Source organism: Phragmites australis, chromosome 15, assembly GCF_958298935.1.
Source record: "Phragmites australis chromosome 15, lpPhrAust1.1, whole genome shotgun sequence".
NCBI lineage: Eukaryota > Viridiplantae > Streptophyta > Magnoliopsida > Poales > Poaceae > Phragmites > Phragmites australis.
The window spans coordinates 28,960,134-29,104,312 of NC_084935.1; the positions used below are offsets into that span (position 1 = coordinate 28,960,134).

The 144,179-nt window shown below is 44.3% G+C and overlaps 6 protein-coding genes across 7 annotated transcripts; 3 read left to right on the forward strand and 3 right to left on the reverse strand.

Annotated features, from left to right (window-relative positions):
- Window positions 1-353: 353 nt before the first annotated feature.
- On the reverse strand, window positions 354-3,232 carry LOC133893011 (uncharacterized). 2 transcript variants are annotated; one of them, XM_062333990.1, is made up of 3 exons: window positions 3,115-3,232; window positions 1,249-2,952; window positions 354-1,140 (listed from the first exon to the last, which is right to left on the reverse strand). In XM_062333990.1, exons 2-3 carry the CDS (start codon window positions 2,938-2,940, stop codon window positions 514-516), a joined length of 2,319 nt encoding a protein of 772 aa, XP_062189974.1. In that variant the 5' UTR covers window positions 2,941-2,952; window positions 3,115-3,232; the 3' UTR covers window positions 354-513. The 2 variants fall into 2 exon arrangements, with proteins under 2 accessions (XP_062189974.1, XP_062189975.1); XM_062333991.1 differs by having other exon boundaries at window positions 1,249-2,947; window positions 3,115-3,227.
- Window positions 3,233-59,842: 56,610 nt separating this feature from the next.
- Window positions 59,843-62,446, reverse strand: LOC133892412 (L-type lectin-domain containing receptor kinase SIT2-like). The gene has a single exon (XM_062333170.1). The coding sequence runs from the start codon at window positions 62,105-62,107 to the stop codon at window positions 60,047-60,049; it is 2,061 nt and encodes a 686-aa protein (XP_062189154.1). The 5' UTR covers window positions 62,108-62,446; the 3' UTR covers window positions 59,843-60,046.
- Window positions 62,447-63,272: 826 nt separating this feature from the next.
- LOC133892413 (L-type lectin-domain containing receptor kinase SIT2-like) lies at window positions 63,273-66,036 on the forward strand. The gene has a single exon (XM_062333171.1). The coding sequence runs from the start codon at window positions 63,561-63,563 to the stop codon at window positions 65,592-65,594; it is 2,034 nt and encodes a 677-aa protein (XP_062189155.1). The 5' UTR covers window positions 63,273-63,560; the 3' UTR covers window positions 65,595-66,036.
- Window positions 66,037-68,372: 2,336 nt separating this feature from the next.
- LOC133892427 (L-type lectin-domain containing receptor kinase SIT2-like) lies at window positions 68,373-70,688 on the forward strand. Its single transcript, XM_062333187.1, has 2 exons — window positions 68,373-68,566; window positions 68,707-70,688. The coding sequence occupies exons 1-2, from the start codon at window positions 68,533-68,535 to the stop codon at window positions 70,656-70,658; spliced, it is 1,986 nt and encodes a 661-aa protein (XP_062189171.1). The 5' UTR covers window positions 68,373-68,532; the 3' UTR covers window positions 70,659-70,688.
- A 21,319-nt stretch (window positions 70,689-92,007) lies between these two features.
- On the forward strand, window positions 92,008-94,281 carry LOC133892426 (L-type lectin-domain containing receptor kinase SIT2-like). Its single transcript, XM_062333186.1, has one exon. The coding sequence runs from the start codon at window positions 92,114-92,116 to the stop codon at window positions 94,139-94,141; it is 2,028 nt and encodes a 675-aa protein (XP_062189170.1). The 5' UTR covers window positions 92,008-92,113; the 3' UTR covers window positions 94,142-94,281.
- Window positions 94,282-96,562: 2,281 nt separating this feature from the next.
- On the reverse strand, window positions 96,563-102,149 carry LOC133891946 (homeobox protein rough sheath 1). The gene is made up of 5 exons (XM_062332667.1): window positions 101,649-102,149; window positions 101,391-101,501; window positions 101,111-101,246; window positions 97,320-97,573; window positions 96,563-97,096 (listed from the first exon to the last, which is right to left on the reverse strand). The coding sequence occupies exons 1-5, from the start codon at window positions 101,937-101,939 to the stop codon at window positions 96,890-96,892; spliced, it is 999 nt and encodes a 332-aa protein (XP_062188651.1). The 5' UTR covers window positions 101,940-102,149; the 3' UTR covers window positions 96,563-96,889.
- Window positions 102,150-144,179: the final 42,030 nt, after the last annotated feature.

Consider the following 144,179-nt stretch of genomic DNA (forward strand, 5'->3'; position numbering starts at 1 on the left):
CAAAGTAGAGAGTCAGAGTAGGAAAAGAGTCCGAGTAGGAATAGAATTGCATCGGAGTAGAATTCAGAGTCTAGTATTTGACCCCTATATAATAAAAGGAAAGAGGCACCCCATAATGTGCCTCGGAGAAGAGAAAAACTATGAGAAGAGAGTCGACCAAGTTGTAAAGTTGAGAAGTTTGAAAGTATTCGGTTAAGTACACAGCGAGTTCGGATATAAAGAAAAGGCAAAGGCTAAGCTGTGGCGGCCTCGGAAACTTGTATGTTCTTATGTTCTTGTGTTTTTGTGATTGTTCGATTCTGGTGAAAAGTCAACATGCAGGCTGGAGTATTTTTCTAACAATAACATCAGAATCATAATGAACATATATTAGACCAACCACGATATGTAACTTATAGTTACAACACACGCCACTTAAGCATGGACACAAAGAAAAACAAGAGTACTAGCACAAGACACGGGCAAATTCAACCACAAATCACACATGCATGCCTGCACGAACATACATCACACTCAAGCATGGTCAACAGCAGCACTGTTGTCGGCGGCCGTGTCGTCGAGCCTACCCACAATCCCGGCGTGTGGAAGCAACGTGCAGAGGAGCGTTATCAGCTCGCCGCCACCGGCAATGGCCTCTGCGTGCCCTTCCAAGTTCTCCGACGGGGCGACGTACAGGATCATCTCCACCCAGAAATTGGCCAGCGCCTCCCACTTCGTCTCCGAATCCACCACCAATCGCTCTCCGAGCCTCGCGCCGTTCTTGAGCACCTCGTGGTTGGAGTCTGCGCTCAGCAAATCCACCAGCTGCCGGTACTCGATTTCCGGCGTTGAGGCCGCAGCACGGCGTCCGAGGACGCGATCAGCATCCTTCTTGACGTCCTTGTATAATTCCTTGCACCATTCGTCGTCGTCGGGAAGTAGCCCCGGGCGGTAGCTGACCAAGTACGCGCAGTAGCGTGAGAGGTGAGTGGCGGCAATCTTATGGCCCTCAGGATTCGACGCCTGGGGGTGCCTCAGCTCATATATGCTCGTGGCGATGTGCCACGCAAGTATGGTGTCAGCTGCACCCTTGCCATGGCATGCCGACCGGGCGTCCACAGCGGTGGGGCCGGAAACTGGAGACGAGGGTGGCCGAATATGCTACATAATAGTAGTATGCAATACTGTTTAGTGAGGGGCAAATAGTGTAACTGCAACTAAATTTCAGCGAGACAAAGAAGCCTGTATAGAAAGCTGCATATGATATACCTTGATGGCTCCCTCCTGATCGCTGGTCAGGTTTTTGAGGGCTTTGAAGACGGCGGCCTTGACCTCACCTGGTACCTTGACCTTCTTTTGGTTGGGCAAACGGAGGAGACTCCTTGGAAGAAGTGAGATGTCCCACGGGCGGAGCACCAGTATTGAGCACTGGTTCATTTTGCCCTCCCAGCTCCTCACCAGCTTGATTTTGCAACACCTGAACGCAAAGGCAATACGTTTTTCCAGGACGGCAGAATTACTGTTGACGTATTTGCAAACCAGGGCCACTTTGGTCCACTTAGAACCGATGTGGGAAACAATATCCCTGATCTCTGAAAACATAAGCACCGTGAGGACCAAATATACCGGTACTACATCATAGTACGTATTTCCAAAGTCAAGATATGTTCCACGTTTATTGGTTCCCGTTCCTACCGAATAAAGAGATCGATCTCCACTTTGATGACGAGTAATTTTGCTGTATGGGCACCACACTAGACAGTATATCTGCTCATAGCCTCCTAAATGCATCATTGCTTGTGAGACGAATACAAACATATACGAACAGTAACCAATACTAAAGAGTGATAAGAGGAAGTTGCTTGGCTGGGCTGAATAGTAATAATCATGGAGGAAAGAGAGCTCGTCTGCGACCACTTGAAATACCCTCTCATAGTCATGACCCTTGAGCAACGTGTCCCGGAAAAACTCACGGGCCTTCATGAAACCAGCCTCAAAAACTGTGTACTTTGCAAACCGACACCGTAGCAGCTTGAACAACGCGAACGAAAAGCACAGATCTTTGGGTTCTGACCACAGAAGACTGTGCCCCCAAACTCTGTCCAAGGTCACTAACTGTGGGCACTCTCTCCTTGTACTGTCACCCTGGTCGGGCACTTCTCTACTTGTACTGTCAACCTTGTTTCTCCTTGTACTGTCACCATGAAGCCACTTCTCTACTTGTCCTGTCTCCTCTCCCTGAACTACAAGTGCAGGAGCTATACTTTGGCTTTCTCGTAGCTCAGCCATGTAACCGGCAATAAAACGGGGACTGCGCCCGAGCGCAACCGATCGTTTAGCCCTGTGAAATGTAATATACTTGAAAAGTAATTTGCAAAATGTAAGACAGGTAAGCAGAGCGAACATGATCTGCACTTGATGACCGAAACTACCACTCTGTAAGAGCTTCCCTAAATAGCGCGTTGTTGCGAGAAATCCCCTCTTCGATGTGGTTATGTATATTAGGTATGTAGTCCAGCCTGCTTTAATCAACAGTTCTGTAGGGGGCCCAACGTTTCTACCTTCTCTTTCATCGCCAGCGACTACTGCACTTGTATTGATACCGACAAGTACAACGAGCCCCGTCCATACTAAGACTAGGACGATGTGAATTCCCGGTTGGCATTTCGCCACTACGACGTGACGACCGAATAAAGAGCCGGAGAAGTACTGATCACTACCAAGAGTGGCGGCAACGCTGGAGACGATGGGGAGGAACAAGGTTGAGGCTCCCAGGAAGAGGAAGCGGATCAAAACATGGCGGCGATACCGTGGGGCGTAGGCGCCTATGCCAACCACGACTCCCATCAAGATGCCGTTGATCAGCATCAGCACGTTGACTCGCCACATCTTCCTATCAGTGCTCATACCGAAGTAATCCAGCAGTCTGTCAGAGCAAACTTGAGTAATATTTCTGTCCATGATTGAGCTGAGCTGACAATCAGGATCGAATTAATGTTAGTGCAATTCTTTGACAAATGCACAAGAAATAATTCTCTACGGAGGCACGAAAGTTAAGCAAAACTAAAAAATCACTCGAGAGATAAATAGCAAAACCGAAAAGGTGAAAATATGACAACAAGGGAATGAGTTCACCTAAATGTGTCAACCGAGCTCACAACAACCTGCTTCTTTTTTAGACAATAGTGTTCCCGAATGGTTTCAACCTATTACACGTTCGCTAGGAGTGCAAAGGTTACTTAAGGAACTAAGCACAGCGCAATGGCCCTGAGCATGCACCTCTATATTTATAGGTGGAGAAGGGTTTCGCATATCCTTGCTCCTTTTCTTGGCTTTTTCAGATGACGACGACTTTGGTTTTTTCTTTTTTTGGCTGAAATCGCCAATGACTTGTTCCAACCTTCACAGGGCAGGAGGACTACAAAACCCAAATAATTATGCAGAGCGGTCCTCGACCAATGACGGACTGGACACTAAATAAGTCGCATAATGTTCATTTCGAACCACTTGCCATGATAAGCAGTCCGGGTTGAATCCAATATTCTGAGATTTAGCATGAGTGTGACGGTATGAAGAACGTATAGTCACTACCAAAGGGTTATTTGTGTGTGGCCGATGGTTTAGTCCTTCCCTTTAGAGTTTTCTCAATGGCCGAAAATATGTCTAGCGTAAATTGGACATTTCCTGATGGTGAGAACAAATCACCGATAATCTTTACTAATGAAGAATTTCCGACAAGGCTTTTGGTATTAAGAAAATGTATTGTAAATGAACTAAACCATCGACCACATAGAAATAGAACTCTCGGTAAAAGTTAGAGATCTTGTAGTGCGTAGATGAATCTGATAAAGAAAACAAAACCCAATGGCGATGAAACAACCATGGAAAGAAGAAAAAGAACAAGTAAAGTGGACTTTAAGCACACCCTTGAAATAGTGCACTCGAATGTTGCTCTTTGGTAATAACTGATCTCTTGAACCTTTTGACAAGCGTAGGATCAAACATGCGATTAGAGAGTGGTGAATAAGATCATGAAAAAAAATTAATGACCTCAATGAGTCTCTCTTGGTCTTTCTAAACCACCTTGTAGTTATAGATGACCTACTGGACCATAGAAGGAGCCATAGAACCTAAGTCAAGATCACACCGCAACAAATGTCGGCGAAAATCCTGTTCCAAGCACGCTCATGAGCGCAGCAAGTCATGCACGACTTATCCACCAGCGATGGTCCACGTGTCAAAAACTTTTGTTGCTAAAGTTATTTCAAAAACTTTCGTTGCTAATGTTATCTTGAAAAAGTTCCGTGCTCATCCTTTTTTGGAAAAGTTATATCGAAAAGTTTTTTAGAAAAGTTTTCAAAAATAAAAAGATGTGGAGGGAAAAAAGTTTCAAAAAAAAAGGAGGGGACTGTCGGCATGGGGCACGAGTTACCTGCTAGCTTAGATGTGCATATTAGCAAGGCCCAAATGTCGGTCTATTGATGGACTGTCCTCACAGTTCTTCCGGTAGTTGAGAGGTTTGTTGAAAACTCTGTAGGAGGCAAAGAGGCTGTCGAAACTGAAGCTTGTGTGAGAGAAGGTAAGATCATGGGGGAACAACAACATAATCATCATGTGTAATGCTATGCTTCCAAAATCCGCTTATAGGCCAACCCGTACACAGAGCAACCCACTTTTGCAAAGCACCTCTTTTAAACTTTTAGTATTGCTTCATGTAAAAGAGTTAACTCGAAGATGTTACATTTGGAACACTTAGACTTATATGCTTGTCTAAACCTATATAAACTCTTCATGTGGGATGAACCTACCATACTGCAACACCTGGACACATGCATGGGCCATCACCACCAAGGGTCACGATATTACACATCAAGATATAAACACTTGTCACTGTAAACCCCAGGATCCACAACAAGAACCAAAAAGAGGCAATCAATTCAAGAGGCAAAGGCAAAGCACCACACATATCGCCCAACATGGATCTTCATGCTTTACTTGACACGTCAGCGTCCAAAGTACCTTCACCCAAGGAAGCTTCATCATGTGCCAGGGTTTTGGCAATGGGTCTGTCTCTCATTCTTAGGTGACATAGATCTTGCATATGTCTCAGTCATAATTCTGACCGTAAAAACTCATCCTCGCAAACGTAAGATCTCATTGCTTTTTACGGTCACGGTCGTTCCTACTGACTCCTAATTGTAAAACCTACATCATTTTTTATGGTTGCGAGGTAATTTTTATGGTCACGAGTTTGTAACCGTTATGAGTAAGCTTTAGCGCCGTTGAAACAAGGGCAACATGACCGATACTCTCACGCTGATGAAATCAGTTTAAAGAGTGTCAGTGAATTTGATTGGTGACCTAGCCACTGCAGGACCAATTAAGCCTGAGTAAGAGAATATTAGAATGTGATGGGATAGAGCCAATGGGTAAATAAGGATCAGATCACTAGTAGGTATATTGGACGATCAGATGGCATGCATGGCGAGAAAATCGGGTCCACGTCGTAACACACTTTCATGGGCACGTATCAATCACGATTTGATGGGATCCTTTTACAATGTTTGCCCGTTAGCTAAGTTATCTGGATTGATTTGAGATTCACGAACATTTTAGAAAGATGACCACAGGAGCAAGACTTCTTTCTTTTCTTGGCACTATATTCAAGTAGTTTTCACTGCCTGATGAGTGAATGCTGTCGAGAGGTATATCTGTTCCATTACTTGAGCAAAGTATATGATGAATTGGCCTCAAAGCTGGTTAGGAATGGTCATCAATCATGAAAGGCGTTTCATCTCCCAGCATGCCTAGTCAAACAGAAAACATGAAAATCTCTTGTTACCTTTTTCTCAGGCACATCACCAAGGGCACCAGCCAAATAGGAATATCACCTAAAGCAATGTCCATTTCAGTATTTGTATCATTGCATACGACAGAACTAAAAAAAATCAGGTCACCATTCCGATAGGTCTGTTCAATATGGTTGAGTCATGTAGACGCAGTCATTCATTTGAGATAATAATAGACTAATCAGCAGTATTATACAAAGCCAGTGGATACGTTTTCTTTTCAAACTAAAGCTAGAGGGTACGCGTTTAATCGTACTCCAAGTTGACTCTCTACTGTACTTGCGTCTGGTACGTGAAGAAGCGGTGACTTGGGAGTTTAACGTGTTTAGATTGAGGGAGACTCCATACCTAGGTGGCATGTCGCATTACCGTCTCAAATTGTGCGTTCCAAGAGCAAGTTTTGTTCTTTTCTTTTTTTTCAATAAATTGGCAGGAGAGCTATTAAATTATATTAATAAGAAAAAGTACCAGGCAAAAAATTACACAAAGATAGAGAAAGAAGACTAGGCCCACTCTCCCTGCATAAGACGGCCTAAGTGCCGCGCTCCTGCAAAGTACAAGTTGGTTGCCTCCTCTTTGATACAGCTTGGGACCATTCGCGGTGGTTGCGCTGATTTATTGAAAGTTATGGCGTTTTGCTCATTCCATACTTCCTAGCAGATTAGTATGATGAGCCACCTCAGTCCTAAGGACCGAAAATGACGACTAGAAGGGGAGCGAAAATGACGACTAGAAGGGGAGGTGGTGAATAGACGTCTCAATAAATTTTTTTTCGAAATAGATGTTCTTCTCCTATTTTATCACCTAACGCACTAAAAGAACAAAGCACCACACAAAATACAACGGAAACATAGAGCTCAACCCTGAAGATCCGTCTAGAATAGAACAAAAAATTCAAAAACCACATTTAAAGATCCAATCAAAGATGGGTCTCATGGTTGGAATTGAACAATAGATTTCACAGTAAACCAATCCATAACTCATCCCCACACAAAGTTTGGAACTTGAGAAGAAAGAATAAAAAAACAAAGATAGGGTCACCGGTTGAATAAATTCTCCAAGTTGATGATCTAGAGGCAAGAGAGTTCAAGACCCATGAGTATATACTCGTATGCGATTTTTATACCTCTAGCAATAAAAAGAATGACTTCACAAGGTGTTGAAAATTCAGCCCAAAAACCATAACAAAAATCACAACGAAACACCGAAAACTTGCAAACTTGCAAAGGAACCAATAGAGGGAAACTAGAAGGAGGGGAATTCAAGCATATGCAAAAATATAAACTTCATTAATCAAAAAAATCAACCTTATTTTAGGCAAATTACAAAGATTTTTCTCTTAAAACTCTCATCTATTACATATGCTAAGCACTCATCCTCCTCTCCACTGAAACCCTAGCGCAATGCTCTCATATGGGTGGCACAAAGGACTCAACTGGCTGGTTCATTCTCTCCTATAGTCCTACCCCTCTATTTATAGGTCTAGGAAACTTGACCCTTAATTTTCCTAGTTTTTTTTCCCAAAATATACATCTCTTGTAGTACACTTCTACCTACCACCAAATATATTTTATTCTATTTTCTTCTCCATTCACTAGACGGTCGTAGCGCATTTACAACTTAGCTTCACCTTGACGTAAGCTTCGCGATGGTATCACGTATTCCTCCAGTCCTCCCACGGTTTTGAGGCCAAACCGCGAAACACTAGCACGCTTCTCAAAGTGTGACTAGCCACCACCTGCTTTCGCCTAAAGCAAGTGCTCCGATGATGACACGTGTTCTTCGTCTTGTGATCTTGGCTACCAGCAAGTCTCTCCCGCTCCCGATCCCTCGAGTCGCCTTGTCACTTGCACCGGCATCCCATTCGCTTGACTTTATCATCACACTATCTTCATCCTCCATTTCATGCTTTGCTTGACCTTCATGTGTACAGTTAGGATCACCCTTGACTCCACCTGACCCTCCTTGATCGTCCGGCACCAAGCATTCGCTTAGTCCCGATCACCCGCCGTCGATCGCCAAGTTGCATCCGTCACCTACACACCTTAAAATAAGCAAACACATTTCTCCACACTCCAAGACATCTCCAGTTAGCACAGAATCAAAAACTTTAACTCAGAGCATATCCTGCAGAAAACGTGAACACGGATGTTCCGGTGTGTTCTGTTCCTAAACACTAGACCATCCGATGAGTGTAACACTATTGGTTCCAGGAAAACTTTGCTCTGTGCAACAGAAGGTCCGGTGAAAGCTTCCGGTGATCTCATGTCCATCACTGGATAATTCGATGTGTGATAATCCACTAAACCACCCTTCTTCAACCTCTCTGCAACAAAAGGTTCAGTGCATTCTCCATTGTTCACAATTATAACACTGAACTATCCGGCGTACATAATCAAACTTGGTGCCAAAAATTTCCTCTCTGCAGAAAATACTTCGGCGCTCTCAAAATCCATCACTAGACTATCTGATGTTTGCTTTTATTTCTGTTTCAGCACTAAAAATGCTTCGGTGATACCCTTTGGTGTAGCCACCACATTCACCGGACCTTCCGGTTCATTGATCTCCAATTTCGCTCAAAAAATTGCTCTGTGCAAGAAATAGTCTAGTGAGTATACACTGCCCACACCGGAACTTCCGGGGTGTGTATTTTTTCTGTGTACAGAGAAGAATTCGCTAATTCCAAACACCGCTAACTCGAGTTAGAAATGAATAAGAATAAGAATCCACGAACACATGCTAACCAAGTTCAAAACACATCAATTGTTGTCAATGCCTCATCACATGCAAACCAAGGCACTTCTCCACTTGGGATCTGCAGGGTATCCGCCATGACGGTCTACCATTGATGTGTAGAATGAGTCTGCGGCCAGGCCGCTGGGTGTAGAGAAGGGTGCGACAACCACCCCACGATAATGGACAATACCCACGTGTTGAATGTACATATAGTGAACAAGTGATGTGCAGACATAGGGTCATGGCTACATAATAGGCCAAATGGTTCTGTGGCCATGAGCAGGCAACCAACCTGTCTAATGTCCATAGTTTGTTTTGGATTGCAAGCTAGACAAAGAGCTTACATTTCAGTGGTGCCTAGGGTCTCCATATGAGGGATTTGTAGTTTGTGTCCAATGACCCCAGGAATTGCGCTTTGTACGCCGAGGATGTTGTATAATCACCGTGTCTAGTAAATTTCCAGGTGATCTCATCTGTTTTGTCATGTTGTAAATGCACCTTTTGGATTGCCTCCTATAGTGGTACAAATTTAGGAATCCACTGCATCGTGATATCCTACCCATATGTAAGGTTCCGCATCCATGACCCTTCGGTGATAGCCTCACGAAGCGACGAGCGTTGGGGTGGAGGATGTGGAGAAGACCAGTGGTGCTAGATCCTTTGGTCGTTGCCCTTGTAACCAGGACGAATGCTAGAAGGAGGTGCTTTTGCCATTACCCACATTGATTTTGGTGCAAACCGCGAATAGCAGTTGGTCAGTGTCTCTACATGGCGTGTTAGTACTTTGCCATTATACGGGCCCAGAGCCCCATTAATGCCATAACCATCACAGCCTAATGGCTCTTGCAAAGTTGTCTAGGTTGAGGATTCCCAAACCCCCTTTTCGTTGCCCTGCAGACACGTTTCCAATTTACCTTGCACTTCCCTCCCGTTAGAGGCTCCGTTCCTACCCAAAGAAATTGCATTTTCTTGCAGTCGATGATTTTTAGAATGTATTTTAGAGCCTTTAGTGCAGTGAGGAAGTAGATCAGCTGTGCTGTGAGAATTGATTTTACCTGTGTTAGCCATCCGCTGGCATCAATATTCTTTCCTTTCCACCCAACAAAGCTAGCTAACACTTTATCTATCAGTGGTTGTAGATACACCCTTCGTAATCGGCGCGGGGTGAGAGGTAATCCGAGGTACTTGATGGGGGAAGCCTGGATGCATAGTTGGTAAGTCCGTTAAGATGTTATCTAAGTAGAGCCCCCTCCCCCTGCACTCAATTAGAACCACTATTGACTTTTCGAAATTAGTCTGTAGACCAGTTGCATTGCTGAAACGGTTGTGGATTTCCGTAAGGGACGAGATGTCACTTCTCTTTAGAGAGAGGAAAAGGGTTGTGTCATCTGCATTCAGGGAGATCCGCACTCTCACAATGGAGCCTTTGAAAGGAGTTAGCAGTCTTCTCTCCACCGTGAGCTAAAGAAGGCGTTGGAGTGGGTCTATGGCCAACACGAACAAAAGCAGGGATAGGGGTTCACCCTGCCTGAGGTCCCTTACATGGCGGATTATAGCATTGGGAACTCCATCTATCAGGATACTAGAGGAGGAGGTTGTTAGTAACAGTGTAATCCATTCTTTCTATATGGCAGGGAATCCAAGGTGTTGCAGCCAGGAAAGGAGGTACTCCCATCGCACGGAGTCAAAAGCCTTAGCGATGTCCAGTTTGAGGAGTAGGGATGGTGTCCGATTCTGTTGCAGATGTCTAGTGGTGCTCCTCACCGCCATATAGTTGTCGTGGGTGCTTTGTTTTTTAATAAACGCACTTTGACACTAGGAGACCAGGCTATCATATGCGGAGCCATACGTAGCGCGGGGACTTTGGAGATGATCTTAGCTATGGAATGAATTAGGTTGATTGGCCTGAATTCTGAAATCTTCTCGGCTCCCTCCTTGGGGAGGAGGATAATGTTTGCTGAGTTCAATAGGTGCATTCCGGCACCATGTAAGTTGTAGAAGGCACGCACCGCCGCCACAATGTCCATCTTCACAATACTCCAGCACTTTTTTAATAAAAGGCCACTGAACTCATCTGGACCTGGTGTTTTTTCCGAAGGCATTTGAGTTATAGCCCGCAGGATCTCCTCTTCAGTGAAAGGTTCCCCCAGAGACTGCAACTCATTTATGGGGGGTTGGCCAATTAGATCCCAATTTAGGTGATAGGTGCGACCTGAAGGGAGTGACAAAAAACTAATGAAGTGCTCTTGTGCAACTCCCACAATCTGCTCATGGGTAAATGCCCATCCTTTGTCACTCTGCAGCTTTTGGATGGTATTTTTCCTTCTTTGCGCATTAATCTTAAGGTGGAAAATTTTGATGTTAGCATCCCCTTCTCTCAGGTAGGTGATCCTGGAGGCTTGCCACTTTCGGGCCCTCTAAATGATGGTGAGACCCAATACACACTTCTTAAGCTGCCCATGGAGTAGCAGCTCTCCGGCAGATAGATTTCTTGTCTCCTGAGCAGTGTCTTGCTAGAGAATAACATCAAGGACCATGATAAGTTGTAGTTTAGTATTCTAAGAGAAGTTTGGTGCTCCAGCTCCGTAGTTGTTTTCCATTATGCCTTAGCTTTTGATGAGGACATACATCGGATCAACATGATCAGCCGTAGTGCTCCAAGCGGAGGCAACTACCCCCATGAAGGTGGGGATTCAGACCCATAAATTCTCGAACTTGAAAGATTTTGGCCGTCTTGGGCCAGATTGATTGTAGAGTAGCAGCGGGCAATGATTAGAGAGGGAGGTTGAGAGTACTTGCACAATATGGTGGCTGAAGACGCAATCCCACTTGGGGTTGCAGAATACTCGATCCAGTCTTACCAGTGTGGGGTTTCTTCCCTCATTACTCCATGTGACCTTTCAGTTTTGGAGATTGAGCTCGCGAAGCTCACACTCGTCTAGCATGTCACGAAACTGGCCCATGGTGCTATGATTTAGGTTTCTATTATTCTTGTTAGCCGCTTTGTAAATCAGGTTGAAATCTCCCAGGACCAGCCATTTCCTTCCTACAGGTGGTTTGATGCTCTTCAATTCCTATAGAAACATTGGTTATTTGGCCTCTTGTGTTGGGACATAGACCGAGATGAGGCGAAAGGTGGTAGAGCATTCTCTGATAGTTACACTTGCAGAGATGTGAAAATCATCGGTTACAACGTCTTCGACGTTACGTCGTTGTCATTCCAAAGCAGTAAAATTCGTCCCCTAGCACGTGTTGATCTAGCGACCATTTTGATTGCACAGTTAGGAAGTATATGTTTTCCCCTAGGGAATATATCATGGCTGGTCGAATGCTATAGAGTTTCGTCTCCTGTAGGCATGCAATTTTGCATTTTGAGGCGGCAATCGTTTCACGAACAACTGTGCACCGAGCACTAGAATTTAGACCTCTGACGTTCCAACTGAGAATGCTTATGTTTGGTCCTATCATCACTTTATCCTTGGAGCCCCCGTGTGGAGATGTGGGTTGGACACTCAATTTTGTCATCACAAGGTCATGCCTTAACGTCAGCGGAGATGTAGGGTTGTTGTTGTGGTGAGGTCAAAATTGCTGGCCAAACACAGGTCATTCGTGAGATTGTTGATATGGTAGCGGCCTAAATTGCTGGCCATAGTGAAAGTAGCCGATGAAGTTACATTCTAGTCGTGGCCTAAAATGCTGGCCTTTGGTATAGATCTGGATCATGAAGGTTCAGAATAACATGGTATGACTAAGGGACACACGTTGTGGTGTAGGAAACCGAGCATAGGCGACTTGCAGGGACGCGTCCTCCCGCACCTTGGCGCATGCCTCGCCTGCATGCTCGATGATAGCACGGTCCATGTCAAGCACATCATCATCATGGATGTTGAATAGTGGTGTGAGCGCCGCCAGAGCTGACTCTGGCAGTGTGTAACACCAAAATTTTCTAACTTTTTGAAATAGTAATAAATTATCCTTTCCTTAGACTTAGGGTGTTATTCTTCATCTTAAAAACCTAGGTGAAAATTAATTTCTAAATTAAATAATTAATTTAGATTATATTTAATTTTTTTTGCATTCATGCTGGAGTAGTAGCATTAGGGTTCCTTTGTGTGGAAATTAATCTTTGAAAACTCATGGTGCACCGTTTAAATTTGGCAAAGTTTGAAATTAATTTCATAAAAGAAAAACATTTTTCCTTACCGGGCCGAGCCCATTTCTCTCCCTCCTCCCCCACCCTCTCGCCTGGGATGTGCCTCGGCCCAGCCTGCTGCTCGCTTCTCCCTCCTGGGCCACTCGTGTGGTGCCCCTGTCCCTCTCCACGTCCCTGACATGAAGGCCCCGCCAGTCGGGTTCATCCCCGACCTGATCTTAGAGCGCCGCCAGGAGTCCGGCTCAGACCCGTATCGCTCCACCGTCCGAGTCCATCCCAAGCACGAGTTGCCACCGCCCTAGCTTGATCCCCAAGCCGAGCCACCCATATAAATAGAGACTGATACATCCTATTTTGCCCGCATCCCAACACAAACCCTAGCCGCCACTGCCGCCATTGCCTTCCTCAACCGAGCTCGACGCCACACCGTTTTAGCTGCTTTTGCTGTAACTAATCCACCTTCAAGCTTCACCGATGTCTCCTAAACACATTGGTGCCCTCGCCTTCGCGTCCTGGCCACCGCAGCACCGCCGCCTCTCTTGCCGCCTCTCCGGCCATTGCGAACCCCTAGGAGAGCTCACCACCCTCCTGCGATGCTTTTCCGTCACTCAAGGTCACCGCCGCCAAGCCACAGCTCAAGTCCAGCGAGACTCCAGCTGTGCGCTATCGTGCCCGAGCCCCTCCACCATCTCGGTTCAAGCCGCCAGCCGGCTAACCCCTCTCCCCTCTCAACCATTAGATCTAGATGACACGACCAATATTAGATCTAAATATACCCCTTCCCTACCCAATCCAGAGCCACCACGTGTCCACATGATCGTAGTCAGCCACCATGTCGACGTGACATCCTTGTCATCAGCCACATCAGCCGATGCGCCAACGTGTCAAGCCACATCAGCAAGCCCTTTTTCCTAGTCAATTCCTATTTATTTTTAATTCGGGAAAATTAGCAATTTTGCACTAAAGCCCATGAACCTTTTTCGTATTTACAAAAAAGCCCTGCTCTTGCTGTTTTATTCAAAATAGGTCATTTTCTTTTTCAGATTTAACCTAAACTTGTTTTTAGTGTAACTTTCTCGTTTTAGCTCCGATTTAGATGATTTTCATGGTCACGTGTTTGTAGCTTTTCTTAGATGTTAGATATTGTTTGATGTACTATTCTTAGTTACATTTGTTGTGTGTTTTTTCGGTGTGCATTGAGAGTAGACGAGTAGTTTGAGAATCTTCAGGACCAAGTCTTTGAAGAGTTTGAGCAGCAAGTTGGAAGAGGCAAGTGTCCTTGAACATTATGATCCTAGTTTTTTAAATGAATTCTTTATTTAAAAAATGCATGCTATTAATTCTAAATCTCATTTACTTATGGTACCATGTTCCATATATTCCTTATCACACCAATTGTCAGGTAGTGGTTGTGTTGGGTAGCTTATGCTTAGCTTTGCATAAGGGTGTGGTTGAGCTGTTAGTTAAACATGACTAAATGGTCTATGCAACTATAAGTTGGGAATTATGGTAATTGTTGTAGAAACATGGGATATAGGGATGTCTAGTAGAAGGTTAGATGATGATGGTGTGGGAATGCATAGGTGCGTGGAAGCACTATGGTTGGTGGTAGTGTCTATTCGGTATCCTAAAGACCGGTTCATGGAACAGGTCACCTCGATTAATAGTTCATCCACGAGTCTTATATAGGTATGGTCTGACCAATTAATTAGCAAATCCTCAACATAGTATAAGCCAATGGTGGTGTAGGAAGGAAAGAGTAATTCTTTTTGTAGCTACAAGGCGCAAGAGGGGGCTTTTAGGTGGTGCGAAACCTCAGCAAGCTTATTCTTGTTGGGAGGATGCTTTGTTATGGCCTTGTAGTGAATCCTAGCCATACACCTCGAAAGTGTGTAAGTGTTGTGATGGCATGGGCATACAAGAATCACGACTCGTGGGTAAAGTTAGATAACCTCTGCATAGTGTAAACTAGTATATCAACCATGCCCGCGGTTAAGAGCGGCGTGGTCCCTTCACATGATTATTTGGTTTGGTTGGTGGTTGGTCACCTGCAATGGGTAGCAGTTGGATGGTTGGTTACATGTGATAGGTAATAGTAGATGGCCCTTGGTTACGTGTGATGGGTATCAAGTTGGTTGGTTTGGGAGCCTGATGCGGATTTCAGGTAGTTGGAAAATATGTGGAGATGTTTCTAGAAGTTGGAAGTTTAATGATGATTCATCTAGTTAAATTGGATGCTTTTATAACTCTTGCGTTAGCATAGTTGGCATTTATGAAAATTGTACATGTTATAACCTGATCCTTTATTCAAGCTTGCATGTCATATATTTTCCACTCACACTTGCTATTTTCATACAAATGTACATCAAAACACTGCTCAGACAAATAAGGAGAACCATACTACTTCAGGACGAAGATGAAGACTGCTAGGCTAGTGGACTCCCGGTTGATTGCATGTGGAAGATGGGAGCTTCGCTGTGTTTTGCTAGTGTGCTTTGGTTAAGGCCTTGAGGTTCTTTCTATTTATTTAAGTTAAACATTGTAATAATAGCATTGTGTGTGATACACTGATGAAGTCATTGCATGTATGAAACTTGATCTTAGCATACATGTAGTTTATATCTGATTTTGTTCATTTGTAAAAACGGATGTGACACAGTGGGCTGTTGAAAAATTCCATGTACTCATGCAGGGTAGTGGTTCTAGGGTATGAGTCATCATGTAGTAGTCCCAACTTGCGGCAAAGATTCCATTGCGCATGTTTAATGGAGTTTAAGTTGCGGGCATTGGCGAGACGAGCGCTTTGGCGTACCTTGGTTGGGTCAAATGTCTTTTGTGACCTTTTGCCACATGCTTGAGTGACACTTGTAAGTGGTTGCGGCATGGCTGGTGGTGGTTCGGTGAGCAGCCGATTTTCAACACACAGAACAGATCCTCCGGGGTCATTGTGCCTAGGAGGTACTATGGATCGGCCCACACCGGAGGCCTTTCTTGTGCTTGGGTCATCATGCTTTGCGTAACGCTTGATTTGGCCTTTGTCACCGGGAGGCCATGCATCTGCAGAGATACGTAGCCAATCCTAAGGGGCGTGATCACCACACACTTAGGAGAGGGCAGTAGCTGAAAGGACGCTGCCAGGTACGCCGTGCTCGGTAGAACACGCTGGGCGGACCATGGCAACGACATGGTGCCAGACACAATGGTCATCGTGTCCATCCTGGGAGGAGTGCCACGTGTTGTAGCCGTCGTCGGCACCCTGTGGCAGTGCATAGAAATTGCGCATGTGGCAGGGGCGATCTGCAGACAACAAAGCTCTTCGGCCGCGAGGTTAACCTGATCAAGGTAACTGTGGAGACATGCGAAGACCTTGTTGATCGGCACGACCGGTAGGGCTTGGACCATCTTTATAGCAGGGAGCTAGGGGAGGTCTGGCCGCACCATGTAGGCTGGTAGGGGCCAGGCTTCATGCCCTGGGTGGCCAAAGGCAGGGCGGGTGCCCTCCACCTGCACTTTGCTGGCCGAGTTGATTCCTCCCTTGCACAGCCAAGATGTCTGGGACACCTGCAGATCAACTGAATGAGTCAAGGTTAGTGCAACAAGGGTTAGTTCTTTAGCCACAGTGAGAGGTGTAGTGGAATCCTCCAACGTTGTGGCTTGGGAAGCAAAGGCATGCACCAGATCTTCCATGAAAGAGTTAAGAACTCGAATGAATCATTATATAAATCAAATATGTGTACATTTATATAGCACAATAGCACTGGTTACAGTAGTAGGTAGTTCAGGATTCTGCATGCATGGAGTTGAGTCTATCGTCTAGTGGAGAAGGTCAAGCGAGCTATGAGGGAGATCCAGTCAGAGTTTGTTGCGCTAACACGCCCCTCAGTTGCAAGCGTCAATCAACATGCAAGTTGGCTCAAAATTCTCCAAACAGAACGGAAGGGAGCCCTTTGGTGAAGATATCAACGAACTGCAGCGAGGAAGGGACATGAAGGACACTGACTTCACTGAGGGAGACCTTCTCGCGTACAAAATGTAAATCAATCTCAATATGTTTCGTACACTGGTGTAGCACCAGATTGGACGACATGTAAGTGGCGCTGACGTTGTTGCAGAACACAACCTTAGCTTTAGTTGGCGCCCTCCAGTATGCACTAGGTGGAGGACCCCAGAACGTGTAGTAGTTGAAGAAGAAGGTGACTGGAGCTGCTGCTGGCCACGTCCACCATGAGAGGATTGGCCATTGGAGTTCCCACGCCTGTTGTATCCAAGATCCTTGTCGATCATATCATAGGGCAGAAGAGTCAAAGGAACCTTGGTTGCCGCCTTTGGCAATGAGGGCAGAATCAGTAGTGGTGGGAGATGATAGGGCCTAGGAAATGTTGGGGAATGGGTAGGCTACGCTAGGACAAATCAAATTTCTCTACCACGTTCAACCAGAAAACCATGCGAGTATGGGATCATGGATCGTTATTGCTAGACATGCAGTGCAGTGGAAGAAGAGTCTTGCACGTCCACGAAGAGGAAGTAGTCGATCACGTCGACCACCTCATCGACCACAAAGATGAAGTAGTCGATCTCATTGTAGTGCCCTTGTCGTCGATCAGCACCGTCACAATAGCAGTAGCGCCTCCACGGTATCCACACATATAGGAATGAAACGACGTACGCTGGTGTGCTAGCATTGTGCCCGGATAGGGTTTCCTAAGGGGTTCGGGAAGAGGTGGCGGTCAGGATTTTTGGTAGTCGAATCAACTTGTGCACCCATGACTCATGACTCCTCTTATATAGAATACGCTAATGGGTCTTCAATCATATTAAATCCCATCGTGAATCTAAACCCTAATGAACCTTTAATCATATTAAATCCTACTTGCAGATCTAGTCTGCATATATGATCGTCTCTAGGGCATATCACCAATAATCTCCCACTTGCACTGGAGTCAATCATGCAAGTTTTTAAATTCTATCCCTTTAAGTGTGTGACCCGTTAGGTTCATGTGTAAACGGCCGCTACCCGAAAACCCTTTCCAAATTGCAAGTCAATAGTGGTACCTAGCAGGACATATTGACTCCTGCATGCACACAAAGATCATATCACCTGAACCTTAATATACTCATGCACCAATTCCTTTACCACATGATACCAATCAAGCTCAATGAGAGATACGTGCCACCCTTGTGATAGCTCGACCATTCACTCGATCTCGTAGTTGATTACTATCTTGTGATCAACTCTTTAATCACATTGGTATGGCCATGCAATTTCTTAACCCATCCACATCGAGGGGCCCAGAGATATCTCTCCTGTTATCTAGGAGAGGCAAATTCTATCTTGATCGCTCATATCCCAAGACATGTTTCATAGCATACCCGAAAGCTACCTTTATAACTATCCAGTTACGGAATAGCATTTGAAAGCACCTAAGTGTGTTACTTCACATTCTGAGAATCAATGATGATCCCAGGTCAAAGGATTCTACAGGTACACCATTCAAGACTACAACTAATGGCACAATAAATAACATCCCAACAATGCCTCAAGGTGGGTCAATCCAACACCATGTTCTCTAACATGTGTCTACATTATTGATTTGATATCTTCATATCTATGATCCGTAAAACATGATCATCTATCAGTCAATGTGTTAATCTATGAATCATTATTCTCCCACATAATGATATAAGATTAGGGGTGGTCATTTAGAATAACATCACAATAAAATAAATAGTTTAACAAACAAGTCACATACTTGTTGCTCAATGTAAATGCTAATTATTCAAAGAACCAAATAAATGATTATTTAAAAACACATAAACATAGGCATGATACAATCTCTCACATGCACTAGACTCAATCATGCAAGTATCTAATACCCATAGAGCTCATATGCACCTCATGCTTGGGCTGCGAGAGAGGGTTCATCAACGGATCAGCAATATTTGAATCCATGTGTACCCTGCATATCTTTACATCACCTCTATATATGATCTCTCAGATAAGGTGATAGCATCGTAGTATGTGGTTGGACTTCTAATGCGACCTATGCTCCTTGATTTGTGCAATGGCTCCACTATTATCACAATAGAGATCCACTGAACTAGACACACTATGCACCACACCTAACTCAAAAATAAACTTTTTGATCCAAACAGCCTCCTTTGCAGCTTCAGATGCTGCTATGTACTCGGCCTTCATCATTGAATCAGCAACCCTTTTTTTTTTGGAACTCTTCCAACTTACCGCGCCTCCATTAAAGCAAAACACAAATCCAGACTGCGATCTGAAATCGTCCATGTCGGTTTGACAACTAGCATGAGTGTAACCACTTACAGTGAGCTCCTCTTCACCTCCATAGACCAGGAACATATCCTTAGTTCTTTTGAAGTACTTTAGGACATTCTTAGTTGCTACCCAGTGGGCTTCACCTGGGTTTGATTGATATCTACTCGTAACACTTAGAGCATAGGAAATATCTAGGCGTGTACAAAGCAAGGCATACATGATGGACCCAAGAGCGAAAACATACGGGATCGCACTCATCCTCTCAAGCTCATCAGGTGTTGTAGGACACTAACTCTTGCTAAGAGTGATACCATGTGACATTGGTAAGAAACCTTTTCAGAATCCTGCATATTGAACCTTATTAATACCTTGTCAATATATGTACTCTGGCTTAATCCGATCAGCCTTCTCGACCTATATCTATAGATCTTTATGCCCAATATGTATGTTGCCTCTCCTAGATCTTTCATTGAGAACCCTTTTCGCAATGAAGATATGACAGCATCAAGCATTGTAATATCATTTCTGATCAATAATATGTTATCTACATATAAGACCAGAAACACAAGTGCGCTCCCACTAGCCACTTCTTCATTCTTGATAAAGCCAAACCCTTTGACTACTTCATCAAAATGAAGGTTCCAACTCCGAGATGCTTGCTTCAACCCAAAGATGGACTTTTGAAGCTTGCATATCTTCCCAGCATTTTTTTGGATCGATAAAACCTTTAGGCTATGTCATGTACACATCCCCACTTAGGTTTTCATTAAGGAAAGCTGTCTTGACATTCATTTGTCATATCTCATAGTCGAGCAATCGCTAGGAGGATCTGAATAGACTTTAGGATTACGATAGGTGAAAATGGTTCATGATAATCAACACCTTGAATTTGCTTGAAACATTTAGCCACCAACCGTGCTTTATAGATATGAACATTTCCATCTATGTCTATCTTTTTCTTAAAAACCCAATTACAGTCAATGATTTTTACACCATCGGGCGGATCAACCAACTTCCAAACTTGTTCTCTTGCATGGATTCTAATTTAGATCTCAAGGCTCAAGTCATTTCTCAGAGTCCGATCCCACCATTGCTTCCCTATAGTTTTTGGGTTCACCATTGTCCAACAACAATATATCACGCTACCCCATGGTTAGGAGCATGAACCGTTCAGTTGTGCGACATGCCCTTTCAGACCTACGTGGGGCTGGTGGCTCAACAATAGATTCTACAATATCTTACACATCCTATTAAGATTCAGTAGGAGTTGAAACTCTTTCTGGTGTTTCTTGAATTTCATCGAGTTGCACTATGCTCCCACTAACTCTCTTTGAGAGAAACTCCTTCTCCAAAAAGATACCATTCCGAGCGACAAACAATTTGCCTTCTTCTCGGATATAAAATAATATCCTTTGGTTTCCCTAGGATACCCCCACAAAGAAGCATTTGTCTGATTTAGGAGTAAGCTTATCGGAGGACAAACATTTTACATAAGCCTCACAACCCCATATCTTAAGGAAAGACAACACAGGACGCTTCCCAGTCCATATCTCATACGGCGTCTTCTCTACAGCTTTAGATAGAACCCTATTTAATGTAAACACAGCAATTTCTAGAGCGTATACCCAGAAGGATAATGGAAGATCATATTGGCTCATCATAGACCGGACAATGACTAACAAGGTTTGGTTCCTCCATTTGGATACCCCATTCCATTGAGACGTTCCTGGCGGAGTCCACTGTGGAACGATTGAATATTGCTTTAGATGATCACCAAACTCATGGCTCAAATATTCACCTCCATGATCTGATCGTAGAAATTTAATTGTCTTGCCCATTTAATTTTGTATCTCATTCTATAACTCCTTGAACTTTTCAAAGGATTCAGACTTGTGCCTTATTAAGTAGATGTAACCATATCTACTAAAATCGTCGGTGAAAGTAATAAAGTACTGAGAACCACATCTAGCTGTAGAACTCATTGGTCACATACATCTATATGCACAAGGGCCAACAATTTATTCGCCCTCTCACTTTGACCAGTGAAAGACGTCTTAGTCATCTTGCCAAGTAAATAAGATTCGCATGTATCAAATACTTTTTAATCAAATGAAGCTAGGAGACCATCTTTATAGAGCTTCTCCATGCGCCTCTCATTTATATGACCCAGGAAACAATGCCAAACATAAGTGAGATTCAAATCAGTAGGCTGAAGCCTCTTTGCATCAATGATATAGACAGAGATATCCTTAAGAACTAGAATATAGAGTCCATTCACCAATGGACAACAACCATAGAACATGTCATTTAAATAAATTGAACAACAGTTATTCTTTATTATGACTTCTAAACCACTATCTTCTTCCAAACATGAAGAAGAAATAATGTTTATGCCCAAGGCCAGAACATAATAACAATTATTTAATTTCAAAACTAATCCTGAGGGTAATAACAAGGGGTAAGTGCCAACAGCCAGCGTAGCAACCTTTCCTCCATTGTCGACACAAATATCCACCTCGCCTCTTGCAATACTTCTAGTCCTTCTTAGTCCCTGCAACGATTTGCAAGTACGAATCATCGCACTGGTATCAAATACCCATGAATCATTAGGACGAGTAGCAAGATTAATTTCAATAAAATTTATACCTGAAATGGAAGTCTCACTTCCCTTCTTCTTCTTGAGTTCTTCCAAGTACAGCTTGCAGTTCCTCCGCTAATGTCTAGGTTTGTGGTAGTGGTGGCAAGCATCAGCAGCAGTAGGGTCAGCCTTGTACTTTCCAACAGGTTTAGGCTTAGAGCTTGAGATCTCATTTGAAGTCTTAGCCTTTCTTAGCAGTCTTTAGTATCCCATGCAATTCAGCCATGCTTTTCTCCATGCTATTCATATGAAAGTTCAGAATGAACAACTCGAATCTCACATGGAGCGACCGGAGAATCACATCAGTAGCCAATTCTGGGCTAAGGGGAAAACCAAGCTTTTCCGGGCTTTCAATGTAACCAATCATCTTGATCACGTGAGGACTGACTGGGCTACCTTCTACCAACCTGCACACAAACAAGGATGCCAACCTGCACACAAACAAGTACTTTGAGGTGTTGTAACTCTCAGCCCTATCTTGGTTCTCAAACACGCCACAGAGTCCCACAATCTTATTGTAAGCATCCGTATTCTCATATTACTTTTGAAGCTCAAAGTTCGTTGTGGCAAGCATGAGACAACTAACATCAAGTGCATCATTGGTGTGCTTCTCATGAGCTCGCTTTTCAACGGCTGTGGCACCCTCTTCTGGCTCAAGAGGATAGGGAACATGTAGAACGTATTACTTTTTCTCTTGCTTGAGAACAATTCTCAGATTATGATACAAATCAATAAAGTTTGTTCCAGAAAGCTTTTCTTTTTCCAGAATCGATCACAAATTAAAACTAGAAGCATTACTAGCAGTAGGTGCCATGATCTACAATAGAAAATAAACATGCAAATTCAGTACTAAGTTTATGTGAATCTTCTATTAAACAATTTAACAAAAGACGCTCCACTATATGTTTTACAACCTTTTTCCCTCTAACGACATATAGTGTTCCAAGATCCATATTCATCTAAGTTCTAGTGAGCTTTGGCATCACCGCTAGAAACCTAGTGCCGCATGTAAGCAACAACTTGTTAATCACATCTCTATGCGACTCTTGTTTGTTGGGTGGCATCGAATGCCCTGGCGCCCAACACCATGTCCCAAAGCCCAAAACTGTTTTGATAGTTTAGTTAAGTAAACCAACACTATGCTACAGGTGTCTAACATCTATTCCATTTAATAAGATAGTTGAAGGTACCCTATTTTGGTAGACCTACCACACAACAATCACATTTTAATAGGTGCAGCTATTGGAAGGGCATCAATTACTCTTAATTTTTTGAGGAAAACTATTCTATCATAATAATCATATCCACCACATATAAAACATGAAAGAATAGTATGATAGTAACATAACAAGCATCACAGATAATTAGATTAACTGTGACATAGTATGGCTCTTCCCATGGTGATCTCCATCGTTAAGCTTCCTATCCTTATAGCCATCATGATTGAAGGTTCCATGATCATATACTAAGCTACTACACCTAATAGCTAGCAATGAATTAGATGATAATATCAAGCATCACATGTCGACACATAGGTTGTTATACAATAACATGACAGCCTTAGACTACAATTAACTATGACATGCATGCTACAAAATTACATACATGCATCACATACATAATAAGGCCATACCAGTCACATCATTCTCTGCAAAAAAAAGTTAAGTATAGAATCGAATTCTAATGTCGCGATGTGAACATGTCATTATAATAATCTATGTTATTATAATCTCTCGAAAATACATAGATCATATCTATGAAATCACTATAAAAATCTCATCGGATTTCATCATATCAGGTCGATTCTGAGCTATTCTCAATATCTCAATTTCCACTAGATCAATCATATTAATCATCGCATGAGGTTTTCTGGAAATGGTGATAACACACACAAAATCGATATGCTATTCTTCCAGCCATGTAGCGGCACATGTTGTTAGCCTCGATGGTGATTCCAGCTGGTAGGGGAAAGTCGCACGCGTGGCCAGGTGGGGAGTGAGCTAATCTTTTGGTCATATGGTTCCATTGATTTACACCTCATCCGACCCCTATTACATCAAACAGTGCATCACCCGATTCATCACATGAACCGAATATAAGAACACCAATAGATCTAATCTATTACTACAACATATCAACTATATATGACCGATCCAGATAAAAAACTACGCACGTAAGCTCTGATACCACTGTTGGGGAATGGGTAGACTACGCTAAGACAAATCAAAATTTTCTACCGCATTCAACCAGAAAATCATGCGAGTAAGGGATCATGGATCATTACCGCTAGACGCGTAGTGCAGCGGAAGAAGAGTCATGCGCATCCATGAAGAGGAAGTAGTCGATTACGTTGACCACCTCGTCGATCATGAAGATGAAGCAGTCGATCTCGTCATAGTGACCTTGTCACCGATCAGCACCGTAATAATGGCAGCAGCGTGTCCATGGTATCCATACGTACAGGGATAAAACACTGTACATTGGTGTGCTAGCACCGTGCTAGGCTAGGGTTTCATAGGGAGGTAGGGAAGAGGTGGCAGCCAAAGTTTTTGGTGGTCGAATCAACTCATATATAGAGTACACTAATAGGCCTTTAATCACATTAAAACCCATTATGACTCTTGTAGATCCAGTCTGCATATATGATCACCTCTAGGGCATATCACTAATAGGAAAGTTCTTCGATAGTCAGGTGGTCACATGCCTGATGGAATGTGGGGAAGGTGGGCAGGACAGGAAGCATTTGCCGAAGAACTTGAAACTTCAGATTAAGTCCACGAATAAGTTGGTGGACAAGAGCACTATCAGAGACGAGCTAGGTCGCAATCCACAAGTGTGGTGGCAAGGGATTGAAGCTTATGGTAGCATGAGGTGACAGAGAGATCCTCTTGGCAAAGACCGTAAAGCTTGGCCTCAAGATGAATGGCACGACTGGGCTTATTGCCGGAGAAGATGGACTGGAGGTGAAGCCAAACTCCATAGGTCATGACAGATTGCTTGAGAACAAGATCAAGGAGCTCTTTAGAGATAGTGACATAAATCCCCATTAGGACGGTAAGATTCTCGCGAACCTAGTCGGGATCGTCATGTGAGGGCTCAGCATTTTCAACATGGGATTGCAAAGCATATCGGCAAAAAATGATGAGAAAAAACGTGCACCAGCGATAATATTTGTTGGCCTGAATACCCAACGTGAATGGGAGCAATGCTTTGATATTGATTGTGTGGATAGCCTAAGAGAGAGTTTGGGTGTTGGGCGGGGTAGAAGATTGGGGCAGCATAGTGACTGAGTTGGTCGCAGCTGAGGATGTGTCGCCTGAGCTCATGGTGAAGAAGAAAAGAAGTCTAGAAGGGAGGATGCTGATACCATGAAAGAGTTAAGAACTCCAATGAATCATTATATTCATCAAATATGTGTACGTTTATAGAGCACAATAGCGTTGGTTACAACATCAAGTAGTTTAGGATCTTGCATGTACGGGAGTTGAGTCTATCGTCTTGCGGAAAAGGTCAGGCGAGCTGTGAGGGAGATCCGTCAAAATTTGTTGCGCTAACATTCCAAACATGTGGCCGACACATCCTTGGAGCCAGCACCGTCAGCTACAACTGCAGTGGTCCTTTTCTTTTGAAGGGATATAACGTTTTGTGTTTTTCTTTTCACAGAAAGCAAGTTTGATTCCTTTGCTAATTGTGTTTAATAATTGAGGCAATCCCTTTGTTGTGGGCAAATGCTGCTCTGAAAATCTAACTTTATGACATTTGCTGTAATATATTGTAAAAATGATATTTGTGATCATGCATCTAGATACTCTGGCCGCTATAATATAATTCCTTTTATATCTCTTATAGGTGGGACCTATCTAGTAGAATTTATATTAAAAAGAAAAAAAGACATGTGTCAGTGACAGGTGGGGTCTGAAGAATTTCCAGTCACTTACATCAGGGCTCCATTTGGGTTCAAGCACATCTGTGTAGCTAGGTCCAGGTTAACCCATTGTCATCTACCTAGCTAAAATTCTGCCTCCAACTTAGTTAAAATCGATATAGTGGCAGTGGTGTCTATGAGCAAAATTTCCAATTTCGTAGTGCCCAACAGCCAAATATATGTTTTATAATATGTTAAAGTAAATATCACAAGAGTTAGATGTCACAAAAATATCGTGCTTGGCTACATGTACATATATGTATTTTCTTTACTTCTAATCTCAACAGGCATACAATCTGCTTGACTTCGTACATGGTTCCAGGAACCACATTCCCCTCTAGTAACAAGTCACCCAAGAGTTGTAATAACTCCTTAAAGCTCTTATTGGACCAACTATTGCTAGCTTTCAATTGCAGCAGTGTCAGCACCATATACAGCTTTATGTGCTCATCTTTACCTCTCGGGAGCAAGGGTGTTTTAGAGTCATCTATCATATGTTGAAACTTTTGATGTTGTTTCTCACTGGTGAAGTCTCCCTCCCCATCGCGCAACATCTGATCTATGTCATCTTCATTGTCGTGGACCAAAGTATCTTTGAATGTAAGCATATCGTTATCTTTGTTAGCCATCATATCGTTGCCTCCGTCTTCCTATATATTAGGTTGCCCTTCATGTTCAATCTCCTCATATTCACCATATTTGATCCAACGGGTATAGCCAGGCTTGAAACCCCTCCGAAGACTTGAAACCTCTCCGAAGCTAGTGTGCACTGATCTGCTCTGCTTAAAAACTGCTTCTCATTCATACAATCAGTACATAGACAAAATATATAGTCATCACAATTATTGGACATATATGACACGACAACGCTAAAAAAAAGCTTCCATGCCGTTAAAGAACTCTAGGCCACTACGGACATCATCATAGATCCATATTCGGTCCATATACAATTTTATCAATTATTATAAATTCATTGAATTAATATGAAATAACTATCAATTTAATTAATTATTATCAACAAAATAGAATATAATTTTAAATAATCATAAATAAATTCATGCCTTGATAATGTATACCTAAAATAGATTATCTTAAATTCACTAAGTTAATTGGAGCTCTAGCTCCTTCAAAATTCATTATCATGGAACAAACACCTATTTTCAAAATCAAGAGCAATGTCACGTTGATAAACAATGGAACTATCATCATGGAATAAGCATCTAGCAAGTAAATCTAAGTACAAATAAAATGCAGATGAACTTACTAATCTTGCAGCACCTAGGTCATGTGAATTACTCCAAATTCTGAAGTCTCTGCACGCATGGTCGCCAAAAAGAACTACCGCTGAGCAGAACAGAGAGGAAATTATTCTGCTCGGCCTTAGAGGACAAGTGATTATATACTGTGACAAATCACTACCGGTTCTAGACACCAACCAGTAATGATAAAAAAATATCATTGCCGGTCTATGATACCAACCGATAGTATTGTATCACTATCGGTTCGTGTTACAAACCGGCGGTGATAGTGGGATGTATCACTGCCAGTTCATGTAACAAACTGACAGTGATAGTGGGTATCATTGTCAGTTCTTAATGGCTCAATGATTGATCGGTTATTAGAGCTTGTGAATCGACAGTGATACCTTATCATTACCGACTATTTTTTAACCCGCAATGAAAAGGAGGCATAGATGACTTGTTCTGTAGTAGTGTAACACACTTTCATGTCCATGCATCAATCACAATTTGATGGGATCCTTTTACAATGTCTGCCCTTTAGCTAAGTTATCTGGATTGATTTGAGATTCATGGACATTTTAGAAAGAGGACCACTGGAGCAAGACTTATTTCTTTTCTTGGTACTAAACTAAAGTTGTTTTCACTGGCTGATGAGTGAATGCATGTTGTCGAGAGGTGTATCTGTTCCATTACTTGAACAAAGTATACGATGCATTGGCCTCATAGGTTAGGAATGGTCATCAATCATGGAAGGTGTTTCATCTCCCAGCAAGCCTAGTCAGACAAAAAACATGAAAAATCTCATGCTAACTTTTTGTCAGGCACATCACCTACACCACATGAAAAAATATCATCAATGGCAGATGATAACCGTTATAGGTGATGGGTTCTGCATCCGTCACTCCAAATGCGTCATTGATAACTAGTCATTGGTGATAGGTTATGACCCGTCACCGATGACCACATTAGTGATGTGTCATAATAGTAACCCGTCACTTATAAAGGTCATTAGTGACAGATCGTAATCTTGACCCGTCACTAATGACTGATGAACATTTTACGTGTTTTTTTATATTGTTGGGGAAAGAAAATATCTTCCACGAACAAAGTACAGCGAGAGCCAATTCATTAAAATGACTCAAGCTTGGAGGAGAAGTGAAGATGGATAGAACACCACGCATTTTCAGGGAAATCTGCCACTTTGGCTTGGTGGCCAAGGGTCTGTATTTATACTGATATTCATAGTGTGAATGTACAAATATGCCCATATGAGGCTGATAGAGATACAAGTTATTTACTGTATCACAGGGTATAGTGACAACCTCGTAATTTATGGCTACGGCTGGTGAGGCGGTTGTCCTATTGGCCGGTCATTTATTCTAGTGCCACACTGCACCAGCTTGTCAGGCAACCACCACTTGCATCAGCATGTTAGGTGGTCACCACTTGATCGGTATAAAATATCGGTCCTTTCGCTGCAAATGGGACGCGACCTGTGGGGCCCCTCATGGTTGATCTTTCCAAAGGACCGATGGTTCCAGGGTCAGGAGGGCCCCAAATGCATGGCCTTCGGGACCCCACTAGAGCCATGGGGTCCCGAAGGGGTCCTGAGCCTAATGGTCCTCGGGCATAGACTGGCGGAGCCATTGGGGCATCGGGGGTCCTTGACGGCGATCCTCAATGGGGATTGCATCTCCCATCAGAAGATGAGCAACCGATCTAGAGGGGATCTTCCCCTCCTCGACCATCCGGTCAAGAGTGGCCACGACGATGGTCAACTCCTCCATCACGCTGGTCTACTAAGGGTGCTTCTTGCTGGTGTGGCGGAGTTCCACACCCGGCGGCAACCCATGAAGTGATGGGGGGAACGTGTCCCCCACGGCTCCCGCCGGCGTGGTGGCCTGGTCCCTAGACGCTGCACGGCCCCCTGGTGGGGATCCGGCCATACCGCGAGTGCCATAACGAGTCATGGCGACCCTAGAAATACAGCGAGGATCGCTCGATGGCGATGGAGAGTGGAGGCGTAGGGGCCGGCGAGTGCGTTGGCAAGAGCAGGGGGAAAAAGAGGCGATAATGTTAGATGAGGATGCTAACTGGCCAAGACTCCTGCTTTTATCCACTGAAGGAGGAGCCGTTGCTGCCTCGAGGCATGGGCGCATGCCCTATTACGTCCCCTTCCCTACTATCATGGGGAAGCAGAACTACTCTCTATGACCCTCTAATACCAGCACGCCATGTGTCCCACTACCCCCTGACCAAACATGACTACATCACTAACTGTAGGCTACATTTAATGTTCTCTCTCCATGTGCTGTTAGGAATTCTGCCTAACCACTGGATCGGCACTTCCCAACTCAAAACCACCAGAGGGCTAAGGGCCCATGGTCAAGGAGCTAAGGATCATCGGAGACCCTACTCTGAGTACCGCAGGGACGGCCTAAAAGTCCTTGATGTCGACTAGAGGGGGATGAATAGTCATTTCAGAAATTTAAAACTTCGCAGCGGATCAGATAGTGTCCGGAGACTCCGGCTCAATCCGGATACTCAGGGTTCCGGAGTATCCGAGTTCACCCGGATGATCCGGACTATATAGGAACTCAAAATCAAAGTAAATTTAAGTAAATCTAGTGTAGTCTACGAGTTACCATTGTCTCTATAAGATGGATAAGTTCCTTTCAACAATACTCCTGCACTCAAATACTCGCAAGCAACAATATTGAGGAAAATCCTCAAATAACAATTTGAACGAGTAAATTTCAAAAATTAAATGGAGACAAGATTTGTTCCCGAAGTTCGGCCACCTCACAAAGAAGTGCCTACGTCTCCGTTGAGGAGCTCACAAAGAGCCGGGTCTTTTTCAACCCTATCCTCACCCAAGCGACCACAACGATCGAGCTAGGGTTCTTACTCAATTCGCGGGTAATACAAACTTTCCGTGGCACTCCACAACGATTGGGTGCTCTACGGGTGACCTCTTGCCATCTAAAAGCACAATGCTTCAAGAGAAAAGAATGCAAATCGCAGCTTGGCAAGAACTCAAAATGCTCAAAGATTTTCTTGTTGCTCTCTTGCTCCAAATCTCACTCCCCAAACCTAACTCTCAAATCTTTGCAAAGATCAAGCACTAGAGGGGTTTGGGAGGGCTATTGAATGCTCTAGAGAGAGTTTGTTCACTGGTGGTTCAGCAGCCATAAATGAAAGGGGGTGAAGTGGTATTTATACCCTTCTCCCGAAAACTAGCCGCTACTATGCTATTCAGACAGATTCGGAGTATCCGGGTTCACCCAGAGTCTCCAGGTAGCACAGAAACTCACGCACCTAACCTGTCAGAACTAGCCGTTACACTGACCCGGAGTATCCGGGTTCACCTGGAGACTCCGGGTAACACTTTGAGAAAAACCGGCTAGAACACTAGTTCGGAGGATGCCCAGAAAGTCCAAAAGCATCAGGACCCGGAGACTCCGGACCAACTCGGAGACTCCGGCTAAAACACCCTTGGCTAACCGAGAGTCTTTCTCGGAGTCTCACTCGGAGACTCCGGGACACTAACAGCATCCGGAGTATCCAGACTAACCCGGAGACTCCGGGCTCAGGCTTTAAAGCTAGATTGAGACTCTCTCTCGGAGTCTCACTCGAAGACTCTGGAACACTTGCACATTCCAGAGTATCCGGGCTAACCCGGAAACTCCGAGCTTAGAATTAAAGCCAAACCGAGAGCTCTTCTCAGAATCTCACTCGGAGACTCCGGGGCACCTAACAGAATCTGAAGTTTCTGGACCAACCCGGAGACTCCGGGCTCAGACAACTCTGCCCTTTTTCCCGGTGTTCGTGAGTGATGGTGTCTCTCAAAATTTGGTTTTCACAAAATACTTTGAGCATTGAGACACTATCAAGGCTACAAAAGCATCCCTCTTTATAGTACGATATTCCTAAACTCAAATTCAAAGTTAAAATGAATTGAACTCTATGAGTTTCTTCATGCCGCTTCTCCTTTCTTTTTGAGGGACATCGACTTCTTTTAACCTTTTTCAATATGATTAAAACATGTTCATAAACTCGATAAACTTATTAGTCCCTTAATCGTTTGTCATCAATTAGCCAAAACCCACAAGGGGCCTAGATGCACTTTCACGGCCGCACCACTGGACATCCTCGCGAGGGGCTACTATTGGGGGTCACCATCAAGGACCCCCGACGCCCCCTTGGCTCCGCCAGTCTAGACTCGAGGGCCATTAGGCTCAGGACCCCTCTAGGACTCTATGGCTCCTGAGGGGTCCCAAAAGCCATGCCTTCGGGGCCCTCCTGACCCTTGGAGACATTGTCTCTTTAGAAATATCAATCACGAGGAGGCTCACAGGTTGCGTCCCACTTGCAGCAAAATGACCGGCATTTAATACCAGCAAAGTGGTGGCCACCTGACACGCTGAGGCAAGTGATGGCCGCCTGACAAACTGGTGCAGTGCGGCGCTGAAATAAATGACCAGCCAATAGGACAACCGGCTCACCAGCCATAGCCATGAATTACGGGGCTATCCATATACCCTGTGATACAATAAAGGACTTGCATCTCTATCAGCCTCATATGGGCACATTCACACTTAAAATATCAGTATAAATACAGACTCTTGGCCACCAAACCAAAGGGCTAGATTTCTCTAGAAACGTGTGGTGTTATATCCATCTTCACTTATGCTCTAAGCTTGAGTCATTCAAGTGTATTGGCTCTCGCCGCACTTTGTCCATGGAAGATATTTTTCTTTCCCCAATAGATATGAAAAAAGTAAAAAAGAATATTTGTTCACCTGAGCCATCCCAACGCAGGGGCCATCACCACTCGCCATGGGTCACTTGATATTTGTTCACACCATTTTTATACTCTGCGTTCCATGAGAATCGAACCCGCGACCTCCCCTCACGCTCGCAGCCCCCTTACCATCACGCCCTCACATGCGTTGTGATGAAGCCGGATAATTTATCATTTTAACCTTTTGTGTCGAAGGTTATAATTGACGGGTTATAACCGTGATGCGCCACTAATAATTGTACAACAGTGACAAGTCATAATCTTGATCCATCACTAATTAATGTTTTTGCCAATAGGTGATCCGGAGTGACTTTCGGTAAAATAGGCATAACTTTTGCATACAAACTCCAATTTTAACATATTTTACTCTACGGACATCTAAAAAAAGTTACATCTATTTCTCCTCGATTTTTTTGGGTTCGGTGTATTTTTCGAGGCTAAATTCAGCTTGAAAGATTGAGTTCTCGTCCCCTGAATTTTCTACAACGTTTTTAGACTGCACGTTTGTATCTATAGCTATCATCCCTTACATCAAATTTGGACACAAATGTACAATGGTTCTTATTCTAGTGTTGCCGAGATGTGAAAAAATAAGACGACCTGTCACTGATAAGTTAATCATTAGTGACAGGTCACAACTTCACCGCCAGTAATGTCATTAGTAACGGATAACTTTATAACCTGCTATTGATGACCTATCATAAGTGATGGGTCATGATCCAATCTTAATCCGAAGTTATATAAATAACAGATCGTAATATAACGCATTATTTTCACAGGCGGTTCCTTATATGAACCGCCTGGAAAAATGGAGATATTTCCACAGGCGGTTCACATAAGGAACCGCCTGTGGAAATATCTCCATAAATAGTGTCGTCCCCATCGTGGAGCTCATTGAGACAGAGAGCTCTACTGTTCGAACAGTAGAGCTCTAGGTGGCGGCGGATTTGGAAAATAGGGGGAAGGTTTTTTTTTTTAATTCCTTGGAGGAGCCATCTAAGGTAAGGGTATCTCATCCCTAGCTACCATTTTTTTGTTGTTTAGATTTAGATTTAAGGCTTTATTAGGGTTTAAATGTGATCTAGAGATGCTCATGGTTCTTGCCATTTAGATCTTCGAATTAGCTAAAATTTATTATCAATATTGATTCAATTGTATAGATTCACATGGTTCTAACATTATATAAAAAAAATGTAGCTAGAATTTGATGTTTTAAGCATCTAGGAGGTTTTATCATGAATGGGAATTTTTTTCTCTAGATCTAGATCTAGATCTCTAGGGAGAGGGAGAGGGAGAGAGAGTAATGAATTCACATTATTTTGAGCCATAAATTTGCTCCAATATAGATTCAATTGCGTAGACATATTATAATCATAACAAACCCATTTTTTCCTTTTTTTTAAAAAAAATCTTTTTAATTTTGATTTTCAAATTAATTAATTGATGTATCTAATTTTGTGGTTGAAGTTAAAGATGGACAGAGCAAGGATGTACGATGCGCCAAGACATGGAGAAATATACATCAAAGGACTCTCTGCTTTTATTGAAGCCGCCGAGAAGGACGCTTTGACTAAGAAGACAAAAGAAATATATTGTCCATGTTCTGACTGCAAGAACCAGAAATTGTGGGACAAATCAAGCATAATCAAATCACACTTGATCTTTCGAGGTTTTGTTGAGGATTACAAAAGTTGGTCAAATCACGACGAACAACGTACAAGCGAACCAAACGAGGACATCGCTGCTGATCAAGTGGATGGTGATGATGAGGGAGCAATCGAATGCGACACTAATGTTATGATGGATGATGATAATGATTTTGATCTGGAGGAAATTCTACGCCACGCAGAACCGCATGTTTTAAGGGACACGAGAGGTTTAGATAATTTAGAGGTGTTACAGAAGGCATCGAAGGAACTTTTGTACGAGAAATCGAAGGGTTGTGATAAGGAGTTTACGGTGTTGCAGGTGTTGCATTCGGTGCTTGAACTTCTAAGGTTGAAGGCCAGCAACGAATGGTCCGAAAAGAGTTTCCTAGATCTGTTGAGTCTCTTGGCAAACATGCTTCCGAAGCCTAACTCCTTGCCCACCACCACTTATCAGGCGAAGAAGCTTATCTGCCCGTTGTCATTGGATGTGCAAAAAATACACGCGTGTTCGAACCACTGTATTCTCTACCGTAAAGAGTACGAAGCCTTGTCTAGATGTCCATTGTGCAATGCGAGTCGATACAAGAGGAATGATGATTGTAAGGACGAAGATGCTTCCGCCAACGCGAAGAAGAAGAAGAGTAATGCTGGTCGTGACGAAGAAGACACTTCTTCCAACGCGGAGAAGAAGAGAAAAAGTCTTGCGATGGTAATGTGGTACCTACCAGTGATCCCCCGCTTGCAGCGTTTGTACTCGAACCCTAGGGACTCTAAACTGATGGGTTGGCATTTCGATAAGCGCAAGAAGAATGGAACTAAGCTTCGACACCCTGCTGATGCTAGCCAATGGAGAAAGTTCAATGCCATGTATCCAGAGTTCGCTGAAGAACTAAGGAATTTAAGGTTCGCGTTGAGTACCGACGGAATGAATCCTTTTGGTGACATGAACACCTCACATAGCACTTGGCCAGTGGTCCTGGCCATCTACAACCTTCCTCCATGGCTATTCATGAAGCGGAAGTACCTTATGATGTCCAGTCTTATCCAAGGACCGAAGCAACCTGGCAACGATATAGATGTGTTTTTGGAACCATTGATGGAAGATATGGCAAAACTGTGGCACGAGGGGGTCCAGGTGTGGGATGAATTCCGACGATAGTATTTCACGCTGAAAGCCATGATTTTTATTACCATCAATGATTATCCCGCCCTTTTTTCCCTATCGGGACAGGTAAAAGGGAAGCAAGGATGTCCAATGTGTTTGGATGAAACTGCGTCTGTGTACCTTCTGTACTCACAGAAGGTAGTGTACACGCAACACCGACGGTTCTTACTCAGAACTCACAGATACCGCAAGATGAAGAAACATTTTGACAACACGGTTGAGGAAGATACTGGCCCAAAACCTCGCAGAGGGGCACTAGTGTTTCAAATGGTCAGTAGCATCAAGGTTGTTTTTGGGAAGCCGCCGAAGGGTAAAATGAGGAAGAAAAGTGAGACGCCGACCAGCATGCTGTGCAAGAAGATGCCGATTTTCTTTAAGTATTTGCCATACTGGAAGGACTTGGACTTCCGTCACAGCATCGATGTCATGCACGTTGAGAAGAATGTGTGTGATAGCATCATTGGCCTCTTACTGGACATACCGGGCAAGACAAAGGATGGAATCAAGTCACGTAAGGACTTGGTGCATTTTCAAATCAGGCCAGAGCTACTGACAGACCAAATGGAAAACATTATCTTCCCTCCGACTAGCTACTCTCTGACACCTGAGGAGAAAAAGGCACTGTGCAAATGCTTACGTGGGGTGAGAGTCCCGACTGGCTACTCATCCAACATTAAGAACCTAGTCTTGATGAAAGATTTGAATCTAATCGACATGGAGTCTCACGATTATCATGTGATGATGACGCAGATGCTCCCTATTACAATCAGAGGTATCAAGCCAAGATACATAAAGGTGGTCATCACACGGTTGTGTCACTTCTTCAACGCAATTGCTCAGAAGGTGATCGATGATAAAAAAAACTGGGTGCTCTACATAGTTACTTGGTAGAGACTCTGTGCCAACTTGAGATGTGCTTTCCTCCATCCTTTTTCGATATCATGGTACACCTCTTCGTTCACATCGTGAATGAGATAATTGCGCTCGGCCCTGTATTCTTGCATCAGATGTATGCATTTGAGCGGTACATGGGCATTCTCAAGGGCTATGTACGGAATCATGCTCACCCAAAGGGTTCCATGATTGAGGGCTACAATACCGAGGAAGTCATTGAGTGTTGCATCGATTACATAAAAGATTCCAATCCGATTGGTGTACCTGTATCTCGACATGAGGGGAGGTTGTCTGGGAGAGGGACCAAAGGAAAGAAAAGATTCATCGATCATGATTACAAAGCAGTGGAAGAAGCACATTTCACCATCTTGCAGCAGCTCCAGTTAGTGGCGCCGTACGTCGAGCAACACCTGGATGAGCTCCACACAAAAAATCAATGGCGCTCGTATGATTGGATCTTGAAAGAGCACAAGCGTCGCTTCACCACATGGTTCAAGAACCAAAACCTTCTGGATGGTGAATCGATAGATAAAAAAAATTGAAAATGTTGGCTTGTGGCCCATCAAGTTTAGTTACATCATGGAAAGCGTATGACATTAATGGGTACACGTTTTATACCAAAGCAAAGGACAAGAAGAGCATGACCCAAAACAGCGGCATTCGAACAGAAGCCTATGACACAACAGGGGGAAAGGTCACCTATTATGGGTTCATAGATGAAATATGGGAACTCGACTATGGAGTAAATCTGCAGATCCTCGTCTTTCGGTGCAAATGGGTCAAACACCCAAATGGCGTGGCGGTGGACAACTACGGGTTCACAACTGTCGACCTCAACCTTATAGGGCACAAAGATGACCTGTGGGTACTCGCTGATCACGTCGCACAGGTTTTCTATATAATCGACCCCGCGAATGAAAAGAAGCACATAGTTGTTGCCGAAAAACAAAGAATTATCAGAGTCGATGACATGCCGCCTTTCGGAGATCCAGAAAAGATCAAACTTGTAGAAGCAACCTTAGATAGATCTGTGATGCCCTACATGCGCCTTGATGGTGTAGGAAAAATAGTTCAAGGCAAATAGTGCGATGTTATGTAACTTATAAAAACTTTACTGTTTCTGAAAATGGCATTGTGGGCCTCTTTTGACCAAACAAGTTGATGTTTTGCGTTATTCTACTCGGAATGTATCCACAGTCAAGGACTTTGTATGCAATATGTAAGATTATGCTTTAATTTATTTCAAGGGCATGTATGGAGTAAATAATATGCTTTAGGGCATGTATGGAGTAAATAATATGCTTTATGGCATGTATTAACAAGTTGTTGTTTTGCCAAAAAAAAATAAAAAAAATCATTTTCATAGGCGGTTGCTTACGTCAACCGCCTGTGAAAATGATTATATATATATATAACCCGCCGAGGCCCTTGAAACCCTATCTCTTTGATGAAGTTTGGCCACGCGCCGTCAGGCTGCCCTCTTCCCGCGCCGCGCTCCTCCCCGACTCTGGCCACGTGCTCTCCTCGACTCCGGCCGCCTTCACCGTCTCCCCGACGCCGCCGTCCCCCCGCCATCGCTCTCCTCATCTGCGACAAAGAGGCGCCTCCTCACGACACCTCGCCGCATTCCTCCCGACTCCTGCCGCATCCCCCCCCCCCCCCCGACGACGACTGCAGCTGAAGCAGTAAGTGGTGAGTCGCTCCATCCCCCTCCCGGCCGCGCCGTCGTAGCCGGTGCTCCGGCCGGCCGTGTGATGCCTTCCTCTCTTTGTGATGCCGACCATCGTGCCGTTGAGATGCAGGTTGAATGGATTTCACTGAAATTATTGAACACGGACCCAAATCAAATATTGCAAATAAAACTGCTTTAATATTACCCTTGACAATTTCATTAAAAAATGGACTGCATATAGGATGCTACAAGTACAAAGAAATGGTACTTTCTCTAGAAATAAATGGTAGTAATCTTCATATGGGAAATCTAATTAACCAGCATTGATGGTAAGAGGGGCATACAACGTATGTTCAGATATGTGCTTGTTTTACTTGGCTGATAATTATGTGCAAGAGAATGCCTTGTAGAATGAACAAATGCCAAGCTTGGCTGAGCTATAGGTATTTTGACTTATTATTATACATTTCCATCTTCAGAGATCAATTATGCTACACTAAAATCCACCTGACATATAATTACAAGTGTGACGCCTTTTTGTGCGTAATGGTTGTTTGAGCTTGAGCATCTTGTCCATGTTTCCTGTAGAGCAACCTATGGAAGACTTGGTTAACCTATTTGCCATCGAACCAATAACCAACAGTACATTTCATTATACCAAACTTGTTGTGCGTACTACCTTGCTCAAACCATTTCATTTTGTAGAGCATATTTTGAGTTTATCATCTTGCTTGTTTTCACAAATATAACAGTAGGAGACTTACCATTGAAATTCAGAAAAGAATAAATTGAAAGTTATTTGAGAGCTCTCTAATTTCTAGTTGACGGGTATCTGCACATTTGTATTTATACAAAAGCGGACTCTTTACGATAGTTATGATGAATGTAGTAATTTGGAACTGTTGCAATAAATATAGTACTAGGAAGTGTATATATTGATTGCAAATTAACAGTTAAGAATTAGCCATTGATCCATCACTGGATAAGTTCATTATAAATACAATTTTGTCATCAACATTACAGAATAACTTGTTGGCCCTTGATAGAGAAGAAAAAATAAAAAATGGAAAAGAATCAGTAAACTCTGGAAGCATAACTCTTTTTTCCCCTTACTTTGACAGTAGTAACCTTGTAGATGAAGTTTTTTCCTAGACAATGAACTACAAAAGGAAAAAAGCTTTAAAAAGCCTTTTAGCCTATAATGCATAATTATATGATAATCATTTAAAGTTCTTTACCCGGGAGGATAACATCCAATCAAGTTCCACATGAATATACACACCTTCCAGAAAAACAATGTCATTGTGAATCATGCATTATTACCATGCGATGTACTGTGTTTAGGATATCAGATACATACGATGTATTACCATTGTTGGAGGCAAATCATGTCAAGATGTTGATCAAGACAAAGAACCAAGTGTTGTTGCATGGTCAACTTTCTTTGAATATGAAAGCAGAACATGCTCCCTACATGGCCTAGTGCCAATGAACATTGCGCAGAGGCCACTTCCAATGTTAGGTTAGGGTTAGATTGAAGGAAGAAATTTATGAAGCTGGAGAAGTGATTTAAGATCAACATTTTGATGATTTTTCAAAAAATGTAGACTAAGAAAAGCGAAATAGTTAGTTCAATTAAGTATGGCTCAATAATAATGCCACTTGATTCCTTTTCTTTCCTATACGAAAAGTTTAAACACATACATTTATTTCTTTTCGTTCCTCTAAAGTAATATTATTGCATCTTTCTATGTAACAATAACCCAGTTGTCGAGTAAGTACCATGGAGCCTAAGAGGCCACTCCCAATAGAGGGCGCCCCAGCACAGAGGCTGCTCCCAATAGAGGGCGCCCCGGCACAGAGGCCGCTCCCAATAGAGGGCACCCCAGCACAAAGGCCGTTCCCAATAGAGGACGCCCCGACACAAGATGGAGCGGATGCAACCAGGAGGTCGGATAGGAGCCCAAACCCGCATCAGCCGTCCTCCTCCAATAACAGCGAAAGCTCAGGCTCGTATCATAGCCCGAGCCCTGCTTCGTGCAATCGGGAGATCCGACGTTGGGAAAGTGACAACGACTACGATCCCGTCGAAGAGGTATTTAGTTAAGTCAATGCATTTTATACTTCTTAAATGGAGGAATATCTTCTCTTCATGTCAACTCTCCTTTTTTTCTCTAGAGGGTGAGGGTGCAACGATCTTCACGTCGATCATCTGCGCCACAACCCACCGCTACCTCTGTGCCCGAAACTTTAGGTCCCTCTGGCCCTACACTGAAACGCAGAAGGGGCGAGCGTAGCAGAAACAAGTTGTCATCCGGCATTTATACAATAACACAGGTCGGTGTTGAAGGGGAGCCTGTTGCACCTCGTAAGGCCTGCGCCAAATTCCGCAACAGTTGTGGATTTCTTGTCAAGAAGTACGTCCCAATCACTATAACTGATTGGTGGTTGCTGCGGGATGAGACGAAGGAGTTCCTGTGGGCGACATTATAGAGAACCATCCGATTCCCCTCGGGAACAGAGGAAGCCGTCAAACAAAATGCATTGAAAACTATGGGAAACAGCTTCCAGGGCTGGAAGAGTGAGCTGAATAAGGACTTCGTGAAGAAGAACCTGGTACCCTTTAATAAATACAGAAAGATTACGCCAGACCAATGGGCAGAGTTTGTTAGGCAGAAGACCACACCTGAGGCCATCAAACTGGGTGAATCGTTCAAGCACCTTGCGAAGAAGAACAAGCACCACCATCACCTGGGCTCGTCTGGGTACGCCCCCAAAATTCCTGAGTGGAGGAGGCAAGAAGAAGAGGCTGCCCGGGCTGAGAAATCAAACCCTTTGGAAAATTGTGACCAGCGAAGCAGGAACTGGGTCTACGCTTGGTCACAACAAACCGAGTCTGGGGACTTAGCCTTCAATAGCCCCGAGACCATGGAGGTGACCCAGACCATTCAAGGTATTGCTAAGGAAGGGTCTCTACAACCCGACAGGGAGAATGACCTGCTTACCAAGGCCCTGGGGAACAAGGAACACCCGGGTCGCACTCGAGGCATCGGATCAAAAATGGCCTGGAAGCATGGGTTCCCAGACACCGCGGGCCAGTACAAGACCCGTAATAGATATAAGAAGACCCTAGAGGAACAAATACAAGAACAGATCAAGGTCCAATTCATGAAGATGTGGAATGAAAAAGAGAAGGAAAGGGCGGCATTAATGCTGATATAGCAACCAACCAGCCCAGGCTTCCGAAGCAGCGTCGGGTCCACGCAGACTGATAATCGGAGATATCCTGTGGATGATATCACAGAGGCTACCCCCTGCATGCTACATGTTCCAGTTGGCAAGGGAGACTTCACTGTCGAGGCTGCCACGGGTCAGGCCATTCCAGGCCGTATGTTTCACAATCAAGACATTCCGACCGGTTACGCCAGGGTACAAGTGGACTCAGTACAGCTGCTTTTAATGAAGTACAAGCTAGACATCAGCACACCTGAGGGTATTGAGCTTCTCGATGAGGCTGTTGGCATCTTCATTCTGTGGCCCAGACGGGATGTCATCTTCAGCCGTCAGAAGTCACAATCGTCAGCATCACGGCCGCCCCCGCGCCCAGCATCTCTGCCTCAGGCACCTCCGGCCCAGAGCCGAGCCTCTCCACCTCAGGCACCTCCGCCCCAGGGCCAAGCCTCTCTGCCTCAGGCCCCTTCGCCCCCGCGCCTAATATCTCCGCCTCAGGCATCTTCACATCATGCTTCACCGTTTGCGACTCAGGCACCTCCGCGTCCACCACATTCACCTGAGCATCGGAGAGTTCCTGTCATGGTTACCCCCTACGAAAAGACTCTACCTGATCCGGTGAAGAGGTGGCTTCTGACCTCATCAAAAGGAAAGGCATCATCCGCTCAGGAATCAGTGAAGGGCGATCTCACGAAAGAGATGGGCAAAACATTAAGTACCTCTCAGATGGATTTCTTGCCTACACTGGATGTTCCTGAGAAATATGATCATGGCAAGCCATTTCTGCCATCGTTTCAACTCGAAGAAGGTCCATGAGAGATGAGGAAATTCCACGAATGGTACATGAGGGCATGTCGCACGGGGTTCTCCATAATAACTGCTTCTGTCCCTACTAACGTTTATCTAAGCGGAGACTCCTATCTCATGGTGGATTTAAAGGACATGCACGCTTTTTTCTGCCGCTACAAACTCGACGTCAATCTCATAATTGTGTGGTGCCTGTAAGTGCCTACAATCTACCCTTACGTTCATATATCTACCAATGTATGCTATAGAAGCTAATGACTAGTGACTTGTTCTGTAGGATGCAATTTAACGATGCGGAAAAGTTGAAGGCACCCGTCAGATTCATTAATTCGCAACGAATTTCTCAGCCTAACATGGTCGTGAACTTGAGGACTGATGACCCCCAGATTAAGGGGAAGAGTAACAAGGAGAAATCAAGGGTCATAAGAGAAATGACCAAAACACGCAGGCTTGAAATGTCAACCTATATAGGAAGAGCTATGCTAAAAATGCAGGAGAAGGACTACATCTTGGCTCCCTACAACTTTAAGTAAGTGTGATACGTCATGAACCTAACATAAGTATTCAACTTAATTGATTGATCAAGAATCTAACATAAGTATTCTTGTAGCGACCACTATATCTGTATAATGCTGATGCCGAAGTCGAGCAAAATTGTGGTCCTTGACTCAGCCGATCTTCAACAAAAATCCTACCAAGATTTCATTAACGTTATACAGAGGTAAAGGAAATCGCCATACATAAAATTCATATAAATCATTTATGAATTGATAATTACTTATTGGCATTTGAATAGGGCCTTCAAGTGGTACGTAACGAAAGGTAGGATACACGATACAGACAAGTCGGATGCGATGACGGTCCGTACACACTTTCTGGTAATAACACACTTCTAATGCTTGTATCTCACTATTTATGACGAATAGTCTTATTGAACTAACGAATACGTTGTGTTTCTATTTGTAGTGCCACAAGCAAGGTTTCAATAGCGTTCTTTGTGGATACTATGTTTGCCAATTTCTTAGGGTAAACGGGAGGTACACAACGAACCCTGAGGACGTAAGTCATCATTGCGCCTGCACATTCTTATTTGGTTATGTTTCCGTTGTCAGTAGTGTTTTAACTCTTTTACTTGTGTTTCCATTCCAGACACGGATGATCCAATGTACCAACCAATCTCTCATAGACGAAGATATCCAAAACGTCCAACGTGACATGTGCTGATTTATTATGCACGAAGTCATCCACAAGAGTGGCAGATTCTTTGATCACGGAGGCGAATTAGCTAGCCATCTGAGGCTTTGTGAGTGGGAGAGAAAAGACTCTTAGCAATATAGGCTTGTGATGTCGTGAATATTATTGTACTTGTGTTAAATATTGAATTTTGTGAAATCTTTGATGATGTTGACATCTGTATTGAAACTGTGTGAAATTTGGAGGGAATAAAATATATACTCATTATTATTTTTTTAAAGAAATACATACCATAGGCGGTTCTCTTACAGAACCGCCTGTGAAAATCTTTATATCTATAGGCGGCAGCTAAAGAGGGTCGCCTGTGGAAATCCATTTCCACAGGCGGTCTGTTTTGCGCCTGTGGAAATCGTTCATTTCCACAGGCCTTCGGTCCCAGGCGGGTGCGCTAAACGCCTGTGAAAAGGTGTTACCACCCGCCTGTGATGACGTTTTGTGTAGTAGTGCTTGGTGTCCGAGGGTATCTACGACGCGAAAAAGATAATTTGTCCTTTATGACTGGAAATAGAAAAAAACACATGCATGTAAGTAGCATTGTATCTTGTTTCATAGAGAGTATGTAAAGCTGGATCAAGTCCCCATTTGTGGAATCCATTGATATAAGTGTAGAAATGACGGTGGTGACGGGGATGGAGGCAAGAAAAGTAAAGGTCCTTCTAGGAAGTTGGTGTGGTATTTTCCTGTAATTCTCCGTCTGAAGTATTTATTTGCTAACAGAAAGGAGACACAATTGGTGTGTTGGTATAAGGAGGGTCGTAAGAACAACGCAATGATACGGCACCCGGCGGATTTCACTTAGTGGCGAACCATTGATTTCATATTTTGGTTGGTTCGTTGAAGAATTAAGAAATATTATGTTTTCTATGAGCACAGATGGTATGAATCCATTCGGTAACATGAGTATTGTACCTCACATAGCATCTGACCTATTGTATTGTCGATCTACAACCTTCCACCCTGGCTTTGTAACAAGTAGAAATATATTACATTATCGATCTTAATATCATGCTGGAGCTTCATGCACATGATACGGATAAAGAAAAACACCTACCCCGGCAACTATCACTATCTCCAAGAAGGAGAAAAAAGAATTATGTGAGTTCTTGCACAGTGTGAAAGTTATCTCCGGTTACTCATCCAACATCGCAAGACTTGTTTCGGTGAAAGAGCTGAAAATGAATTTCGCCATGATAAAGTCCTATGATTGTCATGTGATGATAACTTCACTGTTGGCGATAGCTATTAGGAACATTCTTTCAATTAAGTTTCACGAGGCTATCCTGAGTCTATGCTTTTTCTTCATTGCAATTGAACAAAATGTGTTTGATCCAAAGTCGCTGAAGGAGTTAGAAAAAAGACACTTTGAGACTCTATGTATTTTTTAGGTGTATTTTTCACTATCATTTTTCGATATTATAATACATCTTACTGCTCACCTTGTGAAGGAAGCACACGCTCTCCGAAGGCCTAGGTCTCCGTAGAGAATCCGGATTCTCCAGGCTCCATAGGTGTTTCGAAGCCGGATGAGCTTTGATCCTCTGCAGGCGGAGCCTAGGATATTAGGGGTTTTGATTGACGACCCCCAACAGTCGTTGCCGGCAAGGAGGCTGAAGTCATAGTCTGGCACGCACTTCTGCTTGCGGTCGGTGTCGTCTGTGTCATAGTTGCCGTCAAGTCCGGCTAGAAGGCTGTAATCGTAGTCGTGCGCATGGTTTCGCTTGCCATGCATGGACTAGATGCCATCGCCGTCATCGAGCCCTTGGAGCGCGCGCTCCTGCTTGCCATGCATGGACTCGGTGTCGTCGCCGTCATTGTGCCCTCCGAGTGCAAGCTTCAGCTTCTTGTCGCCGCCGTTGTGCCCTCCGAGCGCGAGCTTCAACTTCTTGTCTCCATTGTCGAGCCCTCCGACCGCACAGTGGCCTGGCGTTGCCATTCCTCCAAGCGTACGTGAAACACCCCGCGAAGCTCACCACGCAGGGTGTTTGGCTTATGTAATCCTTTCTAATATATGACCGGCAAGCCTCTTGCCGTCCTTTTGGAAAAAAAAACACCCCACGAAGCTAGCAAGTACAAGCAACCAAGCGTTGTGCCGGCGTATTAAACAGCCATGCATGCCTGGTGGGGATATTTTGGGGAGAATAAATAGTAAATTGATGCAAGGCTTTGTATTATGGGACACCAGCAAAAAAAAAAGCACACCCTATATACGGGGACGGAGGGAGTAATTCCTTTTTGTCTCTCTTATAGGTGGGACTTATCTTGTAGAATTTATATTAAAAAAGACATGTGTCAGTGATATATAGGGTCTGAAGAATTTCCGGTCACTTACATAGGGCTCCATTTGGGTTCAAGCACATCTATGTAGCTAGGTCCAGGTAACCCGTTGTCATCTACCTAGCTAAAATTCTGCCTGCAACTTAAAATCGGTATAGTGGCAGCGGTGTCTATGAGCAAATTTTCGAATTTCGTAGTACCCAACGGCCAAATATATGTTTTATAATAAGTTAAAGTAAATGTCAGAAGAGTTAGATGTCACAAAGTATTGTGTCTTAACTACGTGTATCCGTTTGGTTCAGTGGCCAGAACATTATTTTCTTTTGAAAGCTTGCTCTATCTTATAAAAAAAACAAAATGGTGTGTAGGGCTGGAAACGAGCCGAGTCGAGCGGACATAGCTCGGCTCGTAGAAGCTCGGTGAACTGTAAGTTCGGCTCGACTCGGTTCGGTTTGTGAACCGAGCTAAAATGCCGGTTCGGTTGCTGGCTCGAGCCAGCTCACGAGCCTGTCAAAATTGGGTACCAGAAGCATGCAAGTTAAGCTGGTTTTGTATGCATGCATGCGGTTTTGTATGGTTAGTGGCGACTGTCACATGCATATAACTACCAAATAAACAAAGGAAAAACGTGCATGTATACATGGATCATGCGGTGAGTGCTCTCGGTGGCATTAAAAAAAGGCAAGACTCAAGCCTCAAGGTGATTGTTGGTTCGTGTACTCATGCATGGATCATGCAGACAACAGACCTGTGAGTTGTGGCTGAACTGATCAAGTATTAGTGTATGTGTAAATTTGGGATTTTAGACAACAGACACCGCCGTATTTAAGAAAATAGACAACATGTTGGCGTATTTACAAATTTAGCATCCGTATTCGAAACCTCGAACGCCGAAAACTGACTTTCGGTAACTCAGAATCCGAAAACAGCCCGACCCCACAATTTTCGACAACTCAGTTACCGAATACGATACTGTTCACCGTATTCGGCAACTCAAACAATGTATAAAAGTGCATGTTTTTTATTTAATTCACGATTTTTTTTGAAAATACAAAAATAGTCTAAAAATTCTAAATGTTTTCATGATCAAACTAGAGATCACCAGCAACCCATTTTAATTAGTTTGGTCAAAAAGTCTGAGCCAATATTTAATTAGAATTCTCCAAATAAATCAACTTTTATAAATTCTAGCAATATTTAATGCCTCAAATAATTTCTAAAAAATCTAGAAAAATTCACTAATATTGTTATAATGTGATATACTAATTTATAAAAATATTTCCATCCCTATGTTATTTAGTGTAAAAGTGAGTTTCTTTGTAATGCTTCGTTTATATGCATTTTTATCATTTCATGTGATATTCTCTTTTTAATTCAATTTGAATAAAAATAATGCAACATGCACAAAATTTTGGTTCCTATATTAATATTAAGCCTTTATAATGCTCCATTTATATATATTTTTTATCATTTCATGCCATATTATCTTTTTAATTCAATTTGAATAAAAAATTCAAACATGCACAAAACCTTGGTTCTCAGATTAATATTAAAGCATTTATAGAATTTTTTATTCAAATTGAATTAAAAAGATAATATGGCATGAAATGATAAAAAATATATATATATGGAGCATTACAAAGGCTTAATATTAATATGAGAACCAAAATTTTGTGCATGTTGCATTATTTTTATTCAAATTGAATTAAAAAGAGAATATCACATGAAATGATAAAAATGCATATAAACGAAGCATTACAAAGGAACTAACTTTTACACCAAATAACATAGGGATGGAAATATTTTTATAAATTAGTATATCACATTATAACAATATTAGTGAATTTTTCTAGATTTTTTAGAAATTATTTGAGGCATTAAATATTGCTAGAATTTATAAAAGTTGATTTATTTGGAGAATTCTAATTAAATATTGGCTCAGATTTTTTGGACCAAACTAATTAAAATGGGTTGCTGGTGATCTCTAGTTTGATCATGAAAACATTTAAAATTTTTGGACTATTTTTGTATTTTCAAAAAAAAATCGTGAATTAAATAAAAAACATACACTTTTATATACTTTTGCTTGCTAGCTTTTTTCCTGTAGCTTCCGGGCGCCGGCGCATGCAGATTAGTTGCCGAATACGGCACTGTTTACCGTATTCGGCAACTGAACAGTACCGTATTCGGCAACTAAGTTGTCGAAAATTATGGGGCCGGGCTGTTTTCGGATTCTGAGTTACCGAAAGTCAGTTTTCGATGTTTTAAGTTTCGAATATGGATGCTAAATTTGTAAATACGTCAATATATTGTCTATTTTCTCAAATACAACGGTGTCTGTTGTCTAAAATCCCAAAATAGTTTAGTGTATGTTGTCCATAGTTCAGTTTGGCTCACGAGCGGCTTACGGGCTTGCTCCACTCGGCTCGATTGCTAGAACACGCTAGTGGTGTGACTTGAGCTCTCGTTTAGGCAGAGCCGAACCGAGCCTGCCTAAGTCCAAGCTAGGCTGTGAGTCGCAAGTTTTTTGTCCAGCCTTAATGGTGTGTCTATGTAGCTTCGCCGATTGTTGGGTGGGTCACCTCGGATAGTGACAGGCAATAATATTTTAGACGGGATGGCATCATTTTCTCGGGAATCTTATGGGCCGCACATGCGGACCTACAGATCCCGACACACCACCCTCCCCCATGATGCAATAGGAATGGGATCGCCCGTGTCACTGGATATTGTTTGAGGAGGTTGCGTGAGGCCGAGGCAACACGGTGCGACAGGGATTGTCCGGCGAGGTTGTGTCTGGGCTGAGGTCGAGGCAAGCCTTGTGACTTTTCTTCTTCATTGAGATATGTTAGCTTAGCTTGTGTTTGACAAACTAAATTGTGATATGTTTTGATTTATTTTATATGATGAGTAATTAATATTTATGTGATTTTTGTTGGTTAGTATATGCTTGGTTATATACTATATTATTGATTTTGTCTAACTAAAATTGAAAATAATTGAAGTTTGTATCGGTGTCTCGATGTAAGAAATTTGTGAGGGTTTTTTATCTCACCGGATAGTCTGGTGTGGTAGCCTCACCGGATGGTCTGGTGTATGCACGGGTGATCACCGGAAGCTTCACCAGATAAAGATTTATAGAGAGGTTGAAAAATTAAGTTCCAGTGAAGATGTACTCACCAGGTGATGGACGTGTGAATATTGGAGAGTATCATCGGAGCTTTTCAGTTCTGAGAAAAATGTTGAGGTATTCACAAGATTGTCCGGTGTTAGTTTTTATGATCACTGGACTAATTTTTCCAGAGAGGAATACAAACCGGGTTCCAGTGGAGTTGTACTCACCGGATGGTCCGGTGTTGCACTGGTGTGAACGCTAGACCATCCGGTGTTCACATTTTTGTAATATCTGATCTTTTTCATCTTGATTTCGATTTGGACTAACATGTGATGATATTATATGGTTCTGGAGATGCATATTTACTGGTCTCATGATGTGCAGGTGATGGATGTAACTTAGCGATCAACGGCAGGTGATCGGGGCTAAGTGGAGTGCTTGGTACCGGACAATCAATGAGGCTAGACGGAGTCAAGGATGATCCTAACGGTACACGTGGAGGTCAACCAAGGCAAGAGATGAAGGTTAATGAAGGCAGCGTGTTGGCAAAGTAAAACAAAGGGAATGTCGGTGCAAGTGATAAGGCGGTCCAAGAGATCGGAAGCGGGAGAGACTTGCCGGTGGTCAAGATCGCAAGACGGAGGACACGTGTCAATAGCGGAAGACTTGCTTGAGGTCAAAGCAAGTAGCTGTAAGTCACGCCTTAAGAAGCGTGCGAGTCAATTTCCCGGTTTGGCCACAAAACTGCGTGCGGATGGAGTGCATGTGGCATCATCACGAAGCTTGCGTCGAGGCAAAGCTAAGTCGTGAAGGCGCCACGGTCGTCCGATGGATGGAGAAGAAAATAGACCAAAATATTCCCGGTGGTAGCTAGGAACGTACTACAAGATAGAGGTATTTTGGGAATAGTCAAGGAAACTTGAGGGTCAAGTTTCCTAGGCTATAAATAGAGGGGTTTGGCTAGTTGTGAAATCACCCCCTTGAGTCATCCATATGAGAGTCTTGTGCTAGAGTTTTAGAGGAGATGGAGAGGAGTGCTCAGCCTTTTATAATATGTGAGAGTTTTGAGAGATAAATCTTTGTAATCCATCTAAAATAGGGCTAATCTCTTTGAGTAAAGATGTTTAAGTTTTTGCATATGCTTGAATTTCGCTCCTTCTAGTTTCCTTCTATTGATTCCCTTACAAATTGTTGGTGTTTTGTTCTTGATTTTTGTTTTTCTTTTTGAGCTGAAATTTCAACACCTTGGGAAGTTGTTTTTCTTGATGCTAGAGGCATAGAATTCATATACACATGCATATATGATGGGGTCTTTAATTCTCTTGCCTCTAACCATCATCTTGAAGAGTTTACTTGCTTGGTGATCTCATCTCTGTTTTGTTCATCTTTAAAGTTGCGAGCTTTTGGGTATAAAGACACATGGAATGGTTTTGAATGGAACCAATGGTTCATATTCCATCCGTGGAGTCATATTACCTTGAAACATTCCAGCTTGCTTTGTCTCTCTGAGTATTTTGCTTCCGCTCAAGGTTTAAGGTGCGTTGGGTGATTAAATATAGGAGAAAGTCATCTATTTCGTAAGAAATTGTTGAGGCACCTATTCACCCCCTCTAGTCGCCACTTTCGGTCCTACAATTGGTATTAGAGCTGATTTGATCACTTGTTGACATTAACCAGTTTTATGATCTGTAGGCGACATGGAGAGAAGTGGGAAGATTCCGCTGTTTGATGGCCGTGATTTTTCATACTGAAAGGTGCGCATGGAGGCTTATCTCTTAAGCTAAGGAAGTACAATTTAGAAAGTAGTTGATTCCAACTACGAGATCTCTACTGCTCGCACGACTCAGGTTCAAATTGAACAGTATGAGACCAACAACAAGGGCAGAAATATTTTATTCACAAGCCTAAGTCGAAATGAGTTTGACAAGGTTTAGCACCTCCGTACTATCCGGGAGATCTGGACTACTCTGAGTGTCTTTCATGAAGGCACTAATCAGACTAAAGCCAGAAGCCAAAGCACATACAACCAAGAATATCAAATATTTGTGCAAGGCCCCGGAGAGTCTTTGGATGCCATGTTTGCTTGTTTAGATGAAATTGTTAGTAATCTTTGATCAACTGGTGTTTTGCCCTATTCTAATCATGAGAGAGTGATCAAGCTTCTCTATGCTCTACATCGTAGCATATAGAAAGTGAAGATATCGAGCATTGAAGAGTCATCAAGTTACAACACGTTAACTTGTGATGAACTCTTCAGCGAACTTAAGTCCACCGAGATAGCCAAGGTGGATCGGATTGGTCTCGAAAACCCCCTGCCTCAGAACATGGCATTGGTTTCCGGACCTAACGGTGGCAACCAGATTGGAGTTAGTGTTTCTTGTGCAAACACTTTATCTGGTGATTTTGCTTTGTCTTCCTTGGTCTCTATCACAGAGGAGCAGGTAGATGTACTTGATGATGAGGATCTTGCACTGATCGTGAAGAAATTCACCCGCTTCTACAACAACCGCCGAGACCGGAGGAGCGACAGTTCCTGTGCCTGCTTTGAGTGTGGTGACACTACCCACTTCAAGGCAGACTGCCCCAAACTCAAGAAGAAGGAAGACCGCGACCATGACTATGACAAGCACACGAAGAAAAATAAGAAGTCATTCTTCAAGAAGAACCGCGACAAGATGGCCAAGAAGGAGACCATGGCGGCTTCTAGGTTGTTCGTGGAAGCTCTCGGCAACATCGACACATCTTCAAGCGAGGAGGAGAGCTTGGAGGCAGATGAAGCACAAATGAGGAGCAAGTAGAAAGCCAAGGACCTCACAGGCCTCTGCTTCAATGCGGGCAACAACAACAACAATAACAGTGACTTTGAGATTGATCCCTCTGAGGTATTACCTTTCTACGACCAACTTTCCATCCAAGTCGATACCTTGAATGATGCTCTCGTTAGCCAGGATAGGTTACTTAAGAAAGCTGTGCGTGAGTTGAAGGAGTTTAGGACTAAGTATGAGTCTGTTTCTTCTAAGATTACATTGCTTAGGTCTAAGCATGATGATGAGGAGTGTGAGAGTTATTTGGTGGTTATAACAAAACTTGTCCAGCTGTAGGCTTTGCATGCTCAAATTGCCACTCTCTTTGAAGGCTCTTTAGGAGGAGTCTAGGTCCACTCTCTTAGGTATACATAAGCCCTTTGCTTGCAAAGGATGTTGAACTGAAAGCCAAGCACATTAAGGAAATGGAATTTAGATTGGAGAATGCTGGGAGTTCGAAGGATGTACAGCCAAATTGTTCTACCTGCACCATCTTTCAGGACAAACTCAGCTAGGTTAGAGCGCAAGTTGAGAAGCTTTTGGTCGAGAATGAGTATCTTCTTTCTCTAGTGGAGAAATGCTCAGAGGGCAAAGGCAAAATGAACTTGATTTTGGCTAAGACCAAGATATGTGCCGATAAGGCGGGTTTGGCTCTTGGGTTGGGTTTTGAGATGGTGTCTTATAATGGGGAAAGTAATACTGTGTTTACCACACCTACTACCCTAGAAGCTGAGAAGTCCAAAATTAATACCACACCACAAACCATCAAGAAACTCATTCCACAACCCACAAAGAAGAAGCTCATATCACAATCCAAGAGAGCACCACAGCCCAAGATGAGAGCTTGTGAGAGAGCCCCGAGTGACCGACAATTGAGTTCCCGAGAGACGCTACCACTGCACCTACTGCCAGAGAGGGGGTTAATTGGTTGGGTTTTTCTTTCGCCATAGGAGAGATGAGCGGCGTAAGTGGGAGTGGAGCACCCGGGACATGTACCGCCCCTCTGTTGGTATACATGAGCCTTTTACTCACTTCCACTCACGAGTCCCTAACACTTTTCAGTCTCTGCCTAGAGGTGTTGCCTAGCGTAGATCCTACCATAACTCATATGGTTTTGGTTCACAGGTAAGAGGCTTTGAGTCGTACCACTTTGGCGGACCACGCTCTCCTCGATGAGGTACTCGCCCCCAGTGTGCTAGTGCTAGGTTTGGTTTGCATGCACCTGCTTTTACTACCTCAGGACGGATGACCCAGTATTTGATTCCCAAGAAGTTTATGACTAACCACAGTACTGAGTCATCCATCTACTACTCTTCTCGCATGTAGGTGGCAGACGAAGGACTGGAGAACAAGTGGCTTATTGACTCTAGTTGTTCGCACCATATGACCAGAGATGCACCATGGTTCTCCAGTCTCACCCCGACGAAGCGGCATGAGTACATCACTTTCGGGGATGATTAGAAAGGAATGGTGAAAGCTAAAGGTATGATAAGGGTGAATGAGAGTTTTACTCTCAAGTATGTGGCTTTGGTTGAGCGTCTGGGATACAATCTTCTCTCTATATCTCAGTTGCTAGATGAGGACTTGGAAATGCGTTTCAAAAGTGATACTTCTCGAGTTTTTGATTCTTCTGGCGCTTTGATTTGCAAGATTTCCAGAGTTTGGAGTGTTTTTGGAGCTAATTTTTTTGAGTCTCTTGGTTCTTCTCGTTGTTTGATTACTCAATCTTCTTCTGAGCATTGGATGTGGTATAGGAGACTAGGGCACATGAGTTTTGATTTGCTTACTCTTTTGAGTGCCTTAGGCTTGATCCGAGGATTGTCCAAGCTCAAGTTTGAGAAGAATCTTATTTGTTCTCATTGTCGGCATGGTAAGATGGTTGCTGCCTCGCATCCACCAGTCAATCAGGTGATGACCGAACGACTGGGAGAACTTCTCCATATGGACACTGTTGGTCTTTCCCGGGTTTATTCGGCGGGTGAAAAGTGGTATGTACTTGCCATTGTTGATGATTTCTCTCGCTACTCTTTGGTCTACTTTCTTGTGAGCAAGGATGAAGTGTTCTCACTTTTTTGGAGTTTGGCTTTAAAATTGTTCAAAGAACTTTTTGGTGCATTGAAAGCAACTCGTAGTGATAATGACACCGAGTTCACAAACTATCTCTTCAATGCTGTCTTGAGTATGATATTGAGCATCAATTTTCTGCCTCACGTGTTCCTCAGCATAATAGCGTGAATGAGAGGAAGAATCGCACTTTGGTGGAGATAGCTAGGACGATGCTTGATGAGCATAGGACCCCTAGGAAGTTTTGGACTGAGGCCATTAGCACGGCGTGCTACATCTCCAATCGAATTTTCTTGCGTTCGATCTTGAATTTGACTTCTTATGAGTTGCGTTTTGGGAGGAAGCCCAAGGTTTCACATTTGAGAGTTTTTGGTTGTTGGTGCTTCATCTAAAGTATGGCAATCTTGACAAGTTCAAGTCGTATTCTTCCGATGGCATTTTCTTGAGGTATTCTCTTCATGGTCATTCTTACGGGATCTTCAATCTTGACACTAATACCATCATGGAGTCATGTGATGTGACCTTTGATGAATCAACCTCTTGTGCTAGTGCTTCCTTTGAGTATGTAGGTGATCATGAGATTGGTGAAAGCATCTTCTTGGATGATGAACTTACAGCTCTTGGGGATGACAGGATGATACACTACATCCTACTACACTCACTCATGAGCTGGATTCTGCTTCTTCTACTCCAGCAGAGGGTCCTGCAGCGTGTGACGGCCTAAAGTTGTTAATTAGATCATTAAGCATTAATGAACATCATTAGCATCATGTTTATTGTTTGAGCAAGTTTTGACATGAAATTCAAATTAAACATAAACTGTTAAAATCAATATTAATTGGTGCATTTTGAAGCATCTCACAAAGTTGCTATGAAATATAGGGATGGAAATAATTTTAGAAATTAGTCCATGCCATGTGAAGAATATAAGTGATTTTTTCTAAATTTTTGGGAATTACTTTCAAGGCATAAAAATTACCACAAGTTAAAAAAGCTTGCATCTTTGGAGAATTTTAATTGGAAATGCACTCTAGTAAAAAAGCTTGTATCCATTACTTTCAATGCACTCATCAAGGGGGAGATTGAGAAACCAAGTTGAGATGTGCATTAGTTTATCATGTGTGATGAGTGATTGACGTTTGTGTGACTTTTGTTGGTTAGCATATGCTTGGTTATATGCTGCATTGTTGATTTTGTCTAACCGAAGTTGAAAAGAATTGGAGTTTGTATTGGTGTCTCGGTATAGAAAGTTTGCACTCACTGAATAGTCTGGTGTGAGGGTTTTTGACCTCACCAGATAGTTCGGTGTGTGGTAGATGTGAGCACTGGAGCTTTCTAGTGTAGAGACAAAGATAAATTCATTCACCGGAAGGTCCGATGTGGGTGAGAGTGAGCACCAGACTATTTTTTCCAAAGAAGGGTGCAAATGTGAAAGTCTGGTGCGACAGTCTCACCGGATGGTCTGGTGTGTGCACGGGTGATCATCAGAGGCTTCACTAGACAACGATTTCTAGAGAGGTAGAAACAATAATTTTCAGTGAAGATGTACTCACCAGATGGTCCAGTGATAGGCGTGTGAACACCGGAAAGTATCACCAGAGCTTTTCAGTTCTGAGTCAAATGTTGAGTTGTTCACTGGATTGTCTGGGGTTGGGATTTTATGATCACCGGACTAATTTTTTCAGAGAAGAATGCAAATCGGGTTCCAATGGAGTTGTACTCACCGGATGGTCCGGTGTTGCACTGGTGTGAACGTTGGACCATCCGGTGTTCACATTTTTCTTACGTCTGATCTTTTTCATCTTGATTTTAATTTGGACTAACATGTGATGATGTTATATGGTTCTGGAGATGCATGTTTGCTGATCTCATGGTGTGCAGGTGATGGATGCAACTTGGTGATCGATGGCGGATGATCGGGGCTAAGCAGGGTACTTGGTGCTGAACGATTAAGGAGATTGAGCGGAGTCAAGGATAATCCTAACAGTACAGGTGGAGGTCAAGCAAGGCAAAAGATGAAGGTTGATGAAGGCGACGTATTGACAAAGTCAAACAAAGGGGATGCCGGTACAAGTGATAAGGCGGCCTGAGGGATCGGGAGGGGGAGAGACTTAATGGTGATCAAGATCGCAAGACGGATGACACACGTCAACATCGGAAGACTTGCTTGAGGTAAAAGCAAGCAGCTGTGAGTTACGCCTTAAGAAGCGTGCAAGTCGGTTTCCCAGTTTGGCCACGAAACCACTGGTGGATGGAGTGCACGAGGCATCATTGCGAAGCTTGCGTCGAGACGAAGCTAAGTCGTTAAGGCGCCATGGTCATCCGATGGATGAAGGAGAAAATAGATCAAAATACCCCCGGTGGTAAGTAGGAATGTACTATTAAAGATGGGTATTTTGGGAATAGTTAAGGAAACTTGAAGGTCAAGTTTCCTAAGCTATAAATAGAGGAGTTTGGCTAGTTGGGAAACCACCCCTTAAGCCATCCATATGAGAGTCTTGTGCTACAGTTTTAGAGGAGAATGAGAGGAGTGCTTAGGCTTTGTAATATATGAGAGTTTTGAGAGATAAATCTCTGTAATCCGTCTAAAATATGATTGACCTCTTTGAGTAATGAAATTTATGTTTTTGCATTTGCTTGAGTTCCCCTTCTTCTAGTTTTCTTCTATTGGTTTCTTTGCAAATTTGTAAGTTCTTGGTGTTTTGTTGTTGATTTTCTTTTTTCTTTTTAAGCTAAAATTTTAGCATATTGGGAAGTTGTTTTTTTTATGTTAGAGGCATAGAATTCACATACACATGTATATATGATGGGGTCTTAAATTTCCTTGCTTCTAAACCATTATCTTAGAGAGTTTACTTATCCGGTTATCTCATCTATTTTTCATTCATCTTTAAAGTTGTGAGCTTTTGAACACAAAAATATATAGAATAATTTTGAATGAAACCTATAGTTCATATTCTATTTATGAAGTCATATTATTTTGAAACTTTTTATTTTTTTTTTCTCTAAGTATCTTACTTCCACTCAAATTTTAAGATACGTTAGATGATTAAAAATAGAAGAAAATTATTTATTTTGTAAAAAATTATGAAGCACCTATTCACCTATCTTTAATCGCTACTTTCGATCTTATAAGGACTGTCATCCACACTGGAATTATCACAAGTCACTTCAACTTCAATTGGGGTCTCAATCGATAGAACCATCACACAACATTTTTTCGTTTGAACCTTAGGAGAGCAATATTCAATTCATTCACGTAACCAAAACATGTGCCAAATTTCTCCTCCTCTTCTCTGTTGCCTTTCAGGCTTTCACACACGCACGAATTTTCAAAGTGATTGCTGTTAGCTTCTCCGTGATTGTGTAGACTCGGCGTTCCCGAGTGAACGATAAGACCAACGGCGACGCCGCCGACCACCTCTTCGGCGTCGAGCTACGACGACCACGGCGGCAATCTGACGCTCGCGATGTTGAATTAAATATACTTAGTTTAGCAACGCTAAAACTAAAACCATCTTTTTGCTACAACTAGTACTACCGGATGTGAGCGTTATTGAATATACGGCTAAGCTTCGTAATTTCGGCTATCGGTAGTAGGATATTGGCTCTTAGCCATTAATCTTTATTCACTGTTTCTTATACACTATTGCACTTAATGTAAAGGTTTAACTTATCAGAGTATCTAGAAAACCTTATGATTTACTTGATGATCCTTTTGGATATGATAACATTGAAATATTTGGGTGAGATGCTACAGACGATCTATGCGCTTACAATATTTATATTATGTGGGTAACTGTACTATCAGCAATCCTCGCTACGGAGCACTAGTACGCTCAACTTTGAGTGTTAGTCAAAGGGGAGGTTTTCGCATGGCCTAGCGCACACAAGACTTAGATCAATTACACACAAAATAGGTAATCAGAGAGGATGAACTATTGCAGATGCTAAATTCATATTTTAATTTATCCTAATAAAAAATCTAATTTATTCTTGTATTCAGCTGGCTTTAGACAAACTGATGTTGCATCACTAAAAACAATGTACAAAAGAACTGTAGGTTCAATTGCCCTAAAAAATAAATAGTAGAAACTAAACAATGTAATAAAACTAACCTAATAAGAATCAAATTAATCGGATGTTTATATCAAGAGTTACGACCCTTGCAAATATTATGACAAATAGTGACGAAAATAGATTAAACTCTAATTTTATGATTATATAAGAATTACAAAAATTCAATAACCAATTTTTTTAAATCCTTACCTAGATACTTTAGGATAATTTTGAATGAATCAAATCAAAGACTATGTTAACCAAACAATCCACCAAAAATCAAAACTGAAAGACAAGATGAAGAAGTAGAGAAAAATCAAATTAGCAACTATTAACTTATGAAATTTGATCTTCATTACATTGTTAAGTTCATAAATAGCATTACACAGCACCTCTACAGGATTTTCATAAAATCTCAAACTCTAGATGAGTTCTCTATTGTTTTTCTTTTTTCTTCTCTTTATTCTGTCTCTGTCCGTGCACTCTTCTCCCTTTCAATGCCCCATCAACTCCACTGGTGCCTCCTTTTATCCAGCCTTCTCTGGTCTGGACTACATCGCGCAGACGTAAGTAGTTATGACCGAACAGGACTCCATGTCACCAGCTCCAGCTGCCTACCTGATCCTGCACAGGAGCGGCCAACCCTGGGCTCAACGTCAGGCGCGACGACTGTTTTGACTTCAGTTTCTTTTTAAACCTAGCCATGTTCATATTACCGACCAAGTTTCTCCTCATAATACACCTCTGCATAAACAAAACAAACAACTAATTTTCTCAATATTAATCCACCCAATACCACTCACATGAATATATTGCATCATCGAAATGCAAACATAGCGATTCTACTACGAGCATATTATTATTTTTTATAATACTAAATCACTTCGTTTTTACCAATTTCAACACTAAATTTATTTATTCATCGTAAATGATCTCACAATCAATCTTTTGATTTCCACTGCCAGGCCTAATCAGAATCTTGCATGTGCTACCAGCATCAAATGCGGTGATCAAACTGCCCATGTGGCAGGCGGCTAATGCAGTTGTTATCGCCCAATCACGTTGGCACCAACGACGACTTTGATTTGAGAATTGCCTTTTTGTTTCCAGACCAATGAAATCTGGTCCAGTCCTACGATCCCATATCTTCTAGACATTCTGTTTTTGCGCATTTGGAAAAACGGTTTTGGTACTTCGTTTGCATGTGAATTTCTGCTCTGCTGCATGATTTTTTTGTCTTTTCATCTATTTTTTCTGCCCATCAGATTTACACATATAAGTACTCAAATTTAAAATCTTTTATATTTAATTATTGTCCTTAAATTTTGAAATTTTCTTAAATTTGAGTTGTACGTTCTAAAACCATCCTGACACATGTTGGCTGGATGACTATTGGTGTAGCACCCCGGATTTCTACAAACCCGTAGGCTACCGTCTCTCATTTAAACTTACACTAAGTCTAAAAATTATTAGAAATTTTAACATAGTTTCCTTTGCATTTGTTACTTTCTCGAACCAATAAAATTCCACATAGTACACATGCATTATATTTATAAGCGGAAAATAAACATCATAGTCCAATCCAGGACCCAACACAACTCGATACGATTCTAAAACCTGGTACACACTACCAACTCTACCAAGTAACCATTTAATTGACCAACTAGCAAATACCATTCCAATGCTTTAAGGAATAAAACTAATTATGGATGTGTGTGAACTCCAGCGTGATGCTACTTCCATCCTATGCATGTCGCCATCATTTGGTACTAGAAACCAAATAAAATACAAGTGTGAATAAAAACACTCAGTAAGTACAATATATAATTGAAAGAATAAAACGACGAGTCAATATCCAATAGAAAATCAGAATCAAATGAATTATTTCTTGTCTTTTGAAAATGTTATAAAGTTGTAGTTTCCGTCTAGAACGGATAACACCTGAATACATCATTAGCATTTACCGATAAAGCCAAGCAAGTAGGGGCCAACACTTACTCGTAGAAACGTGAATAAAATAACCAATCAACATATCCGGTCCTACTAGAACATGAATGATATCAAAGGAAAAACTTGAAACCTTTAATAGTAACATGGTTATGAACTTGAATCACATAAACAAAAAAAGAAATTCAAATATTGAATAAACATAATTGAAAGGACCAAGAAAAGGTTTCAACAAGGCAAATGATGCCATGCTTCTAGTTTGTCATGCACTTACCTTAACCTTGACGGAAACCTAATGTCACGTTGTCGGCACCAGAACTCTCTAAACTTAAGGAGCAAAAATACACTTAGGAACTATCCAAAGATAACCTAGAGTCCATATAACGAATACCCAAACTTGTCTCTCAAGAAAAGCCAAAAACCCCAAATACCGTTTTATTCAAAAATCCGTTATTTTTTTGTGTTTCTCACTATTTTGTCCATATCTTTTAATTCGCTCAACTTATTATTGCAAACAAATACATCTAGCGAATCTAAAGGAAATTTCCTATAACTTTGCTATTATGGATTTGTTCGTTATCCTTCTCCAACTAAGTCAAAAATAGATAAACAAAATACTAAATAGATTAAACTTAATCGAACAGCAGCAGTATTTTGTTGATTTATCCTAAACTGCTTATCGGAATTGAATGAGACCAGCACCATAAGAAAGATATCAACGAGACCTACAACTTTTGTTTTAAGCTTATAGCCAAATTTAGCACCATTTAATCTCAATTTTTGAGCGCTTCACTCAAATCGGATTGTACGATCCCCAAATCCGTAGATGAATCCTACTGCCAAAATTGATCTATGAGCAGCTAGGGACTAATTAGGGTTTATTCTTGCAGGGATGAAGATGATCCAATGATGAATTTTGATGGAATTGCGAAATCCTTCTTCTTCCTTTTCTTTTCCTTCTCTTCTTCATCTCTTCTCTTCTTTCTTGTTTTTCTCTTCTCTTCTTCCTACCTCTTGCTGCTGCCCTCTCCCTGCCGCACAGTAGCAGCAGCCACACCACGTTACAGCGTGCAGCGCAATGAGTGGCAATGACGGGGCTAGCAGCAGCTATGCATCGGGTTGCGACGGCGACGCAGGTGGGTAGAGGCAGCAGGTGTGATAGGCGGCTAAGGAGGTGGCATGCGGCTAGGATTTAGCCGGCCGGTCCGCTACCGCCTTATATGAGCAGCACCCGAAGCCGAGTCGGTGTCGTGACTGACTCGGTTTTGATTCCTTTATTTTAAGGGTATTACAATTGGATGGTTTAATCGGACAGTCAAAAATCCAAATGATATATGTCTAAAAGTTTCATGAGAATGATATATGGACAGCCCAAAAAAAAAAGAAAAGAAAAACTAACTACAGACTTCTCATATCTAATCACACATTTAAAGCGATTATTCATCATGGATCCAGTATATCGATAAATACATACCAAAAAATAAAACAAGCATGGAATTCAATTCATGTCATTCCTTCTCTTGAAAGGCAGGGCATGGTGGTCATGGTTGCCACTGATGAGGGGTAAGACATGATGTATGAGTCGAACCCTCCGTTCTTTATCAGCGCAAGAGATTCCAAGCTTTGGTGTGTCGGTGCCATCTCCGGTAGTGGCATGTCTCCATTTAGGTACTTGACGACTTGCCGCATGCTAGGCCTCGCATTGGAAAGGGGGTGTGAACACAGCAAACCTAGGTTGAGCGCTAGGGATGCCTCACCGACATTGTAGCTTCCATTGAGCCTAGCATCCACAGTTTCAGTTAGTGACCTTCTGTGCCAATGGTGAACAACCCAGTCAACCAACACGAGCTGGTCACCATGTGAATTTTGCTTGATGGGCCTTTGCCCACAAGTGACCTCGAGAACGAATACGCCGAAGGCGAAAACGTCGATTAGAGGGGTTGCTTTAGTGGAGCGACCAAGCTCGGGAGCTAGGTATCCTATGGTGCCAACCACATGAGTTGTGTGCGGGTCGGCACCATGATCATACAACCTTGCCAGACCAAAGTCACCAAGTCGACCATTCATGTCATTATCAAGTAGCACATTACTCGCCTTGACGTCTCGATGGATAATAACTTTCTCCCACTCCTCGTGAAGATAAAGCAACCCAGACGCAATCCCCTTGATGATCCGAAACCTCTGGTCCCAATCCAGAACTTGCTTAGCACTGTCACCATACAGATGCTTATCAAGACTCCCGTTTGGCATGTACTCGTAGACCAAGAGAAGTTCACCTTTTCTCCTGCAGTATCCAAGTAACTGTACGAGATTACGATGTCGCAGGCGGCCAATGCTAACAACCTCTGCTATGAATTCCTTCATGCCCTGCTTGGAGTCGTGCGACACCCTCTTGACGGCGATCTCCAATTTTGATACGGGAAGCACTCCCTTGTACACCCTCCCAAACCCTCCGACACCAAGTAGGTTCTTGTTCTTGAATCCATCCGTGGCACGGAACAAGTCCTTGTACGAGAACCGGTGCGGCCCGAACTCGACCTCCCAATCTTCCCGCAGCTCGACGTACCGGAGCCGTCTCCGGAGCAGTAGAATGGCAATGGTGCCCACGGACAAGATGAACGCTGCAGTGGCTATTGGTGGGACGATCTCTGCCACCATGTCTCGGTGCTTCGGGCCAAAGCGGGGCAGCTTCGGCAGCTTGGCGACGTCAATGGCCGGAGCAGGCCCGTCCATGGCAAAGCTCCAGCCGAGAACGTAGTGTCGCGAGTTGAACGAGCCCGTCGCCGACGAGAAGCCCACGTACGCCACGTCGGTGAGCACCGTGGAGAGGTCGTACGCGGTGGAGAGCAGCGGCTTGGCAGGTTTGGCCATTTTCAGGGGCGCTAGTGTCACGTTGATCCGTCTCTCCTCGCCGTCGTATTCCACCCACACCTGCATGGCCTCGCCGCTCGCGAGCGTCAGGTTGCGGAAGGCACCGCCGCCGTGGTCGTCGTAGTAGCCGGCGCTGGCCGAGGACACGGACACGAGGCTGTTGACGTCGATGCCGACGTGGTTGCCGTTGATGTCGCGGAACTCGTTGTTCTGGTCGGTGTCAACCTCGACGCCGAAGAGGTGGTCGGCGGCGTCGCCGTTGGTCCTGTCGTTGACGAGGCCGAGGTACTGGCTCGGGAGCGCGGCGGAGAAGTTGTAGCTTGCTGGGGCTACGAAGAGGACGATACCATGGCCGCAGGCGTCCGGGTCCGGGCAGAGGATGCCGAACACGAACGCCGCCGAGAAGGACCGCGCAGCCGACGTGCCGTTGCGCCCCTCGCGGAAGAGGAGTGGCACCGGGTGGATGGCGTGGGCCTTCTGCCGGAGCGTGCCGTTGGTGAGCTCGAGCAGGCCGGCGGGCCGCGTGACGACGGCCGCACCGTCGAGCCTGAGGTTGGCGCCAGCGAAGCCGGAGTATACGAACTGGTCGCCGCCAGCACCGTCGCTGCCGGCCGCGTCAATCTTGACGCGGACGAGCAGGGAGCAAAAGCAGACGATGAGTAGTAGTTTCCTGCGACTATGAGGCACAGACATGGCTTCGTCCTCTGAAAATCCTCGAGCCCTTTGCGGTTGCACCAGCTGAGTGAGAAGCGTACGTGTTTGGAAGAAGCTGACGCGCGGGTAGCAATCGATTTCGTGCGTGTGTGAAAAAGGCTGGCTGAGGAAGGTAGAATTTCTGCCGGTACGCAAGCCTGGGTCTCGGTTAGGTGAGTGAATTGACTGCTCTGCTAAGATTCAGAGGAAAATCCTATCTGCTGAGACCTCAATTGGAGTAAATGTGCCACATCGTGAGCATTCCCGTTGATTCTCAGTATTGATACCCTGTTCTGGAACACGGGAGTTTCACCAAAATTTCATTGCAAACAACACACCACTCTTGTGCCATCAACTTGTGTCCGGATGGTTTTTGAATGTACAACTCAAATTTAAGAAAATTTCCAAAGTTAAGTACAATAATTAAATATAAAAGATTTTAAATTTGAGACTTATATTTGTAAATCTGACGGGAAGAAAAATTGAATGAAAAGACAAAAACTTCATGCAGCAGAGCAGAAAAATCACATGCAAAAGAATTACCAAACCGTTTTTCCAAATGCGCAAAAACAGAATGTCTAGAAGATATGGGATGGTAGGACTGGACCAGGTTTCTTTGGTCTGGAAACAAAAAGGCGATTCTCAAATAAAAGTCGTCGTTGGTGCAAACGTGATTGGGCGATAACGACTGCATTAGCCGCCTGCCACACGGTTGATTTGATCCTTGTAACACATGCAAGATTCTGATTAGCCGTTGGTTTGATTCTTGTATGAGATTCTTTACAGAAAAGTCTCCGTGAAACCCTGATTTACGCTGTTTGTTCTGGATCTAACAATCTAATTGAACGCAGGTAAGAAAGTAGATAACACATATCACACGAAGATAGAGATCTTTCTGTGGGAACCGGTCTCATATAATTTTCTTCCTCCTTACACTAGCTAAAGTGCTATCTGAATTTTCTTCAGATGTAAATTCACAGATTTATACAGGTGTGGGGGGCACGTCACGCTTGCGTGTCTATCGATGCAAGTGATGAACTCAATTAAGTAGCCGTCTAAAAGATAAACTAAAATTAGGCAGTCGAATCGGATAAGCAACACACGCATGCATGAGTTACTTGTAGGCGCCTCTGCTGATTATTTTCTCGCAGACGTCAGAGATATACTTATCGCCGCCTCGCCTGTTCACATGAATCCACATCCACCGGTCTCGCAGACTTGGAAAGTTGGAGGCCAAAAACAACTCTTACACTACGAGCAGCGACAGCTTACAACCATGGTAGATACGCTAGGAAATCATACAGTGTACGGGAAATGGACCCAACAAAGAAATCCCCGTCTCTGCTTTGAGCCTTTGACAACGATGCGTTAGCAACTAACCAGGCAAGCCATTCGTAGTTCAGTCCAGCGTGAGATCTTCCGTTCTTGCAGTTTCTCAGAGCTCTTACAGGTTATGGAGGTTGCATGCTTTCTTCTACCTGTCGTCCTTGTCCTCTACTGGTTGAATCCTGCTGCGGCCGTCGGCGGCGGCGGCGGCGGCGACGGCCAGGACCAGTTCGTCTTCTCGGGCTTCGCGGGCAGCAACCTCACCCTCGACGGCACGGCGACCGTCACTGCATCCGGCCTCCTCGAGCTCACCAACGGCTCGAGCCAGCTCAAGGGCCACGCCTTCTTCCCGGTCCCTCTTCACTTCCGCGCGTCTCCGGGCGGCACCGTGCGGTCCTTCTCGGCCTCATTCGTGTTCGCCATCCTCTCGACCTACCCGTCCCTCAGCTGCCACGGCATCGCCTTCGCCGTGACGCCCAGCACGGACCTCACCTCCGCGCTGGCCGCGCAGTACATGGGCCTCGCCAACATCGACGACAACGGCAACGCGACAAACCACTTCTTCGCCGCCGAAATCGATACCATGCAGAACGTCGAGTTCCAGGACATCAACAACAACCACGTCGGCGTCGACATCAATGGCCTCCGCTCCATGGAGGCGCACGAAGCAGGGTACTACGACGACCGCAACGGGAGCTTCCATGGCATGAACCTGATCAGTGGCGAGATGATGCAGGCGTGGGTGGAGTATGATTCGGACGTCGCACGGATCAACGTCACCATCGCTCCCATTGGCATGTCCAAACCAGTAAGGCCACTCGTCTCTGCCGCATACAACCTCTCGGATGTGCTAGTGGAGCCGTCATATGCCGGCTTCTCGTCCGCGACCGGCCCCATCAACTCCCGGCACTACATTCTTGGTTGGAGCTTCGCCATGAACGGACCTGCGCCGGCGATCGATATCGCCAAGCTGCCAAAGCTACCTCGCCTCGGCCCGAAGCCTCGGTCGAAGGTCTTGGAAATCCTGCTGCCAATTGCCACCGCAGCATTCATTATCACTCTAGGCATTCTTGCTGTTGCACTTGTGAGAAGGAGAATGAGGTATGCCGAGCTACGGGAAGATTGGGAGGATGAATTTGGACCGCATCGATTCTCGTACAAGGATCTGTTCCATGCAACCGACGGATTCAAGGACAATCATCTTCTCGGGGAAGGAGGGTTCGGCAGGGTGTATAAAGGAGTGCTTTCCACATCTAAATCAGAGGTCGCTGTGAAGAAGGTGTCCCACGAGTCGAGGCAGGGGATGAAGGAGTTCGTCGCCGAGGTTGTTAGTATTGGCCGCATCCGACACCGCAACCTCGTGCAGCTACTCGGCTACTGCCGGAGAAAAGGTGAACTCCTTTTGGTATACGACTACATGCCAAATGGCAGCCTCGATAAATATTTGTCTTGTAAAGGGGAAACGCCAATGTTGGATTGGGCTCAGAGGTTTCGGATCGTCAAAGGTGTTGCCTCCGGTTTGCTGTACCTTCATGAGAAGTGGGATAAAGTTGTGATTCACCGGGATATCAAAGCAAGCAACGTACTCCTTGACAAAGAAATGAATGGACGGCTCGGTGACTTCGGCCTTGCAAGATTACATGACCATGGCACCGATCCTCAGACCACACATATGGTTGGCACCATGGGTTACCTCGCTCCGGAACTGGTGCGCACAGGCAAGGCATCACCTCTCACAGATGTTTTCGCTTTTGGCACATTCCTCCTTGAGGTCGCATGTGGGCAAAGGCCTATCATGGAAGATCCACAAGGCGATCAACTTTTGTTGGTCGATTGGGTACTCGAGCACTGGCACAATGGGACGCTCCTTGAGACGGTGGATACTAGGCTGCAGGGCAACTATAACACCGATGAGGCATGCCTGGTGCTAAGACTTGGACTGCTGTGCTCGCACCCTTCTGCAAATGCAAGGCCAAGCATGCAACAGGTAATGGACTACCTTGATGGAGACGCACCAGTTCCGGAGCTGGCATCGACACACTTGAGTTTCAATATGCTTGCCCTATTGCAAAACAAAGGGTTAGACCCGTATGTTGCGGCATATCCTCCATCATCAAAGATGAGCTTCGGAACTGTATCTGACATATCAGGAGGAAGATGATACTCTGAATCTCTCTTATTTGCATGGTGCTTTATGCTACCATGTATGTTTGCTTGGCACAATTTTGCCATCTCTTATAGCCATATGGATTGGGTCCTACCAAAAATATATAGCAAGCAGGTGTAGTAGAATCAGGAACATGTGGTAAGTGATAGATATGCTGAAAATCCTTTTTCCACATGGGCTGTTCTGTCACAAGATGCCGGTGAGAAGAAGCAAGCTAGGAAGCTTAGAGAACAATTGATCCGGCTGCTGAGGGCAGAGTAAACCCTTTGATACTGATAGACTGCCCAAAGTACACAGCACCTTCTAACTTTTGCAGTAATCCGATGAAGTGTGCTGAAGAAATACACTTGTGAATTGAGTACCAGAGATACTTTTCTTTTGGGATATTTGGTGAAGTGTACATTCTTCTGAAGAAATATCATCTCTCGTTTTAGCCTGTGTGGTAATTCTGTTACAGAGGGTGTATAGTATCTATTAACTACAACCGATAGTTGCAGGCGTCTGTGTTATTTTCCACTTTTAGTAAAACATGGGACCAAATCCAGGGCCAGGCAGACTGACTAGTAATTGACTCTGACCTCCATGAATTTGGGATCAGAAAAATGTAGCTATCAACAGTCAAGAGCTCGCAAGAGCTTACTCTACTTCTTTCTACTGACTGCGCCTCACTTGGTTTTGTTACTCAGGAGCCATAGCTTCTTTTCTTTCTTTCTTTCTTTTTTGAGAGAGAAGATGGCCATAGCTTGGTGAAACTCCTGTTTTCACATTCTTCTCAAAATGGGACTGTAGCACATCCGACAATAGGCCTGCGTGGGATTTCTGTTGCTTAACCAGCCCAAATCAGCCTACGGTGATTACACCGTTACTACCACCATTCATTGGAACTATTTGGAACAGCCGTACTTTATGGGCCCAAATTTTTTGCAGTGGTTGGCCCGTTCGAATTAAGATATCGGCCCACTACCAGGCCGATGCGTATTTTTTTTTTACACTACTGGAGCTCGTAGTTTTGGATGAGGTGCTATAGCTGATCCATGCGTGTCCCATTTCAGTGCTCTGAGGAAAATGAGCTTCTTCTTTTTTAAACCAAGAGAATGAGAATTCAGAAGTGCATAACAAATTAAAACATTGTTTGATGAGTTGCTTGATTTCACTACTTGACGATTTGCAGTTTCTTATGGCGAAATATCATTTCCTGTTCTGCGCTTGAGGCTTTCATGGTCTCTGCACCTCTTGCAATGACCTGGCTTAAATTGCTGTAAAGTTAGTACTTTGCTTCCTAAAATTGTAGCTTTTGTTGTTAGCTGTGGATGCTAGTTCATCCAGAGATGTGTCCAAACATACCCAAGATATGAAACAACTTAAGCTGCTATTACCATCGCCAGTTTAGCACTCCAATTGCACCATCATCCATTCTTGTGGTTGTGGCTGATTGCCTCATCTACTGATAACGCAGGAGGCGCCTGACTTAATTCGCAAAGTTTGACGCTAGTAGCACATAACACCAAATGAGCGCAAAATTTCCAGATTCCTTCATCGAGATTGAAAGAGGACAGCAAAATTTAATTGAACTTGATGAGCACGACATGGTATTGAATTGACGGGTGACTATGACATCTATTAAGAGGCTTGTACCAGATCGGGACTGGTATTGAAATTTATCAGTCCAAACAACGTCTGAACTGTTCCCATCGGCGTTCGCCATATCCTGTCAAAGACGGCAAGGGAACTTCGTGCTAAAATCAATGAAAATGACAACGGAACAAATTACGAAACATTTTTTTCAATATGGTCTATGAAATGGGAAGCAGTTTACAAACTTTTCACTCTACATGAAGAATAGATCTTGAGAAACAGTACTGTCAAACCTCCATAAAAAAGAATTTTTTTCTATATGGGACAACTGGATGTCATATTAACTTGAAACGTTCACAAGTAACAACCAAGGGCATGGGTTCAAATCCGAGAAAATATGAAAAATCCAGACCAAGAAATCAGTTGAAGTTGTACTCTGATCTTCAAACAGGGAGACAGGCGATGCACCACAACGGATGGATTTGTAGCCCAGTGGCAACACCTCTATAGGTGGAGTGAGCCGGGGGGGGGGGGGGGGCGCACATCCTGTAAAGTGTCTAAAGAACACTGAGTAAGGAAGACCCTGGTCTAAAAAAAATAAAAAAAAGGTGACGCACCACTAGGCTATGCAACAGTTGTCTTTAATAAATTAAATATAACATATTTAACCTTTTATATTTGGATTTACTTTTCAGCAGAAAATTATACTGCATTCTTTTGACATGTTAAATTGACTTGGAACGATATTTTGATGTATGGATCGACGTAAATATAGAAATATGCAAATTAAATATATCTTATGTTGATGAATATTACCAGTTCGACAATGACAAGCCGGACATATGGGCAGGGTTAGACCAAATAAGAACTCCCTCCGTCAAAAAAAATAAATGATAGGCGTGGTTCGACTTTTGTAAGCTCTCGAAAATTGAACTAATTGATTATCATGCAAGCTTCTATAGCTGTATGCTTCACCGAATGTGAACTACTTAGCTCTTAGTCAGGCGAGTATATGGGATATGACTAAAATTATTCTTCAGTATGATGTGTCGAATCTCGTTGCTGCTCCGAAGAAAACTACTTTTGATCTTTCTCGGTGGGTTTTCGCGATGGAAGCACGAAGTATGGTACTGATACACTTCACCGAAACCGGGATATTTTATTGCACCCACGATTGTAATTCTGTGGTAGATGCTTTAGCAAAGTATAGTGGCAGCCTAGGTGGGGATGATCATCATCTATAGCTGTACTATTTTCTGGATTTCATAACCAATCATGTGATAAGTGATTTAATTAAGCCTGGGTCTAATGGAATCTGTTTTCCACTAAAAAAACTATTTAGCTCTTCCACTGCCTTATGACTTGTGCAGCTCTTGGCGAAAGAGCGAAGCGTAAGACACACGCCACAACTTTGCTTCGCTCTGTGAAATTGCATTTATCCTCTATTGCATCAAACACAAAGTGACAACCATGCCTGGCAAGAAGCTTTTGCTCGTATGCTTTCTAATCGTGGGCATCAACCTTCTTGTAGCCCGGAGCTCCGATGACGACCACCTCCACCAGTTCGTCTACTCCGGCTTCGCCGGCAGCAACCTCATCATCGACGACGCAGCTTCCGTCACAGCGAGCGGCCTCGTCGAGCTCACCAATGGCACGCTTCGGCTCAAAGGCCACGCTATCTACCCGACCCCGGTGCGCTTCCGCGACGGCGGCACCGTGCGGTCCTTCTCGTCCTCCTTCGTGTTCGGCATCCTCTCCGCCTACCCCGACGTCAGCGCCAACGGCATCGCGCTCTTCGTCGCCGCGAGCAAGGACTTCTCGGCCGCGATGGCGGCGCAGTACCTCGGCCTCCTCAGCAGCAACAACAACGGCAACGCGACCAACCGCGTCTTCGCGATCGAGCTCGACACCATGCAGAACAACGAGTTCAAGGACATCAGCGACAACCATGTCGGGATCGACATCAACAGCCTCATCTCGATGAACTCTACCAACGCCGGCTACTACGACGGCAACGGCGACTTCCACAGCCTGACGCTGATCAGCCACGAGGCGATGCAAGTGTGGGTCGACTACGACGGCGAGACCAAGAAGATCAACGTAACCTTGGCTCCCCTCAAAATGAGCAAACCTGTCAGGCCGCTTCTCTCGGTAACATACGACCTCTCAACGGTGATCCCAGACATGGCATACATTGGCTTCTCATCGGCTACAGGCTTAGTGAACTCGAGACACTATGTTCTCGGATGGAGCTTTGCCATGGATGGGCCTGCGCCGGCCATCGACATCGCGAAGCTGCCCAAGCTGCCCCGTGAGTTCCCAAAGCCAAGATCCAAGGTCATGGAAATCATCCTGCCAATAGCCACTGCAGCGCTAGTCCTCTTTGTGGGCACAACTCTTGTTCTACTTAGGAGAAGCCAGCTGAGATACACTGAGCTCAAGGAAGATTGGGAGGTCGAGTTTGGGCCGCACCGGTTCTCGTACAAAGATTTGTTTCGTGCCACGGAAGGTTTTAAGAACAAGAACCTATTGGGAGTAGGAGGGTTCGGCAAAGTGTACAAAGGAGTTCTTCCCGTGTCTAAATGTGAGATCGCCGTGAAGAGGGTGTCACACAACTCAAAGCAGGGCATGAAGGAATTTGTCGCCGAGATTGTTAGCATCGGGCGCATGCAACATCCTAACCTTGTTCAGTTACTCGGTTATTGCCGACGAAAAGGTGAACTACTTTTGGTGTATGAGTACATGAAGAACGGGAGCCTTGACAAGTACTTGTATTGTCAAGATAACAAGCCCACTCTAAATTGGGTTCGGAGGCTTGGTATCATCAAAGGAATTGCATCCGGCTTGCTCTACCTCCATGAGGAATGGGAGAAAGTTGTCGTCCACCGGGACATCAAGGCGAGCAATGTGTTGCTTGACAATGGAATGAACGGTCGTTTAGGTGACTTTGGGCTTGCAATGCTGTATGACCACAGTGCCAACCCCCAAACCTCACATGTGGTCGGCACCATAGGATACCTCGCCCCTGAGATTGGTCGTACCAGTAAGGCAACTACACTCACCGACATATTTGCCTTCGGCATATTTGTTCTTGAGGTCACTTGTGGGCAAAAGCCCATCATGCAAGATTCAGAAGACAACAACATCATGTTGGTAGACTGGGTGGTCGAGCATTGGAACAAAGGATCGCTAATTGAGACAATGGATACCAAGCTCCAGGGTGACTACAATGTTGATGAGGCATGTGTAGCGCTGAAGGTAGGTTTGTTATGCTCACACCCCTTACCTGAAGCAAGACCTAGTATGCGGCAAGTCTTGCAGTACCTCAATGGTGAAACGCCTGTGCCAGAGCTGGTTCCGGCACAACTAAGTTTCCAAATGTTGGCGGTGATGCAGAACCAAGGGTTCGACTCGTACATCATGTCGTATCCTTCGTCAGTGGAGAGCATCCAGAGCATTTCCAGCCTTGTGCAAGAAAAATAAGAGGCATTTTAACATAGAGTTTACCTTTTTGTTTCTTATTTGTACGCACGGATATATGTGCGTTGCATCTATTTTTATCGTGATGGTATGGTAGTATGATAAAAAAAAGGGTAGTAGATGATGAAACTCAGCTTCTGTAAATTCATTTTCAGCAACAGGCAAGAGTTGATGTCCAATTATCAAGTTTCATTTATTATCCTTTGATGCTATTAGTTAAATTGTGCTCTCGAAAGAAAAGGTGCTACTAGTTTGATTTTTCGGGTACATCTCTACGGCCGAATATAAATCAACTTTGGCTGAACAAAATAAGTATTTTGCATATAACACGCTGGATGACGCGACACCTTTGTTCCGAACATAGGTACTAAAAAAATTCTTTTCTTCCAGACATGCCTGGTGTAGGACGCTAAACATCAGCTCTCACTGTCAGCTGCAGAGATCGGCATCGTTATTTAATATGACACTTGTATACACAAGTTGGACAATTAAGCAGGTAACATAAATCTGGAAGAGAAAAACAGAGAAGATTTGGCAGTACTGATCTTTCAGTCCGAACGTAATCCTTGGACTCGACCGTCTCATAGCTGTCTAGTTGAGTTCAGTTGAGTGTGAACGCCTGTTATGATATTACTATTAGCCACCAGATGGCTTTGTTCTCCTCTTTTAGCTCTGGTTGACTTGACTGACTCGATTGGTCGTTTTTCCTCCAATTTTCTACAGTCTCTTCACCTCTGATTTTTATAGACTTGACTGATTGACTGAAAGGCCGGCCAGTCGTCCACGTTCTTTCCGATGTTCAAACTAGCACGTCACCTGTAATACCAAAAAGTTCACAAAACAATTATAAATAAAAAGAGTGTGTTGACCACGGGAACACAAATATTTGACTTTTAGATCTATTGCTCAAATGAACGATTAGAGATCACAGATACGTAGATCTTATCGAGATGATTCTATTTTGCTTTTAAATATCCCGTTTGGACACTTTGTGACTCCATAATAAGTCTAATAAATCTAGACTACTAGATTAAAAAAAGATAAAGTCGTGGATGGATCGACCATCACGCCGATCTATCTAGACTTCTCCCGAGTCAAGCCGACTCACGCCCCTTTTGAGCCCACCACCTCCCTACCAGTCGCCACCCTCGTCGTGTCGCTTCGTTGCTACCCTAGGCTTTGCATAAATCAAGGAGATTTACTGTCAAATCCCTTTATAGATTCCTTACCTTTGAGGGTGTATCGAGCAGGGGGGCTCAGACCATCTGGAGATGCAATCTCCCACTTAGAATTAAAATCTTCCTGTGGCAAATGCTGCACAACAAGCTCACTGTTGCCACTTCTCTTAAGAAAAGAGGTTGGAAGGGGAGTGAGAGATGTTCCTTATGTGGCAAACCTGAGACTGTAGACCACATTTTCTTCGGTTGTGTGATCGCCTAGTTCGCGGATTCGAAACGTCTCGCGTTTGAATTTGTATTTGAAATTGTGTATGTAATATTGCGGGCGTGCCAGTATACAGAGTATACAAAAGACAGGAGAATGTAATAATCAAAAATATGTAACTTTATTCATTAATGTCGAAATCATAAAGTACAGTTTCTCATATACATTTTTACTCCACAACGCACACGCTATCTGACTATCTTCACGATCTGGCGATTGCTTTGTCTTGGTTCCCGGGGCTTCGTGAAGCTCTCCGGTTAATTACGCCCGTCTTCGGGCTACCTCCGATTAAGTGCGCTAGCGGTCGTCATACCGAGGTCGTTTCCGAGTCTGCAAGGCTGTAGTCACACGCAACAAAGACCAAGCAAAGTAAGCGTTAGCAATAAAATGCGGTAAAGTACGGGACAACAGTCTGGCATAAGCTTTTTGGACTGTTTATGTATCCCGGATCATCATCGGCCACATAGGCCTCAGAATTGTGTTTTTATGAAGAGGTGGGCTAGGAGCACAGCACGACGCGTAGCTTCGACCGAAAGCAGCAGCATGGCCACAACCGGGAGCTTCGACGCCGTGCTTGACTCACTAGCTCCTCTTTGGGCCTCGGACTTGTCCTCATCGGCCGTCTCCGAAAGCAACATGCAAATATGCCACAGAGGCAAAGCCACAAAGGCAGGGTGATCACTTGCGGGCCACGCAGGCTCCAGCCACAACGGCGCATTTATTCTCTGCCACACAGGCACTATGCCACATAGGCGAAGAGCAATCACTAGAGTATCAAGCCACAAAGGCAACAGGTAGCAAGAGGGCTCGGTACAGTAGAGAACCACCTCTCTGAAAGTAGCATCATTAGCTCTTTTTTTTTATAGGTAATCAAAGCCAACTCTCCCTCCCTATACCGAACCATCTCTGTCCAGCCACACACCAGCAAGCCATCATCGTATTTGTTTCATATCACAAATAGCAAAAGGGAGAATAATAACAATAGGGCGATGGAATCAATAACAAATCCCACACACCTAGCCGCACAAGAACAGCGCCATCCGACAACAGCACCTCAAAGTAAACTCCAACCAACACCGAGTAGCAGATGGCATGGGGGCAAGCACTATCACTAGCCATCTCCACATCGACCAGGAACAGAAGCAAAACCTAACTGCTTGAGATCAACTGACAACAGAAGGGGGTCTCATTCATAAGCACCCACCAGGAGGCAACAGTAACAGGTAATGGCAAGACTTATGGGATAATTGAAGCCCGAAACTGCTACAACGTATGGCCGGAAGCGCCAAGCTTCAACGGCGCACGGTCGGAGTCCAGTGCTTCAATAGCGCATGACACAGAGAGTAAAGGGTGGCCGGGGCTCAACAGCACAACGGCATGCTCGGGCGGCGCGTGGGCGGCATAGAGTATAAGGGAGAGTCACGGCTGGGCCTCCGTTTTAGCATCACCGACCCATGGCGAGGAAGTCAGCAGCACAACGGCAAGGCACCATAGACCGACGACAACATCTCACCAGCGAAGAGCACCGCAGCACGAAGGCCGGGGACAAGCACAGCACAGCAACCATACGTGCACAGGCAAGATGACAAACAAGATAGCAGCCGGGCTCAAAACTCGAGCACCACGGCGCACACAGGTCATGAAACGACAGCCGGGCCTCAGTTTTAACATCACCGGCCATGGCAAAAGCACGACGGCACGAAGGCCGGGCTATCATAGAGCAGAGGGGGAGAAGAGCAACGGCACAGCCGGAGCACCGGCTATGACGGCAAGGCCGTGCATCACAGAGAAAAGTCACGGCCAGGGCTCACCTTGGGTCAACGTCATGGTGGCGATGGGGACGGATCAACAGCGCGCTCTGATCAGTGACGGGGAAGCAGCAGGGGCGGCACCCTTCAAGGCTTCGGCAGAGCACGAAGGCAACAACACGAGGTAGCGGCGAGGTGGCGGCGCAGAGTAGCAGGGCTCCCGCATGCTCCTCCAAAAAAAACTCCTCTCCCCCCGGGCACCCCCTCCCTGCACCTTATATAGGCACGACACGGGGCTCTCCTGCAAGGAGATAATCATGAGGCCCACCTCAAATCCGTTGGGATTTCCTGAGTGTTGCAACCGGACTCCACGAATCCGCGAGGAACCCGATTGGGGAAGAGGAAATTCCGCCCAAATCCAGTAGAGATAGGAAGGGATTCCGTTGGGGATTGAAGATAGAGATGGAGAGGATTCGGTTTGTTGGAGATACAGGGGAAAGGGAGAGAGGGCGCCGGCATGGCTCGGGCGACGCGAGCGGCGCGGCCCGTGGACCAGGGGGCGAGGCGGTGCGGCGCAACAGCTTGGTGCGGGGCAGCTCGGCTGCGTGGGAGAGCGACGTAGGCCCAAGGAGCATGGAGGGAAAAGGGGGAGAGCCGGCTTGGCCGGTGGGACGCGCGGCTCGAGCGAGGTGACGGCGCGTGTGAGGGAGAGAGGCGGCCGCTCGGGTGTGTGAGGAAGAGGAACAGTGCCCAGGCGCCCTAGGGTAGCCGGCGTATGAGGATAAGGTGGCCCGGGATGGGCCGGGCCATCCTGATGAAGAAAGGAGGAGGGGGAAAGAGCCGGGCCGGGCCGGCCGAAAGAATGGGCCAGCTGAGGACCCATTTCTCTTTTTTTCCTTTTTTTATATATATATGTATACATGTACGTATGCGTATACGGGGGATTGCAACTGTCCGTGGTAAAATACCATCGTACAAATGCCCCCCACCAAGTTGAGCCCGCGCGAGGCAAAGAGCGGGTCTTGACTTGGTGCTCATAAACTTGAAGGATTAAACAGCCTCCGAGTATCACCCCGGAGGCTTTCGCTGTGTCCACTTTGCGGAGCCAACCAGCTACGAACATTTTTTTTTTAGTTGTGGCGGACAGACGCACCACTCTTGAAAGGGAACATCTCAACTTTACTGCGGCCTTGGGAGGCGCCAGCCAATATCGTTGAAAAGGATTCGACCCCGCTGCGATCTTGGGAGGTGCCAGCCAACGTTGTCATAAAAGGTAGAGGACTCCACTGCGACCTTGGGAGGTGCCAGCCAGTGAGGATCTCTTAAGAGGAATTTTATCAACTCTACTGTGACCATGTAACAATCACGGTGCCAGCCAACAGGGTTGAAGGGTTTCACAGCTCCACATGAACCGCACTGGCACGCTTCACTGCTCCCGATAATCCTTAGTTGTGATGAAACTCAGCGCCACACCAGAGGTGATCCCCGATTCCACTACGACCTTGGGAGGTGTCAGCCAGTGTTACCGAAGAAAAGACTAACTCCACTGCGACCTTGGGAGGTGCCAACCAGTGAAGGTGAACACTCCACAGATTCGTCAACACAGAGATGGTGTACTTCTCTGCTTGCTCGAGCTACAATAGCTGTGAAAACATGGTTAAGCAATAAAAAGGGGAAATGCATACTAACAGCCCTGTTTGATGCATTCGGTGTTTTGAAATATGGGCTTTTCTTGTGTCACCGAGCTATGATGTGACCCCAAGATACAACCACAAGAGACTCCTTCCTCAGGAGACGACGAAGAGTCATGATAGTTGTATTTAATTGTACGACACACCAGTGTACGTGTGAAGAACACATGTCTAAAAGTGCTTCTGAAAACGATGGGGGCTCCCCAAAACTGCCTCGTCGGCTAAAGCAAGTTGACAATCCTGTACTCCTTGGAGGCTGAATTTGTGCATGGTATGGATCAAAGATAGGTAGAAAGCAAGATGTGGCATTGTTGCCTCCATTTTCTACGAGGGTGGTGAATGATGGTCACTCGCCGACATTCGCGGTCTTCATGCCACCCATTGATGGTGACTCTCTTGCACTTTGATGTTTCTTCTCCCTTAAATTTGGGAGGATTTTGACTGGATGACACCTTCGAATGGGTGTTTTAAACATTGGTTAACCTTCGTTGGGTCTTTGAATTTGCTTGAACTTGAGCTTGATCTTGAGAATGCGAATGCCTTTGAGATTCCACCATCCACGCTCTGTGGTACTAAACCTCGCGGGCAACTTTTGGTGTAGCAAGGCCCTTGTTTTGATCACGCCGGGGTGGCAAGAAGCTTCACACATACCCACAACTTGTGTCGAGAAGGTAGCCCTCTCTTGTTCTTTTCCTATAGTCGTCCCCGGGTGAACTTATGCTGGGGTAGAAGAGTACAGGATTAACAACGGCTGGTCACTTCAAAGGCAGAATGAGTCGGCCTCGACGCCCAAGCATAGATAGAGGAACATGTGTCTTTTGTGCAGTGTGTTTATTATCATAGCTTAAAACTGCCATGACACTCCGTACATCTCTGGAGGCGAGTCATGCAAGTAGCCATACCTTGAAACCGCAACTCGGTGACAGGTAGAAAAGCCATGATCACTGTTGGGTGGATCGACACCCTTTATTTTGAAAGACTTGTATCGAGCCCCGAAGTTCTCCCTTTTCAATGTTGATCCAAGGGGAACGGAGGACGGCTCTAAGCGATAAACTTTTGAGAAAACGACCATTAATAGGGGGCATTGGACGAACGCCCTCCTGGTTAATGAGTTGGTAGGCACCTCCGTCGTAGACTTGTTCTACAACATAAGGCCCTTCCCATTTTGGCTCAAATTTGCCTTTGCTTTTGCCGGTGAGTATAATCGGGCGCCTCAAAATGAGTACTAGCTCGCCCTTCCTGAATACGCGAGGTTTGACAAGCTTGTCATACGGTCGAATCATGTTTTGTCGATAGAATTGTAAATTTTGGAGAGTGTTGAGGCGCTCTTCTTCAAGGGCGTCCAGTTCTTGGAGCCGAAGGTGAACTTTTCCGTCTTGTGTGATTTCATTGTGTACGGCAATCCGGAGCGCAGGAAGCTCCAGCTCAAGGGGCAACACGGCTTCTGTGCCGAAGACAAGTGAGTAGGGCGTCGATTGTGTGGGGGTATGGATAGTGACCCGATACGCCCATAATGCTTCGAAGAGACGGTCATGCCAATCCCTCTTATTTTTTGTGACTGTCTTTTTCAGAATGCCCACGAGGGTCTTATTAAAAGCTTCAGCCAAGCCGTTGGCCTGGGGGTAGTACCCTGTGGAATAGTTCCACTGAATCTTATATTTTTCAGCAAACTTGTAGATCTTACTTGATTTGAAGGATAATCCATTGTCAGAGGTAATGCAATGAGGAACTCCGAAACGGTATATGATGTTACGCTCGAGGAAGTTGATGACGTTGTCAGATTTCACCTCCCTCAAAGGAACTGCTTCTGCCCACCTGGAGAAGTAATCAGTGGCGGCGAGAATGAATTGCTGCCCTTTAGAAGAGGGCGGCTCAATCTTTCCAATTATGTCGATACCCCAAGCGTCAAAAGGCCAAGAGGGTATAGTCGGGTGTAACGAAACTGGGGGACGATGCTTGAAGTCCCCGTGTATCTGGCAGTCATAGCAAGCTCGTGCCACTTGAATGCAATCGGTCATCATACCGGGCCAATAGCCTCCTGAAAGCTTTAGGCTATGGTACATCTTTGGCCTGCTCTGATGTCCACCACAAACACCTGTGTGTACCTCTTTCAGGGCTTTATCTGCCTCACTTCGGGACAGGCATCGAAGAGGCATCTCATGCCCATAAGAGCGTCGATACATGACTCCTGCTTTGTATATGTATGAGGGAAGTCGCCTTTGCAATTGACGTCTTGCGGCAGGGTCACTTGGCAGGCTGCCGTGTTTAAAATAATCTAAGAAAGGCTTGTGCCAATCTTGTTTATCAACTTCGGTAGTCACCACGATGTTCACTTCGTGGTCTTCGGGAATGAGCTCGAGTACGGCTGGTAGAAGCCATCTTTCTTCGATTTTCACTTCTGCTTGCCCATCAGGTAATACGAGGGCTGCAGCTAGCTTTGCAAGAGCGTCCGCTGAGGCGTTCTTGCTTCGAGGGACGTGTCTAATTTGTATGAGTTCAAATTTCTCCATGAGTTTGTGAGTGGCTTCCCAATATGGGACCAACTCAGGTTTGCGCACTTCATAGACTCCATTAACCTGTCTCACAATGAGCTGAGAATCTCCGTACGCGTGAAGAATATGTATCTCCATGGATAGTGCGAGAAGGAGCCCAAAGATGAGGGCCTCGTACTCGGCTTCATTATTGGAACATTCCTCTTTAAGCAAGGAAAAGGAATGGTATAAAGTTTCACCTTTGGGGCTTTTAAACACTATTCCTGCACCAGCTCTCCTACGAGGAGTCCCGTCGGGGTCAGACTCCGTGCGTGAAGCACCGTCGAAGTAGAGTTCCCATGGAGCCTCCATGTCAATTGTGAATACTTCCTCATCGGGCAATTCTGTGACTAAGGGCGAATTATCCGGAACGGGATGCGCCGCTAGGAAGTCAGCCAAAGCTTGTCCTTTAACGGCTTTCTGAGGAACGTATGTGATGTCGTACTCCATCATCAATAATACCCATTTTCCGACCCTACCTATAAGGGCGGGTTGACTGAGAATGTACCTCACAGGGTCCGCTCTCGCAATAAGCTGGACCTCATGTGCTAGCAGGTAATGCCGTAGCTTCTTGAGTGCAAAGATTAGTGCTAAGCAAAGTTTTTCAATGGGGGAGTAATTACATTCAGCTCCCACCATGGTTCTACTCAAGTAGTAGCATGCAACTTATTTTCCTTCGTCGTTAATCTGCCCAAGAAGGGCACCGACGGAAGCGTGTTGTGTTGCGATGTATAAAATGAGAGGCCACCCTTTGATGGGGGCCATCAGCACCGGTGGATGAAGCAAATATTGCTTAATGTTGTCGAAGGCGTTTTGGCATTGCTCGTCCCAAATGAACGGCGCGCCTTTCATCATGAGTTTGGAAAATGGCTGAATTCGCCCGGACAAATTAGAGATAAAGCGTCTTATGTACGCTAATTTTCCTTGCAAGGACTTGAGTTCTTTTAAATTTTTTGGTGGAGGCATCCTGAGGATCACCGTTATCTTCTTAGGCTCGATTTCAATGCCTCGGTAGTGGACGATGAAGCCTAGGAAAACGCCGGATTGCACGGCGAAGGCACATTTGAGCTGGTTCATCTTGAGTTGGTACTTACGCAGTCTTTCGAATACGATGCGCAAATCTTCTTGATGACGCTCACGCTCTCGGGTTTTGACCACCAAGTCATCGATGTAGCATTCTACGGACTGGTGGATGAGGTCATCAAAGATGACCGTCATAGCGCGCTGGTATGTAGCACCTGCATTTTTCAAACCAAAGGGCATTACTGTATAGTAAAAATTACCCTTCGGGGTCCTGAATGCTGTGTCGATGGCGTCGTGTGGACCCATCTTGATTTGGTTATAGCCGGAGAACCCGTCCATGAAAGAGAGGGCTCCAAAACCTGTAGTAGAATCGATCACTAACTCGGTGATCGGAATAGGGAAGTCGTCTTTCGGGCAAGTGCGATTCAGGTCACGGAAGTCTACACAGACCCGGACTTGCCCGTTCTTTTTCATTACCGGAACGATATTAGCGAGCCATCGAGGATATTGCACCTCTTTGATGAATCCCGCTTCAATCAACTTATTGACTTCGGCAATAATGTCATCTTGTAATTCCGGGCGGAAACGCCGCGGATGCTGTTTAATGGGTCGAAATTGCGGATCTATCGCTAGTTTATGAGTAGCAACACACGGGTCAAGACCCGGCATTTCTTTATACGACCACGCGAAACAGTCTCGATATTTCATTAAAAACCGCTTATAATCTTCGCGCTCTTTGGGTGAGAGCGTAGCACTTACAAAAGTGGGGCGAGGATCATCCTCACTCCCGAGATTAATCTCTACAAGCTCATCTACAGTTTGCTGCCCGCCGTCCTCCAACTGGTAAGGAGCTGGGGCAGCATTGAGGATTTCTCCGTGATGAATTGGCGTCGCTTCATGTATCTTGGCTAAGAGGTATTGCTCATCTCTCAAGCCATGTCGCGCGTTCGCAGCAGCGCAGAATGATCGAGGCTGATGAGGGACTTCATATATCTCGATCAAGTCCTCTTCATAGGATGGCATTTCTTCATCATCCTCGTGCCCCCGGTCTTCTCCTGCACAAGTAGTATTACACATAACAAATTCGGAAACATCTTCATACTCTTCGTCGCTCTCACATGCGGTGAAGGGACGGTAGCTGAGTCCGTACCTAGTACGAGGGAGACGACCCTTTTTCACGAGTCGTTCTGACTGGCTCCACCATTCTTCACACACGTTGGGTGGAGATGGTAATCGTTGATTCCTTCGGAGCTTTATTCCGGACCTCTCGAGTAAGGGGACCATGCTTGGTTCCACCCTCAAAGTCCCAATGATCTCCTCCTTATCCGATTCAGTATCTGGAAAATTCAACACAAGGTTACAGCACTGAGTATGTGGAACCTTATAGAAAAGGGTCGGGCTTGTGTATCCCTGAGGATCAGGAACAGCCCAGAGTTCTAATGGTGTAGCAACTGAAGTGTAAAGTGATGGAAGCGGAAGAAGAGGGGAGCTCGAGGCCACCTTCTCTATTTTAGCGACTATCTTCTTCACTCTCCCCTCTTTATGCTCAGGGGATGTAGAGGTGACTACTTTATTAGTCACCTGAAGTGTTTGCGCAGCGGTCGGAGGGGCATCTATTGAGCCCTCATGCGCTGTTATAAGAGGTTTTTCTATATTAACATTATACTCGAAAAGTATCGGGGAAGGTGTATTCCCTTCAACTTTAACGGAAGGCACCTCTATCCAGGGCCTTGCTTCTGACCTTGTCAGGGTAGTAGTCATTGATGATGCTGACGAAGAGGCCTCCAAGTTCCCCAAGATTAAGGGCATCGTGGAGGTGGGAGATGCGGAGTTCCAACTCCAAAACGTGCCTGAATTGTCCTCTTTGATTGCCCCCGGTCCTTGTTGTCATCGAGACACGGGAGCATACGATCGAGGCTTTCCTTGGTCCCTACTGCCACGAACGCGGGGGAAAGAGCCTCGTTGTCTTGAGCATGGTGTGATTAGGAACTCCATCTTGGAACTGGAGGATGTTGGGTCGGGTGTGATCATGACATCCACTGCTGGGGTCGAGCGACCCAAACGTTCTTCTCCACCGGCACTAGGGAAGAAGTACTTAGCATCTGCATGGTGCACTTCTTGCACTGTGTATGGGGACAAATTACCGATGATTCGATGTTGTTCTCCTTTATTATCCACGAACTTGAAGCATTGGTGCAACGTAGAGGGAACAACCTGGTATTTGTGTATCCAAGGTCTACCCAATAGCGCCGAGTATGATGTCACAAACTCGATGACGAAGAACTTCACCTTAAAGCTGAAGGTGGACATTTGTAACCTCACGGTGATGGAGCCCAACGCCTTGCTCCCATTGCTGTCGTAGCCACATATGACCACGCTGGTTGGCTCAAGATCATCCATCGTATACCCGGCTCGTGTCAAACTGCGAATAGGCAGAAGGTTGACTGCCGAGCCAGGGTCTATGAGCACACGACGAAGATGTGCGCTCCCAATGTTGCCTTCAATGTATAGTGGTCGATTATGATTACTCGTCTCAACCATCTTGTCTTCCTCGGAGAATGAAATTTCGTTGGCTTCAGCAAGAGTGCTAAGGAGCCGGTGTTTGGCCATAGCCGTCTCGTATATGTGAGGAGTCTGTAGAGCCTTGATTAAGGCCTCTCGCAAGTCTGGCATTAGCATCAGTGCATCATAGACGCTTAATAGCGCTGGAATGCACTTTAAATGAGCAATGACGTTATATTCTATGTCGTCTTCTTTAGCCTGCATCTTTGACGATGATGGCTTGGATTCCTGAATGGGGAACTTTGAGCGTTGTAACCCATCGATTTTGTCAGCGCGAGGCTGTCAAGGCTTCACTGGCTCGGGAAGTTCTCTACCATTTCTCAGATTCATATTTACTTCTTCAATCTCTCCCTCTTCGGCGGATGTAGCTTCCGCCTCGAGGGCTTTACGTTCCTCGGGAGTAATAGCGACTCCTGAATTTGAGTCATCTTCATCTTCACTTGCAGCGATGGTATTACATTGCGCCACCTTGGAGGACGGAGTAGTGTCGAGAACGTGTTCATCTCTTGACGTTGTTGGCTGTCCCCAGGTCCTAGGGAAGAATTGACCTAGTGTAGGCAAAATGGTAATTCTCCGCGGGAAAGCCTCATCTCCCTCCGACTCGGGAATGAATCGGGGAGGCATACGTCGTTGACTTGGATCACGCCGTGCAATTTGCACCAGCGCTGAAGGAGGATTAACTTGATAGCTTGATCGTCGAGCTCTTGGAGGGCGCCTTTGCGGTACCTGCTGCCACTGTTGCTCCTTCACACGATGAGTGACGGGCGTGAGCCGAAGCCTCTCGAACTGATCTTCTACTTGGGCGAATGGCACCCAATACTCTTCTTCTTCATTTATATGAATAGATGATGAGCCATTATGTCTTACTGTTACCACATTAGTGGTATGGTAATCTGGGTTCATGGCTTCAGGCTTTAGGGCCAACCTCTTCTCGTCGACCGCTCTTTATAACCACTCTTTGAAAGCGATGCAATCTTCAATGACATGCCCTACGTACCGATTGTATGGGCAATACAAAGGATTTTCAATCATGGCGACCTGCTCAGGTCTTGCCGGAGTAGGTAAATTCACAAGCTTTTGCTCGTTCATCTGTTCGAAGAGACTTTTGATGAGGTCTCGTCGGAAGACATATTGCTTATTCAGCATCTCCCGGACATTAGGACGCACAGTTGGTCTTGGCCGTTCATTCTTCGGGCCGAAGACCGGAACGGCACTTGTAGCGTTTGCCTCAGCGGATGCCTTTGCCTTGTTGCCATTTCCGGCCGGCTTACTCGAAGACCCGAACCGTCTAGTGTTGTCGGTGGAGCCTGCGTTCTTGTACATCTCCATGATGTGTGGTACCTTCTCGAACTCAAGCTTGGTAGCTGCAACGGCATCTCCAAGTGAACTGAATGTCTTGGGATCACGTCTTGAAACTCCGACCAACCAGTGTTGTAACATGCCGTGGATGCACATTTGTACAGCATCTTCTGGATGCATCTCTCTTGCGAGACGAACGTAGTTGTTTCTAAAACGGACGATGTAATCTTCGATCCTCTCATCCCGTCTTTGTTTAATTTGGGACAACTCTAGAATCGAGATGTCATTTCTCATAGTGATGAAATGTGACTTGAATAGCTCTTTCATAGCAACCCAACTGGGCACCGAACCCGCAGGCAGACGGCTATACCAGTGGAAGGCAGCTCCCGTCAAGGAAGCTGAGAATTGGCGCAGTAGTAGTGATGGGTTATTTGCAGTGTCTCCACACACCGACTCGAAGTAAACAAGATGTTCAGTGGCATCACCGGTCCCGTCAAACAAACGGAACTTCGGCGGATGCCAACCTGCAGGGAATGCGACTCGATCATGCCACGCTTCATATGGCTTGTCGAGCTCACTCTCTAATGGCTTGTCGAGCTCACTCTCTAATGGTCTTCTGCGATACTGTGGTAGTCTCTTAGCGTCACAGCCGGCGCAACATGTGTGGCTGAATTTGCCGGCATGGTCATGACATGTGGAGGAGTGGCGCCCGTTTGATGAGTATGCGTGCCCCCTGCCCCTATCAGAGGAGGATTGCGCAACTGAGACGCAGCTTCAAACTCAGTAAACTGCGGATCAACTTGAGGGACCCGGAGTACGTTAGGTGGTGGTGGTGCACCTCCTGATGTAAAGTGTAGCATCATGGAGCAGAGCTGGTCCACTATCGCGGACAACTCGCTTACTTGTCTTCCAAGAGCGCTATTATGCTCATTTTGAGTGCCCAGATGTGGTAGAGGTACTTGCTGATGTTGACTGCTTGTACCCCCTAGGGGTACTGTAGATGGTATTGCACCCGCGCCTGGGGGTGGTTCTTCGCAAATGCCTTCATTTTCATTGGCCATATTTACAGGCGCAATGTTTAGGCCTTCCGGATCTTTTTCGTCTCCGGACAACGCCGAAGGTGCTAGCCGGGAGTAATGTGGTGACTGAGAGCGTGCTTCAAGCGAGTCTGATGTATGAGCCCCGGGACTGTATTGTCCTTCATCCTCGGATGTGACGGGGCTACTTTCTATTCGATGTCGAGCAGTCATCTTCAAGCGTGTGTCGGGGCCAGGACGCGTAGCCACCGTGTGTAATTGATCTTGATCTCGCGGTAAACGCGAAGAAATACTTCTGTAGGTATCAGGGTGGTCATACGAAGAAGACCCCCCTTCAAATGATTTGCATTTCCCGGACACGGGGAAACAAGGGGCGACTATGGCCTCCTTCTGTAGTCTTGCAGTAGTTTGTGAGGACCTGCCGAAGCAAGCCTTTGGGTTTGGCAAAATTTCCTCCTCGGAGGAGTATGCTAGCTCGTGTATGATAGGAAGGGGTTCCCAGTCGGAGTCTGATTCTTCGGGGTTCAAGACCCCGATGGTGCCGCACATCATGACGTCTCCGTCATTGGACTTTTTAGAGCTCTCGGACGTAGTATCATAGTTTGTCGAAGCATCCGAGCTTGGTTCTATAGGATGTTGGGACCCTTTAATAGTAGATGGCAGTGTCGTTTCCTCGGGGACAGTTGCAGGTTTGTCCTCCGTTACTGGCTTTTCATTTTCTTTGGTAGCGAGGATTTGGGAGGGTTGAAGTGGCTCAACCCTTTGCTGGTGCATGGCAGACCCTATTGAAACAGGGATAGTGCCATTGTCTTGTGTTTGACGCGGCTTTGGAGCCAAGCGCTCTAAGAGGAAATTGTATCTCGGGTTTTGTTCGAGATTCGGCGTTACCCGAACGCTAACTCTTCCATCCTCCGAGTGGACTTGGCCATCTGTCCAAACGCGGACTTGTACATGACGTAGAACGAGGTCCTGTAATTCACGGAACCAGGCTTGCCGGTTTCTCTTTCTTCGCTCGCGCCTACGTTGATTCTCGTTGAGAATATACGGGGCTGAGTATCTAGCCGATGAAGCGGGACGACGTGCCGGTCGTGTAGGAGCCTCGTGCCTCGGGGCTTCGTGACTGGAGGAAGCCACCTCATAGGGAGGCCTTCGGTCGCGCCCAAAGGGCCTTCTTGGATATGCGTAGTCTTGATGATGTGACTCTTGATCCCAACGAGTGGGTGGCTGCATTTTACGTGGCCGATATGTTGTAGGCGGAGGGCCTCTTTTTTGAGGAACCTCGGCGCGGCGATCTTGATGTTCATGATGATTTGTAGGACGGGGATAGCCCCCAGTCCGTGGAGTTTCTAACGCAGTTGTACTGCGAAGCTGTCTTTCGAGACCGTTCATTTGGTCTCTAAGTTGCTGTAGTTGTCGTTGTAGCTCATCAGGTCGAGACGCCGGCACTTCACTTGGAAGCACGGCGAACTGGTTTGTGTCTTTAGATGAAAAAGGGTCAGTCGTCACACTGACGTGAAAACAAGGCACCCAGTGCTGGCAGCCAGCAAGATTAGGGTTGTAGAGCCTGCGCCTCCTTCCAAGGCGATGAGACAAAAACTCCTCTACTATGGCCTCTCGAGCGGGGAGTCTGGCTCGTGTCGCATGATGAATCCATGAGCGAGGCATGAGCTCACTCGAAGCCGCTTCTTCATCTGTGATGCAATTTAAAGTAAAACGGGAGGCGATCCGTTGTCGGAGCCTCTGAGCTTTAATGATCTTACGCCGGCAATTCCGGCGTGCATGTTCCTTCCTATCTAGACGAGCAAGGGTGACGCTGCGACGCAAGTTCTCACAAACCGCGTCTAGTGCCACGACCAACTCAGCTTCTGTTTTCTCGACGAGGGGTAAACCCTCCAGCATAGCTTTGGCCTTAGCGATAACGTTATGGCACTCATCCTTCATATGTGAAAAGGCTCTCTTTTGAGCCCTGTTTGTTACGGGAGCTTGAGCTGGCTCCTTCGTCATTTTGGAGTAGATGGTACCCTCGTGTTGGATGATGACCACCGGCGGGAGTGTTCCGAATTGCAGGATCGTGGGAACCGAGTTGCGGGCAGGGGTGAATCCACCTGCAGCCACAGCGTCTCTTGGTTAGTATTTTCCCGATGATTTTTTTTTTTTGCAAGCAGCACTTGTAGACTCGGGAGACCATCTTGACGACCAGCGCAGCGCAGCAAAGATGGGAGGAGAACCATGTCCCACTGGGCGTGCCATTTTGTTTCGCGGATTCGAAACGTCTCGCGTTTGAATTTGTATTTGAAATTGTGTATGTAATATTGCGGGCGTGCCAGTATACAGAGTATATAAAAGACAGGAGAATGTAATAATCGAAAACAAGTAACTTTATTCATTCATGTCGAAATCATAAAGTACAGTTTCTCATATACATTTTTACTCCACAACGCACACGCTATCTGACTATCTTCACAATCTGGCGATTGCTTTGTCTTGGTTCCCGGGGCTTCGTGAAGCTCTCCGGTTATTTACGCCCGTCTTCGGGCTACCTCCGATTAAGTGCGCTGGCGGTCGTCATACCGAGGTCGTCTCCGAGTCTGCAAGGCTGTAGTCACACGCAACAAAGACCAAGCAAAGTAAGCGTTAGCAATAAAATGCGGTAAAGTACGGGACAACAGTCTGGCATAAGCTTTTTGGACTGTTTATGTATCCCGGATCATCATCGGCCACATAGGCCTCAGAATTGTGTTTTTATGAAGAGGTGGGCTAGCAGCGCGGCACGACGCGTAGCTTCGACCGAAAGCAGCAGCATGGCCACAACTGGGAGCTCCGACGCCGTGCTTGACTCACTAGCTCCTCTTTGGGCCTCGGACTTGTCCTCATCGGCCATCTCCGAAAGCAACAGGCAAACATGCCACAGAGGCAAAGCCACAAAGGCGGGGTGATCACTTGCGGGCCACGCAGGCTCCAGCCACAATGGCGCATTTATTCTCTGCCACACAGGCACTATGCCACATAGGCGAAGAGCAATCACTAGAGTATCAAGCCACAAAGGCAACAGGTAGCAAGAGGGCTCGGTACAGCAGAGAACCACCTCTCTGAAAGTAGCATCATTAGCTCTTTTTTTTATAGGTAATCAAAGCCAACTCTCCCTCCCTATACCGAACCATCTCTGTCCAACCACACACCAGCAAGCCATCATCGTATTTGTTTCATATCACAAATAGCAAAAGGGAGAATAATAACAATAGGGCGATGGAATCAATAACAAATCCCACACACCTAGCCGCACAAGAACAGCGCCATCCGACAATAGCACCTCAAAGTAAACTCCAACCAACACCGAGTAGCAGATGGCATGGGGGCAAGCACTATCACTAGCCATGTCCACATCGACCAGGAACAGAAGCAAAACATAACTACTTGAGATCAACTGACAATAGAAGGGGGTCTCATTCATAAGCACCCACCAGGAGGCAACAGTAACAGGTAATGGCAAGACTTATGGGATAATTGAAGCCCGAAACTGCTACAACGTATGGCCGGAAGCGCCAAGCTTCAACGGCGCACGGTCGGAGTCCAATGCTTCAATAGCGCATGACACAGAGAGTAAAGGGTGGACGGGGCTCAACAGCACAACGGCATGCTCGGGCGGCGCGTGGGCGGCATAGAGCATAAGGGAGAGTCACGGCTGGGCCTCAGTTTTAGCATCACCGGCCCATGGTGAGGAAGTCAGCAGCACAACGGCAAGGCACCACAGACCAACGACAACATCTCACCAGCGAAGAGCACCGCAGCACGAAGGCCGGGGACAAGCGCAGCACAGCAACCATACGTGCACAGGCAAGATGACAAACAAGATAGCAGCCGGGCTCAAAACTCGAGCACCACGGCGCACACAGGTCATGAAACGACAGCCGGGCCTCAGTTTTAACATCACCGGCCACGGCAAAAGCACGACAGCACGAAGGCCGGGCTATCACAGAGCAGAGGGGGAGAAGAGTAACGGCACAGCCGGAGCACCGGCTACGACGGCAAGGCCGTGCATCACAGAGAAAAGTCACGGCCAGGGCTCACCTTGGGTCAACGTCATGGTGGCGATGGGGACGGATCAACAGCGCGCTCTGATCAGTGATGGGGAAGCAGCAGGGGCGGCACCCTTCAAGGTTTCGGCAGAGCACGAAGGCGACAACGCGAGGTAGCGGCAAGGTGGCGGCGCAGAGTAGCAAGGCTCCCGCGTGCTCCTCCAAAAAAAACTCCTCTCCCCCCGGGCACCCCCTCCCTGCACCTTATATAGGCACGGCACGGGGCTCCCCTGCGAGGAGACAATCATGAAGCCCACCTCAAATCCGTTGGGATTTCCTGAGTGTTGCAACCGGACTCCATGAATCCGCGAGGAACCCGATTGGGGAAGAGGAAATTCCGCCCAAATCCGGTAGAGATAGGAAGGGATTCCGTTGGGGATTGAAGATAGAGATGGAGAGGATTCGGTTTGATGGAGATACAGGGGAAAGGGAGAGAGGGCGCCGGCATGGCTCGGGCGACGCGAGCGGCGCAGCCCGTGGACCAGGGGGCGAGGCGGTGCGGCGCAACAGCTTGGTGCGGGGCGGCTCGGCTGTGTGGGAGAGCGGCGTAGGCCCAAGGAGCAGGGAGGGAAAAGGGGGAGAGCCGGCTTGGCCGGCGGGACGCGCGGCTCGAGCGAGGCGACGGCGCGCGTGAGGGAGAGAGGCGGCCGCTCAGGTGTGTGAGGAAGAGGAACAGCGCCCAGGCGCCCTAGGGTAGCCGGCGTATGAGGATAAGGTGGCCCGGGATGGGCCGAGCCGGCCTAATGAAGAAAGGAGGAGGGGGAAAGAGCCGGGCCGGGCTGGCCGAAAGAATGGGCCGGCTGAGGACCCATTTCTCTTTTTTTCCTTTTTTTATTATTTTTATATATATGTATACATGTACGTATGCGTATACGGGGGATTGCAACTGTCCGTGGTAAAATACCATCGTACAGCCCAATGCATCTGGAGCTCTGTGCGTGAGATCTTTGGGTGCAATGGCTTCCCACATTCGGTAGCTGACTTATAGGCGAGTTGGCTCCTGGGGATTAACCATCTTTCTCAAAAACTGGCTTTATTTCTTTTTGCAGGGTTGGCTTGGCCCATTTGGCGCTCCAGGAACAATATGGCGATCGAGAAGAAGTTTCCAAGCAAGCCCCTCGAAATCTTACACATTGCTGTGTCCTTCATGCAGACTTGGAGTATTCTTCTCAGAATAGACGACAGGCTCAAGGTGGATAACGCCGTTTTGAAGCTCAGGGCTTACTGGTGACTTGTGCACTGATGTCTTTGAGCTTTGACGTCATGTTATCCTTTGTTTTGATACGGCGACGTTGATGTGTCGTTCTTTTCTAGTCTGCTTACCTTCTGTTTTGGTCTGACTTGTCCCAGAGAGCTGGCATCCCCAGCTTTTCCTCTTCTTTGTTGGTTTAGTTTTATGTACTGGACTCTTTGTTTTGGCTTTATGAAAAGCTGAGTTCTTTCTCCCGTCAAAAAAAAAAAAAGTTAGGAGTTTCCATAGATAGATTGATCTCTTACATAAATATCATATTGTATCTTTGACAGTTTAGATTCTTGTCTTTTTTTTTTAATTCTTGTCTTGCCGATCACAGAAAAATACTGACGTCAATCTGTAATTTCATGAATTTCTTAGGTCTATAAATACGAAGCCGACGCACGATGGAGGTGTGCCGTTCCACCTACAGTCTCTTCACCTCTGATTTTTATAGACTTGACTGATTGACTGAAAGGCCGGCCAGTCGTCCACGTTCTTTCCGATGTTCAAACTAGCACGTCACCTGTAATACCAAAAAGTTCACAAAACAATTATAAATAAAAAGAGTGTGTTGACCACTGGGAACATAAATATTTGACTTTTAGATCTATTGCTCAAATGAACAATTAGAGACTATAGATACGTAGATCTCATCGAGACAATTCCATTTTGCTTTTAAATATCCCGTTTGTACACTTTATGACTCCGTAACAAGCCTAATAAATCTAGACCATTAGATTAAAAAAAAGATAAAATCGTGGATGGATCGGCCATCACGCTGATCTATCTAGACTTCTCCCGAGTCAAGCCGACTCACGCCCCTTTTGAGCCCACCACCTCCCTACCAGTCGCCACCCTCGTCGTGTCTCTTCATTGCTACCTTAGGCTTTGCATAAATCAAGGAGATTTACTGCCAAATCCCTTTATAGATTCCTTACCTTTGAGGGTGTGTCAAGCAGGGCGGCTCAGACCATCTGGAGATGCAATCTCCCACTTAGATTTAAAGTCTTCCTGTGGCAAATGCTGCACAACAAGCTCACTGTTGCCACTTCTCTTAAGAAAAGAGGTTGGAAGGGGAGTGAAAGATGTTCCCTGTGTGGCAAACCTTAGACTGTAGACCATATTTTCTTCGGTTGTGTGATCGCCCAGTGCATCTGGAGCTCTGTGCGTGAGACCTTTGGGTGGAATAGCTTCCCGCATTCGGTAGCTGACTTATAGGCGAGTTGGCTCCTGGGGATTAACCATCTTTCTCAAAAACTGGCTCTATTTCTTTTTGCAGGGTTGGCTTGGCCCATTTGGCGCTCCAGGAACAATATGGCGATCGAGAAGAAGTTTCCAAGCAAGCCCCTCGAAGTCTTACACATTGCTGTGTCCTTCATGCAGACTTGGAGTATTCTTCTCAGAATAGACGACAGGCTCAAGGTGGATAACGCCGCTTTGAAGCTCAGGGAATGAATTCGGGGCTTTACTTCTACTGGTGACTTGTGCACTGACGTCTTTGAGCTTTGACGTCATGTTATCCTTTGTTTTGATGCGGCGACGTTGATGTGTCGTTCTTTTTTGGTATGCTTACCTTCTGTTTTGGTCTGGCTTGTCCTGCATCCCCAGCTTTTTCTCTTCTTTGTTGGTTTAGTTTTATGTACTGGACTCTTTGTTTTGGCTTTATGAAAAGCTGAGGTCTTTCTCCCGTCAAAAAAAAAAAGTTAGGAGTTTCCATAGATAGATTGATCTCTTACATAAATATCATATTGTATCTTTGACAGTTTAGATTCTTGTCTTTTTTTTAATTCTTGTCTTGCCAATCACAGAAAAATACTGACGTCAATCTGTAATTTCATGAATTTCTTGGGTCTATAAATACGAAGCCGACGCACGATGGAGGTGTGCCATTCCACCTACAGTCTCTTCACCTCTGATTTTTATAGACTTGACTGACTGACTGACTCGATCGGTAATTTTTCCTGAAAGGCCGGCCAGTCGTCCACGTTCTTTCCGATGTTCAAACTTGCACGTCACCACCATACGCGGACCAGCTTCATGCGGACTAGCTGCGCACGCGGCCGCCGGCCGGTGGTCATCAGTCCACATTCCTGCGCCTGCGTGTAAGCTAGCTAGCTTCTGAGTGAGTTAGGCCAAATGCTCTACAGTCCGTCGATGCCGTCTTTGTGATTTTGTTACAAATGCTCTACTGACTATGATGCGCATGCCTCTCTCTCTCTCTCTCTCTCTCTCTCTCTCTCTCTCTCTCTCTATATATATATATATATATATATATATATATATATATATATATATATATATCATCAGTCCACATTCTAAGCTAGCTAGCTTCTGAGTGAGTTAGGCCAAATGCTCTACAGTCCGTCGATGCCGTCTTTGTGATTTTGTTACAAATGCTCTACTGACTATGATGCGCATGCCCCTCTCTCTCTCTCTCTCTCTCTCTCTCTCTCTCTCTCTCTCTCTCTCTCTCTCTCTCTCTCTCTCTCTCTCTCTCTCTCTCTCTCTCTCTATATATATATATATATATATCGGTTTAAAAGTAAATTTAAAAAATTAAATCTGGACGATTTATATTTAATAATGGTTTTATTTTTAATCTCATTTCGAACCACCGAAATATCATGATCAGACCTGATACCTAGGTCCTGATTAAATTCTCATTTGCCTGTTAGTGAAACTAAAAAAATATGTAGTTATTAATCGAGCATTTTCTGCCTGCCTGCGTTAGAACTTTCTTTATTTCCCTCTAGCTGCTACGAACCTGCCGCACACATTCTACGCCATACACAGAACAGCGCCTCAGTCGGATGAATGGTGATGATACACATGTTCGTCGTTCTACTCCCCCTCCTCTCACTCGGCCTTACCCTCGCGCCCTTCGCCACCAGCGACGGCGACCAATTCATCTACACCGGCTTCACCGGCGCAAACCTCACCCTCGATGGCGCGGCCACGGTCACGTCGAACGGCCTCCTCGAGCTGACCAACGCCACAACCCACCAAAAAGGTCACGCCTTCCACCCGACTCCCATACATCTCCGCGAGTCCTCCGATGGCGCGGTGATGCGGTCCTTCTCGGTGGCCTTCGTCATCGGCATCGTGTCCAGCTACACCGACTTCAGCACCCACGGTATGGCCCTCGTCGTCGCGCCGAGCAAGAACCTGTCTTCCGCGCTGACGGACCAGTACCTGGGCCTCACCAACACCCAGGACGACGGCAACGCCACCAACCACATGTTCGCCGTCGAGCTCGACACCGTGCAGAACATCGAGTTCCACGACATCAACGCCAACCATGTCGGCGTCGACATCAACAGCCTCAGCTCCGTGCAGTCCCATGAAGCAGGCTACTACGACGACAAGAGTGGCAGCTTCCAAACTGTAAGCCTCATTAGCCGTGATGCGATACAAGTGTGGGTGGACTACGATGGAGAGGCCACGCGGATCAATGTGACCATGGCCCCCCTTGGAATGGCGAAACCCAAGAAGCCATTAGTCTCTACCATCTACAACCTGTCAGCCGTGCTAATGGAGACATCTTATATCGGCTTCTCATCGGCGACAGGGCCGGTGAACTCACGTCACTACGTTCTTGGTTGGAGCTTTGGCATGAACAGAGCTGCTCCGGCGATTGATATCCCCAAATTGCCGAAGCTACCCCATCTGGGCTCCAAGCCTCGCTCAAAGGTCTTGGAGATAACCCTGCCACTAGCAAGTGCAGCACTCGTTCTCGCTTTGGGCACTACCTTGATTCTACTTGTGCGAAGGCGGTTGAGGTACACTGAGCTGCGCGAAGATTGGGAGATCGAGTTCGGACCCCATCGGTTCGCGTACAAAGATCTGTTCCATGCAACAAAAGGGTTCAAGGACAAGTATTTGCTTGGTGCAGGGGGCTTCGGCATGGTATACAAGGGAGTGCTTCAAACTTCTAAAGTGGAGGTTGCCGTGAAGAAGGTGTCCCACGGGTCGAAGCAAGGGATGAAAGAATTCATCGCGGAGATTGCAAGCGTCGGCCGCATCAGGCACCGTAACCTTGTGCAGTTACTTGGTTATTGCCGGCGGAAGGATGAACTCATCCTGGTGTACGATTACATGCCAAACGGAAGCCTCGACAAGTATCTATACAGCGAAGGAGACGACCCCAGCTTGGATTGCAATTGGGCTCAAAGATTTCATGTCATGAAAGGCGTCGCGTCCGGCTTGCACTACCTACACGATAGGTGGGAGAAAGTCGTCGTCCACCGAGACATCAAGACGAGCAACGTGCTCCTCGACAAAGAAATGAATGGACGCCTGGGCGACTTCGGCCTCGCAAAGCTGTACGAACATGGCACCAACCCAGAAACCACTCGTGTGGTTGGCACCACGGGGTACCTGGCGCCAGAGCTAGTGCGAACAGGCAAGGCCACCCCTCTAACAGATGTTTTTGCCTTCGGCACTTTCATTCTTGAGGTTACATGTGGGCAAAGACCTATCAAGCAAGACGAGCAAGGCAACCAGATCTTGTTGGTCGAATGGGTACTTGAGCACTGGCAGAATGGGTCGCTCGTTGAGACCGTGGATCCAAGGCTGCAAGGCGAGTACAATTCTGACGAGGCATGTCTAGTACTTAGGGTTGGACTGCTGTGTTCGCACCCATCTGCCGCTGCAAGGCCCAGCATGCAGCAAGTTCTGCAGTACTTCGACGGAGAGACGCCGCTCCCGGAGATGACGCGCGATGACTTGAGCTTCAACATGCTAGCTCTCATGCAAAGGAAAGGGTTGCATGTCATGTCATGCCCATGCTCGTCGACGAAGACGAGCGTCGGCACCATATCCGACCTCTCGGGAGGACGATGACGCCCATTACTCTGCCATGTCCTTGCTTGAATAATAGTTAAACTAGTGGAGTGGCCGCACAATTTGCTCGGCTAGTATCATCCAACCGTGCATGTGCCATTGTATCATTTTAATTTTATCACAAACTTGTGCTTATCTTACCATCTTTATTTTGCCACTACTATATTTGCTCCTTCTTGATAGACATAATTCAAATTTGAGCCTATCATAACAACACTTTCATATATTCGGCCACTATCGTCATCTCTTTGCTTTTTTATCTAGATTTTGCTTTGCAGACATTAATTCTAGTTTTTCTTTGCTATTCTAACCGAATAACTTTTATTTGGATTGTGACGTCACGCTTTGCATCTACGCGGTTTGGAGATTGCGTCCTCTAACGGGCGATTGTAGCTTGCTTTTGCAATTTTTTGAAACCGACATCTAATTTTACAATTTCTTATTTTCGAAATTTAAAAATAAAAAAGCTCAAAGCATTCGCTGTGCCAGAGATATCGGGACTGTAGAAAAAAAAGCCCAACTAAAGTACACATCGCAACGTTAGCCAACCATCATGGACCACTTCAAAGTCTTCTGGGCTGGACTCTTCATCATTGGACCGTCTGTCCTTGATGTGTGGTCTTGTACATTCTAGCCCAGCATCATCGATTTTCCGCAACCACCAGCCCAGCACCATCCATGGGTGCGACGGCTCAAATGGCTTTGCGGCGGTGCAACGCGTCAAGGATCACGTCGAGTTGCCGCCGGCCAGATCGTCCACCGGCTACTCTCGTTGGTGCGGACGCTGGCGGCGCCGTACGTGAACGATAGCCACCACCACGCGTCGGCGCGGAGGAGGCTTTCCGGAACTATGGACTCGCCGTGGAAGCTGTCATGTTGCACGACGCCGCGGCCGCGACGTGATCGGCGTCGGGGCCAGGCCGACGGCGACGGTCGACGCAGCCTACCGCCACTCACGCACGTGCCGTTACGGCACGTGCCGGCTTCCAGATTCCTTGTACGATTTTGTGTGCTCCGTGAGTGAGATCCATCGAACGTGCTCGGTCCCGGATATTAATTAATAATCTCGAGATGTGATTGCACTCTCTGCTGCCACTGTTCAAGAGCAGTGATAGTTCAATCATACAATATATATTTTCTTCAGAAAAGGAAACGAAAAAGATCGTACAGCATACCAACTTGTCTTGAGGTGGCGTTATTTGCAGTAATTGTGCTCTAGTGAAGACTGACGGCAGCTGAAGGTTTTCATCTTGACAGCACAGTCTAGTGAAGCATATTTGTGGTGCTCCGACACGACGGACCGTCTAACTCCTGCTCCATTTTTGTGCAGCACTGTCTTGGTAGATATGGGTTGCAGGTCGCAGCCAGATATGGGTGCACCTTGCCGAGGTAACTTTCTACTGTCTGGACACGTACAGTCAATGGAGACTAGTCAGCGAACGAGTGACATGGACGCCATGGCCCATGAGCATTGCTTCATCTGCATGGCAGTCCCTGCCTCCAATTGGCACCATCTATAGATGGAGCTGGATGGACACTGTGGTTGCCCAATTCTGCATCTCTGTTTCAGTCTCGGATGTGATCTATTTAAAGTATGTTTCAACCGTCATTTGTTAGGGAACAGACTAGCCTTTCAATATTGCAAGAATCAGAGCGAACCCTTCACAGTTTACACTTTACAGTCCTCATCATGGAATGCTATTGTTCTACTTTTTGGCTGGCGCAGCATTTGCATCAATGCCTCTTTGATTCTTGGAGTTGGAACATGCTTGTCTCTTCTCTGAAACGATCGAGCAAGACGGCACTGCTCTAGCTCCTGTGTTACTGTCACCAAGTACTGCCCACCAAGCGCCAAGCAGTACAGCACCACTCGTCATAAAAAGATACTATCTATGCATCTCCAACAACTTGCAACTACCATTACCAACATTCCATAATTCCATTCATTTGCATCTGCGCCGTGCATGATTCTCTACCGAGATCGATCGTTAGGTCGCCAATGCGACAGTGGAATGATTATCTGAGCAATACGCTGCAATAGTGCCAGTGAGTACATGTGAGCTGATCTCATGGTGAGCTGCAACATGTACAGACATTCCTGGAGAGGAGAGGATTATGATACAACTGGCACTGCTATGGAATCTTGTACATGGTCACCATGACCATACCACTGTTCAGTCTGATTGCAGAGTACTGTCATGACTCATGAATAGGTTTCCTCTCCGGGCAGATGCTTTTCAAATCCATTTGTGACGTGCCCCTCTGGTTAAATAAGGGCACTTTAAAGTTTAACCGCTGAGAGGAGACCCACAATGCACACATTCGAGACCGCATGTACAGCTTCACGGATTAGAACTAAAAACTCAAAGCACGGAGATGTCTGCAGCAACCTGCAGTTTATTTTAACCATCAGTTATTCTCTCAAGGATAAACCTTTACATCTTTTTTATTCAGACAGGCAAATCCTGAACATGTTTTCCCCAATCTGAACCGTACAATTATGAAAATAGACGACTGACGAATTAATTACCATGGTACTTACATGGATATTCAAATTCAAGATACACCTAAATTACAAGCCGTCGAGCGGAAATTAACAATATTACAGAACTACAAGCCATAAACACTACAGCGAGCCCTTGGCACTCAGCAGAAACGATCCCAAAAATTCCATAACAATGTCCATGCATTGCAACGCATCCAGGTACAGATATATTTCAACGATCTGATCAAATAGTCCAAGGTAATTCACGAACCAAGGCGATACATGCCATCGGCCATGAACGGGCCGTCCATGTAGAGCGCAGCGGCACTCTGCGGGTGGAAGCCTTCCATCATCACGAACGGCATGTCCTCCGACGGCTTCCAGTGTCGTTTCCTCTGGTTGATAAACCAGTTGTTGATCTGCTTTTGGTCTAGGCCTGTCGACTCCGCAAGCGCAATCTTCTCCGTCTCCTACTCGACATCAACATAAGATCAGTAACAATGTGATGCATCTTTAGTTTATATATGATTCTTCCACGCTATTCCAAAATAGAAATAAATCCAGATTCTAAAGCAGTGCTACCATCTGAAGACAGGTCACCAAGATCACTCTGGTATCCTTTGGTCATTGTTCAGACAAATAATGGTCTTTTGTTTATACAGATGAGTTTGAAGGTTTGGGAGTTTATCTTACTGAAGGGTAAGGCCACTTGTAGTGCAGCTCCCACCAGTGAAGCAGCTTCTGCCTGGCCTCCTTTGGGAGCTTCCCTTTCTTCTTTTTCTTGGAGAACTCTTGCCTGAGGCTGCTCAAGTAGCCACTGTACTTCTTTAGGAGTTGGTACTTGAGCTCCTTATCCTCTGCGCGCGGGTCAATCTCAGGTGGCTCATTCTCGCGGCCGCTTGGATCCATGTCATCCTCGGAAGAGCCAACCCCTTCTGATTTACCGTCTGCAGACAAAAACTAGTTTTGGTAAGATCACATATTGTCAGTCAGATGTTTATTCTGTCTGAAGTCCAAGCGTATTTCAGTTTTGCCCATGTTGGACAACTACCCATCGAGTGGATAAGAAATCCCATAGCTGTGTAAAGAATTCTATCCGTTTTGGAATGCAAGGGTAGGTTGAACAGTGGAACTTTAGAACAGCAGTAATGTAGCTACAGTCACAATTAGTACAATATTGTCAATGCAAGTGGTAAGGTTATAGAATTGAAACACTAAGATAAACAAGACCAAATGAAATGAACAATGCGAAGACCACTGATTTGTTGCCTGTCAGGTAGAACCAATGTGAACCTGCTAGTCTCACTACATGATAGACCGCTACAAAGTGCAAATGTTGTTACAACTTTGTAGTAAATCTTAGTGAAGACAACTAAGAAAGCTAAGGGAGCATAATAGCTAGGACTAGGGGGGAAATCACAAAAATAATACATTTGCTGTGTGTAGATCTTGCATGAAAATTGGTTCTGGGAATAGCTTTTCTGATTTAGGTCAAAGAACAATCATGGAAAAAATAAAATAGATACATGACAGAAAAATCACAACAATAATACATTTGCTGTGTGTAGATCTTGCATGAAAATTGGTTCTGGGAAGAGCTGTTCTGATTTAGGCCAAAGAACAATCATGGAGAAAAAAAGATACATGAAAGAGTTTTTCTTAGTTACAAACAGAAAGATACTGAAGTGAGAATGGATCCTGAAGAAGAGGCATCGTTAGTAAACAGAAATCAGAAAAAAAAAATCACTTGCATTGCTTGTATTAAACCTTATCCAGGACCAGTGTAATTGAATAATGACGCCAAAAATTAATAAAGATATATGTGACCATAACTTCAGTTCAGATGGGAACGCAAAATAGTGGATACATTAATAGGAAATTGTACAGTGACAGAAATTGTTTGCCAGACAAGGATGGAATCGCAATAAAATATTTATAATATACGTGATCTTGAAATAAGAAAGATTATGCATCGTTTGTCCATATACTCTTACAAACAGGAAAGAAATATTGTTTATTATATGCACATAAAACCTTAACAACAAATGTTACAGAAAGGAATCTCACATGGACATGTCGTTCAACAAGCACGAACTACAAAATTGCATATGGTGTAAGTTCTGTAGAATTAGCTGTGGGTCTGTGACTCTGTGTCTTCTTTGTAACTTTTAATTTCTCATAGATTTTCTCAGGGATGTTCTGTTTTTTATATTATCTAAAGTATCCATGTGTTCAGAAAATTCATCACAATATATCATTATAAATTCTGAGTTAACAGTATACATGGCTTTCATGATTAACGGAGAAACAACATGGGCAGTGCTTATACACCAATCAGTTGAATTCACATAAACTATTAGCGCCTTATTTCAGATTTGACACGAGTGAGGAGCACATGATAATGGCAGAACATGGCTTAGCCTCTGAAAAAATGGCAGCGAAACTTTGCTTATAACCTCTAAAACTATATAAATAAAGTACCATCTGCTTTTATCAGCATTCTTTAGCGATTTATCAGACAATAATCCTGATAAAAAGAATAATATCAGATGCTCACTTGCTACTTTTACAGCATGTGCCCAGGATAACCAATTTTTCAGAAAACACACAGGAAATTATTTAACAGAATGGCTAATACATTATCTTGCTGAATGAGTGGAAATTATTCGGCTGTGCCAATATTACTTTAAAAAAAAGTTACGCGTAAAATACAGATCTCCATGGTTACTGTCCAACTTTTGAACAAGTGAAACAACTGTTGCGTCAATACAAATTAAAACTACACAATCTAAGATATACTGTTTTATCAGTAAGACTAAGAAATGGTGGACAATCTGGCATTTTACAAAAGATATATTTGAGAAATTCACGATTTAAATATCTAATATTGACTTCAGGAACTTGTACAGAAATAATTCTTGGCGCTATTGGAAATGTACACCGAATTTTTTAAAATCTTTGATAATTACTACTGTCTAAATATCTCACCCGAAAATGGTATCAATTGATTTGCTATTGAAGAAAAAAACTTTGGTAAAATAATATCATAACCTATGACCTCTTTATAAATATTCTACTATAAAAACAAATTGTCAAAGTTGCATCTTTGAGACTGTGAGTCTATAGTGAGCGCCTAGGCCACAGGCCCTGGCACTTGAACTATACACATCAAATTAACTTACTCAGAAAACAAGCTCCTACAGTGGTTGATTTCCTACCCCCCCCCCCCCCCCTCATTGACCTGACATCCCAATCTCACACTACTCCGGTGAATAATCACAACACTTAAGGTAGACACTCTACGTTCCCCGGTACAAAAATGGTGTAAATTGAATCGATGGTTGACACCGTAGCAATAATCTCAGTTGGAGATCTTTTTTGTAGGAAATCTATGAACATGTACTTCAACCATATAAAACGCCTAGATCAGCCTGGCTGTGTGCTCCTAATGCAGCATGGCACAGCCATGGACATAGTGCACAGAAGCCTAGCTATCAACAGTGCCAAAGATATTCGTCCCTGGCGCAGGTAGCACCTTATTCTACGCAAATCTGCACACGCACTGTAGATGCACGCCCAGCATTGAAACAGGCCGGCAGCACCCCCGGAAAACACGAACGGCCCCCATCACACACGCTTGTGCTGCTGTTACTCTGCAACCCTACACGATTGCATCCAGGAGGCCAGAGCCCAGAGCTGCTGAATAATATTGCTACAGTATTAGCTGGTATGTGTAGCCCAGACTCCAGGGTCCAGACAGGTCGCGTTAGGCAGCCATAAAACCATTTCCCAATGCATCTCTGCTCTCTCTCTCTCTCTCTAAACTAGAGATGCAACAAAAGAAGAGATGGGAGATGGGCAATGATTTGAAGCAAGCTGAATATACAGAAGATGCATATGGTTACACATACGAGACAAAGACGGATTCTCCTGCCTTGGAACCCTAACACAAGCAAGCTTCTTGTCACTTGTCATGGAACAGTACCAGTAGTAGTTAAAGAGAAAAAGGAAAATATGAGCTGAAAGCTATAGCCTAGCTCGTGCTCGATCCAGCAGGCAATAAGATAATGCAAGCAGGAAGCGTCGAAGCATTAAACAAAGGGACCTTGAGCTGAACCACGAGAGGTGGAGACCCGGCCATGAGACATGGTTCCTCACTGTGCCCTCGATGCCAACCAAAAGCACCTTAGCCACTTAATTAATCTGCTGCTAATCCCCTCACTAATTTGTTTATTGTTAGTGCATGCAGAGGCTTGTGTGCCTGATCTCTCCTAGCTACCATCCAGATTAAAAAATAATTAACTGACGATTAAATTAATACACAGGGAAACCAAGATAGCTCACAACGGCAATGATCCAGAGCAACCACCCCACTATCCAAAAGCAACCATTCCCAATCCGGTAAGCCGAGAGCATAGGTAATAAAAAAAAGGGAGGCCGCCACACGACCATGTACGAGAGATGAAGCTGCAGCTGGTTTTTACCGGCGAGCGAGAGGCGCGCGGAGGCGCCGGCAATGGAGTCGAGCTGCGCCTCCACCCTCTTGAGAAACTCCATGGCCTCGTCGATCGGCCGCGTCAGCTCCTCGCGGTACTTCACCAGCATGTTGCAGTACGCCTCCTGCATGCGCGCGCGTCGATTAATCGTGTGCATCGACCGGAGAAATCAAATCGACATGCGAATTAGTATTGCAAATCGATCACAAAGGGGTAAGCTTAGCCGTAATTATGCACTAGTGGCTTCTGGAATTGAACGGGAACGAACCATGAACTGGTCGAGCTCCGGGTCGCGGGGCTCGTGCCGGCCCGGCGGGCGCGCGTCCAGCTTCGCAGCCATGGCCGTCAGCCTCTCCAGCACGTCCGGCGGCGCGCCGACCTGAAAATCAAAACGCGTTATTTCATAGGCATATAACAAGCATGGATTACGCATCTAATTTAGCATATCTTGCTTGTCAAATTAAGGGGAAAATTGCAATTTTGACGGGTGATACTGTGCTGCGTGTAAGCGGATAAAGGCCCGTACTTTTTGGCAGTCGAGGTAGGCGGCGAGGAGCGCCGAGTACTGCGGGTGCGCCATGATCTTGGCCTTGATGGCCTCGGCCTCCCCTGGCGAGATCTCCTCGTGCTTGCCGTACAGCAACGACGGCTCCGCTTGGCCCTGGTGCAGCAGCGCCAGCGGCGTGCCGTAATACGCGCCGCCCGCCGCCGCCGCGGTGGACAGCGGCAGCTGTAGGAAGGAGGACGCAGCGGCCTTGGAGTTGGAGCCCCCGCTACTGCTCCCTCCCGCTCCAAGATTCCCGAAGCTCTGATCCATGAAACAAACAGACCAAACCCTAGCAAAGCAACGAGAGATAAATCGTACAGAGCTCGAACAAGAAAGGGCTTCTCTTTCTCTCCTCGCCACTAATGGGTGTGGCGTGAAGACTCTCACTGAAGGAGGAGGAGAGAGAGGGAGGTGGGGCGGAGAGATATTAATGGGGCGGGCAGTGGAAGGGGAGAAAGAAAGGTTTGTGCGCCTGTGGCTGGCGATTCCTTTTTTCGCGTCAGGAGAGAGGAGACGTATGCATAGATACGTGCTGCGCCCACCTGTATTTCCAGGGAGAGAGACGAGTACTCGTACATGTCTAGTGTTGGTGCCTGCATGGGCAGCGGCCAACGGATGACTAGGTTAACTCAAAAGATAATAATCTTAAACGGAAATAAACACGTACGTATATAGCCTTACAGGTCGCAAGCAGTTGGTGTTGTTGGCTTTTCACCCTGATCAAACAATCGCGAACAATATAAATACACAAAAGAACATATAATTTTTCTCTTGCTCTTTTATTTTTCACACACGCATACATTACGACTTAGGACTAAAACTCTTTTCTCACAGCATATTGTAGACTCTTTTCTCACAGCATATTGTAGAGTGCCTCTCACCCTTCATTAAACAGAGATCAAATACTTAGACTCTGAATTTCACTCTGATCTAATCATATTTCTATTTAAATATTCGTTATTTTGACCCTATACATATTAAGCTCTTATTACGATACTACTTTGACTTTGGCATAGACTATTGTGCATACCAAAAATATTCTTATAAAAAACAGGATAATTAACTCTATCAATCACCTCATTAATCTTAATTTTTCACACACTCTAATCTTCTAACTTATCTCGCATTTGTCGACACAGTTAGGCTCATCTACGACTTGTCAATCTCATACTTGATTTAAGATGACAAATGCTTCTTCAACACCTCACACTCACTTGCACATAGTTCAGGATGGCAAGTACACCTCTTTCACCTTGCACCCATACACATGTCTCGGACATATATGGACTCAACTAGATACACGACCATGACACGCGCACAGACGTATGTAGCACATCTACTCCATGTATCACCATGACATATCTGTGCTACTCCATGTATCACCATGACATATCATCAACTCTCCATCTTCACCACATTATGCTGCCACATACTCAACACTGCATGCACCACTGCAGCCACTCTTGCACCGTACCGCACCACACCACGATGTCGATTACCATCTTGTCGATAACATCGATGTTGTCGCAACCTCCTTCCATTGATCATGATGATGCCATGTCGTTTTTGTTGTCACACCTTGATGTAGCACTGTGGACTCCAAACTTCAAGGTTGTGCAACATGCGCACAACATGTCTAGGAGAAGCACTACATGCAAACTATTTTTATTTATTTATTTTCTCATGGATGACATGCCTTCTTGTTGCTTGCCTTGCTCCAGCACACATCTTGCTGCATGCAACATGGACACGCACCTAGATCGTATGGGACACAAACACACACCGACTCCGATACGGAGTCCAGAACATAGGAACAAACTCCACATCCATGTGTCTGGGCCTAGCCTTCATTCCGCACGAATCCGCATCATTGGCTTCGTATAGTCGAGGTTATAAAACATTTTTTAAGAAAAAAATGATTTAGGGTTGCACCTGAAGTAGTAGGTGCGCTTGTCTCAATCCCTCTTTGTTACTGTTGGCAACTAAGTTACCGAACAAAAGAGGAGATCTTCGGCTACGAGGGAGAGCCAAAGGCTTCGTAACGTGACATGTGTTTATGAGTAGTTATCTAGTCTTATCAGTGTGTCCCTTTAGTTACAGTGTTGGCTTATTTATAGCCCGTACTCAACCACTCTACACCATAATTTACAGCATTGCCCCCCTAACTGCCACATTCCTGACATATTCGGGGGTATTTTGGTACAATCCCAAACACATTAGTACATTTACAACTATACCCTACCCCACTACGTGGGCTTCGGCGGACACCGCGCCTTCGCCTAAACCCCCCCATGGTCAATCACAGACGGGGGCCTTCAATGCACCTTCGATTGGCTTTGACGCTGCTTCGCGAATCGACCTTCAGTATCCGTTCGAAGGCCCGCCAGAGGCTTCGCCTGTGATGATACTTGGCGTCGCGAGTTGACCTTCGGTCTCCGTCCAAAGGCCTGCCGGAGGCTTCGCCAGCGCTTCCTTAAACACAACTGCATTATTCGTCAGGGAACGACCACCATTGGTCATCGACTCACAATCCGAAGGGGCACGCGAGACCATTCAACAACAGTAGCCTCCTACAGGTAAGGTTCACCTTCGATGGGTCGAACATATGAATCAAATGGTATGACCGAACACCATCCCCTTCGGCCCGTTGAAGACACCTAGGGACTCATTTTACCTTTTAGCAGATAGCTCCCTCTAATTGTTCAAATGTTTTTTATGACCATTCTGCCCCCATACAACGATTAGGGTTCAAGAGCTCTAAATGTCGTTGCCACATGCTCAACCATCTTTTATGGCAATGGTTCAATTTCCAACACACCACGTTATATCCGCTGTTAGCCATACTTTTTACCGCTATAAATACGCTCTACCCGGCGCCTCAATCTTTATCGCTTGAATTTGCTGAAGCTCTAGCTCTCGTACGAAGACTCCCACGCCCACATCTCCTTTCGAAGCCTAGTGAGACTCCATGGCTTCGAGAGGCACAAAAAACCACCCAAAGACGTATTGGATTGAAAAATCTAAAGTTGACGAAGAAGTCCTGGTTAGACTAATTAAAGAGGGTTTGATTAATGATGTTTCGAAGGTTAGACTCTCAAAAGGCCAGAGACTCCAGAGCCTGAAGATGATGAAGCCATTGTTTTCGTGGACTACTTCTGAGCAGGGCTTTGCTTCCCTTGTGATGAGATGGTGGAGAAGGTTCTGAAGCTGTTTGAAATCTACCTCCGCCAACTGACATCGAACACCATTGTTCGGCTCAGCCTCTTCGCTTGGGTGATGCGTTCAGAAGGAGCAAAGGCATCGGCTAGGGCTTTTGCTGTAGCCCACAAACTCCATCACCAACCGAAGCCAGTCTTCGCGTCGAGCGTGCAAAGTGAAGCCCATTATGGCTGTTTGAACTTCACTTATCGTGCCGGCCTGGCCACACCAGTCATGGCATACAAAAACAAATGGTTGAAGGACTGAACATAATGGTGGTTCTACCACAAGGTGGATCGAGAGGAGAATCTCGTGTTCGTGTGCGAAGAGGTTAAGGGGAACTGTACCCTAGATGTAGTGTTAAAGGCCTTCACCAGGTGCACGAAGCACCTGAGAACGTGCGATCTCGTAGAAGAGTTCGTGGTGTCCGGGGTGTGGCCCCTCAGCCGGGGCTGGACCATCCCGACCTTCGATGATAAAGGGCTGGGAGGTACTCTGCCGTCCCCAGCCTAACTTTTGAGGTTTTACAGGTATTTTTTATCATGTTCTTAACCTCACTTAGGCTCTGTCCTTTCCTTACATTATTTGCTTTGGGGCAGACTTGACATGAGCAAAGTGGAGACTAGAGCGATGCTTCTTCTTAGGAATTTTACCCAAGGAGAAGCCCAGATCTCCGTCGACCAGGGGTGGTCAACGACTAAACCGGATTTTCGATCTACAAGGTCTCACCTATAAGGACAGGCTGAAGGTTTCCATGCTCTCATCGGCCAGGGCGAAGGAGACCGCTCCCCAAATGCCGAGACCGACGGAGCATTTGCTGCGGGAAGCCAAAAGAAGCGAAAAATGGAAAACCCTTCGCCACAAGGGGGCAGAAAGAAGAAGGCTCCTTCCCTGAAGAAGCGACCTCGCAAAGTGGCATTCGATGACTTCGGTAATGAAGAGACTCTTGAAGGCTCAACAGCCATTCGTGCTGTGCCACTTAGATAGGCACCTCTGAAGGGCACACAGGACCATGCCGCCTCCTCGCCGAAGCCTTTTTTTTACGTGCATGGACCTTGCCATGCTAATACTCAGCGACGGGGAGGACGAGCCTTCGGATTCGCTCATTACTGCCGAACTAGTGGAGAAGGAAGCCGAGTTGCTGGAAGGAGCAAAAAATGTTGAAGAAGCAGGAGCTGAGTCACCCTCTACCTCTTCATCTTTGAGTTCCTCTTCTAAGGACAGTTCGTCCAAAGGCTGTAGAGCCACAAATACCGAAGAGAACACTTCACCACCCTTGCCCACCATGGTGGTAAGGGGCTCATGAGTCACAGCGGCTTGCTCAATGCGAAGGCCATCGACACCAAAACCTTAAAGCTTTCTTCATTTGAGCCAAGCTCGGGGGAGGTGAATGACGTAAAGAAGATTTTTAATAGCTTCGTTCTCTCCGAACTTGAGATTTTGCTGGCGCGGAAGCCCGCTGCTGAGCTTATCGACGCCTCCAATGTGGCGATCGCAAAGGTATTTTGTATTGTTATTCAGCTTTTCTTTGCATACCCGTTCTCATACTATCGCGATATCGCAGGCTACGCTTATTTTGCATGCTCAGTGCAAGCATGCAGAGCTTTCAGAGCCCATGCAAAAAAAGCAGAGGTGCAAAGAACCCTTTATGAAGCACGGGCGGAGAAGGCTGAAGGCCAGAAGATGGAGTGCGCGCAACGAACAAAGGAGGTTGATCTCCTCTTGCGACAACTTGAAAAATAAGTGAGCTCCCTTCGCTCGTGCAAACAAAGCACAGAAGAAGAAGTCACTTCCCTTCGCAAGAATCTAATGGCGTCTGAAGCCCACGTCTTGGAGCTGGAAGCCCTCTTCAACGCTAAAAAAGCTAAAGCGCAACGCTGCACGAAGAACTAGAGGAGGCGACAGAGGTATCCAACGACACCCTTATTTTGCTAGAGGACCTTGAGCCGAAGGTTGCCGCTGCTTGTGAAGCAATTAGTGAGACATTTGAGGGAATCGATGCTTTGGCCACACCTCCACCGCTTAACCTTGTCGGGCTGCGTGGTCTTCTCGGATGGGTCTGCGATACCAGTAGCTGTCTTTTTCCCATGGCTCAGTTGTATGGTGACTTCTGTGCCATGGGCTCAGCCAGGAGTTTAGTTCAGTCAATTGAGATGACTGGCTGTGACCATTACACTACGCTTGAAAAATCAACTTTCTGCTACCCTTCGAACACGTCGACTCCGGCTATGATGAAGGAAACCAAGGCCACTGCACGATCATTCACTACCAATTACTGGTGTAAACATGGTTGCGAGCTTGCCCTTCGGGAGGCGAAAATCAACTGTCAATGAGTACGTTTTTTATCTATGCTTTTGAGATGTTTGCCAACTACGTATTCATGGACTTTTTGTTCTGAAGGCAAAGGAGAAGGAGGACCCCTCTTCCACCACGGCTTCTACCGTACCATCCTCACAAGCTAAGACCAAGGCGGCCAAAGACAAGGAGCAGGTTTGAGGGTTGTTCGAAGTGCATTTTGGGATCTTGAACATTCGGTCATCAACTGCAATATTATGTAATATATACGCTTTTATTTCTTGTTAAATGTTTTGACTGCTTTCGCTCCCTACGCAGGTCCTCCCTTTGGACACTGCGCATGTAGTTGAAGATGTTGTTCCCATCACTATAATGCGGGACAATTTTTTCATGTCTTGGTCTTGCTGGGACTCCTTCCACCGTCGCCACCCAACTATTGATTTTGGAAAATATTGGAAAGCGAAGTGTAGGTCTTATGACGTAATGAATGCCAACTCCAAAGCATTTTGGAAGTCATTTAGCCCTTCGGTTTTAGAGACCCGTAGGGCTGAGCGTGAGGCTAGCAGGATTGTGCACGGAAACTTCAAGCCTCCACATATGTTCGTCGACCCAAAGCCTGAGCCGGAAGACGCTAACCACGAACTCCTGCCCTGTCAGTTTCAATTTTGCGACCACCAGGAGCCTTCTTCGCAAGTAGAGCGACATGTCGAAGGCAGGAGTGCTTCACCTACACCTTCGTTTGCCACCTCTTCATCTAGCTATATTGGATCCCCCGCTGGATCCAACACTGCCTTTTCATGCGAGTCGAGGCATTGCCTTTCAACTTGGCTTCAGCAAAGACTTTGTAGATTCTGACGTTGATGAATTTGCAGAATAAAGTCATTGACGTTGAAACGATTATTATCTTCGACCATTACATGTTGAGCGTATCGATTTGGTCGTCGCTTTACATCGAATGGGCCATTACATGTTTAGCAGCACCATGTGCGAAGCGTCATTCCGAAAATGCCGTCCCCCCCCCCCCCAACTTTGAAGCCGTAGGGACCTTCGGTAGCACCGCGCGTGAAGCATCATTCTTAAAATGCCGTCCCCTTGACTTTGAAGCCGTAAGGACCTTCGGCAGTACCACGCAAAGCGTTGCTCTGAAAACGTCTTCCCCCCGACTTTGAAGCCGTAGGGACCTTCAGTAGTACCGCGCGCGAAGCATCATTTTTTGACGATTACTTCTGGCATTGCCTCGACAAATTTATCTTTCGCTTAATCGCTTACTCACGCGTGAAGGCCTAGCATCTACAGCCCATTCATCAACGGCGACATACCTTCCTCGGTTTCAGTTTGTATTTGTTATTAAATGGAAGCGGGCTGGCACATTTTCTGGCGAGCATTGTCTAGGCTTTGAGTTTTATTTCGCTGAATTTTTTATTTTGTTTCGTACTTTGTCCATGCCTTCATTTTAAGGAGCAGTAGCACTTCAATTTTTTTTTTGAATGTCTCTTTTGCCATCGACGTGAGGGCATGCACTCTTGGCCCCTGATTTTGCCGAGAGGTGCACCGCCTTCTTTTAGGTCGAGCAACACTTCGGCTTTTTTTCTTCGAAGGTATGATTTTCCTTTGGCACAGGGGCATGCACTCTTAGCCCCCGACTTAGTCGAGAGGTGCACCACCTTCTTTTAGGTCGAGCAGTACTTCGACTTTTTTTCTTTGAAAACGTTTTGCCTTCGATGTGGGGGCAGACACTCTTAGTCCCTGACTTAGTCGAGAGGTGCGCCGCCTTATTTTTGGTCGGGCAACACTTCAGTTTTTTTCTTTGAAGGTATGTTTTTCCTTCGACGTGGGGGCAGTCACTCTTAGCCCTAGATTTTTATGATGAATTTATGGCCCACCTCCCATCGTTGATTGGTGGCTTCCTTCATTCAAAGGCTGGCATCACTTCGACTGTGAATTGTGCGTAGATCCCACATATGTACACTTTCTTGGGGGTAATTTCATATATATTAGAGGGTTTACAAAGGTTGCTGCCTCGTTAAAAACATCACACCCTGACGAAGGGTTCCCCCGTGAGGAAAAGAGTACAACACCTGCACATTATTTTGATTAAATTGCATAATTTTAAATTACACAAAAGCTGAATTAATGCGTGCACTCCGCCCACCAATGCGAGGACACGTTTTTTATCACTACACATAAAACTTGTGAAGGTTATCAGCATTCCAGGTGTGCGGAAGCTCTTCCCCTTCGACACTAGCCAGGTGATAAGAACTGGGCCTCAATGACCTCTTTACTAAGAAAGGTCCATCCCATCTACTATGCAATTTTCCCACAGAAGAAGTATTGGTGATCCTCCGCAATACAAGATCTCCAGAGACAAACACCTTCGGGGATACTTTCTTGTCTCTCCATCTCATAGTTTCCTCTTGGTATCTTGTCAGGTTTTCGACGGTTTGCATTCTCACCTCCTCCAGTGCATCTTTTGATATTGAATCTTTGTTTTGGGCTAATTCGGCTGTGACTCGAAATGATTTATTTTTACATTCCTCTGGAGTCATTGCCTCTTCACCGAAGAGCAAACGAAAAGGCGTGAATCTTATTGATCTTGTTACCATTGTTCTTACTGACCATAGGACCTTCGATAGCTCTTCCACCCACTTTCCTTTTGGTAGACCTTGTAGACGTCTTGCGACACCGGTTAAGGCAATGCCATTTTCCCTCTCCACAGCTCCATTTGACTATGGGTGATACACTGATTCGAAGTGGACTTTAATTCCCAGGTCTTCGTAGAATTGTGTGAACCCTTTATTATCAACGGTCACTTCGCGAGGGACGCCGAAGCGGCAGACGATGTTTTGCCAGAAGAATTTTGGATATTTTTTGATGTTATGTTTACCAGTGGCATTGCCTCCACCCATTTGGAGAAGCACTCTACTGCGACAACAACATAACACAAGTTTCCCGGGGCAGCTGGTAACTGTCCAATAATGTCAATTACCCACCGCATTGATGGCCAGACGGGTGGTATGAGCTGTGTCTTTGTTGAAGGCCTGTTTGAACTCTTTGCCAAATACTGGCACTTCGCACAACTTCAGACTACGTACTCCGCATTAGAGATCGCTTTTGGCCAAAAGAATCCTTGCCTGAATGCTTTCCCGATGAGCGCTTGAGTGCCGATATGTGAGCCACACAGTCCTCCATGTATTTCTGTCAGCAAGTTTTGCCCCTCTACTTGGGATACGCATCACAGCATCGGTGCACGAACTCCCATCTTGTACAAGTTGGATCCACAATTTTGTAGTTTCTGGCTCTCTACGCCATACGTTTCGCCTCGACATTATCTTCGGGCTCGTAGTAGCCGCGAAGGTAGGCCATTATAGGGGAGCTCCAATTTTCTCTCTCAATTATAGCGATCGAGTGTGCCATCTGCATAGGGGCCTCGACAGCTGGCACCTTCAATTTCTGATAAAACACATCTGGCGGTATTGGTAGATTTTGCGCCGCCTTCTTTGCGAGGTCATCGGCCTCAAAGTTTTCATTTCTTGATATGCTTTGGACTGTAAATCCTAGGAAATGCGTTTTCATGCTTCGCACCACTGCCATGTATTTGACCAGTTTTGGCTCCTTCGCCTGAAATGTCTCGTCAATTTGGCTTGCAACCACCTTAGAGTCTGTTTTGACTAGGACCCTTCGGGCACCCAACGCCGTGCCTTATGACGCCCAAGGAGGACTGCTTCGTACTCTGCAACATTATTCATTGATCGAAACTCGAGCTTGGCGACGTATCGCAACTTCACTCCCGAGGGCGAAGATAGCACCGCCGCCACACCAACACCCGAAGCCCCCATGCTCCATCACAATACACAATCCATACTGGGTCTAACAGGACTTCTTTTAGAGCTTCGGCCTATGGCGTCCAGTCCACCACAAACTCGGCTAATGCTTGAGACTTTATCGCCGTCCTTGCGATGAAAGCTAACATGCATGGTGCAATCTCTGCGGCCCATTTTCCAATCCTTCCTGTAGCTTCACGATTTTCAAAGATGTCGTGAAGGGGTAAGGAAGTGAGCACTGTTATCTTGTGAGCTATAAAATAATAGTGAAGCTTTCGTGATGCCATAACCAGTGCACATAAGCCATCTTCTCCATTTCAGAGTAGAACCTCTTCAACCCTGCCAAAGCCTCCGACACATAGTATACCGAAAATTGCTGCAACTTGTCATTTTCTTGCCTTTCTTGCACAAGTACAACACTTACTGCTGAAGGAGATGCTGCTATGTACAGCAACAACTCAGCCTCGGGATCAGGGCTAGACAGGCCGTGAGCTTTGTTAGATATTTCTTTAACTCATCGAAGGTGTTTTGCTGCTCCGCGCCCCATTTGAAAGGGTAGGAGCCTTTAAGAGTTTTGAAGAAAGGAAGGCTTCGTTCGGCTGATCTGGCGATGAACTGGTTTAGAGCTGCCAATCTCCCTGCCAGGCATTGTGCTTGTTTCCTGCTCTGGGGAGGTCTCATGTCCATTATTGCTTGATTTTTTTAGGATCTACCTCGATGCATCTTTTTGAGACCAAAAAACCCAGCAACCTATTTTAGGTCTGTTTAGGTCTGTGAAATCTACACACATCATCCATTTGCCATTATGTTTCTTAACTAGCACCGGGTTGGCTAGCCACTCAGAATGCAATACTTCACGCACCATCCTGGCGTCAAGCAGCTTATGCACCTCAGTCTTTGTTGTATCTTCCCTCTCTTTTGACGCCTTCCGAAGCTTTTGCTTCTTCGGCTTCGCATTCGGGTCGAAGTTTAGAGTATGTTGAATGATTTCTCTGCTTAGTCCTTGAAAATTCTTTGGAGACCAAGCGAAGATATCTTCGTTGTTGTGAAGGAAAAATATCAACCTTCGCTCGGCTTCTTCTGTGATTTCTGCCCCGATGACAACTTTTTTGGTCTGGTCTATCTTGACACAACATCACTTTCTTGGTCTGGCCTCCGGGTCTAACCTTCATCATCCGCTGTGTCTGCGGTCGCTATTCAAGTTGTTTAGGATTCAGCGAAGGTTCTGCCACTACGTGAACACTTCGCCTATCCGAAGTACTTCCCACTTCAATCCTACGGGCTACTTGTTGATCTCCAAGCACTATTATGACACCTCCAAGACCAAGCATTTTCATGCACAAATACCCATGATGCGGTATTGCTCTGAATGTATTCAGGACTCCCCGTCCGAAAATTGCATTATAGGGATAATTGATATGAACCACATCGAAGGTAATGTCCTCCGTTCGAAAGTTCGACCCTTCACCAAATGAAATCGGGATTGCTCTCTTTCCCAAAGCATTAATTGCTTTTTCCCCGAAGCCTAGCAATGGGGACCCAGCTTGTTGAAGGTCATTTTGTTGCAAGCCCATCCTATAAAAAGCATCACCGAAGATGATATCTGCCGAGCTTCCGCCATCTATGAGGATTTTGTGCACTTCATTTCCTGAGATGTTTGCAGTGATGATGAAGGCATCCATATGCGGGTAATCATTGTCCTCCTATGAGAAGGTAATGGGCACATGAGACCATTTCGAATGGACATAAGTAGGCCCTACATCAACATGGTTAACCCTTCACACATATTCTTTTCATTGTCTTTTCGACTCAGTTTCCTAATTAGATCCTCCAGTGATTGCCAACACAACATTGTATCCACGGTTTACTATGCTCACTGATCTGCTTGTTTCTGGAGGGGCTTCGATTGCTGGTCTTAGCGGAGGCGGTGGGAGTTCTCCTTGGAAAGTCAACTGGCCAAAGGTCTGGTCTGGCGGAGCCGAAGGCACACGAATATACTGTTGTGTTGGCACATCCATTGGTCACCACTAATTAGCGACCATTGTTCTTGGGCCGCGGGTCTGGTTGGATTCCTACGCTTCACCCTGTCTGAAATGTGTGGCAAGATGCACAATTCTTGCAGGATCAAGGGGTTGTTTCCCTAAACTTTGTTTCATGGCTATGACCTGCGGGCACTACTTAGTCTTGTGACCAGCATCTTCACCATGCAACTCATAGTATAATGTGGCTGTGTCTCGCGGAGCCTGTCCTCCTCGAGACCCTCGGCCTCCATGGCCTCTACCACTTCGACCTCCTCGAGTACCCCCACCTTGTGCTTTGGTGACCTCTTGGACGACCTCGACTGGTCCGGAGTCTATCCGGTTGATTTCTTTTTGCTTTGATGTATATTCAAATGCTTCTGCTTTTTTAACATGCTTCGGTCTGTCTCTCGACTGTCCGACGTTTACGTCCCTGCTTGATGCATTTGTCTTCAATATTTTAGACGCTGCCAGCTCACTCTTCCTTCGAAGGTGGTCCAACTCAGACCTTGCGTACTCTTTCATCTTATTGAAGAGCTCCTACACACTCTTCGGCCTCTTGCGTGTAAGCTTTCCCGCCAGAAGCCCTCCTCTGATGCCCTAGATAGCAGCCTCGATGATTGTGTCTTCGCTCAAGCCCTTCGCTTGGCAGTGAACATGCACAAAGTGATGCATATAACTCTGTAGTGTCTCCATTGGCTGTTGCTTTACTGCGAAGAGGTCACCGGCGGTAACCTTCTCTACTCGATTTTCTTGGAAATTACTATATAGGGCATTATGCAACTGCTCCCATGAGTAAATGGCTATTGGAGGCAACGAGGAGTACCACGATCTCGCTACCCCCTTGACTGCCAGCACAAAGGCCTTCGCCAGTGTTGTGTCGTCTCCTCCAACGGATTCAACTGCTACCTCGAAACTCATAACGAATTCCTTTGGATCTGACTGCCCGTCAACATTACCACCCTAGGCATCTTGAAGCCTGAAGGCCAAGGCCGATTCTGTAGACCAACGAAGAGTGGTGATTCCGGATCACCCACGCATGACCTATGCCGAAGGTCCTAGGCCAGTCGTGCTACAACTGCTGACGGAAGAGTCATGTGGTGAGTCTACTCATCTGCGTGCTGCAACATGTCAATCTCTTCTTGCATTTTCTCCAGGGTTCTTCTGGCTTCGTTGGCTCACCGGCGATACTCCGCGGCCTTCTGACTTGCTGCCAGGCTATCCAACATGAGCTTTTTCTGCGCAATCTGCCTCTCCAACTCTTCGCCTTCTAGCCTGGCTGCTCTTTCCTCTTCTGTTTCATCTTCTTCGATTTCGTAGTCTTCAAAGTTACCAAGGTCGTCCAACTCTTCGACAACATGCGCCTTACCCCTTTCTTCTGCTGAAGCCTCGAAGCGGGCATGAAGGTTAGCTTTTACTCTTCGTTTTGCTGCCGTTGTGTCTTCCTGGAGAGCTGCTCCATGATGCTCTACATCATCTTTTGGGGGCACCATATTCACGATGTGCCCTTGCTGGCCGCCATCTGCTCCACCGGTCAAAGTGTTGACCGGGGTCCAACACCGCCGAATGGAGTGTTTCGACAGAAGCCCCTGCTGGAATCAGTTGCTCCGGCAATGTTGCCGATGTACCGAGTGACTTCGTCCTCTTTTAAGGTGGCATGGCTTCGGATTGTTCGATCCCCACGGTCGGCGCCAACTGTTGGCAACTAAGTTACCAAGCAACAGAGATCTTTGGCTAAGAGGGAGAGCCAAAGGCTTCGTAACGTGACACGTGTTTATGGGTAGTTATCAAGTCTTATCAGTGTGTCCCTTCAGTTACATTGCTGATCTATTTATAGCCCATACTCAACCACTTCACTCCATAATTTACAGCATTGCCCCCCACCCCTAACTGCCACATTTCTAGCATATTCGGGGGGTATTTTGGTACAATCCCAAGCACATTAGTACATTTACAACTATACCCTGCACCACTACGTGGGCTTCGACGGACACCGCTCCTTCGCCTAAGCCCCCCGAAGGTCAATCACAGACAGGGGCCTTCGATGCACCTTCGACTAGCTTTAACGTTGCGTCGCAAGTCGACCTTCGGTCTCCATCCGAAAGCCCGTTAGAGGCTTCATCTGTGATGATACTCGGCGTCGTGAGTTGACCTTCGGTCTCTGTCCGAAGGCCTGTCGGAGGCTTTGCCAGCGCTTCCTGAAACACAACTGTATTATTCGTCAGTAAACGGCCACCATTGGTCTTTGACTCACCATCTGAAGGGGCACGTGAGACCATTTCCCAACAGTTACGGCTTTCCTGTGTATGAATTTGTATCTATTTTTTTTAGAAAAGATGATATGATATCTGTTGATTTTATTAGAGAAAGAATAAAAAGGACTAAAAATAGTTTAATGGATACAACACGCCCCCCTCTTGAGAGCTCCTAGTGGCAGTTGACCCAAATAGATCTATCAAAACGTCATGAAAGAGGGGGGGGGGGGGCAACATAAAAACAAAGCTAGTGCTAGGAGGTGATCATGGCCCAACAAAATTCTTTGATGTGTTCTTTGGTTTTCTCTGCTACTTGAAGCACATCAAAGGCTAGTTTTGGAAAGTTCTTCTATTTCTTTCTTTCTAGATATTCCACCAGATGGTGATGACAACACTGTTGAACTCACGTCGTAGCTGCTTGTCCACTTTTCTTGATGCGGCTTTCCACCATCCACTCAAAATTTAGAACTGTGTGAAAGGAGACATGTTGTTTATGTGTAGCCACCACGAGATGTACACCTAAACCTACTAGGTGAAAACACAATCTTTGTATGAGTGTAGTGGTGTTTGATTCTCTTGGTCACATAGGCAATATAATTGGTTTCTTGACCATTCACGTTTTGCCAAGTTATCGATGGTGAGTATTTTGTTTTGCATGAACACCCACACAAATGATTTAGATTTTGCTTTAGTTTTTTCTTTTCATATGGGACGCATGTTGTATCTCTTTGTGGATCCAACAAATTGAATTTTGTATGCGCTTTGTGCTGTATATTGCCCTTCGCCGTCCATCACCATGTTATTGTGTCTCACGCTTCTAGCCATAATTCTATATCTCTCACTAGAGTCCAAAGGTTTGTTAGCTCCTCTAATTCTTCATTTGTTTGAAGCATTGAAGTGCTTGGCCATTGAGCCAGCTTGAAAGCCAGAATACAATTTTTTCTCCATTTCCAATTTGCACAGTTGTGGAAGCATTGAAGAGTGCTTTATCCACTTGGTCGCACGGCACCGACATCCCCTTCCATAGCTGATCTTCATCTTTCCATTCAAACCAAAGCCATCTAAGTCTTAAAGCCCTTGTGAACTTTTCAAGCTCCTGATGCCTAGCCCTCCCCCCATTCCTTTGACTTGCTAACCATCTGCCAATTTACTGGACAATGACCCATGAAACATTTTCTAGAGCCTCTCCATGCCAAAGGAAACTATGTCGTATCCGGTCAATCCTTTTCTGTAGCCATCTTTGCAGGGGGCAGGACCATGATGTGATATATGGTTTGAGCGGAGAGAAATGATTTCACAAGAGTTTCTCGACCTGTCATTGAGAATAATTTCCCTTGTCAACCCGGGAGTTTGTCCCCCAACTTATCGATAATAGATTTGCACATCCACCTTTCTCAGCTTTCTTGTAGGTAACAGCAAGCCTAGGTATTTGCACGGGAAATTTGCCACTTTGCTCGGAAAGCCTTGTAGATCGTCATCCATTGGGAGGTCCTGGCATCGAATAGGGTAAATTTCTGCCTTGGTTAGATTGATCACTAGGCCCGAGTATTTCCCAAAAGCATCAAGTAGATATTGTAGGGCCTCCAATTCCTTCATATCCGGTTTTATGAGGATCATCGCGTTGAGTTTTGTATCTATTGATGATGTGTTCTTCTGTAGTGTATATTAATTGATACTTATATGTAACCGCATTTGACGTGATAATTTGATTTTTATCATTTGAGAATGTGATATTATTTCTTGGTTCCTTGTGGCCGGATTTCCTGTTGCTCTTTTGGGAAATTGGGATGTCAGAGTCCGTTTGTGTTGTGAACTGTTGCATCCGGCTCTTGTCATTTAACGGGGGACTGGAGTGACCAGCCGGGAGACCGGGACAAATTACAGTACATATACTCGCTCGTGTCGCAGTTTACTTCCAGTCCGTGTCGAGTTGTTGTTGCTCTCCGTGAACAGTGCATTGTGTACTCCCTGTTCATCACTAGCTAGCTCCTATTTTTCACCTGTGGTAAAAGATGTATTATTTGGGAAAGTAAAATGCTCTTTCATCCCCATATCCTTCATTCATATACCCCACCATCTGTCACCGTGCCATTAGGTGCGTCCTTTCTTTACTCCTTACCGTTTTAAACCCCTTTCATCTTATGTATTTCTTTTACACGAAACGAATACAGTTTTTCTGATTTTCGTTCAAAATTGAAGTTTTTATGGGAATCAAGTATTTTTGCTACAGATTCCAGTAAGCTCCCAGTGAGATTTTGATAAAATTTCAAATAAACTTAATTTGTTCCACCATAATGTAGTAAATTGCAGCCCATTTATAGTTATGTACCCAAATCTACCTAGAGCAAATAAATTCCATTAGTAAAGGGTGTTGATTTTGCTTTCAGAGTGCAAACCTTCATTCTTCCTCCAAAATCCCCCCATCACACCTCCCTTTCTTAATTATTCAGAAAAAAAAACTCAATAAAATTACACCTTTTTAAGACCATCGAAAAAATTAAATATATTGGAGGCATTTATATCGTATATGGTGGATCATTGATATCATTTTTATTTTTACAAAGGAACTTGTGCTGAAAAAATACATAATAGTTCTCTACAGAGTAGAAAAAAGGTAAAAATATCAATAGACTAAAAGCATCAAAAATTCATGGGCACCTAGTACAATTTAATGGACATTACATCACAGCAGCAGCTAAGTGAGCGTAGGTTTAGAAGTGAGATGCATTTCAGGTCATCACACCTAGTGAGTAGACATATATGCGCTAGATCTTAGGAAATATAACTCCCCTTTTGTATGCTGCGTGAAACATGCTAAGTAAGGGCCCATGAACAAAATATATTTATTACCAACGTCAAATCACAATGCAACATTCGGTAATCCTTCCGTCCCATCAAAAAGTGTTACATGCATACACCAAAACCTTAAATTTTTCACTGTGAATACTACGATTATACATATAAAACAGCATAGTAGCTTCGTCTCAAAAGTCGTAACAATATATTGTATTTTGAAGACGTTGTTAGTATGAACACGGAAGCATCAACCTGTAGTTGCTGTCAGACAGGCCCTTGTGTCGCTCCCACAGGCCGACTTGGGGGCGATCGGATTTCGCACCCTTAGCTCGGCAGGATACTCCGGTGCGGCGGCTGGTGGTGGATCCAAGCAGCCTCCATCGCGTCTCCATCCCTCTCTTTCTTTTTCTCTTCTCTGTTCTAGCGACATCGGCCTTGTGGTTCGCGGGCGCGGTGTCGCTTTGCTCGGCGCGTCTCTTCTCTTGCAAGAGTGCGTCCATTGGGTTTCCGGTGCTGGAGGGCCAGATCCTCTGCGCCGTCGATGGGATCCAGATGCTAGAGGGCTGGATCCGTCACAACGTAGACGGGATCAGCGCAGGGGTGATCGGATCCACCTCGCCGCCAGTGGGATCCATGTGAGGACAACTGAATCCACTGCACCTCCAGCGGGATCTGCTCAGAGGCGCCCTCCTCCTTTTTCATGGCGACCAGCCTTCGCAAAGCTGTCGAGTTCCATGCGTTGCCAGTAGGGTTCTAGGGTTGTCACCGAGCTAGGCGATCAGGAGGCGGGAGCGCCAAGAGGGTGTGCTATCTTCATCCTCGGTAGTTGTGCCTCGATCGACGTGGGTGTGCCCAGCCGTAATTCTGGTACATGTTTTCGCTGGCGACACATCGATGTTCCTTCCGATGCTGGTGGCACCGTGTCGACTTTGAGTGGGGTCATCGACGACTGTTCACGGGAGAGTGCCGACACGCTAGGCCCTATTGTTGGTAAGCCAGTGTTGCACGCGCGGCTGGCCTCACCATGGAGATATACATGAATTAACTCGAAATGATAATTTTTTCGGATCCGAATCTATATGCAAGAGATTTTCGGGATGCAACGTACGGAAATAACTACGGCAACAAATTTTCATAACATCTGAAATATTAAATTTGAACGTCTGAAATATTAGAGATACGAAAATATTTTTAGACTGGCACGACCCAATAATACTATGAACTGAGCGAGTCATCCGTCCGATGCATTGGACGTGTGAAGGGGAGCATTTCCGTTTTAAAAAAAAATCGTGTGGTACTCATTCCCACGCATGAACAAAAAATCGAGAACGTACACGTATGGAAAATGGGTTTTAGGTAATAACACGCACAGATAAGAAAGTTGTGGTCATAAATATCGTTGCAGAATCGAGCATTTCAAAATGATATGTAATCACAAGTTTATTACTTTGTTTAATAAGTATATTACAACAAATTTAGTGACAAAGTTACATTTTAGATTAAATACATTATACACCCTTAGGAAATATTAGTAAGTCATTAAAATATAATAACCACATATTTACTTTTTGATTTTACCGAGCTGTTAATTTCCAACTCTTTATAGTCACGCAATCACCCACTGTCGCCGAAAACCTTAATTAAGATATTAAGAAATATATACTATAATCGTACTAAAATGCACTACTCGTAAGTACGTTAATTATGATGTTAGACATTTAGGCTCAGTTATAAACAGTTGATTTGACAAAAACTCCTGGTACGCTTTTCCTCAACTAAATAAAGCTTATCCACGACGCAAATAATTAGAAAAAACCATCAACTGATTGAGCTGATCAAACACGATGCCCGTACTATGAACTCCTGTGCAAATATACAGGCTTTCTTCAATTGTCAAATGCTGAATCCGCCATACGATGGAGCTAATAAGATCTTAGTAATAAACAAGTCTTGATACTCCGTCGGCATCGACCGCATTCTCGTTCTCATCAGAAACTTGTGGTTGCTGATTAGCTTAAACCCATTGGCATATTAATATATACTACCTGAAAAACAGATAAAGAAGATATAAAATTAGTGATGAGTTATAATATAATATATCACTTATGTTAAAAGTGACGGGTTGTAGTTGTGACTTGTCAATGATGACTCGTCATCAGTAACGGGTCATCTTAGGTTAAACATAAGTAACGAGTTAAGTTGTGACCCATCACTTCTGACTCGTTGTAACACCCAGTTTTAAAGGAACAAAACCGGGTACAACATATGTATGCCAGGATCAAATTTCATACATGTGCTTACATCGTTAGTAATATCATCACAATGCCTTTATTACAACATCGTATTTAACTTAATACAAAAGGACCCGAGGGTCTAAAGAAAACACAGCGGGGAAAACTAAAGGGTCTTCAGAGCCAGCGGCTCCATCTTCCACAGGCGCCGACCGGGGGCAACACAGCCTAGAACAACAGCTCTGGGTCGAAGTCGTCGTCGAAAACTCCAGCTTCGTTGCCAGCTTCTGAACAGCGGTAGGATGCAGGGTAGGGGACAACAAGTGTGAATACAAAGATTATACTCCGCAAGCGTAGGGAAAAACATGATATGTGGCTTATGTCAAGCAACTATGATCTGCCTACGACTCCAACATCGAGAATCCTATTTACTAAGTGAAAAGACATGACTATATCCAAAGGTTCGACTCATCGGATTCCATCCGACTACCAAGACTCACTAGATAATTACATTACATGGCTACCCCAACCCACCATACCAAACCATGACCCCAACTAATCCTGAGGAAGTCCAAGCTCGCTCTTATCCGTGAGCACGGCTGATCGACCAGATTGACACTCTGCAGAGTTTGCACTGCTTTCCCCATGAGTCGTGATTCCCTTGTTGCTCCAAACTTCCGGGGTGTGGAGTCGGGGTCTCACTACAAGGCCTTTACAAAGCTCCCTCTAACCCGCAGGCACCCACTGAGGTTTCACCGCTAACAGGCAATTACATTGCTGCAGAAGCCCCCTCTTGTGCCACTTATACCGACCTATGGTGCCCACGAAGCTAGAAGGTAACTAATTAGTTGGCCAGGTCGTACTCATATAGGTCTCGTGGTTGTGCGGATAAAACTTGGTTACATGCCCAAGAACCGGTCCTTAGGACCCCACACAGATACAAACACAAACATGCCATAGGCTCCACCTCAAACCACCCATTCTGTTGGGGAAAACCTATACCATGTTGCTACAAAAAGAATTACCATCTCCCAACATTGTTACATAGTTCATTAATCAATATTAAGATTTCCCAACCAAGACTGCGCTAGCATAAACTACCCATTTTCATAACATGATGAACAACGGTGACAAGGAAAATATTGATTCAAAACTAGTAAACCCTAACATAGAATTCATGTTTAGACAAGCATGCATTCTGAAGGTTGAAAACTACACCTGCAATTCTAAAATAGGATAAATATGCTCAAGGTCACTTGCCTTCGACAGGGTGCTGCTCAACGTCTTCAAACACTTGATCTTGCGGATTCTCGAACTGATCACCTCCTAATCGACAGACCGGAAAAGATATACAACACAAAAACCTAAGAACAGTACACCAAACAGTATTGAAACTACACAAAAACCCTACAGAAAGATTCTACACGTCGCTACAAACATTTGGGGGTAAAAATCGCCCAAATCGGAGCTACGAGCAAAAAGTATTGAGCTTTTGAAGTTATAGGAGCTATTCTGCAAATGTTACTTGAATTTCAGAGAATTACCGAATTTTTTTATATTGAAAACCTTATTTATAAAACAAATCCAGGGGTTTCTATAAAAGTATAGAGCTTTTATGAGGTTACAGAGAAGTCTAGGGGCTAAAGTGCAAAAATACCACTTTTCCCGAATTAAAACAAATATAAATCTGACTAGGTAAATGAATGATGATGTGGCATTGCTACACGGGCAAAAAGGCTGAGGTGGCCAGCTTATGTTGGCGATGAGGTGGCGGTTCTTTGCCGACTGGGATTACATAACACACGTGTCACAACGGAATTGCTTAGGCGAAGGGGCATTGGTGCATCTAATCTGGGCCATCCATCTCGAATCCGACGGTGGGAAAATGAGGGAGCTCGGACCGGCGGCGCAGACACGGCGGCGGTCGGCCGGCGGCGGCGGAATGGCCGGAACCTCGCCGGAATCACGCAAACGGTCACGAAATACGACGGGACAACTTTCAAACGGAAGAGGAGCTCACGGGGAGTGCATACCGAGGCTTCACAGTGGCGGAGATGGTCCGAGTGATGGCTGGCGACGGGGAAGAACGGGCGGCGGCCTTGGAGCTCGGTGCGACGGCGTTCGGCAGCGGGAGAGACACCGAGGAGCGTCGGGAAGCGTCGCCCGGGGTCCTGCGACACCAAAGAAGCGAAGACCAAGGTCAAAAGGGGTTCGGCACGGTGAAACAAGGCGGCGGCGAGCTTCTCACCGGCGGCAATGGAGGAGATGGCGTTGGGCTCGAATCCGAGCGGAAGAAAAGGGGGAAACGGGTGCAAAAAGCACGGAACGTCACAAGGGAGACGATGGCCGGCTTATATATGAGATAAGGGGAGAGGATCGGCCGGAATTTGAAGAGAAGCAGCCGGCGGCCATGGCCTTCAATGGTGTCAGTTTTCTCGCATTCAATCGAGCTATAGAGAGGGAAAACCGTCGGGGAGGAGGGAATAGGGGGCGTGGAACTCGGCAACGGTGTTTAATTGGCGAGATAGTGCGTGGGGCGGCTCGGATTTGAATCGGCGGTGGTGGATTTTGGGGAAAAAGGGCCGGCGGCCGAAGGTGGGAGAAGCAGAGCCGCGGCTCGGGCCGAGCGGCTCGGCGCGGGGCCCGCACGTCAGAGAGGGATCAGTGGATGAGGTCGGCTCGGGAGCGGCTGCAGGCCGGCTTGGCCAATGGGCCGGCACAGGGAAGGAGGAGGCGGCACACGAGAGAAGGAGAAGGGGGAGGGAAGATGGGCCGAGGGAGAGAGAATCGGCCCAATGGCATTTTTCCTTTTAGAAATTCTTTTTTCAATTTGATTTTCAACAATTTTCAAATAGGGGTTTGAACGAGCGATTTCTAGCGAATTTTAACAAATTTTTCCACACAATAAAAACCTTAATGCATCTCTAATGGCATGAATGTATCAAACATTATCCTAGGACAATTTAAATTTAGAAATTAATTTTCCTATTGAACAAAATTGCAACCACCTATTTAATTTCTAGCAAAATTTTAAATTATTGCAAAAATTAAAATTTGGGGTGTTACACTCGTCATTAGTGACGAGTCATTCTGGATAAGTCAAAAGTGACGGGTCAATTTGTGACCCATCACCAATAAATAACTCATTAGTGAAGGGTCGTTCTAGAGAGTTATTTGACCCGTCACTAATGATCAGTTTCATGTAATAGGGCAGAAGAAGGAATTTTAATTACTCAATCATTAGATGTATTAGTCAATCAGTTTGATAAAATATTATACGTATTACCCCATCAACTCATCAATTTTTTATGTAGTTGTGAGAAAAAATAATTTATCCTTCATAATTTATATCCATTATAAATTTAACTACTATTGATTAAAAATAATTAGTTGCATTTATTTGCAGACCATAAAATGTGTAGTAACAAAAATAATGCACATTCAATAATTTGTTTATATAGTAAATATGTATATAGCATGATGCTATAATTTGTTTATTTTTATTTTATTTTTCTCTTATTTTTTTCTCACATCAGTAACACTATAATAGAAACTATTGTATATATCTGCTCAAGTTTGATATAAAGTGTGATGGCTATGGACACAAACACATGTTTCGAAAATGGTGCGAAAACTTATGGGGATGAGAACTCAATCTTTCAAGCTGTTTTCACCTCGAAAAATTCACCGAACTCAACGAGGTGGGGGAGAAACAGATGTAATTTTTTTCTGTAGATGTCTGTAGAGTAAAAAAAAACGTCAAATTCGGAGTCCGTATGCAAAAGTTATGCCTGTTTTATCGAAGGCGCTCTGGGTCACTTATTTGAAACATTAGTTATATTGCTTATTTCAATTCTGCAGTTGCTTTCGGTCGAAGTGAACAGCTCAATTGAACTTTAATCCCACTCTCTGATTCCAAAACTTTGAATCGGACCATTAAAATTATTTTTATTCTCTTTACGGTTAAGCTCTGAAGCAACCTATTATTCAAATTGGTAACATATAAATAGGTGATGGGTCACGTTATGATCCGTCACCTATAATCTTCGGCAACGAAGTTTAAAAGGATAAAATATCCGCTTCATATCACAACAACGTGATAGCTGAGTTGGTGAGTGTGTTCGCGTGTGAGAGAGCTGGCGGATTCGATTCCCGCGGAACACAAGTATTCAAAATACTTTGAAAAAGGCCGTGGTTTATGGGGCATATGCGATGGCCTCGAGTCGGGTAAAAAAAATATTTTTTTAGACTTTTTTCGTTTCTAAAAACATGAAAAAAAATTCATCAAGTCGTAAAGTGACCCGCCACTTATGACCTTTATAAGTGACGGGTTAAGTTTTGATTCGTCACCAATAATTTTATTGGTGATGGGTTCTTACCCGTCACTTATGACTTATCATCAGTAACACGTTCGGTGATGGGTAATGGACCCGTCACCTATAATGATTAAGACCTTTTATTTTTGAGTTTTTTTTCACATAGTGATAGGTTATAAATTTTTGTTATATATCTTTGGTACGGAACAACTGGGACTATAGGCAACTTGATTATTAATTATTTTATTAACCTAGGTAAGTACTACGGTAACAACGACTCACCATGCATTATTAGTTCCCGTTGTTTCATGATAATAACAGGAGACGAATCTAGTGTGATCTATGGCATATAACTGGATTCGCAAGATGGTACTAGCTAGCAGCATCGAGCAGTACAACTCCCTGTCGTTAGAAAACGATATAAGTGGTTGGAAACGCTGCAGGGAAACTTAATTTGATTCACACTTGGCTCTTGCTACTTCGGTTTTTTTTTACTTGTTATTTTGGACATCAATATATATAGTCTCTAGTGCATTTTGATATTAGAAGTTATTGGAAATATAATTATTTGAAAATTATTGTTGATGACAAATCTATTAACATCATTTTATGTGACAAAATAATACTTTATGCGGATTAGTGATCTAAGTTTCTAAAGCTTGATTGCAGATTAGGGAGGATATTAGTTTTCAAATTGACCAACTAAAGATATGCATGTTGCTTTCCTGATTCAGGAGGGAAAAAAACTAAACATGTCGCTAAATTGGTTTAGCGGTGGGCTTTAATTTGCGCTGGTTGAACGCAATAAAAGTAAGGGAGCACGCACCGAATTCAATGGATCCAGTGCCAAGTGGATCAAACTGAATAAATTTTGGATTAGTTGGTCGGCAGTAGTAGAACTACTGTGCCTACCTTACCTATTGATTACGGCCGGATCTCTCTCTCTTAGAGAGAAATATAGAACAGGGATCCATACAAATTTCACAACAAAACGCATCGCAGAATGGATTTATCCCAGCGTAATGATTAAATAATCGAAAGATTTGCCCGGCCACTGCTTTGGTGCAGCATCAAGCCTAAATTTATTATAATGTTCTAGCACTTTGGCTGACCACATCACACATGGTGATGGATTAACAGCCAGGACTAATTAAATAAAAGCCAACATAATTTGGATGACGATAAATTATTAACCACATATCTTATTGCTAAATATCTATGTTTCGTGAAAAACAGCATAACAATAGTCTCTGGAGTATGGCATGCAAGATGCATTACATCATTATCCTCCTCACACTATTTTAGTAGTGTCTAAAAACGAAGCCAGTATATCCTCATATATAGTACTTTTCCAACTACTTAGCATCTTCTGAAAATGTTCCATAATTAACTTCTAATCTTTATTACATAACTTACTATAGTGCATTGGGGTATCTAAATATCAGAAAGGATAATTACCCATTTGGCACCCATACAATTGTTAGTATTATTGTTCATGTTCATTTGTTTATCCATAATAGAACAATTCATTTTTATCGAAATTGATCTTGAGATCAGACAATTGCTCAAATGAGCAAAGTAAGAGCTTTATGTTTTTTTGCCTGCCCAATACCATGGTTCATAAAGATGACAGTATCATCCGCATATTGTAGAATTGACAAGCAACCATCTACAAGGTGTGGCACTACCCTTGTAATCTGCCCATCTTTCTAGCATAACTACCACTATATTAAACATAACTACCACTATATTAAACAGTATATGAGATAAAGGATCTCCCTACCACAATTCCTTCTTTGTTTGAAACTTTGGTCCTATTTGATCATTTATTTTTATCCTCGGACTCCCCCCTTTGGATGAAGGCATTTATCAAGTTACACCAATTTTGTGAGAAACGCTTTGTCTTTAGGGTTTATTGGTAAAAGACCACTTAACTTTGTCATAAGCATTCTCAAAATCAATTTTGAGTATTACTCCATTTTATTTCTCCCTATGTAACTCGTCAATTGTCTAATGTAAAATTACCAACCCTCTAGAATGTTCCTACCCGATATGAAAGCCATTTGTGTTGGACTAACACTACTACAAAACTAGCCTTTTATGCCGGCCCATCACTACCGACTCCTAATGGGCCGTTCGTGATGAGGCTTCACTGCCAGTTCATAAACCACATGGAAAAAATCAGTCATCATGACTTATGATCCAATTGTGATAAAGGTCATCACTACCGGTCGATGGCTTGAGCCGGCAGTGATGCCCAGCGCACTTATCACTGCCGGTTTAAGCCAATGTCCGGCAATGATAGCAGGATATCACTGCCGGCTAGTTATATGAGCTGGTAGTGATGTCTCGGCTATATAAAAGTCATCCTCTCCTTCTCCAAGCTCGAGCATAATAGAGAGGAGCTTTGTTCTTACTCGATGGCGGCTATTTTTGGTGGCTTCAAAATTTTGAGGAATTCTCATGCCCTAGGTGTTCCAAGGTATGTAACTTCATCTCCAATCTATTTCTAGTTGAATTTTATTTGCTAAATTACTCTAGATTTTGAAATGATGGAGATGTACCTATAGCCATGATGTTTTGAGATAATGTAGATACAATTATATCTCATTTATGATATGGAAGCTTCAATTAGTAGCTTATGGTGGAAAGCGTCTTTATTATTGATTTACATTAGCTATATGTATGAGCATATTTATTTTTGTTTTTTAATGAATTAGAAAATTTAGCCATGATATTAAGGTATATAGCAAACTTTAATTATATATTTTTTATATTTTAATTAATTAGCAAGCTCCAATATAAAAACTTTAGTTATGAGCATATTTATGGTTGATTTTTAATTAATTAAAAAAATTTAGCCATGATATTTAGGTATGTAGGAAGCTCCAATTATATTTTTTATATTTTAATTAATTAGCATGCTCAAATATGGAAACTTTAGCTATGAGCATATTTATTTTGATTTTTAATGAATTAGAAAATTTTACCATGATATTTAGGTATGTAGCAAGATACAATTATATTTTTTATATTTTATTTAATTATCAAGCACCAACATAGAAACTTTATGTATAAGTATATTGTAACACCCCAGGGTCCCACAGAAGCCTGGAATGCTACTTAACTACGCTTTAAACATGCCAAACTATATAAAAAATTCGGTAGCACCTTTCTTAAAATGAGAGGCAATACGGAAGCAACAACAGATAGAGGTATATATTATGAAATAACATCACACTAACATCTAACAATATTCTAGTAAAAAGAAGAATAAGAGTTTGACAACTCTAGGGTATTTTTAAGATAGTGAAGCAACGACACCAGTATCTATTACATTATTAATTATTGCAAAATTACTTTAAATGGTGTATGTGATGTCATGAACATGTAAGACATGTTGCTAAGCCATTCCCTCCAAGCTAGCTTCAAGAACACAACCAGGGGAGGGGAAATGCAAGGTGAGATTGGGTAATCTCAGTAAGCGAACTACTTTAACAAACTATTTAAGCCACAATATTTAATGCATCAATTTAAAACTTAAACATGTATAAAAAGGTATTACATTATTCATCATGTTTATTTTTAAGCAAGTTAAATAGTTACTTCTAAAAGAAGATCGATAAATACATGTTCATAGCAAACATAACTATAACATAAGCAAGATATAAAAAACTATCTATCCCACATGACATAATCTCAATATCAATAATTGACTTTAGCTTCTAAGAGTTAAATAGGACTTGTAAGAAAAAATCATCATCCAAGACATTATGAATAGAGTTCAAGTCATATTAATAATAAATGACAGTTTCAAGAATAACCCACTCTTAATCATATACCTTCTATAATTAGTAAGATTACTCAAACGTCTGTATACCATTTATCACAATCAAATTATATATGAAAGATTACCGTAACACAATATGGTGCATATAGATACTATGCAATGCAAGTCCACGTAGGACTTCAATACCTTCATAAATCCATATGTCATTCCATAATGAATATATCCATAGAGAAGCGTCGCTTCTCATAATAACCTCCAATGCAACTTCAACATATCTAACAATCCTTTCCATACAGCAATGCATATGAATGCAATGGCATGCCTTCTTTTACATCGCACCTCTCCTTAGGCAACGTACGATGCGTACCGTACGGTCGTGATCTTTACGACATAACTTCCAATGCATATGAATGAAATGCACATGATATATTTCAATTGCCAAAATATAAACAGCATAGTTCACAACCATAAACATACATCAACATAAAAGTATTTTCTAGATAATTCATATAAGCCACCTTCATCCATATATATCCACCATTCCTTCTTCATGTTAAAGTGCAGATGACATGAACATAAACATACAACAACAATAAACTTACTTTGAAAGAGCAAGTCCTACACCATTTCATAACCACATATTACAAGTTTAATTATATATATGGCACAAAAAGATAACAACTATACTTCTACTAGCTTATCATTTAACATGCAGAGGGTTTTAAAAGAGTTATATTCCAACTAGTTATAGTTATATGAAACAACCCTCCAAAAGAATTAAATGCCCACCTACAAGCCGAAGCATATCCTCTACTATAAGCTCCTACAAAACTGACATCATTATCCTCAAGTAAAATAACCATTAGACATAAGGAGAGGTTATGCTAGAAATGACTAAACCGACGAGGCATTATCACTATTGCATACGACTCCATCAACTATAACCAAACGATTAAGCCAGACTCACATATCCAGAGCAAGTAGGTATAATCTTCCAAATTAATAAGTATAATCATGTGTGCTGTATTATTATGAGTGGAGGTAGCAAAAATAAGAAGTTAAAATTGTGGCAACAATTATCACGCTCACTTGCCTTTACCGACGATAAAAACAAGACATACACGCATCAACGCAACACCACCTCCTCAAGCATCCATATATCAGCACCACAACATACCACATGAAATACAAATAGCAAGGAACATGGTCCTACACCCTGCAACCCATCCAAAGAACAAACCGACACTCATCACATTCGTTTAACTGCAACAATGCTGCTTCAATTTTCGTATCTTTTTATTTGCAACAGAAATGATAGGAAACTAATACATTTTTTAAAAATAAAGAACAATACCTAAAAATTTCGTTGAAACATTATATTTTTATACTACCATTAAGGTGGCCTAAACTGCAACTAAAAATAGACTTCAGAATCTGTCTAAAATTTGAGGCAGGAAGCTTCACATTTTTATATCTGTCACACCATAGATCCAAAAAATCTAAAACTTTGTGGACATGTGTATTACAACACAAGGTTAAACTTTGGTATAACTTTGATCTACAGAAAACATCATTATCATGGCCTAATCAACCTCTGAACATTCTGACACTGAAATATGTCAATAATCGATAGCAGAAAATTCAGAACAACATAACTGTAGCTATATCCAACGAAAAATTGCATACTCTACCACTTTGGAAAACTTATGAAAATTACTAACAACTTTGGTATTCATAGGAAAAACTAATTTGTCTTTTAAGGTAGTCCAAAACTGAATAGATCTATTACTGTCAGAACATCGTTACTGCAAGAACAGTCAAATTGTGAAGACGATATCTCCCAAACCGTATGGCCCAAAAATTACCATCCGTACGCCAAAAGAAAGCTATAAGAATCCTCTACAACTTTATAATCTATTGAAAAATTTAAGTCAGCCACTAAGGAACTCTAATTGCGCGACGAACAGAGACAACATAATCTGCAATTTCAGAACAAGCAGAAACAATCGATTCAATGAATTCCACCGAATGCTTGCCTCTACTCGACAACCACCACATGCTACAACGCCTAAAATATGGTAGAAACTCGTTCTACAGTAGGGGCAAGCCTTACCTAAGGTTTCCCTTTAAAAATAGCAAGAGCAACAACCTCGATGACAATCCTAGGACGGTTCCTCCTCTCTTCCCTTCTTCTTCTCTTCCCCCTCTTCTCTCCCTGTTTGGTATTGTAGCACCTCTACTGTAGCACTCCACCATGAGGGGAGGCTGTAGGGGGCCCTTAGGGTTAGGGAAAATTGGGGGTGGTTGGGCCTTGGATGGGCTGGCACAGTTGGCCTCCCTACTTGAGTTTTTTTTCTTTATTAATATTATTTATTCATTCCATTCATTTAATACTTTATTCATTTTCCTTATTCCTTTACTCTCCGCAACGGTGACTCGAAAGAACGCAATTGAAATCAAAATGGTATATATATTTTTGGTGTTACACATATTTATTTTTTATTTTTACTTAATTAGTCCTACATAAGGGTTGAATAATAATAAAAATTTCTAGGGATGGCACCAACAAATACTCATCGAAAGAGGATGCAAAAGCATACAAAATGCGGCTCCAACCTGGGCCAATTGCCGGTAGGAGATGGCGAGGTAATTTATTTGTTGGTGATTGCAAAATCTTGTAGATATTATGAATTTGGATTTACAATAATGATATAGTTGTAGATGGACAGAAGATGGATGTACGATGTGAGCCGTGTGAGCGCAGAGTATAAAAACGGTGTGGAGTGTTTCCTGGTAGCAGCCGCGGCACACAAGTCAAATACACAGTCTCAATACATGTGATGTTCATGCGTCGATTGCGAGAATAAGAAGCAGTTTTGCACCACCCAGCAGATGCATTCCCACTTGATGCCAAAGGCTTTATGCCTAGCTATACATGTTGGACTGAGCACGGTGAAACTGAGATCGTACAGGAAGGGCAATACATTGATAGAGAAGACGAAGACTTTACACTGATATGCCGGCCGAAGGGTACACCAATATGCCGCCTACTAGAGATACATTGGTCGATGATGATCTAGAGGAGATGTTGGTCGATGCTGATACCGATGATCTTGAGCAAATGTTGCGTGATGGGAAGAGGAACTTCAGCAATGAAAGAGAGTTTCAAAAGTTCCAGCATATGGTAGAGAACTCTAAAACACCGTTGTTCCCAGGCTGCGAGAAGGACCACACAAAGTTGCGTACCGTGCTTTCACTACTACAATTGAAGGCAAACAATGGGTGGTCTGAACAAACTTTACAGAGTTGTTACTGTTCTTGAAGAAATTGTTTCCAAAGGGAAATGTGCTGCCAGAAAACACGTATTAGACTAAGCAGGTTGTATGTCCACTAGGGTTGGAAGTGCAGTAAATACATGCATGTCCAAACGATTACATGTTGTATTGCGGAGAGCATGCAGACTTGGAAGCGTGTCTCGTCTATGGTGTAGCACGGTACAAGAACGACGATGATGATATAGATGATGAAGGAAAGAAGAAAAGGCCTCCCATCAAAGTGATGTGGTATTTTCCTATAGTCCCCTATTTGGAGTGTTTATTCATGAACAAAAGCCATGCCGAATTGATGTGATGGCATATCGAGGAGCGCAAGGATTATAGAATGCTGAGACACCCCGCTGATTCTACGCCATAGAGAAATATCTATAGGAAATACAAGGAGCTCTTTCTAGAAGATTTGAGGAATATAATATTTGGGTCAAGTATGGATGGGATGAAACATTGATAGGAAATACAAGGAGCTCTTTGTAGAATATGTGAGGAATATAAGATTTGGGTTGAGTACGGATGGGATGAATCCATTCGGCAATATGAGCAGTAGTCATAGCACTTGACCTATGACTCTATGTATCTACAACATTCCTCCTTGATTGTGTATGAAGCAAAAATATATTGTGATGCCGGTGCTGATACCAGGGCTGAGGCAACTTGGCAACAATATTGATGTCTACTTGAAACCATTATGGAAGATCTTGTAGTATTGTGGAATGATGGTGTGCAGGTATGGGATGCATACAAACGAGAGAACTTCACCCTATGCGCAATGCTGTTCATAACAGTATAGGATTAGCCAGCACTTGGCAACCTATCGTGCCAAACTATCAAAGGCTACTGAGGAGTGCAAGATCTTGTGAGACACCCCGCTGATTCTACGCAGTGGAGAAACATCGACAGGAAATACAAGGAGCTCTTTGTAGAAGATGTAAGGAATATAAGATTTGGGTCGAGTACGGATGGGATGAATCCAGCCGGCAACATGAGCAGTAGTCATAGCATTTGGCCTGTGACTCTATGTATCTACAACCTTCCTCCTTGATTGTGTATGAAGCAAAAGTATATTATGATGTGATACTGATACCAGGGCCGAGGCAACCTGGCAACGATATCGATGTCTACCTGAAACCATTAATGAAAGATCTTGTAGTACTGTGAAATGATGGTGTGCATGTATGGGATGCATACAAACGAGAGAACTTCACCCTACACACAATGCTATTCATAACAATCTAGGATTAGCCAGCACTTGGCAACCTATCAGGCCAGACTGTCAAATGCTACTATACATGTGTGTATTGCTTAGATTAAACAGAGAGCTTGTGGCTGAAGAACAGCCAAAAAATGGTGTACCTAGGTTATCGTAAATTTCTTTATAAGGATTACCCATAGCACCACAATATGAGAGCTTTTAATAGAAAAGTTGAGACTCAATCACCTCCTAAGCATCGCACTAGGAAACAGGTACATGAGATGGTAAAGGGATTTAGGGTTATCCTTGTAAATGGACGCGGGAGTACACGAGTACCAAAATCTAATATTAGAGCCCCTATGTTCAAAAAGAAATATGTGTTTTATGACTTAGCTTGTCGGTCGGATTTGGTGGTACGACACACAACCAATGTCATGCACATTGAGAAGAACGTGTCTGATAGCTTGATTGGTACGTTACTAGACATACCTGGCAAAACAAAGGGTACACTTCAAGCATGGAAGGACCTAAAACGTTTGAAACTTAGACAAGATCTACATACCAAAGATATTGAAGAAGGCAATAAATATCTTGGTCCTGCTAGCTACAGTCTGAGCAAGGTGGAGAAAATTGTAATGTGCGAGTGCTTACATGGAGTCAAAGTTCCATCCGGTTACTCCGCCAACATAAAGAGACTAGTAAACATGAACGATTTGAAATTAACTGGCATGAAGTCTCATGATTATCGTGTGATGATGACACAGATGCTTCCAATTGCAATTAGAGGTATTATGTCGCTAAAGGTCTGAAACCCAATCATAAAGTTCTGTTCATTCTTCAACGCGATATCACAGAAGGCCATCAATCCGACCAAGCTAGATAAGTTGCAGGAAGACGTGGTTGAGACTCTATCCCAGCTTGAGGCATTGTTCCCTCCATCATTTTTTGATATCAAGGTGCATCTCATTATTCACATTATGAAAGAGATATGTATTCTTGGCCCCATGTTTATGCATCAGATGTACCCTTTCGAGAGGTTTATGTGAGTTCTGAAGAAATATGTTTGTAACCGAAATCGACCGAAAGGTTGCATGGCCGAGGGCTAGGGAACCGAGGAGGTCATTGATTTCTGCGCTGACTACATGAATCTCAAATCGATTGGTGTGTTTGTATCTCGTCATGAGGGGAGGCTACAGGGGAAATAGACAATAGGTGCAAACTAATTCCACACTAACGATCCCATTTCATAGAGGAGATATGAGAGCTTGACTATGGAGTGTTAAAGGTTCCTCTTTTCCGGTGCCAATGGGTCAGATTCCCAACGGTGTGAAGATCGACAAGTACGGTATGACTACAGTGGACCAAAAACTCATTTGATATAGGGAAAAACTATTTGTACTTGCGAATGACGTTCTGCTAGTCTCCTATGTTAAGGACCCGAACCCAGCTAACAAGTAGGAGATCCACGTGGTTCTTCAAGGAAAAAGAAGGATTGTCAGAGTGAAGAATGTCGTTGATAAGGAAGACTACAATCAATTCAATGCGCTACCTCCTTTCCGAGAGGACGTCGACCTAAGTCCCATGGAAGACACCGACGAACCTCCATATGTACGCCGTGATCATAATGAAGGGTGAATCGTTAAGACAAAGTAGCCAAATTGTATTATTACTATGTACGAATTTTTTTAGATGCAATTATACCTCACTTATGCTATAGAAGCTTCAATTTGTAGTTTACGGTGGAAGATATTTTTATTATTGAGCATATTGATTTTTGGTTTTTAATGAATTAGCAATAGCACAAGCACTATTGCTATGCATTACTAGTTTTCATTTTTAATGAATTAGCAATAGCACTAGCATATTGCTATTTGCATATTACATGATTTACATTAGCTATACTTATGAGTATATTTATTTTCAATTTTTAATAATTTGAAATATTTACCGATAAAATTAAGATATATAGCAAGCCTCAATATAGAAACTTAGGTATGAACATATTTATTTTATTTTTTTATTAAATTAGAAAATTGAACCATGAAATTTAGGTATATACAAAACTTAGTTTTGGTATATAGAAAGTTCAAATTTAAATAAATATGTCTTAGGATTTTAGGTTAATAGAATGTTAATAATTATAGATAGTGCAAACTCAATCGAAAACACTTGAGTTGCGTAGCGGTTTAATTATTCGGTCTTACTTGGGGTAGGTTGTGGGTACGAGTCTTGATGTGTGCGTGCAGCTAAATCAATTTTTTTCACCCCGTACCTGTAGCGGAAGGGGTTTCATTACCGGTGAACATATTCGACCGGCAGTGAAAGTAGTTTCAGTACCGGTGGACTTATTGGGCGGCAGTAAAACATGTTTCACTGTCGGTTGTCCTGTTGAGTTGGCAGTGAAGATCCCTTTCACTACCGGTTGTCATCTTGGGCTAGAAGTGAAAGTTCTTCCCTATAAAAGTTCTTCATGCCCGTGCCCTCTCACACTTAGAAAAAATTTCCCCTTCCAAGCATGTGCCCTCCGCTGAATCACCTCCCGACGCCGAGGAGCCCATGCTACCATGACATGCTTCATCGTCCAATATTGTTGTCATCGAGAACCACCACTGTGATGCTGAGGACCTCGCCGCCTCCTCCCCGAGGCCGAGGAGCCCGTGCTGCTGTGCACCGTGCCCTCATCCACCGTCGCTGTCGCCGTCACCAAGGACTACCACCCCGACATCGAGGAGCCCGCCACCTCCACCTCGACGAGCCCCTAATGCTGAGGAGTCCGCGCTTCCATGCCCTGCGCCCTAGTCCATCGCCGTCGTCATCGTGGACCACCACCCTGACGTCGAGGTTGGCCTCCCGACTCCCCCTCTATCTCCTTCTACCCTTCGATTCCTTGGGTGTAAGCGCAAATTCATACTGATTTATGGCCGGATGCTTGTGTGTTCAAATGATAAGAATAGATGCTAGTGTGCTGGTCCTTTTGTGTGTTAAATGATAAGAACAGATGCTGCTTATTGTCCTTTTGTGTGTTCAAATGATAAGAACAGTATGCTACCTCGGTCCTTTTGTGTGTTCATATGATAAGAATAGAAGCTGCGTCGATCCTTTTGTGTATTCAAATGATAAGAATAGATGATGTTTGCAGTACTTTTGTGTGTTCAAATGATAAGAACAGATGCTACCTCGATCTTCTTGTGTGTTCAAATGATAAGAACATATGCTGCATCGGTCCTTTTGTGTGTTCAAATGATAAGAACAAATGATGCCTCAGTCCTTGCCGGTCTGTACTTGTATACCGAGACATATTTCTTGTGTTGTCTCTGCAGTGGGCTACCTATTATAATTTAATCCCTGGATGGTGTGTTGTTGTAAATTCATAGATTGATTAGCAAATTAGATTCTGGATAAGTAAGTTGATTCATCCTTTTTGATCTGGCATTACTTGTTTGAATCCTGTTATTCAGTCTTTATTTCTATCTCGGTAGGAAATTTCTTGTCCTTTTCAGAATATGTGCTCTCTGATTTGGTACACCAACATTGTCCATGATGATATTGTGTGATTTTTGAGAATTCTGTCCTGGTTCTAATAACTATATGAGAACTTAGTAAATTGTCTAATCATTCATGTACTCAATAGAACAATTAGAGGGCAAGACCTTGATTGTCCTAGGGCCAATTGTTATTCATTCCTGAGAGCACTTTTATACACCTACTGTCCAGTTCTTGCTGTACACATGTCATCGAAAATTCTTGATTACAAATTTCTATCATTTCTTATTATCACATTATTATTTACAACACTTGCACCTTAGCTTTATTAGGTTCACATAATAATGGAAGAAGAAGAATTTATCCAAATTATGATCAATGTCCTTCATCTTCCCTATTATGTGTGTCTAATAAGACCATTTGCTATAGCCACTGAGGCCATATTTCTTTTTTAATTATGTTACATGTTGTATTAAAAATTGCACTATTTGCATACTTGTTTTTCTTTTTTCAAATGATGAAATTGGAGACCATACATATGATTGCAAAGCTCGACTGGGATGGTTTTTACACATGCACCTTGCACGCCTTTTCACTGTCCTAGTCGAACTTGTAGTCTTATATAATTATCTCCATAATCTAATATTAATGTTGTTTTCATACTTGTTTTATATATTTTTGGTGTTAGTGTGGTTTATAGTATATCATTTTTTGGAGTTAATGGATTTAAAGGAGCATGTTACAAAGGATACAAGTCCAAACAGGAAGCTGTTGTGGCATACAACAATCAAGTCATCCAGGTTGAGCTAAAATTAGCTACCTTTGAAAATAAGGAGAAGAAATTTGATTTCACGTGTAAAGATGTTGTAATCCTAGTTCTTGTTGTAATCATTATTTTCCTATGTAAGATGATGTGACTTATAAGGTCAATGTGTTACTTGTCAGTACCTTTGTGCATATTTGTGCCTATTTTGCTACGTAATATGTGATTTTTTTGGTTAAATGTGGTCGTACCGTACTCAATTACAATATTGTATGTGTATGCATTTTATCTGTCGACTCCTTTATGGTTATCTCACTCTTTTGATAGCCTCCCCCCCCCCCCGTGTCGGTTTTATCTCTATCTTCCTCCTCCATCAGCTCTCTATATGTAGAATACTCAATTACTCGTCGTCATCGTATATAGAATTCGCAGGAAGGGATAGCACCACCAACCGCCGATCCAGCTTAGGTGCCAGAAGGAGATATAGTGCTGCCGTCAAACATTGAAGAAGGTATAGCCTGAGCCACTACCTCAACCTGGACCAAACAAACGCCTATGGAGGTGATGAGGTAATTTATAAGTAGATGAATGCATCTATTCTACATATTATCGTATAAGTTCTCAATAGTTTTTTTGCTTATGCGTAGATGCTTGATGCTCTAGAGGGCCATGATAATGAGCAAGCCCAGGAACGACATCGTGTCTGATGTCCCTTGAAGATGCCTATGGGGTGATTTGTGATCACGGAGATCTCATCAGTAGGGGAGCCAACTGCACCAGAAAGAGTTCTGGGGCTATACAAGTCAGTTTTATAGGATTGCTGTTAAGGATCACATGCCCATCAGCTACAGATTATGGACTGGAAAACGAGGTGATCCGCACGTGGCTCCCGATTCGATCAAGAATGGCATCTTGTGGCCCAAGATATTAGAGAAGCTCAACTTTTCTAAAGAGACATATATGGAAGTAGTTAAGCGTAAGACGTTAATGATCATGGGCCTTTCATTTAATAATTGGAAGGGCAAACTGTACATAACCTATGTGCAAAAAGGTACAATGCCAGATTTTCGCAAATGGCCGCAACTAGAAGATCATTGGCAAGCCTTTGCAACTCCATACCTACGTTCTAACCATAACGAAGGGATGCATGAATCAATGTAACCTCAAATGGCGCATATATATATGTTTCCTGGTGTGATATGTTTACAGGAGAAGACGGCTACCAAATCCTAACTTTTGCTTCAGGATGCAGCTAGTATACAGGTAAACCCCTTAGAGGAATCATCACTTTAGTGACGAGTGATAAAGTCACACGTCACTAAATATATCATTAGTGACGGGTGATTTTACCACCCGTCATTACTGACCGAGTCCCAGTGATGCAGTGCTAAATCCACCCATCACTGTGACCCGGTCATTAGTGAAGGTTGGTAAGTTAACCCATCAATGATGAGCTAATCATTAGTGATGGGTCATATATATAACCCGTCACTATTGATGTATGTAAAACGGGCCCGGGAACCCTAGCCTTCGATTTTGCCTAAGTCCGGATGCTTAAGCTCCCTCTTTGACGCCCATAGCCCTCCTCCTCGCCACCATGTCGACCGCCCGCTCCTCCTTATACTGCTTGTTTATACATGATCTTGTGGACCATAATGTCTCGTGATATTTATAAATTATATTGGATCATTCCTTGTTCCTATGACATCTTGTTTTTTTATTAGCCGAAGATTAAGAGTATGTAATGCTGTCTTTATATAGTTTATTTCTCCTTGTGATTTCTATTATACAAAGCTTACAGTTTTTGTTCCTTCTTTGTGACTGTTAGGTTGAATTCTTTGTGACTGTTATTTCAAATTCTCTTATGTTTCTCTTTACCAGTTACTTTTAGTTATACAAGATCATGTTATTAGATTGCTTTTGCTTCAATACACATGTTGTTACCCATTTTTGCTTTGATGATGACATTTAGGAAATTAAAATTAAATTTGTAAGAAAATCCCAAAAATAAATTTAGGTTGCGTAACCTAAGTATGTCGTCTCCTGTTCGGGAGTGTTTGATTATAAATATGACTTGGCAACTCATCATATTTATAAGAAGATGCTCCCGAATTGTCCACGTACTTTGTATAGTTCGAGACGGAAATCTACTCGGGCCACATATCCTCGAATAGGATTAGGACCTATTTTTGCCTCTTAGAAATTAGCTAGGATCCTTCGCTTTAGATAAGAAATACATCCTATTTTCGTAAGTTCATATAAAAGTGAATATAGTTACTAATCCTGGATCAAGTGTATCTACATATTCGTGTCTATTAGATGTCTGCCAACTAGTCTTCATCGGGATCCTCTAATGAAGCACAAGCTCCCAGTCAGATGTCTGAGCTACCAGTTCCCAGTGGAGCAACAGTATGAAGACCAAGGGCACAAGACAAGTGGATGACGAACAAAACCGATAATGATGGCGTGCCTACGGAGAAGAAGGCCCTGCAGATGTTACAAAAGCTCGCAAGCCTTAATGCTCGAGAGAGGGTGCCATTGACCCTTCCAAAGTTCGATGACCTCACTTTTGATCAAAATAACGCCTTGTTCAATGATGGTGTCGATACATTTCTGGAGTTCCCAGAGAACATAAAGGCGAAGGCTTGCAGGGCTGCTATGAAAATGATTGCCAAACTTTGAAGAAGCCACAAGTGCAAGCTTGTGAACGAGAATATGGCAAAAAGGTTGGAGCCCTTCAGCAAGTACCCATATATTAAAAGAAAGGATTGGGAAGCTTCTGTTAGTTTGAAGAGCTTAGAGCCATTCCAAACGGAGAGTTCAGTAAAGAAGCAGCTTCAGGCAATGAACAAGTAGAATCACAACTTGAGCATAGGCGGGTACATTGGGAAAAAGAATAAATGGCAAATGGAGGATGCAAAGTAAGCCAACAAAGGCCACACGAATTGGATGCAATTCTTGGGACGAAGGCAACCGTATTTGCGAGCGAGGGGTTCACTGTCAAATAGTGGGAAAATCACCTTCAAATCCAGCGAAACCGAGCCAGTCATTGAAAAGGTGAAAGAAATAGCAGCCCACTCCTACAAAGGTTCATTCATCAGGGTCAGGAAACATGACGTGCTCTCTACTACGCTGGGAAACCTTGTGCACCCAGGACGCGTTTGAGGCGTGTCTAGTTCCTAAGGCTGGATGTTAGGCTTCCCTGAACACGTCGGTATGTATAAGAAGAGAGGAAGAGGTCGATCCCAATCGACGTGCAAGCATTGACCTAGTCAATCATGGAGAGCATTTATCAAGACGTCCTGCAAAGGTTTGCGATACAAGGAGTCGTAATTCCTGGTGCACCAGCGGGTGATAGCCCCATTGCTGGACACAAGAGTAGTCAAGCCTCCAGGAAGGTTGAACAACCTGTCTCTCCATCCATGGGGCTCGATACTATAGACCTTCTTGATAGGCCCATGCCATGCTCGCTGGTCATAAGACCTGGTGGCTACTATATTGAGGTTACAAAGGGCCAAGTCCATCCATAGGTCCAGGTATTACATACGGTCCTGATTGTCCTGGCTATGTCGTGGTCTTCGTATATTTTGTACATACCAATTCCATGGACACAGATTTGCCTGTCGCCCCCCCCCCCCCCCATGATAAGATCCAAAAACTGGGTCAAGCTCGTCTTCAAAGGACCCAATGGAACATGGGAGCATATCGTGGTGCAAACCGAACAATCTAGGAGCAATCCACGTGGACGTTCAAGTGCACTGAGTTCCCTACCCCAACCTCAGCCTCGAGATGTACTAGTTGTGTCACCTTGTTCCTTTGTATGTCTTGTACTCTTGGCTTGGTATTAGGATGCATCCACTATTGTTATGCATCATATAGCACTTTTCATTACATCACTTTTATGCTCATCATTGTATGTATTCTTCTTTAGTGAATGAAGGACCGGAGGGTAACGTGGGCGTAATTGAGAGCGATCCAGATTTCATTGATGTGAATTGTGATCAAGCTGAACCACAAGGCAAACATCTAAACATACTTATCCCACTACTTTGGATCATATGTTGTGTTAAATTGATAAGTTATGCTGTATGTATGTCTTGCATGATTGGCTAGTTAAATATCAGGTTTTGGGAGTAGATTCTAATTGTTGCATTACCCTTCCTTGTTATTGTTACCCTTTGATCCATTCTAACCCTGGGTATAGCACTCAATGATCTAACTTAAATTGAATATGTTATGCTTAGGTCATCAGAAAAAGTCGAGCAATGGTTCGACCATCGTTCGTGAGATTATGATTTACTTTTATTCACAAAGACAATGATGATGGAGGGATGTGTAAGTCAGTGATTATGAGACGAGATTCGGGCAGGCAATAGGGATAGCTCGAGAATGGAGTCTCGGATGCTATAGGCTCGCTTGAATCGATTAAGCATTGTTCATTGTTATAGTTAGCTTTAACACTTTCCGTACTTACCATATATCGATATAATGGTAGATAAGCCGAATACCTTTTGTAGCTGTGACATTTTGGCTTGTGGGCCTATGGTGTCGTGGGTATAATAGGCTTATAGAGGTAACATCGTAAATGTGTTGTGGGCATAATAGACTTGTAGAGGTATCTAGTTTCCTCGATGAGTAGTTCTAATTACCTCCACACCTTTAGTGTAACTGGGGTGCTCCGAGAGTAGCCCTAGTGGACCTCCGCACCTATAGGTGCATATTCAAACGGTCAAGGCTCAATTGGAAAAGGTTGAAATGGGTATCCACTTGTGTGCACTTTAGCGGGTGACACAAGCTGAATGGTCCTCATGTTGTGTGGGTAAAGAGGTACTCCTCTGCAGGGTGTAAGATCAATTCGAATTGCCGCACTCTCGGTTATGAGCATGCTTCTGTCCGTTTACACCAATCGTAGAGTCTTCGATATCAGGATGTTGTGATGGTATGTGAGGAAGTGGTTGGTGGTATTGATAAAGAGTTGATATTGTATAAGTTACAGCTTTGTTAGGTTGATTATCTCATGATACAATGGTGTTTTGGTTAGGTATAGATGCTTATACTTGATTCAAAAACGTTTTTGCATATGAAGTTATTTAACTTTTGTGGCTGAGTCCTTGCTAATTACCCATATGCATTCTCCTTGGAGTCAAACTATTTATAAGTGCCTATTATGGATTAAGTCTTGCGAGTACATTCGTATTCACGTGCTTAGTTTTTGGCTACTTTACGCCCACCGATATTGGCAATGGGCAAGAGTAGTACCATTCTAGTCGAGTATTGTTATTTTAGGGTGGCGCCTTAGGGCAAATGATGCTACCTATCTTTTGTCATCATGTAAATTATTCCACTGCGTAACTACTCTAACAAATATTCGTGTTATGTATTTTGTTGTAAAGTTTAATCTACTTAAAGATTTGTGACTGAATTTAATTACTCGCTCTTTATTATGTATTGTGATGATATGCTTGTTGTAAAGGCATATGTTCCGAACCTAAAATTAAACACATGCCGGGACTACCAAAATGGTATTTCGGTTAATCATTGTGGGCGTGATTATGAAAAATAATGGTTCTAATGATTAGCTCGAATACTAGTTAGACAGCTCCCCACAACATCTCTCAATCAAATTCAATACAACAAAGCAAGAATTGACTTATCTCTTCCATACAACACATCTCACAATCAAATTCAATACAACAATGGGTATTACTGACTTGCTCCACCGGCGACCCCAAAACAACTAGCACTAGTAGACACGTGAGCTCACTTGGGAGATGATGAACAAGATACACCCGGAACAACTAGCACTAGTACACACACAAGCTCACTTGGGAGATGATGAACAAGATACACATAGAGAACACGCAGAAACTTGGTGGAATGTAGTAACTGCTTCACGCTGGTATCGAGCCACCACATCGAGACCCTCAAGCGCGAGACCCTCGAGCGCTGGTATTTAGCCATCACACCGAGACCCTTGAGCATGAGCTCGTAGACTTCCGCATCCACTTGCGTCGCTCTGAACAACAGTAGCAAGCCAAAGCTTCAAGTCACAGCTGGTGCACGTGTTCAAGAACCTGATCAGCCGGAGGTCAGGGACCCAGAGCAAACAACGACGACGTAGCAAAGAGGAGGAGCAGTAGCGACGTGGCAGGAGTGAGGGGAGGGAGAGAGATAAGGACTGAGGAAACAGACGTGTGAGGACTAAGGAAGAGATAAGGCGGAGCTATCAATGAACGGATGCAAGACGAGCCAAAACACGATTTAAGGAAATTTTGGATCTGGCTTGTTTTCAGTGGCGATTGTCATTGGAACCGACACTGATTTGTTAGCCGAATGGGCGCGGGGATGAGCCGAAGCACGATTCAAGGAAATTTCAGGTCCAGCTTATTTTTAGTGGCTGTTGTCACTAAAACCGGTATTGATAGTCATTTTTAGTGCCGGTTCTTAACGCCTCGATCACTGTTCGCACGTGAAAACTTAAGAACCGATACTGATATATCTTCAATTTCGGTTCCTGTATAACCAATACTGATGTGCCGCTATTTTGACAAGTTCTATAGTAATAACAGCTGGTTATTGTACAACCTGCAATATACATTTCCATGCATTTTTGCTCTTGGTTTAGCAACGATGAGTTTGTGGCAAAGTAAAATTGTCCGTTGTTGAGAAATGAAACAAACAAATTAATCACGCCATTTCGAAAAGCGTGCGTACCGTGATAAACTTGTGCTGAAACGAGGAACCTACGCCTCAATCGATTTGATCCTCTCACGTAGCTTATTTGGTTTGAGTTGATATTTTCTTTTCAAAGGGTCCCGTACGTTCACAAACTCTGCAGCCTTGACCGGTCAATGATCGAAGTGTACGACAGCTCATATGCTACGTTTCTATCAGTCATATCATGCATCTAGGATTAACTAATCATGCATCTAGGATTAACTAATTAATCTACACTCCAATTCTACTATGTACGCATCAGTTTTGTTTCTTTGTGTATAGAGATCTACTCTCTGCATACCG

Excerpts from the sequence above, each read along its gene's own strand:
- LOC133891946 (XM_062332667.1), bottom strand. The coding sequence starts at position 101,939 with ATGGATCAGAGCTTCGGGAATCTTGGAGCGGGAGGGAGCAGTAGCGGG. Across the intron at positions 101,502-101,648 it reads CCTACCTCGACTGCCAAAAA|GTCGGCGCGCCGCCGGACGT; the intron begins GTACGGGCCTTT and ends TTTGATTTTCAG. Across the intron at positions 97,574-101,110 it reads CGCGCGCCTCTCGCTCGCCG|ACGGTAAATCAGAAGGGGTT; the intron begins GTAAAAACCAGC and ends TTTTGTCTGCAG.
- LOC133892413 (XM_062333171.1), top strand. The coding sequence starts at position 63,561 with ATGGAGGTTGCATGCTTTCTTCTACCTGTCGTCCTTGTCCTCTACTGG.
- LOC133892412 (XM_062333170.1), bottom strand. The coding sequence starts at position 62,107 with ATGTCTGTGCCTCATAGTCGCAGGAAACTACTACTCATCGTCTGCTTT.
- LOC133893011 (XM_062333990.1), bottom strand. The coding sequence starts at position 2,940 with ATGGACAGAAATATTACTCAAGTTTGCTCTGACAGACTGCTGGATTAC. Across the intron at positions 1,141-1,248 it reads ATCAGGAGGGAGCCATCAAG|CATATTCGGCCACCCTCGTC; the intron begins GTATATCATATG and ends ACTATTATGTAG.
- LOC133892427 (XM_062333187.1), top strand. The coding sequence starts at position 68,533 with ATGACTTGTGCAGCTCTTGGCGAAAGAGCGAAGC. Across the intron at positions 68,567-68,706 it reads TCTTGGCGAAAGAGCGAAGC|CCCGGAGCTCCGATGACGAC; the intron begins GTAAGACACACG and ends ACCTTCTTGTAG.
- LOC133892426 (XM_062333186.1), top strand. The coding sequence starts at position 92,114 with ATGGTGATGATACACATGTTCGTCGTTCTACTCCCCCTCCTCTCACTC.